The sequence below is a fragment of the Corvus cornix genome, chromosome 1, assembly GCF_000738735.6.
Source record: "Corvus cornix cornix isolate S_Up_H32 chromosome 1, ASM73873v5, whole genome shotgun sequence".
In the NCBI taxonomy this organism is placed as follows: Eukaryota; Metazoa; Chordata; class Aves; order Passeriformes; family Corvidae; genus Corvus; species Corvus cornix.
Genome location: NC_046332.1, coordinates 56,061,282 through 56,205,460, shown reverse-complemented (window position 1 = coordinate 56,205,460; position 144,179 = coordinate 56,061,282). Strand labels below are relative to the sequence as shown.

The following is a 144,179-nucleotide window of genomic DNA, read 5'->3' as shown; positions in this document are numbered from 1 at the left end:
GAAAAAGATAATTTTGATCCCACTTTAACTGGTTTTTACACTTCAGTAGAGCAGACAATGATGCAGTATATGATTCTCTTACAAAGAGCAAATTTTCTGCACTGTAATAAACACTATATTGATGGTACTTGGGTCACTTTCCTATGGGGAAAATCAGGTAAAATATCCAAAAATCTATGGCAATATCTTTTCTGTAGCTTTGGGGAGTCAGCCTTGAACAGAAACATGATTGACTAGAATATCCTATAAGGTAGAAAAGGTAAGAATTGTTATTTTCCATTAAAATCTTTAGGGCATTTTCTGTAAAAACTATGAAACTGTAAGTGTTTGGGAGATCTGAATGACTCTGAGTTTTGTTCTACCACTTGAAGAGTTGTTTTAGAACCACTTCAGTTCTTCAAATGTGTGTCTGCCAGACAATACAGCTGATAAGAATTTGCCATTAATTGGAGAGTGGGGCATGTACCAGACTAAGTGATTTACTTTCAGAGTGCTGTTATTATGGTTGTAGATTGCATTTGGTTGCTTAGAAACCATCCTTATCAATGATTCAAGTTATCTCCTGATAGCATGGTGAACAGATAGCACCTTTCTTTTTCACTCAATGCTTGTCAGGAGGAACTATTTTGTAAAAACCTCTGAAAAAGGCAGTATCCCTCCATGGACAGGCACTAGCATAGCTGGCATGTTGATTTTGGCTGATTTGATCCTTATTTCAAAGGATCAAATAAGATTTTTAGGAAACAGTATTTGGCAACACAATGCTTAAAGACCTATTGTTTAGCTGGGGGAAGAGGGAGAAAAAAACTTGCTCATCAAGTGGGAAGACATCTGACAAACAGCATATCTAACAAGCAAAAAATACTGAGAAAAAGGTCTCTTTAATGTTTCATTAAAACCACAGACACATTACCAATGTGGACTTTTAGGCTGGAACTCATTAGTAAGTGAATTCTATCTGTCAAACCCAAGCTTTACTGATTACATTTGGCTTTCAGGCAGTAATCCCCAGGGAAAGTGATTTATTTCAGCACTTGATGAGTTACTTCATCGATGGCAGTGATAACTACACTATCTTGACTTAGGTTAGCATTTATAGGCCTCTTGGAAGGACTGAGTGTTCAAGGGGGATTTGAATGAAGACAGGTGGGAAGTCAAGCATGATGGTGCAGGAATAGTTAGAAATGTTTGGAAAGCACAGCCCACCCATAATAGGGAAGGGGCTCACCAAACTGGGCTGAAGCAGGGAATGCTAAGAGGAAATGACTCCCAGGTTAGGTAGCAAGGCCACAGTGGAGAGGGACTTCAGGCTGCCTCCCTCCCTCACCCAGCCCAGTGTCCTACTGGCATACACGGGCTGAGCAATGCTGGCTTTGACTCCTCTCATCTCACCGCTAAACCTGGAGCTGCAGCAGGGAGTGGAACCCCTCTCATGTTCTGACAGTAAAGATTTCCCAGATGTAATGAGAAAATGGAGTTGAATGGGTGATGACCAGCAGGTAATGATGTAAAATCAGAGAGAGGTACAGACACAGGCAGAGAGCTGAGTTAGGATGCCGTGAGGAGTAGGAACAGGGTGTTAATGGATCAGACCAATACCAACAAGCTTCCTTAGCAGTCAAAGAAGAGAGAAAGGGAAGAGGGACAGATCAGAGCAGCAGCAGCTCTGACTCCCCTTCAGACAATCCTTCTTTTCCTTCCACTGTCCTTGGGTCAAGAGAGGTACATTGGCATCCTTAAGATCAAGGGAATACCTCCTTGAACTCCAGGCATTAATGCTACCAAAGGAATTAATGTTTTGCCTTCATACATCTGCCACGGCAATGCATACAATACAGATCTGGTGGCCCAAAATACCTGTCTTAACTGGCCAGATGTGGAACAGGAGCTCCAGGAGAAATCAGAACTACCTTTGAGATATGTCCAATATAGGTACCACAGGAGAGATTGCACCACAAGATCCCAAGCTTTGCCAGTTTGAGCTATGAAGATTTTTTCTGAAATGCAGGGACAAAACCTGAGCCCAGGAACTGAGGCTATCCCAGCAACAGCTGTTTGGAAATCCCTTCGTTTGGGAAATCTTTTTCAGTTTAGAGGACATCAAACAGGGATCTGCAGACACTTGACAACCATTTAGCATATCTGAAGGGTGCCTGTTAAGGTTTCTGTTGTCATCCAGCTGGCCTAGTAAGGCTCCTTCCCTATGAGGAAATGCACGGCCAACCACCCTGGGTGTGCCAGGGACATGAAATCGAAGCAGTAACACATTTGAGGACTGATGAATTCATAACCTCTAAGAGAACATCACATCACCATTCTCCTGATCTGTCTGTATGGAAACTCACTCTGTGGCAGGAGCATCTGCAGGCCTTGTGCAAATTCAGGAGAAGGTTTTATGTCTGCTGAAATTGTTCTGTCAATTTTCACTGGAGAATATGTCTCTCAAAGTGCAGTGAACATGTACCAAGTCATACTGATCCAGTATCACTGAACCTGTAACAAGGAAAGAAAGAGCAGCTTATCTTTCCCAGTAATTAACTCTAATCTGAAACGACATAGGTGAATAATTGCAAGAATAAAGGCCATTACATTTCCCAGAAATGAAATTTGATCTGCTTTTTTTTTCAGCTCCAGTCTTCAGCTGGACCATAAAGTTGTTTCTGTTGCAAATCAGAAGTGTGATATGATTAAACAGCAAATCTACTAGCACTGCTTTTGAGGCAAAAATAACTTTTAATATCCTAAGCAAGTAAACTTGAGATAGAACCTGCAAAATTCAATTACAACTTCTGGAACAGAGTCTAAGCCACAGGGAGCAAACGGCTTGACTTAAGAAAAACTTAACTTTCTTATTTAGGGAAAAAGAGGCTGGGTGTTAGGCTAGTACATAGTCCTGAGATGCTGCTTCAGGACAAAGAATCCTCATATTAAGTCTTTCACTCAGTATCATACGTATTGTAAAAAGAGAAGAGTGGACTTCAATTTCCCAAATGACCATGGTTATTGTAAATTGCAATGAAACCTTCTGTCTGAGAGTTTGTCAGTAAAGAAGGATTCTGCAGAAACTGCAGGAGGAGAAGAAAAAGTGAAGAAATGTTTCCTCCAGCACACCTGGTTCTAACTGGTATTGGGGACATTCCACGAGCAAACCCCTGAGGGGCACCACCTCCTAAGTTCCCAGGAAGACAGTCTAGAGAACAGCTGAGGTTAAAAAGTCCTTGGAAGTGCTGTGTGCAATTTAAAATAAAATCTATAAGGCTAAATGAAGTGAATTGTTTAGCCATAAGGCTAAATTAACAAATAATGCAGAGGATAATACTTTTCACCATGTAGCCATATTAATTTCTATACACAACACAGTGTTTTGAAAGCAATATTATTCAGAGCCACCAACAATACATGGCTGCTGTGCTATTTCAAATGGCCTGTCTGTGCTGAGGACAATGCAAAATATGATTTTATTAATCTTTCATTCTAATTTCATGGCACTCAGCAATGTTTGTGACTGTGCACAATGGCAGGCACCAATCCAGAGCCTGTACTGGCACAGGCTGGGTTTGTTCCATCGACCCCAGCAGAGCCATGCTGATTTACACCAGCTGAAATCTGGCCCACGATTTCTGCCTTGGAAGGATTAAACTTAATTAGTTCTTTATGTTTGACCCACAGTGTGGGGATATCCCAGCATCACAGAGCTGAGGGTGTCCATCTCTGCCCTCGGCTCTAGTAAGCATCCCCATTCAGGCCAACGTCATGACAGCTGCCTGGCAAGAAGCAGAAACTCTGCTGGGGCTCCAGGCCCACTGACTGGCTGGGATGGCCATGAGGGGTCACACAACAGGTTTTTCAGAGGTGGGAGGGCTCTATGGGTGTCCCAATGCCTGCCCTGACAGAGGTAGCTTTCGAGACCAGCCCTATAGAAGAGCAGCCCCTGAAAACCAGCTCCTGAGACTGGAGCTGGTTACCCTTCCACGCGATCCTCCTCATGCTTGGTCTGGACATGCTCTTGGTCTGGCAGTGCTGGAGAAAGGTGAGTGTGGGGTCCTTCTCTGCCTCACACCATGGCACATGTGTTTTGTTCCTCCACCACTCACCCTCCTGCTGGCTGACTCTGCCTCCTTGCCCTTCTACTGCTAAATTACCCTTCTTGAAGCTAGTATGGAGTGGGCAGACTCACAAAACTGCAAGCTTTGCAGTGTGCTCTGAGAGTTTCCAAATCTCTGACCAACAGGGATGCAGAGAGCACTTTCCAGGGGGCGATTTAACACCCAGGTCCAGCCAGCCAGATGATGCTCGTGCTGCTTTGACCAAGACACTCAATGCAGACCCTCTGAGGATATCAGAAGCCAAGTAATCTAGAATTTTAGAGGTTAAAACACAAGCACCTTAGCTCGCCTCCCTGTGCCAGAACCCAGCAGCAGTCTGCCCAATTCCCAGCATGATCCACTGCCCATGGGAACCACTGCTGAATGAGGACACATTGCCACACTGTCCCGTGCTCGCTGCAGTTTGACAAATGCTTATAAGGAGCAACTTACATAGAACCCATTGTAATGATCGTGCCTTGGGGCTATGTCCTTTCTTTCCAAGCAGAAGGAGCTGAAAGCATGTATGGAAACTATTTCTTACTGGGCACACTGGTGCAGAGAAATCCAAAGGCCTTTTTTTCCCTGTGCTTCTCAGCCTGCACACCCTCATTCACACTCCTCTCAGCCTTCTGGATTATGAAGCACAGAATCATTAAGGTTGGAAGTGTCTGAGATCATCAACTCCAACCATTAACCAGCACCACCATGCTCAATATGGAACTATTATGCATAGGACAGTTTAGGGCACCTGCTGCTGAGCAATTTGCAATAGAGGGATTATTTTCTGGTCCTCAGTTGAACAAGTTCCCTGGTGATGGGGCTACAGGGTGGACAGGAAGAATAAGAAATGCAAAATTGATGGCATTTGCTCTGCGCAACCCAAGATGAGGCAGCAAACGAGGAAAATCCTGACTCTGACAAAGTCAATGGTCACCTGCTCCAACTGCATTAGGATTTTGCCTCTTTTATTTTTTTCCTGTATGGAACTGAGAAATCCGTTATGTCAGGAATGGTGGCTGGGTTTGTTTTGCAAAACAGAGCTAGGAATGTCACAATGCCTGCCTTCCATGTAGGCACAAACGGCTTCAGTGTAATCATGTAAAAATCTTCTGTTGCCAAGCTGTGCCTATATGGAGTTGATTTCACTGTGTTCCTTCACTTGAAGACTTGCTGAAATGCAGCTGTTAACCCTAAGGTATATCTCCTTACAGATCTGAAGAGTGTACACTGGTTCAGTAATTCTGTCATTTCATCTGGGAAAGATCAAATCTGGAAACTGGTTGGGTTTTTTTCTGTGTTCTCTTTAACTTGGTAATTACACTGTCTGTGAGAAAAGAGAGCAGAAAGGAAATTGCTTCTAAAGGACATGGTAATAAACGTGTCACGTATATCACTTAGCTGGGTTGTGTTTATTATTAACTCAGAATGGAAGAAGACTTGAGCCGCGGCGCGGGAGCGTGATGGACTGGTTCTCCGGGGAGTGCAATTCCAGACCACACTGATTATCCCATATTTGCACCGAGGGGACCCAGCCCATGCCGTGCACCTCATTAGCTGAGCGAGGGACCTGGGAATCCTATTTCTGCATACATTTCCCCACAGTTCAGTAGTAGAGAATTCCCTAACATTTCCTTCTTTGATAATTTCCACTGACTGAGGATACGACTAATTTTAATTAAACCAATATGTACTGAGAATAACTGTCTGACTTCACATTAATGCCAGCCAACAGAGATGAAAATCCACCTTGTGGGGACTCCTCCTTGGGAGTTGTCAACTCAATGAACTTCAGCTGTGAGGTTCATCTGTAGAGATAAACCTAAAGAGGTTGGCTTGATGGTGAATCTGAGACAGGACTCACAGGGTAGTGAATGCAAACCTGGGAAAACGCTCATAAATTTCACTACAACCAAGACTTCCCCTGTATGTCTTAAAAATGTATGTATTCAGGATAGATATGCTATCCTACTGCTTTAGATCAACCCCAAGCTGTAAAACAGAGATAAATGTGTTAAACAAATAGCTACTTTACCTGTGTTTCTCACTACTTTGCATAAATGAAATGGCAAAAAGCAGCTTGGATGTGTAGTTGAATCTGGCCAAAGGTTGCCCAGAGCTTTCTGTTGGAATATTTTCCTATGCAGACAGGCCATGGATGGGCAACCAAGTAGCTGGGCTTTTGGCTAACACTGGAGTAAGAGAATTGTATTGTGGACATCCTTCATTTTTTGCAAAACCTGAAGCAGTCCTGCTCAGAGGTGTGAAAGTCGGGCAGCTGCACCAGGGTGTGCAGAGCAGACACTCCTGGGCTTTGAAAATGGAGGGAGCCATCCCAAGACAATGAAATGTCACTCAGATTTAGGGAGGACTTTAAGGTCAGCTGGGTTTGGGTCACTTCAGGGGGGTGAGTGCAGGATCAGTGCTAGGTGAGGAAACAGATGCTCTGATGGGAACTGGGTCATGGTGATGACCAGATCAAACAGGGCCAGTTTAGCTCTCTGTGGCCTGGGGTAAATGCTAGACACCATCAAAAATTAAAAATGCACACACATATCTACAGCTCCTCCCTGGTCACATGAAGCATATCTCTCAGGGCACATATTTTGAAAGCTGTATATTGGCCTTTTTTTTTTGCCAGGAAATTACAAAGGTGGCATCCATTCACACAAACTTTTTCTGCCTGATTTAAGTTAATAAGTTCCACCAAGACAGCAATTATTGTCCTGTTTGGCTGCTGCCTGTATCCATTATGTGTGTGTATATTATTGTTATTTATCAGCAATCTCCTTGTAGCTGTACAGTGACACAGGATTATGACATTGGCTGCTCCCAGAGCTTGCGATACCAATAACAAACAAATGATCAGCTAAACCAGAACTACAGAGCCTCTGATACAAGTCAGCCAACTTTTGAGCTGTGGTTGGGGATTCAAGGAACCAAACTGTGGCTTGTCAGATTATCAGGACCTTGTGTTTTTATATGATCCATCAGAAAAAGCAAGTATTTTGGCTAGAGCACATTTGATGCACATTCCTCTGAGGATGGTAGGACTTTTTGCTTGTTTGGTTTGGGTTTTTTTTTTTCCCCCACAGATGGCATTGGTTTTAAAGCATTTAAGTGGTGATTATCCCTTATTTTCCTGCTTTATTGGCAACAATGAATTGTGGGGATAAACAGAATATATGCAATGGTTAAAAAAAAAAATAAAAGCACATTTCTGAGCTAAGAAAATGAGCTGTGGAGCAAAGACCACAGCGCAATTACACAAGATTATTCACTGATAGAAGTAAGTGCTGTGGCAGGCAATTATTTCCAGATTCTACCATGCAAGAAAGGCAAACTGTTTGCTGGAGAGCATTCATGAGGGTCAGATGATGGAGGGAAAGGCCAGGAAGACAAGAAGGAAAGCTTTCACATCCCTTTTCCGAGCTGTCACATGAAAGAAATGCCTGTAGTAACATTCAGTGAATGTGAACAGGGGGATGTTTGCAAACTGCCAAAATGTCCCTCAGTGGGGCAGAGAAAGGAGGGAGAAGGAAATTATCATGAAATAAAACAATAGGAGAATTGTCTCCATTTTGTGTTATTTTTGTCATCTGGCGCTGTGGGAAGAGAAGCAAGCCGTGCCCATCCAGTGTGTGCTACCATGGTGCTGCCACAGCGACTGCACGGACTCCTCCGTGCTGCTGGTGAGGGGCAACCCAGTGTGACTGCTGGTGACAAACCTTGAGTGCTTGATGGCAACAAGGAGAAATGGAGAGAGCAGAGTTAACAAAGCTCTTAGACCTGACTCACCACCACGTGAGATAAACAGGAGTGTTAAAAACATGTGCCCTGAGCCCTGTCCCAGCTGCAAAATCACCTGGGCTTGTTTAGAAACCACACTGGTCCCAGTAGCATGTGTGCATACACCAAATTAGCCACATGTTCTTACAGACTTCTGCTGAGCTGAGACTGTTGCTATTTGCTGTTCAGCCCTGAGTCAGTGGCTGCAGGACCCCCAGATGATGGGCATCTGTCCTGGATGATGGGCAGAGAGCAGCCCCTTGGAGGGTCCAGAGTTGTTGCCCCTCATTGACTGCAAGAGGGACCCAAAACACACCAGCGTAGTGGGGTGGCTCTGGACCTGCAGGCACATATACCACCATCCCAAGGCTCAGGCAAGCTGGGACCAGCACACCATTCCTGTGGGCACAAGAGCTCCATTAACCCAGGAAGCTGTTCGGGATTAAATGAGGCTGCAGAGAAAGCTCCTGAGGAAATGCAGTCGCTCAGGCATAAGAAAGCAGGTCCTGCTATCTACAAATAATGGGCTGAAAAACAGGAAACGGAGGTCAGGAGAAGACAGCCAGTTCTCATACGGCAGCATGATAGCAGTGACCTTCCATCGGGGTCTGGGTCTGTGCAGTGACCTCGGCTGCTCAGCCGTTCGTAAACAGCCTGGAAAATGGGTGAGGAGAGAGGTGAGAGAGTTGGCCACTGATAAGAAGCTGTCTGAGGACAAGGACAGGCTGTGAGAATTGCAGACGGTGAGGAATCAAAGGGCAGATGAAATTCAACACATACAACTGCAAAACTAGATATTTTGAGGGGGAAGAAAGAATCCCAGACTCGCACAGGCTCTGCACAGACCACTGCTGGTCCAGAGCTGAGTCCTGTGTTTAGTGTCCACCAGAGCACGAGCTCAGCCCTCGGCAGCAGCAGTCAAGAAAGCAAGTCAAGCACTAGAAACCTGCAGGAAGCAAACAAAGATCTCAGAGCCTGGCAGGGGAAGCATCACAAGCCTTCTCCTCCCTCCTCCCTAAACATCTGGCCACATCTGGAGATGGATGCTGGGCTGGATGTGAAACCAGTCTAACCCACACAACCTAGCCTTCTCCATCAGCCACGCTGTCACCTCAGTGAGCATCCATGGTGGGAGGTCTCTGCACAGGTGACACAGTGTCAGGGACACAGCCTGTCTCCACGCCCAGTAAAATGAGAAGATGTGCAAATAATATGAAAACAAGCCCCTACGCCTTCCTACAAAGATAGCTCTGTCCCAATCAACAACTGATTTTTTTCCCAGCCCTTTAACAATGGTATATGAAGTGTCAATACCCAAAGCAAACACCAGAAATACCAGCCTTGGGAAGGTCCATCACATTCCTTGTTTGCCAGCCAAAAGTTGGCCTAAAAAGCATGTAGCAATAGGTTTATTGCTTTCTGGTTGTCAATAACAACCTACATTGGCTACCTGGCCATGCATCCATGCCATGGGGCACCCTCTCTCTCCTGCCATCTTTAGTCATACTTTCACAATACAGACTTGTTGCAGGGCTACTGAAAGCAGCTGGACAGTTTGCCATGTGTTTTCTTGCTACAGCTTGAAATAATTCCTGGGGACGTGTTATATCCTGAAAGCTGAGACAGCCGCAGACCAAAGCAGCCAGTGAGCTGCCTGCACTCTCATTTCAGGAACCAGTTTGTGTGTCACAAGCAGGCAATTTACACCAAAACACTCAAGACTGTGCTCATATGGGCTTGAAATACATAGTGCTTGTCACAAGAGGAAAGGGGTTTTTGCTTTCATCTTAGATGGTAACCCTACCGCTCTCCCAGAAGCAGAAAGTGACACCTCAGGGTTTGGTAGCACATTGTACCAAGATGTCAGCAGCCTCTGCTGCCCAGGGATAGTAAGGAATGGGGCAGCTGGGAGAACTGGTGGGGCTCCCCCTTGCACAAGGAGGGTGCAAGGGACAGGCATGGAGCCGTAGTGGGACAAGCGTTGGGGACGTGCAGGGGGTTTGGTGGGATGTGTGAAGGGTGTGGGGAGTATGCACGGCACACGGAGACACTTAAGAAGGTGCAAAGGGACAGGTGGGACACAGGGGAGGTGCATGTGGGGGCATGGGTGACCATGGGGGTGTGGTGGGAGGGACACATGGAAGCGTGACAGGACATGTAGGAAAACATGGAAGGACAGGTGTGGGAGGACAGCAGGAGAGGAGGCAGTGGGGAGATAATGAGACATGGGGGCACCTGGGAGAGCATGTGGAAGCATGGGGGAGACATAGGGGTTTGGGAGCCAGGCATGGTGTGACACAGGTGGCAGGAGGCATGGGGGTCACACACTGGGGACGCACTGGGGATTGAGAGGGGATCCACAAGGCTTCTCTAGGCAAGTGTCCTCACCTCCCATGGGGCACTACATGTGTCCCAGTGCCACAGCCTGTGGTGGGCAACGGGACTCAGGGGGATGTGCACACTTCGAGGGCCAGAGGAATGAGCACTAGCAGCCCCTTCTGCACCACCCCTCCATAGAAAAGGTGTGTGTGACAGAATTATACCCAAAAAACATAGATAACACATCTATACATAATTATTTGTGTATATGCACTTACTATATATATATATATATATATATATATATATATGACATAAAAAAGCAATGATGGCCAAAGAGTGGATCTGGAAGGCAAGTGTGAAGCACAATAAAATCCCACCCACCAGAGAGGAAAGATAGCCCAGCCCTGGTAAGGCAGTGCTGAGGTGGTGTACGGGTGGTGGGGGCATTAGTGGGGCTCTCTGAGGGTCACTCAGGTATGCTCCCCTGGGGCCTGGAGAAGGCAGGGTTCCTTTTTCCCAGACATCCTCTTCAAAAGGGAGGACAACCTCCTGCCTGTTCATTGCAAAGGGTATCTCTGACCCAGTGAAACCAGTAGAGGAAGTGTCAAACCACACCCTGCAAAAAAAGCCCCGTGTGAGTGCATACATCTGTATCTATGCACAGATGGCTCAGGGGAACGGAGGCTTTGTGGCTGAAGGGATCCAAAACCTCCGCCCGTGGCCACGGCGGTCATGCCCAGGCTCAGGCTCTGGCCCTACTCCACGGGCTGAGGGCCACCCAGCCACAAAGGCCCACCAGCTCACCAGCACTTGGGCTGCCAAAGGTGGCAAAGGTCAAAAGCTGGCTTATGAAGGAGGGCTTTTAACTCAAGCCTAGTGTGCCTTGACTCAAAACTCATTTACAGTTCTTCCTTGGTCTAAATCCACCAAAAAAAGGAGATAGGTGGAAAGCACATGGAGGTACTCCTTTCCCTTCCCTCCACCCCAGCGGTGAATTTTTCCCCAGGAAGGGAGGAAAGGGGATTTTCTGGTATCCCAAGAGGGAGGAGGGAGACCCACAGCCAGAATTTTTGCGGGGCCAGGCAGAATGACCCACTACACCATGGAAGTGGGACACTTCCTCAGACATATTTGGCCACAATCCAGCTTTACTGTTGAATCATCTTCACATCGCTGAAGACGAACTTTAAAAGAAATATATTATAGCTCTTGGCATTTTCCAGTCCTTAGGAAAAACTGATTGATTTGTTTTTCTTACAAAAAAATGCAAAATCAACTATTACAGGCTAATTTAACCCACAGCATTCCTACAGCCTGGTACCTTTCTGATAACATGGCGGGAGGGTTTGGGTGGATTTGTTTTTCTCATGTTTACTCTAAATCAAGTCAGTCTGTTTTTCTCTTTCACTTCTTCTGCTTGTTGACGTGTGAGGCACCATTTTTGCCCAAAGTGCCCGTGACTAACAGCGGGAGCTACCACTCATAGCATAAACAGCCTGGGATTCTCCGTTGCTGTCCCAGTGTCTCCTCTGCCCACAGCCCCACACAGCTCCAGGTCTCACCCCTCAGGGTCAAGGGGATGCTCCTGCTGAGATACCTTGTGCTGGTTAGTGGGATTTTGCGCTCTCTGCACCAAAATTGTGTTTGAAGCTCAGTTTCCATGCTTAGCATCAAGCAGGCACATTGCCCTCTGTGGGAGGGGGACCAATGTGGGTGACACCCCTCAGGTTTATTGCTCTGAACCTCCTTCTCTCCTCAGCAGCTGCCTTGGGGAGGGGGTGGCTCTGGCAGCTGCCAGCAGGGACCTGCCCCATGACCTGCCTTCATGGGGTGGGTACCCAGGGCGGGGGGAGAGGAAACGGAGGCTGTTGGAAGGCACCAATGGGGCTGGAATTAAAAATGGCAAGGAAAAGGAAGAAGAAAAGGAAGCCAAAGTAGAAATTCAGATACTCTCTGGAGTTGAGAGTTACTCCGCCTTTACTCCTCTGCTGTTAAGCTCTACCCACTGAACGAGCCCAATTAGTAATTATCAGTATACGCCAGCTGTTATTTCAGTCCTGTCAACATCTGCATTTAGAGAACATCTGTTTTTTCTGTGAAGCTGTAAGTGCTATAGCTAACACACTGGTATTTAATGGTTTTGGTTTGGTTTTTTTTTTAAATCTTCAACCTGCTCTGTAGCACCATGCCAGCAGTACACATGAAAACAAAATTTAGCAGTTCAAAATTACTATAAATTAATTAACTTCTCCTTTCCATGTTTCTCCCCAGCCTCAGAGCCCTGCCTCATGCTGCTTCATTGTACTCACTCAAAATAAACCAAATAGAAGTTGCAACATCTTAGCACATTTCACATAAGGATATTCCCGGCACAAGCTGAAAAGCATCTATGTTAATGGGACTTGAGGGGGGGTGGGTAAACCATGTAGCCAGTTGTTGGGAGGAGGTGCCTGTATCAATAGCAACTGAAGCATCTCTACAAGAGAAAAAGAAGAAACCTCCTGAGAGAGAGATGCTGTTGAGTTGTTGAGGCTTTCAGATCTCAGGGCATCTTCTATTTTATTTATAGCTCCTCTGTGACTAAATATTATTTTTCAATTCCTATATTGTGTTTTTTTCAGTTGGGCTTCTTTTCCTTTCTTCGAAGCAACATGACCACATAGTAAACTGTTTTTGAGGAGTGTTTGCTGTTTGAGGTTGCAAGATGAAACCACAGAGTTCCTTATCTTGTCTTTCTGCATCTGTTTTTACACGAGCTAGCAGAGCAAAAGAGCAAAGCAGTAACAACCGAAAACTCCTTTTTCCCCTCTCCCCACCCACATTTTTGAAGCCACGGGAGAAGTCCCCTGTAGGATCCAGCTGCTGTCTCTCCCCGGTTTTCTTGTCTGCAGACCAGGTAGGAACATGCTTCTGAAGGGTGGGCAGTGAGGGAAAGCAGGAGGCTGAGCAGGAAAGTGGAAAGCAGTCACCAGCCTGGCATGGTTCTCCCTGAAACTTGTGTTTGTGCCTCAGGAATCAGCTCTGGAAACAGCAATAAAGTTCGTTTTGCTACCTTTCCTCCCCAAACTTTCAGCGTTCAATATTTAATGGCTGCTAAGTCTTGATAGAAAACATATCTGGACATGAAAGCTGGGGGGACTTTTGCTCAGTACTTGGGATACCAGGCAGTGGTGGGGGTGGTTTGGTGGGCTGTTCTCATGCAGGTTGTTTTCTGGTGTTGGGAGGGCAATGACTGTCACTGCTGCCATCTGGAACAGCATTAATCACTCAGGGGAAGACTTTGGGGTGAGCCCAGGTGGCAAGATCTGCTCCTGTGTTTCTAGTTTTAGGTTACAAGCTTGTTAGAGACTTCTAACTGGGATGAACTGGGACACCTTTTCCAGCAGGGATGTGGGGTTCGGGGGGCTGGAGCATCTGGTGCCTGAGCAGTGCTGTGCTCTGCTTGTACCTAGAGGCCTTTCCAACCCACTCAAGCTTCCACAAACCTTGAATTGCTTTCAAAGGCATTTGTTTCACATATTCCAGTAATCACACTGGATGCATCCTAACACAATGTTTTTATACAAGTGTGCTGGTACAAATCACCCTGTAAGGCTATCTCCTTGCAAGGGTTCAACAAAGTCTGGCCAAGCTGGGATTGGTCCTTTAAGTCCTGAGCTTTAAGAACAGCCATACACAGACTGCTGTGGCTTTTTGATCCTGTGACCTTTAACTAAGAGGGAAATGATTTAAAAAAAACCCATTATAAACAGCTTCTTAGACATATGTCTTAAGTTATCATTATCTCCAAACAATTGCTCCATGTCACAACGAGGTGCCCAGCCATTTCCAGGATCCTTGGGCAGGCAGCACAAAGCTGCCTCCTGTGCTCCCTCCCTGCACATTCATCACACTGAACCAGCCCTGTAGGAAAACAAAGTCAGCCCCAGAGCACCTGGAGCACTGAGATGCCAAGGAAGATGAGGAGGCAGTGGAGGAAGCAGTGAGTGCAGGAGCTCAAGCGTGTTCTGAGACCAAGTCAACAGCGCACATCTGACTAGGTAGCCTCCTCTCCTTAAGCTCATGGCTGGATTTGGGAGACAACACAATTTTTCTAGTAGTAAATTATCTCCTCAATCAAAAGATTGATTTCTGAGCAAAACCATTTGTAGTATCGAACTCTTGAGGGACATTCATTATTTGCGCACAGCCTCCAACAAATCACACAGAAATTTTGCCTGAGAAGCAGAATTAGTGTCATTATCTAGAGACCCATCTTGAAAACACTGAGCTGATAATGACAGGTTTAGTGCTGTCTCTCAGAAACTCCAACTTTCTTCTTGAATAAGATGGCCGGGGGAGCTGTGTTTAGACAAACATTTCCTGCTGGCAGAAGCCATTTCTGAATCACTTGTCAAGCTCCATGTAAGTCCAGGAAGCTTCACCCCAGTGGGTGACTTCTCACTGCTCAGCCCTTATCTCAAAGTCTCACCCGAACCCTGCTCCTCCTTCAGCTTCAAGCCATTGCTCCTAACCTTCCACCTTCAAGAGTAGAGCAACAGCTCACTTTTGTTTCTGTTGGTATGTGTTGCTGAAAGCTCTTTCCCATCCTCTTCCTGCTCACTTCTTCCCAGGGAGGACCCTAAGTGACCCCAGAAGTTACATGCACAGGCCTGTATCTTTTATGTATTAGAGCTTGTTCTTGTATGCCTTTTCTAAATACCAAAGGTGAAAAACACAAACTGCATCTCAGGCTGGCTGCTACAGATTCATTAACCTCATGGTTTTTGCCCATAAACCCTTTTTCAAAGAATGATAGAATGGTTCAGATTGGAAGGGACTTTTAAAGATCATCTCATTCCAACCTCCCTGCCATGGGCAGGGAACACCTTCCACTAGATCAGGTTCCTCAGAGCACCATCCAACCTGGCCTTGAACACTTCCAGGGATGGGGCATCCACAGCTTCTCTGAGCAACCTGTCCCAGTGCCTCACCACCCTCACAGTAAAGAATTTCTTCCTAATACCTAAAATAAACCCACCCTCTTTCAGTTTAAAGCCTTTGCCCCTAGTCCTATCACTACATACCCTTGTAAAAAATTCCTCTCTGACTTTCTTGTAGCTTTCTTTTCCTACAGGACCAGCCATCAGTTCTCTTCCCAGTGCTTTTTTCCACACTACCACGGCATTTAACCTAACATCCTCTTTGCTAGTAACTGCTCGCCATCCCATCCCCTGGAGCTGGTTTCACCGCCCCAGCGTCCCATCCGGCAGGGGTTTGTTATGACCAGCCCCAAAAGCCCCAGGTTCGTGTTGACAGATCCCTTCGGGCGGATTAGAGTGAAAGGACATTTGGATGATCAGTGTTTGTACATATATACATGAAGGGTTTATTTTAGAACAATTTGGTTGCAATGGAAAGCAGGTATGTAGCGGCTTTGGTTATTATTATCTATAGTAATATGGCAATAAGAAAGCGTTAAAATACCACTCTCTTAAGAAAATGTATAAGGGAAAAGAAAGAAAGAGAAAGAAAAGGTAAGAGTAGGAACATATCACCACGAATGGATCTCACGGCAATACTTGATTGTTCCAATTTAGTGTCCTTGGGTCAAAGTGATGATCGCAGTCTTGATCTGTTGGGGGTGGGAGAAGAAACCCATAAAGCACAAAGTCCGATGGGCTCAAATACACCCAGGCTCAGTGGGAACACCCAGGTACCTCCTCTGGGGGAGCTTTCAGTCATCGGCTGGAAGGCCTCAGAAATGAGTCTGGGGACATTTTGGGGGTTATGATGGTTTATGACACCTTCTAAGACATGACAGCTGCCTCTCACATCAGCGCAGTTGAGCCGGGAATGCCCCGTCAAGAGAGATGAAAACCCTCAGGACCTTCCCCAAGGGGAGGTGTGGGGGGAGTTTTACAACTGAGTAACCTGTGTAAGGGACAATTGGATCTGCCTCTTATCAGCCTCAAAGCCCGTTTGTAGCCTCCAGCGGTGACTGTTCAGCCCCTCTGTTTTATGCAGACCAGAGGTTTGCCATTACACACCCAAAACCTCACCTCCTTCCCCTCGGGGAGTGCAAAGCACCCTGCCGCCTCCGCAAATGGGCCATTGTTTTGAGTCATTAACCATTAACATTTCAGTCTCTCACAGGGTTGGTTGATTGCAGGACGGGATGGTATTGCCTTCCCACCAGACATGACTGGTAACCTTCCCCTGAAGACACTGTTGACACACCATGTCACACCTGAAAGGCATCTTCTTCATAACTACTTCATCTCCTAGACTGAGAAAGGCATGATATCTCTTGGACATGAGGACGCAATGTCAGTCTTTTCCCTTTTTCTTCATTAATTTGCTTCTACTGCCAGTAGAAGCCACTAGCACCCAGGGCAGGTGCTGCTTGGCTGGGGCTGCAGAGGGGATGGGAGACCAAAGCCAGCACGTGATGATGGTGTGAGTGGCCTGCAGGTGTCCTCTGAGGCATCCTGGCGTGCAGCCTCCCTGCCCGAGCACCAGCCCAGGCTCTGCTGCGGGACAGGGTGAGGACAACATAACTCACCCAGAGGTCACATCATCAGGTTTGGAGGGAGGTATCTCCTTCTCCCCACTGGCTCTTGAGGAGGGGGGCTGACCTTCTCAGCTCTAGATAATTGTTAAATATCCACAACTAAAACCTCTCATGTATATCCCTCTCAGGGTTAAATTAGGGTTTGCAAAGTGCCCAGGAGTGAAAAGACGTCTCCACTGCTGAAGGTGTTCTTCTCTGCCTGCACACACAGCAGTGGGAGGCTGAAGCACTGGAAACACTGGAAGTGGTTGAAGAGCCCTGTGGCTTCTTTCTTTCTTTCTTTCTTTTTTTTTTTTCTTTTTTTTTTTGTTCCCCCTGATTCACCTGTTGCATGAAGGGAGGGATTGGCAGGTCTTGCAGGAGGCAGACGAAGCAGCCGGCAGCCAGTGCCCATTCTTCTCCCTGCTTCACCCTGAGTGGTTGGGGGCAGAGCTGACACAATTGCTTTTGCCAGATCCAGGGGACATTTCCCCATCTAGCCCCATCCACATCCCTGCTGTGCCTCTCCAAGAGCACCTGAAATTCGGTGCTGGTCACAGGCCCATGTGCAGAGGTGAGCTCAGCGCTCTGGCCTCACTGGAGGTAGAAAGCCTCCCTCCATGTGCCCTCTTTGCCTTGGCCCATCTCATTCCCTTTCTCTGCTTTACTTCCTGTCACCAATTTGCTGTGCTGGGTCTGTGGAAAGCAGCTGGAAGAGTTTCATGCCGGCACTGTTTTTCTCCTTTATACCGCTCAGCAGGCTTGGATCCATTCGAATGTCCCTTTCTTCATTTTTTCATCTTTTCAGTGCAGCTTCCTTCAACTTCAGCTTTTTGGCTGACTTGAGGCTTGAAATCTGTCTTTCCTCTTCCCTGTGCTTCCTCCTTCAGTAACCCTTCATGTGCCATGGCCTTGCTTTCCACAGGCACAGGGATGTCTGCTATGAACAGCACAGTGGAAAGCTGCTGACACCCAACAGAGCCACATATAAGGAATCTCGTGGTGGAAAGTTTTCTGAACACACAGCAAGCTCTGCTGGCTCCATTCTGCAGACAGGTAAGGCAGGTAGATGCCCAGCATCTTAGCACACAGGAGGACTGCAGGCTCAGGCAGGCCCTCAGGGACAGTCAGGAAGCACAGCCATTCCACGTCACACCTGCCTCTCCTGATAGCACAGCTGTGCCTCTCCAGCTTGGACACCCCCAGTTCTGATGGCACAAATGCAAACACATTTCTGGCCATCTCATATCTTCTGAGGACTTGCCACAATCTGATGCAGGAAGGCCAGCAGTCAGCTGCTCTTCCATTTGCAGATGCCTGTGCAGCTGGAAGCCTGTGCTAGGACACCAGTGTGATGTCCCACCACCAGCCAGCCATGCTGCTGGCAGCTGCAAGCTCAGCTGTTGCTCTATGGTTGAACTAGATGGTCTTTTCCAACCTAAATGATCCTACAATCAGCAGTGATGTTCGAATTATTGGATAACAGTTAAAGCAGGGCAGGATGAGTTATCAGAGGGGAATGAGAACCCTCACTAGGCTTCTACCAACCTACCTAACTGCAAGGACCTGCAACACAAAACGGCATTTTTGCTTTATACTGATTTAAACCATATTGGTAAGCCAGCCTGGAGCTGGTCTGATTTCCCTCTGCTCTCGCTGGGGGGGCATTTGCATTTTGTGTGTGTGTTTATTTCTGGATGCTGTTCACTGTGTGCACACTATCATATTATTCTGTTTGATGCTGGAAGAATAATAATAATAATAACAACAACAACAATAATAATAATAGTTATTGTTATGTCCTTACACATATGGTGTGATGCTGGCACCCAGTTCCCAAATAGCTGGAGTCAGACGTGGAGCTCAGCACGCTGTTTCCTGGAACAGATCCCCAAGTACCACAGATAACTGTCTCCAGTTTATGCTCAAGATTGGGCAGCTCTTTTGGGTTTTAATTTTGTTTAAGAAACATATTTGCCAAAAATAGGCTCTTGCTGATCTGGAATTTTTTTTGGACATTGAACAAGCCAATGGCAACAATGCAGGAGTCATCCTTGTCACATGGGTCAACCTCATCCATCTTCTTAAACAAGTCAGGCATTTCCAGCCTCACAGCCCCGCCAGCTCCATGCCCCGATCCCAGCAGCAGAGTGCAGGGCAGACTCAGTGCCTGGCAAACCCAGCCTGGACAAAAGCAAAAGGCAAAGGAAAAACCCTTACCAAAAAAAGGTCACTTTCTCTTAAGAAATGCTCTTTCCTGCTTTTTGTCTCTGGTTTAGGGTTTTTTTCGCATGACTTCATGGCATTTCATTTGTCCTGCATATTATATAAGAAAACTTTATTATTTTTTTTATTCTGTTTCATTTTAAAACTATTAAAACCATCTGCCACTTAATAAACACTAACATATTTTCTTTTCTACATCAAAGTGTCTCCTGTCTGTGTTGTAATGGAAGTTTGACATTATTTTTTTACAAGACAGACAGGAGACACTTTGATCAGGTGCCAAACAGTTTCACTACAACAAACAGGCAACACTATGAGCTAGAAATGATAAGATGTTATTATGCTCCATGATGATTTCATGACGTGTCAGCCATGATGTTAAAAAAAATCTACAGAACATATAATTTCAAAAATATCATGTGAATTTCCAGATTTTTTAAAATGAACAATTTATGAATTGAAAACATTCCTCTTATATTTTTCTTCTAAAGATTTATGACCACTTTGTAGCATTTTTGGCTATTTTTTTGTAATCCTTTTAATTTTGATCAGTATCTTCTGTCAAAAACACTTCATTGAAAAAATTCTGATGGATTCAACTTAAAAAACTTTTTTAAAAGCCTTTTTATAGATAAAAGATTTTTGTCCCTGTCAGAGAACAAAGGAATCACCTGCTAGCTCTTTTGTCATTCCTAAATAAATTAATTGCTTGAGGATTATTTCATCCATGTTTCTCAATGCGCTGCTCCGACCAACCCCCCATACACATTTGCCTTTTATCCTGGGATGCAGGATGACTCCACAGAGAGCCCATGGCTTTCCAATAACATAAATACTGCAGCTACACACTGTGGAAAAACAAGCAAACAAGCAAACAAACAGATGCACGTTGTAATTTCTGTCTTAATTTGCATTCTGAAGAGAAGATGAGCTCTTCCATAGACACCTATGCCAAGCACATGGACATCACAGACAGGCTGGGTGTGAGTGTGCAGGGCCTGAACACAGGAGCTGCAGGTGGAGCAGGTAAAGACAACCAGGCTCTCTTTCTCTCCCTAAAAGCAGGTTTTCTCCTGCTTTGTCAGCAGAAGCTATTCCAGCCTTCCATGTGGACAGTCACAGCTGAGGAAGGGTTGGTTATCTCCTATGGAATGGCAGCTGGCAGAGGTGTCTGAAACCCAGGTAGTAGAAGGGAAGCAGCATGCACAAGGTCTCACCAGTGGGAAAAGAGGGGCACTCCTCATCATCTGCAACTTGCAAATTATTTCACCCCAAATGAGGTGAGAAAATTCATGGGCCAAGACAATAGTTGTATCAAAGAAAAGTCTGATTGGGTGCTAAGAAAAAAACCTCAAACAACGTTGCAAAAACTGGAAGAGATTGCCCAGAAGGGCTGTGGATTTTTTGTCCTTGGAGGTTTCCAACACTCAAGTGAACACAGTCCTGAGTGATCTGCCCTCATGCCAAAATTAGCCCTGCTTTGAGTGCAAAGTTGGACAACATGACCTCCACAGGTCCCTTAAAGGTTCAGTCATTCTACATCTCTGCTACTGTGTCCCCGCAATTACGTGATGAATCCCAGGTCAGGAGATAACAAGTCTCAGGTCTGCCCAAGTGTGTTCTTGTATCCTTACCCGCAGCAGCAATGGGTTTGCTGTGGTGGTGGTGCAAGTGTGATCTCCCATTCCAGGCATGTGCCATCCTAGGCACAGCACCCAACCCTTCTAATTCCCCAAATAACTCCATTTCAAGCATGCCTTTGAACCGGTCTGGGGTTGAAGGACTCGTATCACACCACCCAAGGTCAGGAGGAGACCCAAGGCAGCACCAGTTGGGGGGCATTTTGGCACAGCAAGTTGTTTCTCCAACACAACCACACGCTGGTGCGGCGTCAACACATGGAGCGTGTGTGAGCACAGCCCAGGCCACTGCACAGCGGGGTTCTGTGTCAGTATGTGCAGCACAAACAGGCACCAAGCACAGGTCACTTCATGTTTGGGTCTGCTTTCATCCCCTGATGCTTCGGGTCAGCAGGTGTCACTGCCCGGAAAATGACTTTCCAGCATCAGAGGAACAAAGGCTGCTCAAGAAACAATTAAGCCTTAGATTATCCTCTCCTCTTTTGAAAGCAGGTTGTTGAGAAACAAAAGCCATAGGATTGTGTACATTTGTCATTTCAACGCAGCAGTAAGTATTTTAATGTGCATTAAATCATTATTCACAGGATCACAGAATATGCTGAGTTGGAAGGGAGCCCCAAGGACCATTGAGTCCAGCTCCTGGCCCTGCACAGCACCATCCCCAAGAGTCACACCCTGTGCCTGAGAGCCATTGTGGAAACGCTCCTTGGTCTCTGTCAGGCTGGTGCTGTGACCACTTCCCTGGGGAGCCTGTTCCAGTGCCCAACCACCCTCTGGGTGAAGAAGCTTTTCCTGATATCCAACCTAAACCTCCCCTGACACAACTTCAGGCCATTCCCTCAGGTCCTGTCAGTGGTCACCAGAGTGAAGGGATCAGTGCCTGCCCCTCCTCTTCCCCTTACAAGGAAGTTGGAGACTGCAAGGTCTCCCTTCAGTCTCCTCTCCTCCAAGCTGAACAGACCAAGCGACCTCAGCCACTGTTCATACAGCTTTCCCTCCAGGCCCTTAAATCCAGAGCCTGGGAGGCTAGAGGTTTGGGTTGAGCATTGCAAACCAACCAGCAGCAATGCTATTATTCTATAATTCCAGTTCTTCAAACAACTCTCCTGTGCTTTGCTATGCTCCTGATGAAATTCTGAAAGGACAAGATGTAGGGGACCAGAGATGGGACCATTACTGCCACTGGTTATTTTTGCTGGAAATTGCTGTTGCTATCTTTCAGTCTTGTTGACTTAGCCAGCAGTTTCTGGAAAACAGAAAAGTCAGTGCTTTCTCTTGGCCCTTCAAAACAACCTAAGCTTGAGGAAACCTGTTGTCGGAGAGTTCTGGATCCACAAACGTGCCCTCGCTGTTGGGGCTCCTGTGAGAAAACACCCTGGCACTGAGGGGCATTAGCGCTGGTGCCTGGGCACAGTCCGCAAGAGCTCCAGGGAAACAATCTTCTACAAAGCAGTTGGTGCCAAACGCTGCCCAGGTTGTAGAGCTATAATAAAAGCCCTCCAGATTCTTTTGGGGTGAGTGAATGAAGACCACTGCCTCTGACCTGAATGCTACTTTTAAGAGGCTCAGTAGAGCTGTAGCATTCTATAACCCCAATGTGAGCACTGTTTCTCCTCACCCATCTGCACAGCTGAAAGAGAGTGGCCCTTTGCCTTCCCCATTTTTGTAAACAAGGCTGCAACCTTTATTCCTGCCTTGAGGAACAGATTGAACTGCTTTTGATGATCCAGAACAATGTCATCCTTTATTCCCTCTTCAAAAGCAATTAGTATTTCATCTTGATTATTTGCAGATAATATGAGTCACCAGATAAAACACATTGAATACAAAATGCTCCTTGGGAGGGAAATACAAAAATGGTGTTTAAGGTTAAAAATCCAGCATATGCTTTAATATCACGAAACTGTCACACATCAAGGGAAAAAAATTCAGTCCCACTTTGTGAAACAGAAAGATTGATCCTGTGTTTGTTTAACCCCAAATCTTTAATTAACTTGTTGCAGGATCAGGGCACCATGACACCAAAGGCAGATTGTGTCACTGTCACAACACAGGTTTGCTGCAAAATGATTTCAGAGTTGTCAAACTATCCAAAATTTCAGGCCAAATATGTCATTTAATCTTAAAAAGCAATTTCGGATTTTTTTTTCTCTTATTTCTTTTCTGATTTCTAGCTTGGTGTATTGCAGCTCGTTGATATTTTCAGCTCTTTTACCCAGAAACCCAAGGCTGACTCATTCTTAATAGATGGTGCAAGTCTCACAGGAGCAGCATTATTTCAGGAGCTCACATTTTAATGGGAACATCAAATCTATCTGGCATTACGATAAGGTCATCAGAAATTAGCAATACTGAAGGTTTATCCTGGGTCTGTCTCTAACACAGATGATAGGTGATATATCCTTTCTCTGTACTGATGTTGCCAAGTAGCCTCACTGGCAAACTTAACTGATGTTAAGTATATATAGAAATGGTGTTTTGTGAAAATTTAGACCAAAAATAAAGGTTGCCTTTCTTTTCTCTCTTTCTAAAAGGAAAATTAATGTCTGAGAGTTTCCATATACAACATCTTAAAAGGGTGCATGTGTTTTCATTTCAACCTTTCCCTAGCTTGGCTGGTCTTCCAGGAGCTGGATCAGCAATGAAATGCCAGGCTTTGCTGGATGGATTCTTTCTTCCCCCTGGGATGTACATCACTGTGTGCAGAACTGCTGTTGCCTTCTACAGAGTGTTTTATATTTACATTAGGTTTTTTAGCATTGATACAAGAATTCTTTCCTCTCTAAATTACTAACAACTGATACCTGTACTTTCACATCCCCAAAAGGAAACTTTTTAAAATAAGGGGGCGCTTGCCACTGAAGCAGGGTGGTGAAATGTAAAGAGAACTGTGGTACAAGTTAATTTTACCTCCAGAGTGCCCATGAGCAGCAATGCTGAGATGAAATAAGAAAATCCATGGAAAGAGGAAGTGTTTTCCCCTGGGCTAAAGGGTGCAGAGGTGCAGCCCTCTCCTAGTTCCATGTGCCTCACCCACTAGCTGGGGGCACAACCCTCACGAGGGAAGGGTGGGTGGGCAGTGGCCAGCTGGAAGCTCCCGTGCCACCTGTCTTACAGGCCTTCCACCTCTTGAGCCAACGGGCTCAGCATGGATGGCCAGGGGGCTCTGGGCACATACATGTGTTCTGCCAAAACCCAGATTGTCCAGGAGCAAGAAAAACACTGCAGGCCCTGAGGATGCTCCAGTAGAAAAGCAGCCCCAAACCTCCTCATGGTCAACTCTTTAAAACAGATAGGGACCCCTGCTAGACTTTCCTTCTCCTGTAAGATTTCACTTCATTTATTAAAAATACAGTAAAAACAATATTGTGAAAGGCAGATGGAGAAAGCCCATGGCTGCAGGCTTCTCACCAAGGCTTTGCTAAACCCTGTACTCAGGGGCACAGACAGGTACAGCACTCCAACCCATCTGCTACACTCACCTGCATTGCTCTGATCCCCATTCGATTTTCTCGCATCCCAGGTAAGTATTCAGTTTTCCCCTCTATCAACTGGGGGTCACTTCTCCCTGAAGGCAAGGGAGTTTGCAGTGTGCTGCAAATCAAATCCACCTCCCACACTCACCTTCACTTTTCATTTCTCCTCAGATCCAGGGTTTTCATCAACTGCATCTTTTCCACAAAGAAGCCCACACAAACCCCCCTTCTGGCTTCTTTCACTTTTGATTTTGCAAGCCATTGTAATCAGTTCTTACAAATGCTTTAAGTAAGACCACTGAAGCACTTTGTAACATCCTTCTGGAGCACTTGTAAACAAGGTTGTGGTTTGTGTCAGGGACCAGCCTGACACCACTTAGAGACCACATTTACATCTAGGGTCATGGAAATATTTCCAAAGAGCTGTTCCTTGCACGGGTTCAGTGGTCTGGCCTGTCCAGATGTTTGGTCCTCACCTCAGTCACCTCATAGGGTCACTGCAAGCAGGAATGGTGGCCCTAGAGCAGCTGGCACTATGGAAATGGGCCACTCACAGCATCAGAGACTGAATTAAATCAGTGAAACAGTCCAATTTCTTTTGGTATGGACATTCCTATAAATTCATCATGCTTTCATGTCTGTGCAAAAGATGCAATAAATTACCCCTGGATCACCTTTGAAACTCCTTAACATCCTACCTCCCATGGCAGAAAGATTCTACTCTGCAGCAACCACTTTCAGTTCATTACAAAGCTGGTTTCATGGCCTCTCAGTGGTGCCAAGTTTCCAGCTTCTCTCTGGCTTTGCGAGGAAGAGGAAATGAGCTCCAAAAGCCTCCTGTGGGGAATGGGTCCTCATTTTAAGCACTTGTAAGCGGGGCTAGCAGGGCAGGAGGGAGGACAAACTGCAAAGCACTGCAGGCTGCAGGCCCAGTGAGCCCATGGAGGACACTCTGTTCTGGCAGAGGCCGGTTTCACAGAGATCATGAGTTTAAGCACAGATCTAATTGAATTGCAGATGTCTTTTCTGATGGCTATCTGCTAGCAGAGCTTCAATTAAAGCAGGAGCAAAGAGGCAGAACAGGGAGGTTCTCAGTAATAAAACTAATGGAAAGAAGAGTGGCCATTTACTGCAGCCTCCACAGAGAGTATAATAATGCAGGTAGATTCTTTAAACAATAAATTTTTTTTGGCAGGGGTGGGGGGAGAGATCTGAAACCTTGGCACAGATACACAGCTTCCAAATCCTAGAGATCCCGAGTGTATGTTGGACTGGAAAGCAGATAACAGTAATTTACACAATCCATAAATAAGCTCATCTCCATTGCTTCCAGTACTCCCTGATGAACAACTTCCTCTGCTTTCCATTCTGTAGGCCATAGAGGTTTGTTCTTTTCGATTTTGGTTTTAAAGGCTGAACAGTTTTATTTGCCGCCCTTTTGTTACTTCCAAGATTAAGGTGGATTTGTCCTGAGCTTGCACTTGCCAGATCAAAACCTCTCGTCATTTTACAGTGCCTTTAGAGCTCCAAAGGGGGAGAACCTTAACAGAGCTCTCAGTCCACCTAAACTACAAGACTATAAATTGGAGCATTATGACCTTTTTTTTTGGCCTGTAGCTACTTTCTCATGATGACTTGATCCGCATCCAATGTGTGTTACCACATACGCATCGATGAAAAACCACCCCCACCCAACGCAGCTGAAGAATCAAAATTAAGCTTCAAGATGGCCTGAGAATCTGGCTTAGCTCAGGAATAAGGTTTTTGAGAACCGTTTTCCCGTTCCTCAGCCGATTGTTACGCTGTACCCAAATTCCTGTTGTGCAATACTTTGGAGGCTTCTTGGCCATGTCCTACCGTAACTCTCTTGCTTCTTGGCGCAGCACCACTCTCCTGGAGGCATCTCAATGGACAATCACCCCCTGGGATTCAGTTTCAAGGAAAATAATCAGAGTTTTGCTCATTTTCCCTTTTGAACTGCTGCCCTTTTCCGATGTATTTACAATGTAAGGAAGTCAGTTTATTCATGGTTTGACTTTTAACTTCATTGTTGAGCTTGGCTTTGCTCCTGTTGGAAATTAGACCCCAGTTGAGGAGGGCAGTTGCCAGTGTCTGCTGGAAACTCCTTGCCTGGGATCTTCAAGCAGGCCATTCGTTGACCTAGCTCAGCACATACTAAATAAATGCAGTCAGAAGAGTCTGCTTACTCATCGAAGGAAAAGGACTGGCCCAGTGGCAGGAGTTTTTCAGAATATCCCCAAACATTTCAAATGCCTAAGCTCATTCCAGGCTTCTCAGAAGCTCTCTCTCCAGCAACCATCCCCCATTTAATTTCATATATCTGAAATAACACTGAACAGCAAAGGTTGGAATTGGGCTGATTTTCTTGAATTTCTAACTTTTTTCAGGTTTACTCCAGGAGAAAATTTGCCAGGAAGTCAAAAAACATAATCCTAAAGAGAGAGGAGAAAAGTGAGAAATAATGCATCATCTGTAAGATGCGGCCTGTTACTAACGTGCTCAGGATGTTTAACGAGAGGTTTTGCAAATGGCACATACTAAGTAAACAAGTATGCCTTCAGCCAGCAAGCTGCTATTTCTCCCTGCAGGGAATAAAAAATAATTAAAATTCTTTGTATTGAAATTTGTAGCTACAAAAGATCAAGGGTGGTAATTCCCAAATAGCCTTCTGGGGCTCTTTCTACAGCTGAAACACAGGAAGCTGCCTCCCAGGCATTGATTTATTCCATAAGAATTAGGGAGAAGCATCTCTAAGGCACTGCATTTACTCCCCTGCTGCTGGGAGGTTTTGTCTGGGTGCTCTCTGGACAGTTTCCAGGCATGTTATTGAAGAGTGTTTCTCTTTCCTTTCACAACACTCACTTGCTCACTTTCCCCCCTGGGATGGGGGAGAGATTCAGAGAAGTGAGAAGACTTATGGCTTGATATCAAGACAGTTTAACAGGTAAAGCAAAAGCTTGCACACGAGCAAAGCACAACAGGGAATCTATTCACCACTTCCCATGGTCAGGCAGGTATTTAGCCATCCCCAGGAAAGCAGGGCTTCATCACATGTAATGCTAACTTGGGAAGACAAACCCCCTAATTCCAAACATCCTTGCCTTCCTCCTTCTTCCCCCAGCTTTATAAGCTGAGTATGATGCCATATGGTCTGGGATATCCCTTTGGGGTCAGCTGTCCCAGCTGTGTCCCCTCCCAGCTCCTTGTGCACCCCCAGCCCTCTCTCTGGTCAGGTGGGGTGAGAGGCAGAAAGGGCCCTGACTCTGTGTCAGCACTGCCCAGCTGTAACAAACACATCCCTGTGTTATCAACACTGTTCTCCACACAAAACCAAACTATAGCCGCACACTAGCTACTATGATGAATACTAGCTCTATCCCAGCCCAAGCCAGCATATTCTCCACTCCTGATTCCATACCATTTACATCATGCTCAGTCCCACACTATCCAATACATCCTCATTACCCACCACCACTGTCACCATCCTTCGATATAATGCACAGGTATCAGTTCCTTAGTCTATGGATAACCCCTGTGAAATGTCTGTCAAGCATCCACAAACATCCACAAAACATCCTTTGAGTTCATTTAGTCCACAACTTTGGTCTCACTCAGGACAGGAGAGGTGGTGTGCTGTGTGGAGTTACTGGGCACCAAAGCCAGGTCAGGTTACTGCTGCACTTGCACTGTTTCCTGTAAGGCTTGTCCTCCACTGGTTTGGGTGATTCCTGCTGTAGTAATTCCTGTAACATGCAACTCAAACTCCGAATTACAACAATTTTAAGATGTTTCCATTACAGTCTCCACCCCTGGTTCATTTGGACCAGATCATGGGGTTTCAAATTGCAGTTAACTCTTCTGCTTGCCCTGCTCTGGCTTGGACTTTTCCAAAGACCGCAGCTCCTTAGGAGTGTACCTGCTCCAAGTGAAGCCTTATCTACGAGCCACAGATCTTCAGGGGTCTACCTGCTGTGGCATGGACTTACCCACAGCAACAGTTGCTTTGAGGTAGACCAGTTTCAGCATGGTCTTTTCCATGGGCCACAATGCCTTCAGAGATGTACCTGTTCCAGCATGGCCTCACCCACAGCCAGTCCCTTCAAAAGTGAACCTGCTCCAGCATGGCCTTACCCATGACTGCAGTCCCTCCAGAGGTGTATTTGCTTTCTCCTGGGCTTATCCACAGCCACACACTTTGGGGTACTCTAGCATTACCTCAAGCACAGCCACTGATGTTTTGAGGTGTGCCTTCTCCAGCATGGACTTACCCTTGGGCCACAATCCCCCTTCAGAGGTCCAGCTGCTGTGGTACACAGCCACAGATGCTGTGAGATGCACCTGCTCTGGCATGGGCTTATCCAAGGCCACAGATGCCTCAGGGTGTCCAGCTCCCACACAGACTCACCCACAGATCACAGGCCCTTCCACTTGAGTTCATGCTGGAGTTCCAGCCTGTCCAGAACAGCAGCACAGCAACAGCAGCTCTGGCAATCTGCCAGCCTGACACATCACCATGGCTGTTATCAAAACGTTCCCAGGCACGGCAGAGTAAGGCGATAAGCAGCACCGTAGTGCAGTGAGCAGCTACTAATGAGCACTAGACTCAAGCAAGCAAGCCCTATGGCAAACAGGAGCCTGTCGATTAATAGCAAAACAGCAATAATAGCTATAAAATCGATCTGGCACATTCCAATCACATCTGGCAGTACAGCATATGACAAAAAGGACTGCTGTGGTCTAACCCCAGGCAGCTGCTGAGTGCCACAACAGCCACTTGCTCTTATTTCTCTTTCCTTCCACAACAGTCACTTCCTCACTCCCCCAGTGGGATAGGGGAGAGAATCAGAAAAGTGAGAAAACTCGTGCATTGAGACAAAGACAGTTTAACAGAGAAGCAAAACAAGGAATCCATTCACCACTCCCCATGGGCAGGCAGGTGTTCAGCCATCCCCAGGAAAGCAGGGCTCCATCACATGTAGCAGTTATTTCGGAAGACCAACACCATCATTCTGAACGTCCTCCCCTTCTTCCCCCAGCTCTATATGCTGGGCACAACACTGTGTATTATGGGATACCCTTGTGGTCAGTTGGGGACAGCTGTCCCATCTGTGTCCCTTCCCAGCTCCTTGCGCACCCCCAGCCCTCTCTCTGGTCAGGTGGGGTGAGAGGCAGAAAGGGCCCTGACTCTGTGTCAGCACTGCCCAGCTGTAACAAACACATCCCTGTGTTATCAACACTGTTTTGGTCACAAATCCAATCCATAACCCCATACCAGCTACTCTGAGGAAAATTAGCTCTACCTCAGCTACAGCCAGCACTCTCAAGTATTTGTAGAGGCCCCAGAATCTGAACCACCTAGACTTGCCTCAGAATTATTTGCCAAAAAAGTACTGGTTTTAAAAAAAAAAAACACAGAAGCTGTAAGAGGGGAAAAAACCCAGCAACCTGGTCTCAGTGATCATTTCCTTTGATCAGTTTATCATATTGCTGTTGAAAATAAAGCCAGTGTGCAGCTAATTGACAAAAAGAAATCAAATTTAAAACAACTTGAATATAGCCTGAAGAGTTACTGAATTGCACATATGCAGAGAATAGCTTCACATATAAAAGATAGGTTACATTTAATATGACTCTCAATGAAAACATGAGCATCACGGAGTTTGTAAAAGAAAAATTTTGTTGGAAAAAGACAACAGTCCTGACCACTGATAACATTTGATTTAAAGTTCTCTGAAAAATTATTTGTTCTAGACGAAAAGCAAAATTCTAAACAATTCATTCCAGTAGTATTACAACATAACTGACAAACATCTACTCTTTGTCTGGATTTCAAATGCAATTTTAGTCAATTTGAATCCATTTCATGAAGAAGCTGCGGCTTTGACAGAGCTATTGCTAAAATCATCACAGCAACAAAACATTGCTTGGTCTCACTTTAGCAATTAATAAACAGCTCCAAGAACCAGCTCCACAGTTTAGAACTACTCAGTACGTAGATGATCAGATTTGCCAACGGTGATTTGCCACTGTTTATTGCAGTGTACTAAAATTATTCATGTATTACCTAACTAAAATCCTGAAGCCTTCCAAATCCTTTATTAAAGAACAGTTAAAAAAAAAAAGTATTGAATTTAGAATATGCTGAAGCTGTTCTTCAAAGAAAGAAACCCAGAGGTCAATTTCATTTATAGACATACAAACGAAACCCAAACCAAAACAAAAACTCTGCAAATTTTGGTAACTGAAGCGGGTGAAAAAGTCAATCTGTGTAAGTATATAAAAAAGTCGATCTTCACAATGTTATGGCCTGGAAGCACTAAAGAGACAGAATATAAAGGCAACTGGAGACAATTAAGCCCTTTAAAAAGCACCAAAATTAGCATTCCTTTTGTCTGATCCAAATAATTCAAGTGTTGTTCTGCCACAAAGGCCATCATCAATTTCTAATTTTAGCTTAATCCATGAAAAAGAAAAATCCAGCATTTCTCTCTGGTGTTTCCTCATTAAGAACACTCTTAAATTGTACACTGAAACCTCAAGAACACAAACTATGAATTCAAGTTCACACTCACACAAGCACTTTGATATGGCAATCCCAATAAAGGCAATTCAACTACTTGTGATTCAGCTAAGCAGTGCCTGAACTGCTACTTGGTAAGTAACCACCAAAAGCAAAAATGTAGCTGTAAATGACACAAAAGAGTGACCTGTCCTACCTTTGAACCCTCAGCCTTCTAGTTTCCTCTGCTACACTTGACTACACTCAGTATCAAGAACCCTCACTAAAATAATATCTCCTGATTTTCTTTACATGAAGTAAGCAGTCATATGACCCTATAAAAAACCCTTGTAATTAACCCTTATATTTTAAGTCAGATTTTTTGTATTCACACTTTAGGTCACTGCTGTAAAACTGCAAATTCCTTTGCTCCCCTGGTTGCAGCATATGGATCACACCTTCGCCACTCATTCACCTACAAATTTGTAAGCTTAAATTCAGTTTGCTTTAATCCATATTACTAAAGAAGCATTTTTTCCAATACACACACAAAAGTGCAAATTCTTCTCAACATTTTTCAGAAGGCAGAATTAAGACTGTAATACAGGCTGACATGGCGGGATAGCCGCAGTGCTTACTGCCTTTGTCACCCTGAGTTAAGGGTGGAGCTGGGCCAGTATGGGATGACCAGTGCACAGGCAAGGGCAGTTTGCCACTAGGGAACAATTTATATATTCATATACAAAAGATATCTGTGGCCCTACAGTCCTGACCATACAGGACTGGACCAAACCCATCAGCTTTGCTTAGTCAGGTGCCCTACTCCCTCTTCCTTCATTTAACTTCAGTATCTGCCTGTTTTTAAGAGCTGTGGAAAGCAGGAGCTGCATTTTTAGCTGAAACAAAAGTTTTAAAGCCAACAGGCAGGATCTTGCACCAAGACTTAGGTTTCCTGACCTCACTACCCATGTAAAACTGCATTGCAACATCCTGAAAGTGGCGGCGGTTAACACCAGTACAATATACAAACAGTGATTTATCAACATTGTATGCTTTATTGAAAGTTGACAAGTGCAACAGTTAAATACATTGACGTGTTACAACTGTAGAGAACATGCACAAAAACATATGCATACTACTATACAGATCATATGCAAAAAAATTCATACTGGGAAATCTGATTTTTTTTTCTTTAATTCTTTCTAGCAGGGCTTGGTAATTTGTGGAGTGGTTTTTCCCATCTTGAACCAAGCTACAATGAACAATGATTTACTTCAAGATAATCAGCAGCCAGGGAACTTCAGAAGTTACACAAACAGCATCAATCTGCCAAATTCTGAACAGTTGCGTAGGTGCATTCTTATTTATGTAGCATAAAAAAAAAAAAGTCTCAAACTTCTTCAGATCAGCCAATGAAACAACTAAACTTCAATCTGTACAACCTAAATAGTTACAGTTTTCTATTTTACAAAGTAATTACACTAAATACACAAATATACAGTAGGCAAATAACCTTCATTATAATTATCCTATGACCCAACAACTGTATTGTCACCTACCTGTTTTCTATATATAATACAGCTTTATGCACCTGTCCACTGCTTCAGAAAACGGTGCAAATATTTGCACTTAAGGTTTCAGGTGACAATTAAGTGTTAAACACTGAGATTACCTTTCTCCCTCTTCCTCTTAGATCCTATGCACCAGTCCACACTTTGGAACCCCAATGCACTACAGGGGATTGAGCCATCACTTTTTACTCCAGTCTATTTCTTCACGTTTCAAAGCTCGAAAAGCACTTGTATCAGCTGTATCACTGGATGAGTGGAAGATTTAAAAACAAACAAAAAAAATTCAGGCATGCAGCTTCGTTTCTCAGCCATTTGCAGAAGCTGCTCGAGTCCCCAGTGTGCTTGTGCTAATTCTCTGTAAGAAGTTTATTTTATTCAACCAACCTAAGAACATAGACTCCTTCAAGCCAAAGGGGTAAGGGAGCTAAGAGAGAGACAGATGAGTGTGTAATACAAGGGGGAGAAGCCTCTCCTGATGTGTGTAAGGCATGGAGTCCTCAGTCTGGGTTGCAATGTGCATTGAAATGGACGAAGGGTGGCTGTGGCGGATTCCCGCTAGTCCTCCTCGCTCTGGGCAGTCCAGAGGCCAGCAATCATGGTGGCGATGACACCTTGAGCTATGCTGAAGGCCCTGAGCCCTGTGATGCCGGCTGAGCAGGCTGCTGTGTTGTCCCTTGTGACTGGGAAGAGGAAGGTGGAGAACCAGTCTGCAGCTGTGCTTGGAACTGGGCAAGCTGCTCTGGGCTGGCAAGCGTTTTTAGCAGAGTGTTTTCTTGCTCCAGCTGCGAGTTCTTCTCTATCAGCTCTTTGATTTGCTCTTTGAGGACCTCCACTTCCTCCCGTACTGCATACATCAAGTGACTCTTTACCAGATCCTGAAACACATGAGAGTGTGTGACTTAGGAAAGCAGCGCAGTGCCCGGCCCGGGCTCCCAGCCTGCCCCGCCGGAGACGCAGCAGACCCCCCCCAGGCAGAGGGCCGGTGTGACCCGCGGCCCCGGGCAGCGCTGTCCTGGCAGGGGCCGTGCCGTGCCGGGGCCGGGCTGTCACCGCGGCTGCCGCCGGGCCCGGCACACACGTGCGACCCGGCCTGCACAGCGCCCCGCCCCCGGCACCAGGCCCCGCCCCCGCGCGCGCCGGCTGCAGCCAGTTCTGGGCGCAGGTTGCCGCATTTCCCTCCCTCCCGCCGTCCGCGCGCGGCCGCGGGTGACGCCAGAGCTCGGCGCGGCCAATGGGCGGCCGAGTTATTTATAGCCGGGAGTTAAAGGCTCGGAGTTTGCCTAGCAACAGCCGGAGAGGCTCCCGGGAGAGCGGCTCCAGGCACTGCTCCAGTAACAAAGGGCGGCCGGGCCCCCGGCACCGCGTCGGGCGGGGGCCGGGGCAGCGGCCAGCGCGGCCCCCGAGGTGAAGGCGCCGGTTCCGGGCACTGCGGTGCCTGTGCCGCCCGCGGGGAGAAGGGCGCAGCGGCGGGGGATGCCCCGGCTGCAGCCGGCCGGGGATGCGCTCGTTAGGCTTCCGCTCGCCTGCGCTTCGGGGAAGAGTCAAAAAAATTAAATGAGAAGTACCCCAAAACGCCCCCACTCTGGGACTGTAAAACCCCACAAACACGCTCGGCTTTCTGCCCAGCAGCGCCCCTCCGCCGCCGCATGGAGCCGGGATCAATCGTTTGGGGAGGCAGGAGCCAGGAGCAATGCCGTCATTCCCTTCCCGGCATCAATACACAAACGTGCGCATTCCTCCCCGCAGGAAGCCTTTGATCAATTACAAACAAAATAAAACTAAAAAAATAAAAAAGCTCCCGAAACCAAAGCCGTGCCTCCCCTTCCGTCCCCGCACGGGTTAACCATCGCCGCCGCATCCCCATATTGTTTACTGCTTCAAACACGAACAAGGTTTTATGCCCCCATCGGTACGTACCATCGCTTGCTCGATTTTGTTGTCGATAGCAACTACGCTTGCACCAGAGGAGCTGCAAGGGAGAAAGAAAGAGAAGAAAAAAAAAAATACAACATTAGCAGCGGCTGAATTATTTAAGAGACAAGAGACGCGAGCATTGGTAGCCAGTTGGCTGGGAAAGTCATCCTAACGCTGCCCTGCCGCCGCCTCGCTAGGATGCTCTAATGCAGCAAAGCAACCTGTAAAGCCGCGCCGAGCCCCCAGCCCGCAGCCCGACCAAATATCCCCACATTTTGCCCCCCGACTGACCACAAAGATGGAGCTCACTCACAGGCTGCGGCAGAAGCGCTGGGCGCCGGGGAGGGCAGCACCTCCGGGGGGAGAGGCGGGAGCCGGTGCCGCCGCTGCGGCTCCGCCGGACAAAGGAGCCAGCCCGGCGCTCACCTGCCCCGCTACCGCCGCGCCAGCAGAGCCGCTCGGACACAACACTTATTTACCTACTGTCGAGCCTCAGAGACGAGTTGTCGGTGCCCAGCAAGGACGATAAGAACGAAATCGAGAAGTGTCTTAGTTGATAAACTCCTAGATCCATTGCCACCGGTCTACAACATTGGGCATTCATGCAACCGCGGCCAGAAACGCTCCCCGGAAAAAAAAAAAAAAATCAGGTCTCGCTCCTCCCGGAGGCGTGTGTGCGTGCGGGGCCGCTCCGCCGGGCGAGGCGGGGCCGGGACCTTGCGGGACCCTGCGGGGCTGCGCTCGGCCAGCTCCGAGCGGGGTCAGCGCTCCGCCGCGCAGCACAAAACCCGGGCATCCCGGCCCCCCCCAATCATTTATGCGCCGGCGCCGCCTCCCATTGGCTGCGCTGCCCGGGCCCCGCCCCGCGCCGCGCATCTCATTAGCGCGCCCCCCCCGCCGCGTGCGGCCCGGGCCGGCGGCGCCCACGCGGGACGGTCCCGCACGCGCAGGGAAGGGGGGAAGCTCGGTCCCGCCGCGTCCGCGAGCCCCGGCACGCGGGGTGCCGCAGCGCCGCTCGCCCTGCCGGCCCCCGCCCGCGGGAGCGGAGGGGAATTTAAAAAAAAGGGAAAAAAAAAGAAAAAAAGATATAATAAGAATAAGAATAAGAATAAGAATAAGAATAAGAATAAGAATAAGAATAAGCTGGCCCGGGGAGCGGCGGGGAAACCCCGCACGGCCCGGCGGGAGCGAGGGACGCGCCGAGGGGCCGCCCGTGGCCGCGCCGACAGCGCCACCTATCGGCGCGCGGCAGCGGGAAAGTCCCGGTGCCGGCTCCCACGCTTATCCAGCAAGCCGTACCGGCACCCCAGCCGTACCAAGATCCGCACGTTTCAGCCCCGCAAAGCGAAGCCCATACCCGGCAGCTCTGCCCGGTTCGCCCAGGCAAAGCAGTAAAAGCAGGATACCCACACACTGCAGATAAAACTCCTCCAGACACCTACAATCCCCCTTTATCCCTTACACACGCCTTATGAGCCCATAAAGCCCTTTATGACAAAAATACTCAGCCACCGATCGTCTACAAAAGCCGGCTGATACTATTCTACAGTAACAGGGAAAATGCCTATTCACTTATTTTTAGATTGCACCATAAGGCACTTAGTGTTAAAAGCTGCAGCACATGCATTAATAATTTAGGAAAAGATTCTTCTCCCACCTAACTGTGGTGGTTTTCTCAACAAATGTTATGCTCTCATGTGTCATGGAACACAGTAACTACATTCAGTGCCCATCCAAGTGATCTTCTCTACCAGTAACAGCTAAGAAACAGACCCGAGGCTGAACTACACCACCATGAAATACTATCACAAGAAACAGCCAACCTCTAAAACCACTCTTTCTAGACCTGCACTTTCAGCAGGCATTAAATTACTTAAAGACGCAAAAAAATAAAGTCAAAAAAACCTCTTCCATTCTCTACAGCAAACTTCTCCAAGAGCTACAAGTCACATACATCACAGGTGCTGCTCCCAGAGAAGCAGGAAATCCAGGAGGCACAGAATAATCATCTTAAAGCTAAATTTAGCATTTGCGTATCTGCATCATCCTTCTTAGCTTATTTATGCGGTCCTAGACTACTATTCTTTCATTCAATAATGCCAGCAGAGTAGTACAAACTAATCCTGTTCACAGGGAGGTCACATTTAGGAGTAAGAATTCCTCATAGCCACTTTCCTGCTACCACACGGTTCACATCCCACAAGGGCACAGCTCTCATCTCACCCTTTGGATATCTGGGGAATTTGCACGGGATAGCACCTAACAAGCCACAAATTAAAGGAAGTGTTTTAGAAAAACCCTTCCCTGTACTGACTTGCAAACGCAAATAAACTGAAGCGACACATGAGAACATGTGCATCAGGCTCCAGCTTCCCCGCTCCTGGGGGACAAACACCAGGAACCACGTGCTGTACATACACTTCCCCATACCACTTTCTCTGCAGAGGTTACTCACTACACACCACGGTACTCATCATATTCAGTGATCAAGTGAGCCATTAACAGACAGTGCCAGAAGCACATCGTCTGTACTGGAATCTGCATCCACGTCTGTACTTGACTTGATCTAAATTAATGTTCTATGACAGGTTGGGCTTCAGAATCACTAATGTCCCAATGCAGTTACTCAGCACAATTAACAAAATTGCAGTTGGACAAAAGCTCTGGGACAAACTCTGTCCCTTGCAGTTATCAGAAAAAGGGCAGAGTAGGTGTAAAAACAGGTAAGTCCTATCACTGCTGATAATCAGGCTCTTATAAAAGAACTTGAAGATAGCAAACTCACAGGCCTGCATAGACATATCCTTGAAACTCCTGCTTTGCTGTTGCAGGACAGGCAGCAGAGAATTGTATATAGTTTCACTCGTACATGCGGAAATAAAGTCATGGATGCGTTCCAAGATGGTTGTTGGTTCTGCCATAATGACTGATAATTATCAAATGCCATTATTCCATTTACAACAGAAAAATGATACCATTCTCAAACTAAATTAACAAAAACACGGCCATCTTTAATCTATATTAATCTTCACAAAGAAGCGATAACACATATGATCCTAAATCAAATTCCCACTAAACTCATTAACCATCTTCCACGAACTTCAGCGGGCTCTTAACAAAATCTGTCATTTATTTTTAGATGCTTACAAGCAGAGTTGTGATTCAACAGAAAGCTGTCAGCTGCGTAAGTAGGACTGCATATTAATATGCATGTTCTGCTTTGCCCACTCTATAAAAAAGCAAACCATAAGTGTCCCTTTATGGCTGAGAAAGCAGATTATCTAGGAAATAAAAACCCCCATGGTATAAATTACTTTAATCTCCAAAATTGGGATGAAATCTTTTGGGAGGAGGGAACAGCACCACTATCTCCAATGTTCTCATCTCAACACCCCATCATCTGCCTGACAAGGACAAAGACTGAACTCTATATTTAGGACTGGGGTTTTGCTGTTGTTTTTAAAAAATAACTCATTTATGAAATAAAGAAAGTATACAGAAGATTTACAGAAAATAGTTCTCCAAACCCAGTTTTCCTCTAGAAGGGCATCAAGATTACTACTGTGTTACTCAAAACCTTCTAGCCACCTCTTTTAACACCTCATTAACAGGTAATACATAATATTCTGCTCCTGAAAAAGCTTAAATTCCAGGGAGTAGAGGTGAGAAAGGCTGCAGAATCACACATTTTGGTTAAGGCACTCTGGGTCTGCACCGGGTTGGACAAATTCATGCACCTGTTAGCCCAGGATATGCGATGAGTCCCTTCACACGCTTTGGAAGCCTGCGTATCCACAGAGCACCCCAGGTGTTCACAAACTGCATAAAGTAACAGAAAAAGACTCGAGATGGGTTCCTGAGAAATCAGCAGCGTAGAGTACAATACAGCAAACAAGTAGCTCACCAGCATCTTTGATCCTCAAATAAATTGACTGCTTAAATTAAACATATACATGCAGTAGTCAAAGACTTTTTGGCATGTGTCACCTTTTGTAATACTCCAGCTCTTAAACACTGTTCCTCCCACTAAATAATTTCCTCTTGTCTCCATTTATTCATGCTAAGCACTTGGAAAAGGGTGCTTTTCATCTTAAACACATACTGAGGTAAACTACAGTACAGAATCATTTTGTCTCAATTCAAGTGTGGTTTGTCATATTTCTCCATGTGTGTTAAAAAGTTCTTTCACTTAGAACATTTATCTTTTAAGTACCTTGTCAGTGTATGCTCCCTTCAGATGACAACATTAAAAGCCCTCGACAAGTACCTTCTGAACTTAAAATAAATCTCTTTTTTTGATGATGTTACAAAGATACCACACCAGAAAACATATTAGAAAAACAGCAATTGCTGTCACAGCACACTTTCATCTTACTCTCAGACAGGCTCAGATCCTGTGAATTTCAGCTATGGTTTTCAACTGCAGAGTGCAAGTAACTGAAGAGGTTAAAAATAAAATATGCTATTTACTCAAGAAAAGGCTACAGTAATTGGATTCTAGCTGACATCTGACTGTGCATTTCTCTTGGCATCTAAAAATGGTGAATAAATGGCAGAGCACTCTTCTGCCTTAAAATTCATAGATTCAAAACTCTTTGTGTACTGACAGCAACCCCCCCAGCATCCAACTTATGCAAAATTGCTCCAAGCTAATAACTGAGAAAGCTCTGGCTGCACTTGACATCAAGGACTAAAGGTTTATTTATTTCAATAGGCCATGGTATTTTCATCTCAGGAAAGGTACATTACTGGAGAAGCTGTCCAACGAACTTTCTTTCCCACAGTAAATCATAAATATTTTTAACAGACTAAGGACCAAAAAACCAACCAAATAAAATAACCCCACCCACACAAAGTCCATCTTCAAATAGCCTAAATAAAGATCACAAAATCTCAGCCAACTTCCTTTTCCAGACCCAAACTTTTAGCTAAGATCTTGATTTAAAGAATCCAAGCCACTAAGAACTTACTGCTCAGTTCCAAAAGACACGTATTTTATTTCTAGATTGAATTCTGCTATTTCAATTTATGTACTTCTGCTAACTTGAAAAAGCTCTTTCTACAAGATAACTCTCTGTTTTCTTCAACGTGAGCTTTTCCTGCCCCATATTAATATTATTTGCATCTATAATTTAGTTGATTGGTTTGCTAGAAACTGGAGTTCAGTTCCACGAAAAACAGATAAAAGGGAAAGCTATGCAGGATGCTAGTGAAATGAAGTGCTGTATTTGTAAATACTTTTTTTTTTTTCTTTTTTCCAGATGTGCAAGCATAACTAAATAAATATTTAGTGGAAAGAATACATACACCCTACTGGGGCTCTGGAAATAACCTGACAGTATCTCTGATCACAGTGCATACACAGGAGTATCATGCTGTGAGCTCTGCACAAGAGACAGAGGCTGCATTTAAAGCAAGAAGATAACCATGTAAGATCAAAAGACAAACAAGGAGCGATTCTCACTGGTTCCTCTGAGGATATCCTCTTTCTCTTCGACAGACTAATTGCCAAGTCAACCCCACTTATTTTTAATGAGAATTATGATTCTACCAATTTTAATGCTGACAAAACAAAACATACTATAATCTATAATCAAGTCTATAATCAAGTACCTGGATATAGCCAAACACAGAGATGACCCACTTGTTACAGATCAGAGAGAACTCTGCAGGGAAATGTGAGCCATCTTAAAGCAGTTTTGATGCTTGGAGAGAGATGTATGGCATCCTCTTTCCCAAGATCATCCATAGATGACCATCTAGCAATGCAGCTGGGATGAAGGGCTGTGTTCTGCACATATCCAGTGAGTTTCAAAGTCCCCTCACAGAGTCAGCTGAGGTCTATCACAACTCAAAACCTGAAATTACATCCAGATGCTACTCCACCTTAAATGTAAAGAAGTTATACATTTGCAGTAACATGTAACTTGGGAATCATAGGCTTTTGTCATTTCAGAAACCTTTCAATGAGTAGGTGTGAAGTATTTAACTTTACTACAGGTGAAAGCATCCTCCTCAGCATCCCATAAAGCACCCTTGTCCAAGGACTGCAAAGGAAAGAATCCACCAACATGTTAGCATCCTGAAAATTTTAAGTGAGACATCTGAGCCAGGAAATTATTTTCTTTCCTCCAGAAAGCTGCACACAACATCACTCTGCATGCTGACACTGTCCCCAGGACGGACGTGGAAAAGAAGTTTAGTGTCATAAAGCAGCATATATAGAAGAGTGACAAAATGTTACAACCTTTAAGTTTCACTACCCAAAGCATGGAGCTGAAATTTATTTTTCCTTTACATGAAATTTGGCTTAAATAATTTTACATTTAATGCATAGAAAGAGTGTTCAATTCCCTTGTCTTCTGTGTAACTTTCATGTGTAAATGCTTTTCTCAAAGGCAAGAACACCCAGAAGTAAAAAACCACTTACACAAATATTTAATCCCACTTATTCTAACTGTACAACAGATTTTTCAACCACATACTCCAAAATTAAATGAAGAGGGAAGGAAAGAGTCACTGGAGCATTTTAAGTTACAGTTAACATAACATAACAAACATGACAGGTATAAGGAGTGGTTTGGCACACTGACATGACAAGCATTTGGAAAGATGAAATTCTCTATATTAAAAGGCATCAACTGAGCCAGGGGACAAACGGCCCAGGAGGGCACTACAGGACAATGGCTGACACCCACTCACCCCAGGTTAGCTTCAATGGTACACGGTGGGTTTAGTAATCAAATTAAAAACCAGCCAAATTAACCTGTAACTAAGAAGGCTCATCTTTTATTATTTCTGAACTTGCATTATTTTCTGTTTCCTTAAGGCTGCAGAAAAGCCACACCAGGTCTCATTAAATGGGAAAACTGTCTTACTGAGTACTGCTAATTGTGGAAGGGGAAGATGGAGGATCTTAGGGCCCTTCATTTCCCCTGTTCCCAGCCCCTTGTAAAGCTCACACCCATTATGCCTTTTTAACTCCTTAATACATTCCTTCCTCTTTTCCCACCTCCTCCCCTGTTTCTAATTGTTACCCTTGAAACTATATTGAAAATCTTAGATCAGCTAATAATTTAGTCATGCTTATTAAAAAAGTATTTATATAGCATTAACAGCTAGCTGGTCTACACTTCTCACTGAATATCATTTGCCCTTTGATGGCCATTTTTTGGTGCAACACTTGAAATTAAGCCTGTATTTCCCACAGAAGCCTATCACACTAGAAGACAACCCAGGGTTGCTAGGAACAAAGCCAAAACCTCTCCAATTAACCAGCATTGTCCTATGGTCTTCAGGAAGCTGGGAATGAAGTTCCCTACCCCAGCTTTTACAGAAATTCTTAAGAACAGTTGACGTAAAGTACAGACACAAAACCTAAGTCCTCAGTGCGAGAAAGGAGCATTTGGGATGCAAATCTGATCTGCCGTGAACGAGAATGAAAATCGGCCACTTCTCAGCTTTTGTGGTGGCAGATCCCTCGTTACCACCCTGCTGTGCAGAACCATTTTAAGGTCATTCTGTTAAGTAATAATAAATTCCCAACACTGCAACTTGTTTACACGTATAGAAAAATAAAGACAGTAAGCTTAGAGTTCAATGCCACTTTTCTTCCTCAGCAGGTATTTTAAGACAACAGACCTCTATCCAGCTGTCCATTTACACTCGCCCAGTTTCAGTCTCTCTGCAATCACTGGCAAATGGCTTCACATGTATCAGCAGTATCGGTGAACAAATAGGTAAATGATTTTAGATTAACTCCCCGGGGTCCAATGCGTGCAAACTACACAAATTTGAAATGTCGTATTTCCTAATCTCAGAGTGGTCAAAATACTCTAGCAATGCCACAACCCACAGTTTATCATAATTTGGTGAGTTCCTAAGAAAATACAGGGAAAATTCAAGACCTTCTGTACCATCCAAGAAGAACTGTACTTTAACAGGCTGAATTTACTGTAGCATATTTAAAGGTATTTTTATACCTGAATGGAGAGCTTCATTTATAGATATCAAATCCCATGTACCTCCAACCATTCAGGAAACATGGGGAGAATTTCCATGAACAAATAAGAATGTGACCTGATTACTGCACAGTGCAGTGTACCCTAAAACCTTACTTAATTAGCCATCGAGTTGAGCATTTGTGGGACAATTTCCTGCCTAACCTGTAGCTTCCCCCTGTGACCTTCCCCCCATCTGTGAAAACAAGCATATGAGAGAAATCTGATGAATGCCCATGCTTCAACTCAGTACAGAATTGACACCAGGTACAGCTCAACTCTGGAGTAGGAAAGCACTCCCAGGGTTCTTAATCCAGGCACAGCTTCAGTGATTTAAGAGACACAAATCCTGCTGACTCACAATCGCAGAAATCCCAACAGTGTATCTCCATTTACACTCTCCTTGCTGAAGGAATAAATTGTAAAGCAATATTGATTTGAAATAGAATACAAGATACCTGGGAAAGTATGTAAGACTATGAAATGACTATGTGCTTCAAAACTTAAAAATTACCTAAAGAACAGATTGATCAAAATTTTAATTTGACCTGACTGTGCCTTATGGCGTTAGGGATGTATTACCTACTTTAGCACAACAGTTCCTTCTTGACACCCTGCCACACTGCAAACCAAAAAGAACAGAACACAGATGTGCTGGCTCAGCATATTTTGAACATGTCTCTGGAGCACCTTCTAGACCAGAGACTGCAAACAGCTGGCACGGGCCCAGGTCATCTACAAAAGGGTGTATATCCTGAAGTCCTGGGTCTCCTTCAAATGGGATCCAGCCTTCCTCAGTACCCTACTGATCCTGTAAAGGAACCTCAGGGAGTAAGAAGCTCTAATTTTCCACAGGACAGCATCTTCTAGCTTAAAAGCAGCAAGTACCTCGAGACTGTTGGATCCATGGTGGCCACATGGGGCACACACCACTGACATTTAGCCACCCTTGAGCCAGACATTCTGCAAACGGCAGAAGACGTTCTCTTTATCTTTTAATACACAAGTTGCAAAGGAAAGATTACAGCATATCATTTCTTACCTCATCGGGGTCTGGGTAATCGTCTTTATGCAGTGACGACTAAATTTATGAGTGGCACCCTGTTTATGAAGCATTCCTGTCCTCTCCCTAAAACTGCTGATGGATGTTTTTTGGTGGATATCCACCTAAAACATTTAATTAGATGTCCAAGGTTCTTTTGTATAAACAAGGTCCAAGGCTCATGTATATATTATGTCAGGTACCTAACACTTCTGAAAAACAATTACTTCATCCTTCAGAAATCACTATCATTATAATGAAACCCTGAACCTCTGTGGCTTAAAATAATTCAAAACAAAACCCAATCCCCACAAAAACAAAACCAAAGCAACTGCAGTATCAGAAGTCTGAGTAACCCAGTTAGTAATGCATGGGAGTCCAAAACAGCTCCCAGGTACGTTTCCTCATTCTTACACAGGGTGCTAGCCCAGTGGCCACTCTGCTACAGCATCAGCACGATGAGCTGCCACACTCCTCTCAGTATAACGGAAGGAGAGAAAATCCCTACTGCAACACACAATTTAAAGCCCCCCTCTTCCAGCTCCACAGACAGAGCCAGGGAACCACTGCTGCAGAGCCCCACCAAGCACAGAGGACAGAAGGACCTCTTCTAAAACCCACACTAGGTAACCTCCCATCCAGGGAGGCATGCCTCTTCCCACACAAGGTACAGAACAGGGGAATTCCTCTATGACTCTTCCCAGCTACTACTAACTGATAGAGGCCCTCGCCACGTGAACAGTACCATTGATCACCAGCTCCGGTACAAGCAATCATGACAACTATAAACAGAAATATTTGTAAGTGAATGTTTGAGTCACAGGGTAGCACTGCTGGCACTCAGGCTCCTGACTTGAATTAGTTTGCCCAAACCTGTTTTTCAGCCCTATTTCTGAAGAACTCAGCATTTTAAAACAAGTTGTCAATAAACTGAAGCAGGTAGAAAAGAAACATTAAACTGATTCCAAGGTTGGGGGAATTTACTTATACTGATAGACTAAAAGATGCCAAGGTACTTGAAAGGATCCTTGAAATCCTTGGAAGGACTGAGATGTGACTTGAGTGAAAAATTACCTTTAAACAGAGAAAATACTAGGTTTAAGGGGCTATCAAACTTTTGTTTTATTTCTTCATATTAGAGTGCAACTACTTAGTATTTGCCTAATGATGAATTAAAACCTCTTTTTTTAAAAAAAATAACATTAGCTCATAAGTACAGTGGGATTTCTATCCCTTGATATCATTTAGGTTGGAAAAGACCTTTAAGATCATTGAGTCCAACTGTAAAACCTAACATTGCCAAATCCACCTGTCAGATAGAGACTGGATGCCCATCACTCAGGTACACTTTCAACAAATTTAAATTACTGATGTTCTGATAGGGATGACCTAAATAATAGCAAGACAGACGTTTTCATGCTTGACTTCAATATTCATGTATTTTAACCAACTACAGCCCACTTTACCCATCCTAAGAGTTAGCAGGTGTACCCAGTGCTCCCTCCTTCCAGTTTATGCCATAACCAGAGGCTGAAGTATCTTCTGACCTGTGTTTATTTCCCCCCACCCTCCCCAGGATCACATCTTCTGCACTTCCAACCAAGTTTCAAAAAGAAATATGAAGGATGCCACACCACCATTCATTTGGTACGAATATGGAAAGATGCTGGTGTACATCCAAAGTGGACACCGGCACCTGTCTGCAGTCTGCACTACACAAGAGGCTGGAGCTCCTGCACACCCACATAATCACCATTTCCAGCTGTCTAGTGCTACACAGCTCCCCAGTAGCACACAGACATTAGGGGTTGCTTTTCCAAAACAACTTGGTGGAGCTCCAGAGCCTAAACTCTGAATCTTGGACTTTATTCTGGCACCCAAACTTAAAATGAAAAATATGCATAAAGTATTTAATTTTATTAAGAGGACAAGTTCTTCTCAGTATGCTGTAAACTGCCCTTGACTGCAAGTAGGAAAAGATTCACCAGCTGTATCCATATCCTCTATGTTTTAAATGAGATGCCTGACCTCCAGAATCACTTCTCTTTCCTCCAGAAAGCCATGGACAACTGCACTCACTCTCTAATTCTGCATCTATGCCAGAAAAAACTAAATGCTTCTTGTATTTGACCCATGCATTCAGCAGGGTCAGTTTGGGGAAAAAAAACGTATAGTCACAGGCAATATTAGCCAAGAAAGGCTGCCATTTGCAATTGCCTTTACCATTTGCAATTTGTGGTGACATGACAACCAGCCAACCTGAATTCACAGAAAAACAACTGGGAAAAAACCAGCATCTCTGCCAGAGAAACTAGAGGAAACAAAGGCAAATGAAAATTAACTAGAAAGTAGCTTGCAGAGCAAGGCTACAGGAGAAACTGTCCATGTTTTCTGTATAATGTTAACAGATGCAGACTTTGGTTTATTACTAGAGGTGCTACATCATGCTCCTGTGTGTATCAGTAAAAGTCACTCACAGAAAAACCTTTTAATAATGCAGAAAGGTTCAAGAAAATCACACCTCCACCACACCTTTTTCATTACATATTTTGTGGAATAGCTTGGTTGGAAACAATCTCCTCAATACTACCTCCCTTGTTCAGTAATATGATACCAGTCACTGCTGCATCCATACGCTGCTCACACATAATGTACCTGCTGCCATTATAGATCAACTGCTATTATAGAAGATTTCCATTATACTTATCCTTAAGCATTCTGATTAATTTAGTACAATTTTACGGTTCATTTGAAAGTTCAAGCGCGTTTTCAGGAACTGCCAATTACTGAAAAAAATTTAAACTGAGCTTTTAAAAAAAATGTTTTCCAGTGTATAATTTTATATTCTTTAAAGAGGCACCATTCACAGAGGAAAGCTATTCTCCACAGGGAATACCACAAACATAACATGACAAAAATATGAAGTTAAATGTATTAGTTGATATATGTAAACATTTTTATAAGATCAAGGGGTTAGAATTTAAGGGTGTGGCATAACAAAAGCACCAGTTCAGAGATCAGAAGTTAGGAACAAATTCCATGCTCCCTCCCACAGATGGGTATTTTCCTTCTGTACACAGAAAAACAATTCTGCAACATGAAGAGTCAGGGCATTTTTTCCCCCCCACTGTCATGTATTTTTAACTCAGTAAAAGAATTCTTCCAATTCACAAAGTTACTTGGAATTTACTTTAAACACTAGAAAGAACCACATCAAAAACATCCAGTTCATATTTCACTGTTTATATGGAAAAGGAGGTTGCAGAAGACTAAGCTGTATTTCAATGCTCTCCAAACATTTAACAAGACTGATTAACTAAACTTTTCTTTGACCATGTGACAGTACAGAAGATAGTGCATATTATATATGAAAATTATTTGAATGAATACAAACTTATTTGATAATGAGTTTCAAATCCTGTTTTTTCAAATTCTCTTTTTTGGTTTAGTATTACATTACTTAAGATTTGTAATAACTAAAATAACAATTTTTGAAAAGAAGAAATAGAAGTACCGTAAGAGCAAATGTTTTATAATATGGATTATTTTAAGTACTGCTGTAAAGATATTTCAAGGCACGTAGATTTTCACTGAAAAAGTAATCAACTCTGCATGACAATATTCTCAACCAGTATGATATTCCTAGCTTGAAATAGTTTTAATAAGTGCCAAGCACCTTGACTTAGAAGTATTAAATACTTGTGTAAACAAAATTAAAGAACCCTCCAAAAAGTAAAACAAATAAATCAGGCATCTACATATTAAAAACTTTATAAATACCTCTTTAGATGTCGTTCCAGTTCCAAAAATAACACTTTCATGATTGTTTGGTCAGGACCTTGTTTCTGGAGAAGCGTCACTTTCATTGATGTATCTATTTCGTACCTGCTGATTAGTTTCCCCCAGGTGGAGGGGTCAGAAGAAATACCTTTCTCTCCTTGGTGGCTGTAAGATTAGCCTTAGCATTCCACTATTAACCACGCATCCTGAATTCTGCAGCACTTTAAGGAATTGCAAAGCCTTGCCCGTTAAAGATTATCCACTTGCTTCAATTCAAAGTTTGCTGAGTTTGATACTGGTTGGTCATGATCAAGAAAAACAAGAAGGGCGAGCAGTGACACCACAGATCCTGAGGTCACATGGTGTTCTGTTACATAAAGCATCAAAAGAGATTAAAATCTTCATGATTACGTTTTCAAATCTCAAACAAATGCATCTTCTCTCAGCAGTGCCAAATTCACCAACTCTGAAGCTGATTCAACCTGCTCCCACTTTTTGTGAAGCACATGTTAATCACTATAGGCAGCTAATTCTGCTTACAGAGAGGCAGCTCAAGTTATACTGTTTCTTAAGTCAAAGTTCTAGGGCTTAATGGCAATCTAATTAGATACCAAAGTGGCAGTAGCCTGCTTGCCAGAAAATATTTTACAGACAAATCCTGTCCCTCACTGCTACTTTAAAAAGAACCAGTGATGAGAGTTGGAGACATGTATCTAGTTAGTCAGATAAAGATAGCAACTCATCATGTATCAAGCCAAAATTCAATCAAATTTTGCATATTCTTCCTCACAGAAACACAGATTGCCATAAGGAGGTTCTGGTGCATTGTAGTAACCCTCTGCCATGTAACTATGAGCCTATATGCACAGGCTTATTATCCAACTTGCTTCAGTGTAAGCATTTTCCTTCCTCAACCCTGTTGAATGCTTTTCAGTGGGAAGAAAAGTTGACTTCCCACAGTACAATGTAGAGAAGCAAAGAAGATTCATTTCCTTACTCCACAGGCAAGCAACAGAGTGAGAGATAACCCCTCACCATGGAAATAGCCAGCCACTTGCAGTATGCATGCAGGAACTCCCACCAACCAGAGAGCATGGGCATTGATTACAGTGGTTACACCCTTCCATCAGACCAAGACCACACAAATGCAGAGACAAAACCAGAAATGCAACCTAGCAAATGTTACTTGGGCTTACTGCTGACAGCTAAAGTGTAAGAATATATTGCAAAGAAACCAAATGAAAGGGTTGAACAAGTTCTTAGAATCATAGAATTATTTGGGTTGGAAGGGACCTTAAAGACCATCTAGTTCCAATCTCCCTGCCATGGACGGGGACACCTTCCACTAGACCAGGCTGCTCAGGGCCCCATCCACGCTGACCTTGAACGCTACAAGGGATGGGGCATCCACAGCTTCTCTGGACCTCCTGTGCCAGTGTCTCACCATCCTCCCAGTAAACAATTTCTTCCCGATATCTAATCTAAACCTGCCCTCTGTCAGCTGCCTCAGAGTATGGCCTTATATTATTTACCTGCACTTCAGTTGTACCTTGCCAAAGTGGTGAAGAGGGGATTTATAACAAGAGAAGTAGGTACTACTCAATAAAAAATAAAGGAGTCTGGCTTGGGTGAGGAAGGGAGAGTTAAAACCAGCTCTACTTAGAACCAAGAAGTCTACCATCACACACAGGGAATATTTTATTTAGGAGGTCGTGAGGAAGAAAAGAAAAAATGCAAAATGTTTACCCTTGGAAATGAAGGATCCAGTGGGATTAGTTCCCCATTCCCAAAGCCTAGAGGGAGTTCAGATAATTTAAACAGGGCTTCAGATATACTAACTGTGAAGGAGAGCAGAATATTTCTAAACGGTCTTCCCAGAGCCTTGTACGCCTGTCTTACAAGGACAGAGCACAGTGTTTGTTTTAAAGCACACCAAGGAGTTGAAGCTGACAAGTCAACACTTTACAATAAATGTTTCTCTCATTACATTAAGTCCATCTCTCTCAGCACAGCATGGGAATGGGTAACAGTCAAGGCTGATTTTAACATTCTCCTCTCACTCCCAACGAAAAGGCACAGAGGTGGGACCACTCAGATGGCGGAGCAGTTGTATTCCTGGATCTTGGTCCTTGGAGAAGAGGCAGACTGATATAACAGCTCTAAAAGAGGGATGTTTACTCTGAAAGCAGAGCTACTCTTGAAAGCTTCAAGTGGACGCTCACTTAGTACAACCACATGTAAGAGGGAGGTGAATCAAAGTCAACAGGCTTCAATGAAAAATAAACAAGGAGCAAAGGAAACAGCAATCATACCAATAAACAACTACTGAGAAAGTTTAACCCAGTATTATTGAATAGCTTCAGTATTCAAGATGAAATATTACTTACAGCATGAAATCTTGCTTATTTTAAAGAGCTGAAGCATCAAGCTGACTAGAAGAACACACAAAACCAACTCCAGAAAGCTGAACTGAGACAAATTTTACCTTGAGTGGCATCCTTACATATCCTTCCAGAGTCAGAGACTCGTACAATAGTAACTCCTAATGTATCCTACTGGTTACACTATCTCATGACAGATATGCTACAACCTCGCTGGGACATTCTGCACAGCTGAGCCGTGGCAGTCAGGCTCAGCTAAGTCTGTATCCCACAGAACTGCACCAACAGAACTGATAGGTTTTAAGCTGCCATTCTCCTAACTCTTTATGATCCTTCTGTTGCCTGTAAAGCTGCACAGTTGACACCAGGTAGGAGAAAACCCTTTCTCCATACCTACTGTGCATACAGTACACGCACTGGTCACAGGTGTTTTCCAGGATGCCTGACACCATGAATACATACTGATGTATGCTGGAGTGGGAAAGGGACTAAAGCAGGGACGTTAACCTTTTCTGCAGACAGTCTTTACTTTCTCCTTTCCTATGCCAAGATGCCCTCTGAACAGGAGCTCCATCATGCTAGCAGCTATGTCATGAGAGCTGAAAACAGGGTCCTGTAAGTTACGCACATCTGACTGATACATTGCTCAGCTCCAGTGCTGTTCTGACTCCGTCTGGGTTTCCCGTACAGTCAGAAAGATCATTAAATATTAGATTACATGGGGCACAAAAGCAGTTTCTTAAGAGACACAAATCTAAGCACCGAATAAAATTTAGGAAAGATTAATAACTGTTCTATCAACTCACATCCACACACAAATAAAAAGATACTGCAAATAGTTATTTTTGCAGCATCCTTCTAATGAATTTCTGCTAAAATCCTTGTAATTTGCTCTGCTTATTAGCAGAAGCCACATCAGAGTCAGTTTGAAAGTGAAAAGTAAATATATACACACTCAAGCATGTATGATATGGAACTACAGCATATATTCAGCTGCTTCATTCTGCAAAGCAGCAAGTTCACCATTGGGCCCACAAAGAAAAACCGTAACTAACTCCATCTCTGGTAACACCAATCACCTTTCCTCACGCTTCAGCCCCAATTCTGGTGATGACTTTACAGTAAGGCAACACTCACAGGCTTCATTTAATGGTACTTCTTTAGCTATGTCATGGAAAATGGTTTCTATACCACTGATCCAAAAGCACCTGATTCAAATTAATCAACTTTTTATCTGGGGGGCGGTTGTGCCCCAGAGGAACCTTATCAATTCCACTTCTCGCCTTTACAAAAGACAGCAAAGAATATTCTTTGTCAGTTGCCAGCTAGAAAAGAAATTAAAGTGAAAACAGAACTGCTTCAGAGGCAGGTATTCTGACAACTATATATTTTTTCTCAGAAGCATTTCCCATAAATTTGACAAAGTTGGTTCCAGTGCATTCAAGTAATTAAAAGCATCACTCAGTTATGTGTAAGTCAACAACTTACAGGTAATAGAAACCACAAAGTAATTGGAAGCCAACTGGATCAACTAAGAGATTGAATATTTTTACTGCTTTAAAAATACCCTCCAGCTGCAACTGAAAAATGCCTGAAGTACAAGGATCTTCGTTCTTCTCCTGTCACATTCAAGAATTCAGCATCAAGCTATGCTTTCCTTCCTTTGTCCTGAACTATCCTGGCTCTTATATAAAGTGACAGATTGTGCACAGATGAATTATCACTCTGGGTACACTAGAATGTCAGAAACAGGCACATTTTAACATTTAATGAAACAAAAAACAAGATTTCATGCATGATGGCATCAGGGTACCTAGGTTCTCTCCCACCCATAGCTCTTATGTCCAGAGGGGAGGGGGGAGCCTATTTCAACATTCTTAATTTGTGGTACTCCTTGACAGTTTTGCTTAAAAAAAAAAAAAAAAAAAACAAAAAACACTAAAAAATACATCAGCCCAAGTTTAAATCCAACCTGTAAGTGAATAAATCTGGCATTCATCCAGAAGAATTTACTGTTAATGTCAGTCTGAATGAAGTGTAGCACTTCAGCCCAAATTCCTCAGCATGTCACACACCACTGATTGAGCTGCCATACCTTCACAGGGTAAACATTTAGTAGGTTCACTTTCCACATTCTATAGTGGACTTCAGACACTTTGAATAATGCAGACTTCACCATAAGACAAAGCAGAAAAGAAAGCCAACCCTTAGACTACAGACACAAAGCACCCTACAGTAACAACCATCAATTTTGACATGATGCAACAAACTAAGAATAAATTTAAAATTTGGATGTGCCTATGAGTGCTTGATAACGCAGAAAATATACCAGGCATTCAAGCTCTTCTGGAAACTTTAAAAGTTACAAACATGCAATCCTTAAGATGTTTAAGGGTTAAAAAATACTTGACAAATACAGCAAAGAAACCTTCATAGGAAGTTACAGTGCTTACTGTCATGGGATATGTCCCACACACCATTTGCATCTAATGCCTCTTACCTTGCACCCTCCTATTTTAAATCAATCTTTATGGAGTGCTTTGCCAAAGGGGTTTTGCAAGGCTTCTAGTCAGCGACAGCAGCACACAAAAACTGAAACTGACTTCAGAAAAGATTAGAACCCATCAGTAAAGCAACACATGCTATATTATCAAAGGAAATAGTTTTGACAGCAAGAAAATGTAAAAAACACCAAAAAAAACCTGTAAAAAGACATCTGCACTGTCGTGAAAACCAAAGCACTGAAGTGAAAGACAAGAACATGGACAACAAATTGGGAAGTATTTCATTCCCAAATGCTAGCAGCAAAAATCACTGCTGTACTTTTGCTATCTTCATATTTTGAATGGCTATAATGACGTGCAGTTAGGGGAGATAGCTTTCAGTCCATCATTAAGCAACTTAAAAAGAAGTATTTAGCCATTAACATCCTAATTGAACATCTGAGGAATTTTCATATACATCTCTCAGTCATCACCAAGCAGTACCAAAGGTATAGCTTTCAGTTACACAGAGATAAGCACTACAGTCACACATGTTTAGCCTGTTAGTTTATATCAATTTTTATTTTCATCTTGGTACCCCTACATACACTGCTGAAAAGCAAATCCTTCCTGTGTGAAAGAGCAAGAAACACATACAAGGAAGATCTCACTGGATCTGAAACATCCATTTAGCCTGGGAGCCACCTCAAGGCATGGCCAAAGGTAGATAGGCGAGAACCCAAAAAGGCCAGCAGATAAATGCAACTTTCCTACAGTATCCTCCAACCTGTCAGCAACCAGCAGCTTGAGGAGTTCCTGCACAAGAAGAAGTAATTTAAGTGTTTACTGACGCAAGAGAATTTTCTTCCAAGAACTCGTCCATTTGTTTTCCCTTCAAGAAATTACTTACATCACATAGCTCTGAAGTTATTGTAAAATTCTGGTTGGTTAATTCTGAGTTAATTATCCAGGGAAGAGACTTTTTTTTAAACTATCAAATATGAAGCATCAATCACCCTTGCTTCTAAAGAGATATGATTTTGAATCCCAAGAGCAGTCCTGATTTAAGAACACACATTAGAAACACCTGGAAGCCAGCACAAGCATGAAGGAGCAGCTACACAAGTCAGTCTTCTCCAAGAACCACAGTGAGCCACCTGCCAGTGAGGGCTTTACATTCCACTAACTGATCGTCACTGAACTTCTGTCATTTAGCCATACAGAAGAGCAAATGTCATCAAAGCATATTCAAACTGTGGAATTCTGTTAGCACTGATACTGAACACGTACTACCAATCAGAATAGTTACTGGTTACTGTTTTTTGTACTGTGGACATGAGTAAAATAAGATTAAGCCTACAGGGGACAAGCCCAGTATCCCTTCCACTTCTACAAGCAAGGCATCTCTACCCTGGCTATGCTTTGTTATCCTAATCTAAAGTGAGTGCTCCTTTCCTTTGCTGTAGCACCTGCAAAACACAAACCAGTGGAATCTCTGATTAACAAGAAGCCTGATGATCATGAACTGACACAGCACAGTAACAGCAGCTCAGCATTTTTTGCTGCAAGGGATTGTCAATTTATTTTGCATGTTACATCAGCTGAATATAAAATTTAAAATGAAAGATTTGCAGACATTCAGCCAGACTGGAGGGGAAGGAACCCTGCCCCTCAAAACACATTTGGTGGTGTTGGCATTTAACTTAAGCAAACAAGAGAGAACTTGAGAATACTATAAAGTTGTAGTTGTAGCCAGTCGTACAATCCATGAAATGGAGCCTCACAGTTTCAACAGACAAATACACCATGAAGAAAGACTCAGAGCTTCCTATTGAAAAGGACCATCCAAAACCTTCCCAGGAAAATTGCAGAATAAATCTCTGTCCTGCCCAAACCTCCAAACTGAGACTGATTACTAGGTGTGAGCTAACAGGAACCAGTTACAGCTATGCTTATGATATTCCTCCTTAGTAATACTGGAGCTTTATGAAACTAAATTACAGCAGGCATTCCCTATGCATTTAGTGACATGCACATTAAAGGAGTAAATTAAAGATTTAGAATAATGTATTTCTAACTATTATCAATATAGGAAAATTTGGGGGAAGATAGCTGTAGAGTTCAAAATTCTTCCTTCCTTTGAGATTCCAGAGAGCAGCCTGTACTCAAGCAGCAGTTCAGGCCCAATAAGCTTTGGGAGCCATAAGGCTACCATCTTATTTTTAACAAGTCAGCCTATTTAAAAAAGGAGGCAAGTAGAACATCACCTCTGAGACACTACAAAAGCACCGATTCGTACAGGAGTAACCAAGTCCTTTCGGTATCACAAGCACAGCAGTTCTAACATGACCCTCACTGCTCTAAGCAAGCTGCAGAGACCAGACCGACTGGGGGTTCTCTCTGCCATGCCCAGTATTTTTCCATGGAAGGAACAACGCTTTGCTATCCTGCCTCTTCTTCAATTAGGCCAGAAATTCTGCACGGCAGGAGCTAGCTAAAAAGTGATTCTCTGATGTTTAAACCAGAATAAAGCCCTCCATTAACACATCGCTTCCCAAGAGAAGACCACTCCACCAGGCCCAAGCATTTGGCTCCTGCACAACCCCAGGACCTCTCATGAGCAGCACAAGGCAAATGCTGTGCATGCAGAAGAAAGAAGGGTGTAACTCGCTGCTGAAACTCAAACTTCGGGATCTGACAAGTGTTCTGTGTGTTGTCTGTTCTTGTACAAATGACTTCCATCATGCTGTGAAACCTACTGAAATGCTTAAAGAGACTTGACAGGAAAACAGCGTCAACGAAGTAAACACCACAGGTGGAAAACTAAATACCTTGACATTTTGAGACACTGATACTACACAGGTCTTTTCCTGTGACAAATCCCATCAGTGGCCCACCCGGAATGATTAAGCTACACTATTCAAGTGTCAACAACACCCTAACATTAAGTATTAGCTCCTTTAGCAGGCATTGGAAGAGAGCACTAGTCCTATACTTCATTATTTTTACTGTGAGCATTTAACTCTTACCCTGTATCTATTTTGGTACACTTCTAAATTGATTGCCTTTGCCAATGTTAATTTCAGAAAAGACCGAAAGTCACTACCTTCAATTTTCTCATCTGGCTATGTAACAACAGCCAGCAATTCTGAAATTAGCTGCTTCTGACAAAGCATCTTCTTCAGAGATCTTCTCACTATATTTTCATTTCTTCCCTTATCAGTCAGAAGCACAGACTGTGACAACATTGCAGATATACTGAAATACCCCTCAAGCTAGAAACTGTGACTTCAGTTCCATAGCCAGGAATTATCAGTGATTTTCTTGAATTTAATTGCTCTAATCAGGTGAGCAAAAAACGATGAAGGTTATCTGGGAGACCAAAATAAGCATTTGGAAGAGTATCACTGCATCTCAGAGGAAGAAAGATTATTTTTATATACACTATAATTGAGACTGAGAAACGTATTTATAATTAAATTAAATATTAAATAACAGAACCAAAGAACTGTAAAACTACAGGTTTGGAAACTAGAAAAGCATGTCAGTGAACTAAAGAAAGATGTAACAGTAAGAAACAAAGAATAGAAATAAAAAGGCAAGTAAGAAAGAGGGAGAAAAAGTAGTCAGAGCAAGCCAGTTAGCAGAGCAAAGCATTAAAGAGAGAAGGGTCAGGAACTGCATGAGGGAGCGAAGAGGATAAAGGAATTATTGGCTAAAAATACCCAAAAAGAAAGGTAACAGCAGATGTTATTTTTTTGGTACATTTAATACAACATCTGAAAAACAGAAACAGCATTTCTGGAAATACGATATTTTTCAAGGGGGAAAAAAAAAAAAAGAAATATAGGAAGAGAAGAATTAAGAAACTAAATCTACAGCAAGCAGCTGCCAAAACCCTGCAGTTCCTCTTGGCAGACCAGCACTTCCACTGATAACCCAATGCCATGGGATCACTGTCTTATGACGACAACTTTTAGAAAAGAGGAAGAAAAAGGGAAGAAAAATATTTAGACATTTCAGACTCTCAGTCTCCCTTTTCCACATACATGAGCAAAACCATCCAGCCTGTGATGACTCTCTCCTTAGTTTATGCTCCAAATCCAGTGTACTAGAGAAATGCTTTAACCTAAAGTATCAGAAGTAAACCAGTTACATTAGCCAAGACCTCTGGAAAGGGCTAAGATGACAGTGCTAGGGTAGCTCATTTCAAAATGATGCATCCAGCCCTGAACCGTGCTGTCCTGCCTTTAGCAACCATACACCAAAACGCCTCCACCATGCAGGATGTCCTGCCAGGGGGACTGCAGCTCAGCCACGCACCAGCAGCCCCTGGTGTAGCCAGCATAGCAGCTGCCCTTCAGTGCAGGTTGGTTAAACACCATTCAAAGCAAAAACCCAGCCTACATCCATCTTTCCACAATCACAGCCAATTCGGTCACCACATGCTTGAAGATTTTTTAGGAGAGCAGCATTCCCATGTGAGCTCTGAACTATATGCTGCTTTTTTCACTCCTCTTCAGAGGACAGGCATTTTGAGTGGGAAGGACAGATAGATGGATGGATGCAATGCCAGTTTATTGACCTTTGTGCATTTCATCTGTAGCTAATAATGGCTAGCACTTCATACTGTCCACTGAAAAATGCACCAGAAGTGGCAAGGATGATGAGTTCTAAATGTATTCCAAGAACTCTCTGTACTTCTGTCTTCTGAATATCAATTTATCAAGTTAAAAGAACCAAGAGTTCTTGTTTCCAAGGTGCTAGGGGGAACGAAACAAAAACCTGAAATCAAAGTTTTATTACTCTCCCCTTTGGTGAACAGTTCAATATCCCATTAAACATTTGCAGTGATCTCTATCAGTACATACATACTCATCTAAGTCCAAAGATGTAAGTAACCTGCTCAGCATTCATGGCAACAGGCGTTCCACTGACAAAGGCTGAACTTTACATGTTTTAATAAAAGGTACAAATGCAGCTAACAAGACAAGTTGGATAACATTCCTTCACTCTCACTCCATTCCACTATGGTATTTCACAATGGGCTCCAACTAACTGCCACGAAAGGTTCACCTACTTCATCCTGCCCACGTGTTTTTACCTTCTCCTTTTCATTGGATCCAACGGAAAACCAAAAATTACCACCTGCTACTCCATGTGAACAATATAAAAGTGAAGGCAGAAATTAGTGCCTGGCAGACTGGGAGAAGGGAGACTGTATAAACACTTTTCTTTCTAGGCTGCTTTTGCCCTCCTTACACACATGCCAACTCCATCATGAGCATAAGGTGTTCCAGGAAACACCAGGCAGGATATGCTACCACCAAAAAGCAAATATGAAATTTTGTTACTTTCTGTCTAAATATTTTATTGTTGTTAAAGGTGGGGAAGGAATAAGAAAGAGCAAATAAGGAAATAAAACCCCCTGGTCTAATTATCTTTTCTAAAGATGCACATCGTGGCAGTAGCATTTCCCTTTCCCAGTCTACAGCTGTGTGGCATGTCTTATTCAAGATTCATTGCACACTGCCAAGCAAAGGGCATGCTCAGTAAATACAGATACAAACAGGTATTTACCTGTGCCAGAAGTTTATCAGAACAGTTGAAGAACCACATTCCAAAGAAGATAAGCAGGCAGGCAGAAATGACAGCAGAAGAGAGGGAAAAAAATTTCAATTATAATCCAAGTTATCATATTAAGAGACACAACAGCAAGCACAATTAACATTAAACCTGTTATTTCAGGGTCATTCAAGAAGTGACTGAATCACTTGTGCCTAGGAAGAGAGAGGTGTTGACACAGATACAACATTATCCAATTATTTTAGTCAAAAGTATTATTAGAGTCATGGATTTGTCACATATGACTGTGTGTGGTCCATTCAAAGGGTGCATGGTTAAAAAAAAGGCCTGCTTGCAAGCTTAGTAAAAGTAATTCACATATTGGATATCAAGCGGTGTTTCTAAAGCTCACTTTAGCACAGACAAATTTAGACGTCTAGAGGATAGCATCCAGGGTCACTGCCTTTTCTCCACCAATCACAGAAACAGCAGAATGAATATCCTGCACTAAGGTTAGCGTTTATAAATATCCTTCCCTCCTATAAAGCAGATTTTTCAGTGGCCAGCATAACACAGAAGGAAAGCTCATAAAACAAACAAAGCACAAGGACACCAAAGCCCCAAAGTCATAAAAGAAGTCTGGCAGCTAAAATCTACTATGCACAGCAACTACTGGCACTATGACTTTACAAGGTTACTCAAACTGAAACCCTTACTTGGAAAGGATTTTAGTAGCACCTTTTGTATTCCTGTGCTGGCTTCTGAGCCCATCCATTTCTCCATTCCCACCTCTCCTGTATTCTTTTTTCTATTCTTTCCGGTACTTTTCCCTTTGGTTTACCAAACTGGCACACAGCAAACCTTCCAGGTGTTCTCCTTTCCGCTATTCCCAGAAGACACAGTTGGCAATGAAGTTCCAACATGAGGGAAGTGTAAGAAGAGGGGTAGAAGGTGAAGGCAATAGATACCAAACATACATAATTAATCTGAGCTGCAGATGTCTCAGTAGAGAAGGCAGAAAGAGTCTTGTAGCACACCATACTGTAAGGAAAGCTGAGACCCACAGCGCACACAAAAAGGTTGATCTGGCACCTTTAAGAAAGCCAGAGATAACAAGACTAAAAAAAAAAAAAAAAAAAAAACCACCACAACCCACAAGGAAAAATCATTATATATTATCCTAAGCTCCATGGACTAACCTTAAAACCATTTTAGCTTCTGATATTTTTGCATTTATTTCAACAGCTCAAAAAGAGTGCTCAATATCTAGCAATTCCCATTGAAGATGAAAAAAAGATGATGATTTTTTAAGATTTGAACCTTTGCTCAATTACACAGCAAAAGGTACCTTAAGAAACTGGAACATTATCATCTTACTGCTGCTTTAGCATTTGTCCCAATTGTTTTCTTGCCACCCCGAATTAAGAGAAAATTAGATAGTTTTCAGTCTTAAATTACCACTCATGCATAAAAGAAAGTTTTTACTAAGATTAAAAGGTATCCCAGATTTTGTTTTTAAAGCAAGTGGTTAGTCAAGCTAAACTGAAACTCCCTTCACCAGTTAGGTGCCTGCTTTTTTCTTCAAAGCCCCTATTGTATAATAATTCAACTGCCTATAAAACACTCATATCCATACAACAAGCATAAAAGACATATAAACCATTTTTGCAACAAACACTTCTCTCTGTTTTATTTTACTTTTGCACCAAATTAGAGCAAGATGAAGCTGCCACTAATATCAGCACTACAAGTAGGTATCTAAAATAGAAATGCAGCTTTCCTAAAAAAACCCCAAAACACAAAAAACCAAATGAACAAAAAACCCAAACAAAATCCCCCTAAACAACAAGAAGCCATCCTGTGACCACGTGCATAATGTAGTGCTTGGAGAAAGGCAAAGAGGTCACATAGATTTTTGAACTTCCCATACAGCACTCTACGCCCAAAAAGAGGAATTAGAAGTGCATAATGCTTGCTTGCATAATCAGAAATTCCCCACTCTCAGTGCAGGAAGGCTCAGTGTTATCACCACCAACCCTGCCCCCGGAGGGCTCCTTATATGTGGAATTATCTGTTACAGTCATGCTAAGACAAAAAAGCCTCCCTTGTTTATTACCAGGAACTCAAACAAGAAAAGATATGAAGTGTAAATACAGGTATAGACCATTAAGTATTTTTGTCCTACGCATCATACAATTTGGGAGTTATTCAACCACTGCAATAACAAAGGATACCTTGAGAATACCCTACCTGAGCAAAATTTATTCTAATACACCACACTGCTGACACTGCAGACACAGCTGAACACCACCCAGCCCTGGCAACTTTAAAGCTTTTTCTGCCATTCCTCCCTTCAATGCTTCCCTCCTTTTAGGGTCCGTGGGCTTGGAGAGGCAGATGCTTCTCTGGTCAGACACACAGCTATCTTGCAGAGGTCAGGCAAGCCCCTAGTGACAACTTTGCCCCAGAAATCTAGCTCTAAACATCTTTTAAGTTAAAAGTTGAATCAAGGTGAAATTTAAATAGGAAATACCAGACTAGAACTCTGCTGAATCCATCTATAAGAAAGTGGAATAGTCGCCATGATACATAAATGCAAAAAGCAACCTTAATGCTATTAATTATTTCCATCAACCCCGTCCTCCCAAGAAATCCATATTTAAGGTCAGTGGAAAGTTCTGTCCAACTTATTGAGTGCACTTCACAATTGTCATGTACAATCAGAATATACATTCTTGTGGGTCATCACTGTCCCTTGCCCTGACCCACACCCCACTAATCTTAACTACTGTTAGCTTGGCCAGATGTGGATTCAGCTTCATTTCCGACGGGCAGCACGAGTCGTTTCCCCTGCGTACATTAACTCGACACAGTTGGGAGCAGCAGAGCCTGATCCCCGCCGGTGCCCGCGCCGCTGAGATCGGTTATTTAAGGACACCGCGGCCGCCCGGGCGTGGCGCAGCGATGGAGAGGAGGCGGCGGTGGCTCAGCCGCGCCACCTGCCGGCCGCGACCGCGCTGCCGCCGCCGCTGCGAGCGGAACACTCCGCCGCACCCGCGCTGCCACCGCCCCGCTCCGCCGTGCCCTGGGGGGCGGCCGCCCCCCGCCCGCCCCCATCCAGGAACGGGGCTGGGGAGGGAAACATCATCTCCATCCCGGAGCCGCCGAGCCAGGTGCAGAGCCCGCACTACCGCCGGAAGGCGGCACTGCCCCGCCGCGGCCGCCAGGGAGCGCTGCGGGCCCGGGCGCCGCCGCCGCAGGGCCCCCGGCCGAGGGACCCTCCCCGTGCGGGCCCCGAGCCGCGCTCGGCGCCATCGCACACCTGCTGCAGGTAAATGAATACACACATAAACCGTAACACACACACAGAACGGCACGCAGCAGTCCAAGCTCCCCCTCCTTCCGCCCTACAGAAAACGGCTTTATCTCCCTGAAAACAGCCCGAGAACGGAGGCACAACGATGCAGCTATCTGGCCTTCACCACACCGATAACGGCTAAGCGCACTGGCACAGAAATATCTAGGGTTTTACACAGAGGCTGGGTATATAAATAAGAGCATCAGAGCAGACAAAAGCAGACTAACAGTGAGAGGCGGTTTTGTGGATGACAGTGGAGCACAGCTGGATATGGGAAACCAGGAGCTGCTAGGCACATCTGTCCCCAGATACTGTGCATCAACCTAGGCTTGGGCCACACACCTCCCCACTGGTTTATACACCCCACCACCTAGTAGCCTTCTTTTACTATAGTCCCATTGCATAAAGAATATGCCAAGGGGAAGCTCACATGGACAGAGTCCTACCAAAATCCTGAAAAATGGAACCTTTACCCTGGGACATGCTCCCACCAGCAAATCGTTTCACTGACTGCCGCGACAAAGGGGGTGCAGACAGGACGCTGTACCAAACCCACTACCAGCCTCTTCCCCAGGGCATCCATCAGTCACTCACTACACTTTCAGGTCTAAAAAGAGCTTGGGGCCAAAACTGCTGTTGGTTTTTCCCTCTAAGCAAGTATTTAAGGCTGTGTGCATGCGGGAGAAGCCCAGATAAATCTCCCTGGCGCACCACATACAGAAAGCCAGCAAAACTTTGATTCCTGGAGCCTGCTAGTGAATGGAGGCAAAAAGAGACAGTGATCTGAATCAGACTGAGCACACCATGCTTTTCTTGGGAGAGTAACCTGCAGAATGCCACAACAGACAGGCTGCAGTACACCATGCTTGCCAACTCAAGTCAAGCTAGAGCAACGTGCTCCCTTCCTCTCAGTCCTCTCATAAGCAAAAAAGCCACCAGCAAGGGTAGCAAGATACTGGTGTCACACCAGAAAATCCATACTTAATGAGAAAGGGGAAAAAAAGATTACTTCAATTTATGGAGGCATAATGTGTAAGAGACCTATTTTTTTGTTTTTCTTTCCAAACACTGAACTGACAATATATTTAAGAAACCTTCTCTTTTTCCCCACTGTAAAGCCACTGTCACTTCTCAGACTGAAGCAATGCTTGCATTAATTGGATTACCAGATTCCCTCTTATGTTTTCCTGAAAGCTCCCCTAAATTTACTCCTTCCTATTGCTAGGAGGTCATTAGCCAGTCCACAACCAATGCATGCCTGCAGCATTGCAGCTTTACGGAGAAAAGACTCTTATCCTTTGGGCCAGCCTCACAGCATATGACAGGAAATAAAAACAACCCAAAGAGTTGTTTTAACTGAAGTTGCCAAAGGGTCATCGCACTCTCACCTCTAACCCAGTCCAACTTTGCTAGCTGGTGGTTACCTGTGAGCAAATACTGAATCAGTGAGATGCTGTGCACTCAAATCCTGCCACTGTTCCCAAGGATACCACAAGAAACAAGCCCTTGCTGAACCTAGCTTAACAAAATACACATAAGTATGTGTATGTACACAGCACACACAAGTGAGGTTTTATGTCAGAACACAGATTTTAGACTCTTAACTTTCAAGACTTTTTACTACTAGAATACACTTTTTAAAAAAGGGTTTATGGGGGTTTTTGTGTTTCTTTATGAAAAATATGAAGCTTAAAGAGTGTACTCCACTGTGCAACCATTTTCAGTGCTGGTGAACATGCAGCTCAGTGTTCTTCCTTTTTATGAACACACAAACACTTGAAGGTATTATTGTTTGGTATTTTCCCTTCCTTGTTTTTTTTTCTGTTTGTTTGTTTTAACAGAGCATCAGCCAACATGGCAAAGATTTGTTCTTCAACTGCCAAAAGCATCACTAGTATAAAAGTGATGTCAGCACTGTTTTGTTAGTAATGCTGGCCGTCCCTCTGAAGAGGCAGAACATACACATTGCCAGGTCAAGCATTAATGGAAACTATTGTTAGTTTTCTTAGCCCGGCAGCATGAAAGCTTGTAAGACAAAACAACATCATCAAAAAATATCTAGATTCACCTCAAACAATCTCTCCAAATCATATGAAGATCCATATGTTCAGAAACTCAAATGACTGAAAAAACAGCAAAGGTAATCACCAAAAAAGGCACCAAGCCTTGATTTATTTTGCACTCCTCCACCTCACCTTCCCCCTCACTGACTCAACTACACCTGCACTGGAACACAGTATTTCACAGAAAAAGATATGCCTGCAAGATTGTGAACTCAATGAAAAACAGGTACTTTATGCAACCTACTCTTCCAAATTTAGTATTGAATCAACTGTCATAACAGGATTTGACACGAGTCTGAACCTTTTGTTACCGCGCCAACCTGGAGTTTTGTCTACTATGGTAGTTTCAATACAGCACACAGACTCCACAAGTTATCTGATCAAACCCATATGTATACTTTTAATTATCAAATCAATGTTTTATTCAATTATTTCACTGAATCATCTTAGTTTTCCTCAAGTAGCCAAGTTCTTTCTACTCTCTACTTCACAAAAAAGTGAAGCAGGCAGTGAATTTTCTTCATGAGAAAAGTGCCTGAAAATGGACCTTTGCCAGGATGCACAGGGAAAAATATTGATGGGCACATTCTTAATTGACCAACTGTCTCTTGCTATAGGTTTTACAAGTCAGAGAATTGAAAGTTTCTGCCTTCAACATATGGCAGCAAATAATAACACAGCAAGTTCAATAAAAATAATAAAAGGAATGAAAAGAAGTAGGTAAAATATAAGACTTCAAAAGCACTTAGTTAAGTATAATACAGGCGTTACCAACCACAAAATAACAGAAAAAAATTAGACTGGAAGGGGCCTTTGGCTTCCATCTAGTCCGACCTCCTGCTCAAATAAGGTGAGCTCCAAAATTACATGAGGCTGCCTTCTGAAGCAATGGTACAAGAACAGATAGAGCCCAAAGCTCACGAGCACTACTACTCTGACAGACCACCACAAGTTAGAAGGTGCCATCCAAAAGACTCACCTTGAGGAATGCTGAAGAGCAGTGAACAAAAACGGTGCAAACTTCATATGGACCTTGCAATTCAGACCAGCAAAAGCCACACATTTGTGATCCCCCACCCTCAACTAAAACAGCACAAGTTATTTCCTGGAGCAGCAGAAAGGAAAAGAAGAGAGTATCCGAAGAACCAGCGATCAGTCCCCAAAATACTACAGCTCTAGGATATGAGAACCAGGAAAAACTGTATGGCTCATCAAAAGTACAGTTACAAAAGTTACAGCAGGCAACTCATCAGAACATACCTTATATTAAGCTATGTTTGAAGAATTACTTCAGCTATTTGGTTTCTGCACTCCTGGTTGGAGACCAAACCAGAATCTCAGCTCTCCACAAGCAGTAGCCTTTAGTATATCATACTAATCTTCTTGTGACAGGTTAAAGTAAGAGACCACACTAGCCTGAGAAATAAAAAGTATCTCTCTCCTCCCTCATGGATGTTTTAAAGGAGGAAGGTCTCATGCCCTCAGACTTCTACTGGCAAGGGTAATCAAGGCAACGGCTAAAGACAGCAAGAAACTAGGTACATGAAGTCTCTTCATAAATGCCCAAATTACATTTGAACTAGGGCAGGAGAGGTATCAAAGAGAGAAATGACAGTGAAAACACCACCAAATACATCAGTCACACAGAAGGCAACAGGTTTTCTAGTACTGTCCCAGAAGAGACCCTGATGCCTTGCCTTGCAAATGTAATTAGGACTAGCTTCTAGTCCTCTGAAGCACTCTGAAACCTCAAGAATTCAACATAGTAACTGCATCAGTAGATTGTGCTAATTAGATCCAATTATATATTTAAAAACAACGGTCACAAACAATTATGTTGTAATTAGGTATGATATCATGATCCAGGGTGCAGACAGCATTGAAAGAAGGCCATATCCAAACTGACAAGAGAGATGCTATCTAAAAAGGACACCAAGAGACTGATCCAAAACAAGCATGCCAACTACAATTCATTTTAAAAATGCCACATCTTTAATACATATATATACACACAATATCACAAAGAAACTTTAAAAGGCAGGCAAAAATTAGAATACTTTGGTCTTAAGTTAAAAACACGGCTTTGAATCTGCACAAGTTTTATATGCTGTGGTTCTGTTCTGTAATACTCAAATTTGACACATCCACAAAGCTCATCACCTGCATAGCTTGGGACTGCTTTCTAATTTATTACTCTGAACCAGTGTTTCAGTCCAAGTGTTTAGATGAATGCTGCCTGACTTAAGCCACTATTAGCAGTTCGTTAAAGCTTAAAGATATATATTTAATTAGTAACTCAGTGGGTACAGCTCTGTACAGTCACAACTCAAAAGCAAAATACAGCAGAAAAGGAGAACAGAAACATTAGAGATGCAGAAATCAACACTGCCTATTACTACAAGAGGAAAAGAAAAGCAAGCACGTTACATGAAGACTGTAAGTGAACTGGAGATATATCTTAACCATCAGCCCATTTAACATTATTCTCAAAATGTTTGTGTTACATAAGTACAATATTAAGTGTCTTTGAAACCTATTAAAACCAGTTACTTTTTTTCTGCATTCACTGCCAATACTAAACACACTTTTCTATAGCCTCTAACAGTTAAAGACTGATATTTCTAATGTTCCAAAAACGTGACGGTCACAAAGTTATGATGGAAATTTTCCTTTTCTTTTCTTTTTTTTTTTTTTTTTTTTAAAGTTGTACTCTAGACTGAGCTCTAACAGCAAGGTTAGACATGCTGGAAATGTTTGCAATACATGTTTGCTGAGGTTAAGAATAGCCCAAAGATAAGCAGTTGCCTAAACTTGGCAGTTATGAACTGGGACTCTACACAGGCACAAAACATTCTTCTGATGCTCAGACTCATTTGTTCTCAAACACTGACTGTCCTGGCTCCAAAGCCATACAAAAGTTTAATGAGGTGACAATCCCTGCTGTCACAAAGTTTTGAGAGATTCAGGTCACCAAAAAAAAAAAAAAAAAAAAAAAAGAAGAAAAAAGTAACAAGCCATGGGTAATTTGACACAACAGGAACTCACTGAAGAGAATTAGACAATAGGTACTGGGACTTGGGTTTTTCCCATCATCAAGATAAAAATCTTATTTTCTTCACAACACTAAATGAGAAGCTCACACTTGGTATCAGAAAATGTGTGTATATTTGATCTCTGAATCTTGGGCAGAATTTAAAGAAAACCTCTGATAAAACACATTCTTTTAAGGGGAGTCACAGCCATTTCTTTCCCAAAGCTTTCAGAAACCAGAAACATTTTAAGGTGGTCTTACCTTTATATGCATCCTTGTAAAACTAAACTTGAAGAAGTAGGCTAGTACAGAAAGGAGAGTTTTAGCAAAGTATGTAACGTCATCCATGGTAATTAAGTCCGCCTTTCATCAGCAATACTGCCACATTGAATCTGCCTTCATTAACAGCATAGAATTTCCCATATTTGTCACAAATATAAATTTTGCAAATTTAGCATTATTTGATATCACATGCATTCTATACCATTTCTCCTGAAGCCACTGTCTTATACTGAAAAAATAAAGTCATAGCAGCAATAATTCCCCCAGCCAATAAAACACATCCATCTTGTCAACAGTGAAACATGGTTTTTAGTTTGGTTTGGTTTGGTTTTTTTTACATTCCACTTTGGAAAATAAAGAATACTTAATGCCTTGTTTTATACCAGTAGAGCCCATCACATGCATTATTTCTATTTAAAATTTGATGAAATAACACTCATAAACACCCTGAATTCAGACACACTAACAGTAACTTAAGTAAAAGTAATTGTACCTGCCTGCTCTGCATGAATTTTATTTAACATCAATTAGCATAACATGTAATGGTCCACTAAGTTCAAATTATTCCCTATTAGGAAGCTGCACTTAATTTTTCAGCCAATTTTAACTGAACAAAACTTTTCCCTAGAATTGGTGATCAGTTTCTGAAAGCAGATGAGGTACAATTATGGACAGATTCTTCACCTAAATTAGCCAGACATTAAAATATTTCATCATCTTTCTATCATAGATTCTTACTAGGAAGTATCCAGGTTTCCATCCATTTTAAAAGCAAAACCAGAAACTGGTCTCTGAAAATACAAGAAGCTCCTATTTTCAGTCAAACAGTGCTGCTTCACATCAGCATGCAGGATCATTGCAATGTCATTACATTTCACAATCATTAAGAAAAAGGAATTTCCAGATTAAAAAATGGCAGGCACAACAATCTGGATATCTCATCACATGTAATGAACAAAAATTAAATGATAATTTAGATTCAAAAGTTTACCTCAGTAACTGTTTCCCTGTCTGTGCACATTTTTCTTTAAAACAGCTTTGTCACAGAATTAGCTTTCAATGGAACGTTCCCCTACCTATTAAAGGATACTACAACTATAAATACTTACTGGAAATAAAGTGTTAAATAAATTGTAAAGGCTTAATGGAAGACTTGTTTTCTTCCTCAGATTGACTATAAAACAGACTTGCCATGATCAACAGTATAGTCCTCAAATATTAGTGAATAAAAATGCTAACAGAAGCCATGAGAATTAAGAAAATAAATTACCAGTCAGAAAGGCAGAATAAATATTCAAAATACATCAAAACACAGGAAAGCATCAACACAAAATAATCAAAATTATATATACAGCTTAAAAGCATCTCAAAAGATTTTTATTCCTTTCTTACCCTAAAGGACGTGGAAAAAAGAACTTCACTCAGCTTCTCTCCCCTCCATATCATGGGAAAGAAGTTTTATGTTTTCATCCTCATAATTACAGCTTTTAGCTTTTGTGAACTACAGTCACCTCTTTCCAACTGAAACCAATGCATTTATTATTAACTTAAGCAAGGAGGATTTAGACTTCAAGTCATTAAGGATTTCAGAAATATAGGTTGGACAATCTGTAATTAGCATTCCTGATGATTTAAACATGGTTTGATGATTACTAAATTCATCATCTTTAAATAAACACTTCTGACTCAGCATCAGCAAAATAGAGACATTTTCATCAAGTAATTTAGCCTAAGACTTTTTGGCAAACAAGAATAGGAAAGAACCAATAGCTTTGTAAGATCAGTGAAGGCAAGAATAGACATGTAACTATGTTAACAAGTAGAAGGGAAAATATCATCATGAAACTGAATCCAGAATCACTGCAGACATTTGTTCCCATACCCCACTGTTTTGCATTTTAAAGTGACTAATCAGAAAGCAGACACTACATAGACAAAAAAAAAGTCCTTATCTAAGTATTCAGGTAAGCGATCTACCCTTTCTTATTATGATTAAATACTAACGCGCGTTAGAAGTCAAGCTGTATCTTGTAGAAGCTTACAGAACATAAAATGGAAAACATTTATTTCAGTACTTAGTGGTCAAAGAGGATGAAGCTAATGACTTCTGAATCAAAATTTTAATCCTATAATGGAGCCACAGTATTCAGGTGCCAGAGATGAGCAGGAGACTTTCTCAGGCAGTCACCTGCTAAGGGAGCCAGCAAACGAAATAAATTAAAAGCGCCATGCACCCATAATGGAAGAATGTACAAAGGCTGAAAGAACACGTGCCCATTATGATCCTCAGCAAACAAACAAAAAGCAAAAGGCACCACAATTATTTCATCAGTTCACTGTTGTTCAGAACTCAGACCTTCCCACAGCCCTCAAAGATCTGACCCATATTCAACAGCCAGAGCCAGAACATTACAGGTCATCTGAACTGCAAAATCTTGTTTCCAATACACTGGTGTCACACAGGGCTGTCAATCTTTCTAAATCCTCACACAAGGATCTCTTCAAGGATGAATATAATCCTTTACACTAGTTTACTGATAATACACCCCCCCCCAAAAAAAAAAAATTGATTGCACTAGAACACAAATTATTTTGTGCATCAGGTTGTAAACTCTGTTTTGCCTACAGACTCCTTGGACACTTGGTTTGCATAACATGCTCTTGCCAAAAGATTCCTCTGCTGAAATTAATATCTGTTTGGTTTTTTTACTTAAAGATAAGGCACTTCTAGTTTTCAAAAATTCAGTCTAAATTCTTATTTTAAGTTCAGCAGAGGACCCTTCCTTCCATCTTCAAGAGGGAGGCATTCCAACCTAGATATTTTAAATGAAATCATTCTTTCCAGAGTCAGCAACCCCCTCAGCTTTTACATATTGCATTAACTTACTCCACATTAAGATATCAAGGACCTTTAACTCTCTTTTCTACTGAGTTACATCAGTCTTCAGCCACTGCGCTGCATACCAGTCCCCATACAGCACAAGCCATTCTGATTTTTCACCAGTATGTACTTTGTATGAAGCAAACCATTCCTCATTTTTCCCCTACATCAATTGCTTTAAAATAGATGAGACCTTAGAACGAAGACTAATGTCTAATGTGGGCTTCTTCAGAGGTCTGACCTCATTTTAAAAACAAAATAAATTAAAAGGGGGCAGGCATACCTGTACTGGGTACAAGAATATAGCTGAATATACCAGCAACCTATTTATACAGCGCCTGTGACATTTTGAAACAGCTTTGCAGCACAGCATCTGAAGCTCCACAGAGCACAACAGCATCAAGCATTTATTCACATGATTGCTTCAAGCAGCTTGTCACTTTTCCTGGTTTTCTGTATTGGGGTTGTTGGGATTCTTTTTTTTTTTTTTTTTTTTTTTTTGACTGATAGCTATTTCCTCTAGCCAAACAGGTGGCTGAGAGAATTCACCAAAATAGTTTTTTAAAAAACTGTCAACTTATGTAAGTTTAGACAATATTCTTAAATAACAGTTTAAGTATCTAGAAGGCTTTATGAATGATGGCTTCTCTCCAGATGAAGTTTTTTACATCATTCTAGAAAAACTTATTACAGACTTAATATGATTTACAACCTCCACTAAATCAAACTAGAGAACTATTCCAGAAACTGGAGACACTTAATTACATGCTACTTGTATGGATTTTACTTTAGGGTACACATGCATGGAAAAGGTTTCAAGGTCAAATTTAGGACCCTGAATTTGCCCAAGCTGCCTCAAAACAAAGTGTGACAGTAATAAATAAATGACAATATACTACCAAAAAGACTTCATTACCAGTCTGAAAATGGACTTAGTAGAGGTCTAGAAGGGAAACAATTCTGTCCAACACTATATGCCCACTTAAAAGCCGTATTTTAAACCGGATTTTATCTTCTAAATTATATATATGCTCTAAATTAGTTATAAATGGTGTAAACTCAGACTTCTGACTTCCGGTAAGCCCCAGCATCTATAAGTCTTTACATTGAAATTATTTCCCATTATACAATTTCTCTTATGTGTTTCACCAGCACAGTATATTTGAAAACTGGAATCAGTTATCTCCTGAAGTAAATGATCTCGGATGTTCATTTTGAGTTTTAATAAGGAGAGACTTTTCCAAGAGCCTCGGCACCTTTTCTCAGACCCACACCCCTTTAGCATAAGTTGCCAAATCCAGCAGCCCAAAAGAGGTACCACAGCCTCAGCTCCCTGTCCCAAAGTCTGGCCTAATAGTGAGGCTGAGCACACGCTGCACACACAAAACACGTGCACAGCACACACACGTCTGGCAACACAGGTCACTGCAAACTCAGCACTTCAGTAAATACAGCCGGCACCAACATCCTCCTCCTGCTCCTCGCTGCCCGGGGTGAAAGTCCATTAGGAGAGAACGCACATATGTGCACGCGCACTCACACAGAGAATACAACTGGCCCTGTAACTGGCCTTGGGCTCGCTCGCAGTTTGTCCAGCAGCTGGGATCTGCCCAGCTAGCAGCACAGGCCACACCAGCTGCTGTGGCCCCACTCCAGGTGCTGGTACTCCAGACGCCCTCACAAACACACGGACACTCATTACAGAGCCCTCTGGGATGTGGCCTTGGACCCTCTACCCAGCAGCCGGTGCCCAGAGCCTCCTGTTACTTCGTGCACAAATACACACACTAACAGGGGTCCCAGCCAGACCCCAGTCTCTGCAGCACTTGGCCTGGACTGCCAGCTCCTCCAGCTCTCATGCAGATGCACACTTTTTTCTGCACTTCAAGGCCACTTCCAAGTCTCTTCTCCTACTCCCTCTCCTGGCTTCATTGTCTTCAGCCATCACACCCCACACACACCCCATCACCTGATCCTGCCACGTGGGCCCTTGTGACCCATGGTCAGACTCGAGCTGCTGGCACTGAGACCCCCATAGGCACACACAGTATTGAGCCCCTTACACACTAAAACAATTAAGAGTTTAATGAGACTGCACTGATGAGAACAGGGCACGACCTCACAAACGTACTGACCAGCCACCTGCTTACACACAACCAGCTCCCTTTGCCCCTCTATTTTACCATGATTCATTCCCCACAAAATCACCCTAATCCCTCCTTTCCCCAACCTTGTCCCTTCCCCAAACATCCCATTCTGAGCTGTGTACAATTCCAAAGTGTTCTTACCTGCATTTACCCCCTTCCCGTCTGCAAGCTGACCTCCGTTTACTGAAGTGTCTGTCACCCAGGTCCCTGAGGGCTGATAATCTCCAGTGACAGCCCTGGCAGGAGCCAGGTCAGGGGGCTCATTTCTCTGACGAGGTTACCGAGTTCCCCCGCCCGCTGCTGTGCCTCAGGGCTTTGCTGTATGCACAGGGACAAGCCTTTTAATCACATAACCTACCACCCTTAATATTTCCAGGCTGAACATCCAAAGCCATTACAAGAGTATTTATCAAAGCCATGAAAATAACATTTCAAAGTTCAAAGCTAGTGTATTTGGAAAATCATCACGTTCACCACTTGCTTTAAGTTGTGGGGGTTTAGATTAAAAAACACAGGCATATTATTTATCAGATTTACTTATTCAAGTTGTTGCTCTTAAGTGTCAGGTGCTTGCTCATGTGTAATCCTAATAAATGTTTTCCAACAGTTATCAGGACACTTAAGTAATACAAAAAGCACCACATACCTTGTTGACCATATCGTATTATATTTGCTTTATAAACACTCATGACTGTTAATGTTATTGCTAAGCAACTAGATGATCTACCATACAGTATTTGCATAGCACTGTCTGTCAGCAAATAAATGACTTTGAACTCTTTTAGTTCACAATTCACAGAATTACACACCTAACACTGAACAGGTTTTTTAAAATTTTTGATAAATTATCCAAATCACTGGATGACACCAACTCATTCACCACTAGTATTTAAGAAATTTTAACTGCAAAGAGATTAAAAAATACAGGAGGTTTGGGTTGTATAGGAGGTAACAGGAAAGCTGAAGTTTTAATTACACAGCAGCTCAGTAAGGCAGAATTAGAATTGTAGACGTTATCTGGAATTCACAAAACACCATTTTAGGCTCAGGTGAGAGAACTCATCTCTCCTTACCTAGTGGTTACAGTAGCTGCAAAATGTACATGTACAGAAAAAGAGAGTTAGTCAGAAGAAAAAGAATTAATCAGAAAATGGAAGAGGAACAGACAAAGAGGAAGTAGGGGTGGGTTTTTATGTTACAAGTAAAAAGCTGTCCTCTTCCACTGCCTCCCACATATTGCCTTCTCCAGTAAGGCTGTGTTCTTCTTTATCACTACACGGGGTGATAGCTTTCAGATCCCTCTTGCTTTCCATTTCTCTGAAAAGCAGAGGTTTTATTTGAATCAAAGTCTCACTATTTCCAAACTATTTTATACCAATGACATAACTTACAATCTAGCAGAAGAGCTACTGTTACTGAACTACTTTTAATGCCCCTTTTCCCAACTCTCACTGTTAAATGGCTCACTGCCTTGTGCAAAAACATTCTACAAAAATTCATATTCTGAGGGAGCAATGAGCATGGCCAAATAAGGTGAGGGAGGGAGCATGGCTGGGCAAGCCTACCAAGGGTGAGCAAAACAGGCTTTTGTGTGGGGAGCAAGTTTGTAATAGCTGAACTTCAGTGAGGGACTCTGAAAATCTGACTTAATAAACAAAACACACTCTCAACACTGCAGTGACGAGCTGAAACCCTGTCTGTCACTGCTATGGAAAGGTCACACATACAGCAAGAGTCAGCATATAATTTTAAATGCCCCATTCTTCCATGCAGAAGCATCATCTCACTTCTGTGGTGTAAGCAGCCATATACCAGCTGAACAGCAGCAGGAGGAGCTCACACATTCCCATTTGTCAGGTCAAAACAGTGGGTAATTTTAGAACTACTCCACAAGAGACACATTTAAAATAGACAGATGAATGACAGGAATTTGGAGCGGTGGGCGTGACTACAAAAATTCTGATTACCAAGTGTCTGGAACTGAATGCTCTACTAGCTAGAGAAGCATCCAATATTAGTTAGGCAGGTTTTCTAAGCATGGAACTCCCAAAAGTCTATGGCCACCCACACAGCCATATGCTTAGGTTATACCAGACATTCCCAATAAACTGCCTTATTTTTTGGTTTGATCTTCTCCTCATCATTATTGATTTCCCACCTGTACTATTACTGGGGAAGCTGTGGCATCATTGTTTGCAGCCTAAAGCTCAACACAGATGTAAGCGCAAAAAACCTCACACAAGAGGATAAGACAACAGATTTAAGCTGCTTTTGCAAAAACATTGACCTCTTAGCATAGTTGGGGAAGGTTCTAGGACAGAAAATCTCTTTTCTATATTAAACATCAGAGAGGAAGTTTCAGTTTACTTGCAAAGTCAACATTACAACAGCTGGGGCAGAGGGAGGAAGAAGTGGCAAGAACAATGTCCTACCCACCAAGTGGAAGTGGGTTGCCAAAACGGAAGAATATTGCTACCCTTTTAAAAAGCAAAATTACTTCCAGGACAATGCTCTTAAAATTTTGGCTAACAGCAGGAATCAGAAGAAGACAGAGTAAGGCTGAAGAGAAAGGACAACTCCCTACCTTCTCCAGCCTTAATGTCTACTTATAACACACACTGCATAAGTAAAAACACATTCCAAGCAGAATAATAGCTTCCTCAGGTTAAACAGTTTTATAAAACAATACATATTTAGTATTTATATAATGGCATTACCTGGCATCATACAGGCATAAAGTCTCTGTGGATAATGGACTTACATCAACTCCATTTCCAGGTTAAAATGTAAGGTATTCTAGAGACTACATCTTTGAATTTTTCCAGGGAGAGTCAGAAGGAAGTGATACGAGACAGACAGAAGCTTTGAAGTACATTATACATGCTTACTCAGATTAACAGTCATGGGTTTTTAAATCCTATCATAAACCTACATTATATTTCAATATAACAATAAAAGAATGAAAACAAAGCTCCCACCATCAGTGTCAATGGAGAACTACTCACATACTGATAGACTAGGATAATTTTAGAATTTGAATGTGATAGTGTCAAATTTGTACCAGTTTAATGCCATTACCAAAATAATAAATTGGACCAAAATTAATGCCAAGTTCTGACACATCCACTATATGCTAGAACTTGGACATCACCGTGATAATATAAAGTAATAAAAGAGGCCTTTCAAGAAGTTATCTTTAGATACATGTAGTAGTTACACATGGCCTAAAATCCTCAGAGGAAAATATTAGTGAAAAAAGAGAACGTTACCGATTTCTGTGATGATGATGATCAGAGAAACAAATTCTAAAAACCTCAAACTGTTGAGATTTCAGCACTCAGATTACAGAGGAAATTACTGACATCACCACCAAGAGTCTGTTAAATCAACATAATTTTAATTACTCTTTGTGCAAACTCCCATGTAAAATCATGAGTGTGGTACTTGGTTCAAAGTATACGTATGATGGAAGAAAACAAAGTCTTCATGGCTCAAAGACTATATCCTATACTTTCAATCCTACTTTAAAAGGCAGTCAAACAAGACAGTAGTAGATTTCTTCAGTAAATTGTGATTCCTTTGTTGTAACAACTAACCTGTTAAGAACTGTCAGTCAGTCTACATAACATCAAAATAAGCTTTAGGAAAAGGACTGGTCAAAACCAGGAACTCCAGCCTCAGATGTGCGTTAGCACAATTCAAAAGTTACAACCAAGCTGTGTAACATTGTCACGTATCTGTATAAGCAGAAATCGTTTATTTCTGCATGTGAAGCACCATCTGCAAGCAATAAACTTCTCTATCTTATTCTGGCATCCAGAAACATGACTAACGGTCTTTCACACAAAAGATACACAGCTGGAGAGGGTGCCAAGATAAACCTGGAGTACTTGTGTTTACTGCACCAAATCTTACACAATTGTTAAGAGTTCCCAGGAACTCTTAGCCTCTCCTGAAGTCTGTGTCTTCCTTCTCCCTACACATGCCCCAACTACAACATGTATTCTAACATGCTGTAACAAATCGGTTTAGTATAATCCAAAACTTGTTAATATGTCCCAGGTCTCCAGGTGAGATGTTAGAACAGACTCAAATAATAGCACTAGCAGGACTGCTCAACAGGGGAAAAGCACTGCCCTATGCACTGTCACCCTTCCAAGCAACAGCAGTGCTAATTAAGCACATGCTTAGAGTCAGAAGGTACCCCATAAATTGCAAGACATACAACAGGCAGCTATGTCAACCAGAAATACTAGCATGTCCTTCAAGGGTACATCAACTCACAACAGCATAAATCAAAACAAAGATTCCTAAGAGGTTAAGATACCACAAGTTGGTAACAGCGTTAGATAGTACCTGTCTATCCATAAGCACCACAACATCTCCATGAAAATCAGTAGCCACCTCTCAAGGAGGCTGCCCTGCAGTAACAGGTCCTCTGTTAAAGCCATACAGAATTCTTACGTCTTCTCCACAGAGCACTCAATGATCCTCGTGGGTCACTTTCAACTTGGAATATTCTACAATTCTATGAAATTAAGAGCAGTATTGATGAATCCTCTTGAATTATTAGATGAATGTAGGATCTTTTTATGAAAAATATTTTTACTGATGGCCTCAGGACTAAAAAGCACCTTCTCAAAACAGAAATCTTCAGTCCTTGCTCTTCAGCATTTGAATCTATTTCTAAAGCATAAGGATTTAAAATTTTTCCCTCCGGTGGGACCTTTGGTCTTAATCTTATACACCATTATGGTTGTAACTGAGAAATACTCAAAGTCCACCATATCTGAAGTTTAGAAAGCATGGAAAAATTAGGTTATAGGTCATGTTATTTCAGTACCATCTAGAGGATGGGATTCCCTCCCTCCGCAAGCCCTAGCCCACTTTATTCAAGTTTCACTGAACTAGCACTCAGGTACTAAGCCACAGGAATGGCAAAGCCACCTCTTGCTAAGTCTAACATTGTCTTATAAAACAGGAAAATCCCTTCTAAACACCACTTTTACAGATACTTGTTCTGAACGAGGTTTACACACTCAGACTCATTTAAAACCTTCATCTTTAAACAAGCCAGTAACATACTTGTTCGTTACTGCCACAGATACCATGAGCAAGCAGATTTAGCAACTTAATTTCTGTAAACTCCACAGTTTAAGACTGAGGACTAAACCCACCAAAAATTGCAAATGGTTTAGAAATCCACACTGCTTACATAAGCTGTCTCTTTAACTTACAGCGCACATCAGTGACCACCAAAACCACGTTAATACTTTATTTAAAAATGAAAGAATTAACTGACTTAATGCCTCGCTAATCAGTCTGTGCTCAGCATTTAAACCTCACCACCCTTACAGGGCAAGAGCAATCAGGTCAAGTCAAAAAAGCAGCACACAGGAGTAACAGATGGCAAAAAAAGCATCGAAAGCCCTATCTACTGACAGAGGGACACCACTGCTGAAGAGGCTGATCACTGCTCCTTGTGGGGACAAACATCTTCGATTACACATTAGTGCAGAATCATCAAAAAACAGATAATTGTAGTATAATAACACTGCCTTGAAAAGCTGGGGAAAGTTAAAGCCCTTTACTACTTAATTATTAGAGGACAGTTTTGATAGTCTTTAAAGTCAAATGGAAGAAATAGAAGTTCTGAATTCCCAAAGCTGTGTACAAAAATTATATTCCACACCAACTTGCTCTATCTAGCTGCAGAAATATATAGACATAGCTATGTATCTGCTTATATATAGACATATAATCCCCTTTCCAAAGACAAAATAGATCCAACACTCCAATTTACTCTTACGCGCTGTAGGGGCTTGGAGTTGACACATATTCATTTTTTTAAATTTACTAAGCACTTAAAAAGATAACAAAAGTAATAGGTTTGAAGCCGAAGAAAACAGTATCCTCTCTCACTGAATGACCTCACTTTAAAAGTACTCATCTGCATCCTTAACCCAACCTCCTTATGACCACTGGAATTGCTTCTCCCAGAATCCTCACAGAACTCATTACCTTAGTCTGGTTTTTTGCAGGCAGTCATGTTAGTTGCTTTAGTTTGAGTTTATTTGGGGTTTAGCTTTCATTTTAAAGGTCAGTATGAGTGCCTAGTGCCATGAAGCAGTTCTTTAATAAGATATCTGTATTTAATTTACCACTTCTATATACAAGAGCACAATGTTTATACAAAACACTAAAAATATATGCCTATTATTCCCATACCTGAAACAATGGTTTCATTTAGCAAAAAACTAACAAACTCACAGCTGAAGCTGTCACTAACAGCACAGTAAAAAACACCATATAAACATTTAAATATTTAACAAAAAAAAAATCTCTCTTTAGATGAAGAAGAAACTGCTACAAACAGTCAAAAAAAATAAGTTCAGTGTGCTAAGACAGCAACTAGGCAACACGGGCAGAGGGCTTATTAAAAACTGGTGGTCTTCGCTAACAAAGCTTCACATCATTCACAGGTACAAATTGTTTCTTTCTAAAACACCTCAAGCTGTGAGGGGAAAAAAAAACCCCAAAAGGGTACAATCCCCACTCTCTGAAGGTAATTATTTTTGTGTCATGTTATAAAGAAATGTTGTATCACATATTACACCATACTTCATACTCCAGGTCCAAAACGCTACCTTAGGGGGGATTTCTGCCATAGCAAAATCCTTGTATGACAGACTGTGCTTAAGTCAGAATTTCGAGGGAACGATCTTCAACTTTAGGTGCAAATGAGGAATTTACATTCATTTGAGGTGTAGATTAAAACCCTTGCCTTATAAAACAAATTAGTTATGTTTGTTCTGAAACACCATCCAATGGTCTCAATTTAATAAGCAAAAGTCTCCTTCTTGGCATAGAGAGAAAAAGAAGAAAATAATTACATCCTGAATTTTATACATACTAAGCTGAAGTTCAGATTTGAGGGGGAAGGTGGAAACAGGATTTATAGCACATTACACTCACTGTAGTTTTAGGTTGAAAGGTAAATTCCTGTATTTTGATACAGGGTGAGGTTTTATTGGTATTAGTGTACTTTGTAAATTAAGCTATGGATCACATTGAAAGCGATGAATTTTCCAGGCTTAGCTAACCTGCAGGGATTCTCCAAATGGTAGGTGGAGTTCACTAAGTAAATAAAACCTCTTAACAGAAATTAATGAGCAAACACAGGAGTGAAGAAGGGGGGAACAAATACAGGGCTTTAGCAGTATTACTGCATTTTCTTTTAGGTAGTGCAGAAAAAAATTCCTTCGGGCAACAATAACACCTGCCTCACAGAAAGCCAGTCACTACATCATTTATTCCAGTGAAGTCCACATAAAAACAAAGTTCCAAAAAGTAGTGACCTGAGAATAAATGAATAACACATGCCAATCAAACTGATGAGACTATTCACTAAACCAAAGGATTATACAATGTGGTTCTCAAACGTCTCTGACCTAATTCTGCATTCTGTGCAAAGAACCAAATAGGAACAGCTACTCAAGCCACAAAATCTTGTATATACTTTGGTATTTACAGAAAGGCAGAAAGGAGAATGCCTTTAGAAAGTACACCGTCACAAAGCAAGCCAGATTTTGAAACAGCAGGCACTTAAAGAGGGACACGAAACAGATGGCAGTTCAGGGTGACAATATGTGGCAATACAAACCATTCACTGCTTAAGTGCAACAGCAAGTGAAGAGCCGAAATTTATCTCATCCATTCATACGTGGTGCTAAAGCCTGTAGAAAGATGTTGAACTGGCAAATCTGTAAAGTACAGGCAAGGAGCACAGACTGCCTTTTGTATCATTACTACACTGTCATCTGTTTTTAGTAAGTCTTTGAAGGAGGCAGAAAGTTAATCTGAAACAGTAACTTGAGTTCAACTACAAGCAGGAATCTGGGTGCTAATGTTGCCTGGAGAGACAAGCAAAATGCCCTGTAGCTTCAGTACTGCCACACTGGAAGCACTGGTTTGACTGCTAGCAGTGGAGATATAGCCAGGTCTTCCAAGTAGCACGTATTTTTGAAGAACGATGTGAGGACTGACATGGGAACGAAAGTTTTTATTCTCTGAACAAATGTAGCATTACTGTTCATTGTTCCCATTTGCAAAGTTGCTTTATTAAAAAACCCAACAGTACTGAGCTAGTTAAAAAGTAACAGAGACCTGACTAGTGTACTCATTTAGAAGGGCTAGATGGGAAAAGTCTCCAGAGCAGATGCAAGTATAGGGAAGAATAGCTAAAAATTTTTGATGAAACTTAGAACTAATACAAGGGAACAGATACTTACAAGATATCACCTGTACAAGTATAAAGAGGAAAAAAATATCAATACAAAAATCACTTCTTGGAACATCCTCAGTACAATACATGACAGAAGAAAGTTCCCTAAACTCTAAGAAATTACTTTGTGTGCTTAGTAAATACTGCTTTACGACGTTCACAAATCAATTAAGCAATTTATGAAAAATATTAGTTGTATTCTAGGATACTATAAAGGTAAAACTGAACAGAGATTAACACATGAAAAGCTAAAAAGTTTGATGAGAATCTGCTACAAAAAATGTTTTAGCTTTTGATGTGTAGCATATTCTCTCTTTTACCACCATTCTTAATTTATTAGGAAAGAAACTAACATAAGTTCTTTCTTTGAATATCCTTACTCCTATGTTCTTATCAATTTTTTAACCTGTTTCCAATTTCAAGCAGCTGCAAGAGTGTTGCAGCTGCCAAAGATACACGAGGTCATAAAAAGTTACATAAGAATAAATGGACAAGTCCAGAAGCCCTTCTAACTTGTCCCTACTTTCTTTCCCTTAAAAAAAGCTGCAGCATTAACTCAGGTTTTAGACACCATTAGGAGATAAACACAACTAGGACCCAAGGCATAATGAAGCTTTGAATCAGCACTTATACTTTATTATACACTAGAGAACCTAACCACACAAGCTATAAGAGTCCAGACTTTTCTACTATCATTGCTTATAGGGGGGAAAAAGGCTTAGCTGCTTCAAGTGATTTTCTGTCAAGTCTACTGCCTGTTATGGGAGAGTTCCTACATTAGCTGGCTGCTTGTTAGTCGAGTTCCTGCGCTGTTCCAGTATCCAACTAAGCTTCAATTTCACTGTAATCCTGAAGTCACCCAGGAACATTCCATCTGTACACAGCAGATGTGCTGATGTAAGCTGTTCTTCATTTACTGTTACATACTTCAGTCTGATTTCATCTCTCCATTGTTTATATACGCACACAGAATTTTGCAAATCAATTTTTCATGCTTTCTTATCTACATACAAAGTACTACCAGAGATAAGGAAACCATTTTAAAAAATATTTCAGATCTTACTCTTCTGAAAAGTTCTAAACATGTGTGGAAGTTCCTCTGAAACACTTAAATGGATAAGGATGCTTTAATGTGAGCTCTAAAGTAATTACATCCCATGAAGAAACTTCAGTTTAAGATGGGACAAAGTTCTCATTTGAGAAAATCTACATAAATCACATTTCTATCTTCAAAGGTCAATTATGATCTCATTAAATCCATTTATAACCATACAAGTTGTTGTTTATTCAAAAGCTATTTTCTTTAGAATTACAGGTGATATCTTAACCTGAATTTGGCAAGAGGAGGTTAGATACTGGTATGGTTAAAACTGTTGAAAGTAGTTAGCCAGAAGAACACCACCACAAGCCATATGCCCCTTTAACTGTGCAACCTCCTACAACTCTCCCTCAAGATAAAAAAAAATATTATTTTGCCCCCATGAAAGTGACACAGATTAGTATGAGGTACAATTTCTTCACTTACTGTTCTCTAACACCAGGCTAAAACCCACACATTTTCTGACTTCCACTTCTTGAGTACACAGTAAAAACAAGAAACATCACTTTCTACCAGGGAGAAAGCAAAGGAAAGCCACTCATATAAGAGCAACCAAGGAAACAAAACAATACAAAATACAGAACAGTTCATAAGAACAGTAAATTTATATTCTTTAAAAAATTAGCAAGTGATCAGGGAAGTGTCACTGTCATCAGCAAAAGAATCACAAACTTAATATGGTCTTTAAACTGGCAATCCAACTTAAGCAGTAAATTACAGCAATTCCTGCAACAACCCAACTCACCTCATGCGGCTGACATCAGCTTACGGACCTGTCCTAGGAGTCGTACAGCCGCCAATTCTTCGCAAAGTCCATGCAACAAACAAAGCTGGAATGGTTCAACCATTTGCCACCACTGCTTCCAGAAAATTACTTTTTCCAGCTTTCAGTTAAAACCACTTTTTCTAAACTTACCCCTAAATCACATTAATTCCTTCAAGACTCAGGGATTCCTTTATGTCTGATAAACCAAGGTATGAACCTACTTTCCTCAATTAAAAAAATATCTGAAAAAGTATTTTTGACACTGTTACCTGCTCAAATCCCCATGTCCTGCAAACAGGACTGAAAGAATGAAATCCAACTTAGAGCACACCACTGCTGATGGAAACAGTCTGGCTTTCAGAAAATCACAGAAAATTGTTCATGTTTTGTTACCCACCTCCTCAGTGTAAAGCAAGGGGATACAAACACCCCAGAACCTGTGCTCTTTAGTCTCACTTTCCTGTCTATAAAATCAAAATTATTTTCTGATTTACAAAAGTAACACTTTTTGATACATCTCCCTTCCTGAAATAAACTGACAAAGCATCTCTCACACAAATGACAAGTTTAGCTCTGGCTGAAGTAGCAACATCAACAAGATTTTCCCCCAGATTTCCCGATCTTTACAGAGTATTTCCTCAAAGCATCCTATAATAGAGAAAGAGCTATGTGGCAGCATAAGCCACAGAGGGTGGACAGAAGGTGAAAAGAAGGAAGCAAAACTTTCAGGCTAAACATGATAGCTCTTCTGGGACAGGAAAAACAGTGTCAAAAGCCAGGATTTTACCGACTGGCTATGAAACAATTAGGAGGAGTTGGTATCTGGTCAAGAAGACATTAAAGATTATGTGAAATGAGTCAGGTAGCTCAAATGCTCAAGGAAATCTTTAAGATAATAGAAAGAAGAAAAATAGGAGCACTATATGCCTGTTTTTTGAAATTCTGTTAGTACCACGCATTAAAAACCTCTGAAATCATGCAGTGTTTTTCCATGTTTCCTGGCATTCTGGAGTCACTCTGTACTCATACACTTATGGCAAGTACAATATAAACAAGAAGAAAATTGTTTCAGATATCTTTATTATTTAATAACACAAAGGCAGGAGTTATTGTTCTAATGAGGTATCAAGAACCCAGGAGTCCAGCTGTAAAACTCGGAGCATGACAGAAACATGCTAACACAACGGTGATAGACAAGAAGTATCAAAATACTGACTGCAGAATTGCAACAGGCTTTTTTGTTTGGCTTTTGCTTTTGTTATGGTGGTTTTGTTTCCTAATTGTGATGGGGAGGCGTAAACCCATTTTAGGAACCGAGACAGTAACATAAATAGCTCTCAGTGCCTGTTTTGTAAGTATTTGACAGTCCTAAATTTACCTACTACAGAACAAAATGACCAAAAACTGTGGCTGAGGCAAGTGTAAGTATACCTATTAAGGCACAAAGGGTATCAGACCTTAAATGGACTAGAAGTTAAACAAACAGGTATTTTCAACTAAAAGCACTGGTGGCACAAAACTCTAGTCACAGATGTTATAATTCATTTCTGAGACCCACATATCTCCAGCTCTTAACATCTAAATTACTTCTGTTCAGTATACAATTCATGTCTACACCTGTAACAACTACTCAATTTTAAGTTCATCACATACGTATTCCCCCATATAGGATTGAATTTGATACATTAAACTGATTTCTTTTTAAACTTCAAAATTCACAAGTGTTATTGTGGTTGCATAGCTTAACACACACATCTGACTATCAGTTCTCTAAATGTATCAAGTTATAAATTCAGCACTTTACTCAATAACCATAGAAGCAGCAAGACAAACAAGTTTGATACTCACAGCAAAATAAGATATTAAAAAGCCATCCAACAGAAAGCCAATTTCTCAGAAAGTCCAGTGAAAATGGCTCACTACATAAGTATGTACTTAAACGGCACCATCTGAACAATTATTTTTAGAATGTACTAGGACTGCAATGCATTCCAGCATAGTAAGAAGTCACAACTGCCATGAAGCAGTAGCCTCAGGGCTAGGTTAAGACTATTGAATAATTTAAATAAGCTGGTGAATTTAACAAAAGATCTAGGCATTAGTTAAAAAACAATGTTTTGTGGTAACTGATTTAAGAAATTAATTGGATACAAGTACAAGCATCTGGCTAGTTTACTTCAGCTGCCAGAAGCAGAAAACAGAAAAACTGACTCTTCACCTAGTGCCAGAGGGTCTGGTACACCCTTCTGCCCCCTATTCTCACACTTAACTTCAGAACAAAACTTTCCCCTTTCCTAATCTGAACATTAGAAGTAAGTCCCATTCTTCCAAACTAATCTCCTATAGCAAGAACAACACAAGTACACAGGTATGTGTGTGCTGCTCACTACTGTCAAACATAAGGTTTTTATTTGAGATCTTGCAAGACATTTAATTAAGTTTGACTACAGAATCCCTTGGGGGGAAAACAAAAGCTTTCTGCTTTCTAACAAACAACTTCTCACTCAAAAAAAAAAAAAAATCTAAGATTTCCACTTTTATAGCTCTCAACAGTTCCAACATACTTTTTTGTGACACAAAGCCACAGGAAACCTCAAAAGATGCAGTACTTCCCATATTGCCCACTGTGACATTTTGGCTCAGATTTATTTTTAAGTAAACCTGGAAAGGTAGAAGTCTAAATACCATTTTCATAAGAACCTTTATTAATATTATTTCTAATCATTTTAATATAAGTAGAAAAGGCTTTACAAATAGAACAGTCTGAACCACAGTAGAACCCTGTTTCACATGGCATCTCCTATGCAAGGGACAGCAACATACGACCACATTATTAGACCTGTAAACTCTTAAATCTTGGATTTATTGACTTGATCTTCAGATAGGAAGATGCCAGGTTTAGATTTTATAAAAGACATCTATACGACATTGTAACAAAAGGACCATGGGAGGCCAAACATTTCCTAAAGAACGATGCATTAGAAGTAATTTTCTGCCTAGGCCTCCATTTCTAGGGTGGTTCTGTGTCATGGAAAGAGGAGTCATTTCTTTCCCAATCCCATTTTTTGTCAGAAGATCCTGCTTAGGGAAGGCCAAGATCCAAACCCAGTCATCTTCCAGCACCATAAGATCTTCTGCTGAAGGCTTGTGATGCAGTATAAAGGTTAGAAGGTGTCCTGAAGCAATTTGGAGGGAATGAAGAGGGAGAGAAGAGTCACAAGATGCACCAAAGCAATAATGCATGTAACATAGTTCCAAATGACTTCAACTCAGCATGAAAGAGGAACTGGTAAAATCTCCTTAGAATTTCATTGCCAGCTTTCAAGTGATTTCTTTTGCTAAAAATGAAAAAGGAATTTAGAATAAACTTCCCGTGCCAGCAATGACATAGCTGGAAAAAGAAAGGCCTGACTGTGGGCTACCGATGTTTACAAGGAAGAGGCTGTTGCTCTGCACAGCATGAAGCGAGAAAGGGAATCAGCTCAGGTAAATTCTGCCTTTCTCTGGACCCGAGGGATTGCTGATTGTGTGGATTAGCAGCACATCCCCTTAATCAGAGTATTCCAGTCTATTTCCTTCACATGGACAAAGGAACAGGATTTTACAAACCCAGCAGCTACAGGCTCCTCTAAGGGAAGAAATGTATTTACGTGTTTAGAACTGGGGAACTTTTTCAGTGCTGGGAATCAAGTCAGATTTCAAACTCATTTGATGATCTCCGCCACCTTACTGCACATTCAAACCTAGCACTAGTGTAAAGAGACAGGGAGGAGATGAAAACTGTGTGGCTATGGACAATCACTGGCCTTATCTTGGCTCCAGCCACCAGTTTCTGCTCTTGACTCAGTTTCCTGTCTAGAGAAGGGTCACACCAAGAATGTCATTAGTGCCTCACAGAACTGAAGTACAAATATGACCCACAGACAGGAAGCTTACACAGAGGGATTCTTTCCAAGTGCCCAGAACAATTTTCTCCTCTCTCTCTCCCCAACACTTTTTCTTTACAATGTTCACACTCTTTCCCTCTCTCAGCCTAGAGAAGTGGAAGACAACATCAACAAAAAAAATGCATAGAGAAACAGCATAAAGTCCATCCTTCACACCTGAGCGGATGGCAGTTCAAAGGGGCCCTACCTACCTGCAACCCTGTTGTTTGCTTCAAGAACTGTTTGCCCAAGGAAAAAGAGACGAGCAAATCCTGGAAGCAGATCCTTCCCCAAAGGAAGTTTCTTTCTGAGTCTGCAACCTGGAGCTTTTGCTTGAGACTCAGTCCTCTGAGCGGATTCTTTCTTCAAACTCTCACACTGGTTCTTTACTTTTGTGGGCAGCTGGAAAAAGAATGAAGCCGTAGGCTGAGGCAGGGACTCCATACTTCCAGGATAGGGAGGCAGAAAGACTGGAGGGGAAGGAAAAGTGCTAGTTGGTAACTTCTTGAATAATGATCTGTATTCCCTCATTTTCTGCCACACAGAGACATACACATAGTCACTGCAATAGGGGAGGATGACAAGAGATGAGTACTAGACATGCAGTTTTTTCATGCTCTGATGCCAAAAAAAAAACCCCAAAGTGCTGAACTGTGAACTTTCAAGACTATTAAGACATCTACCAATAGATGAGATCAATCATAAGATGTTTTGTCCAGAAAGTTCGCTCAGTTTGTTTACAAGTAGATGTAGGCGGGGGGGAAGGGGGAATTTAAGTGCTCATTTCTTGGAAAAATAATCCAAATCTCTCCTCTGTTCACTTTTTCTCAAGTGAATTAAAAATGGCATCTATTGCAATGCAGTGAACGTCTCCCCATAATCTCTTTCAAGAAGAAATGGTCTTACTTACCTGAATGTTTCCCTCACCAATGACTTCCTAATACAACTCCCAACTCCTCTGTAAAGGTCTTAGTCCAATCTCAAGTCTTCTACTTTATTTGCCAAAATCAGATGGATTGAACACTAACAGCAGTTTAATGCTGTTGTGACAGCCTTTGATTTAACCTAGGCAGATTATGATTGCTGTGGAAACTAAGAACCTACTAAAATTCCTGCATCATGTTTCTGGATCTCTAAAATATTCCTCTTTTTATTCCTGAAAACCCAAATGCCCTAGGAGTTGATTGTCATTACACGAACAATAAACAAATAATCCGTAAGAGAGCTGAAACGTTCTTCTTCACAAATCCTGAAAGCTGGTTAAAACTCCTGTGAAATTTTACCAGTAGCATGGAGCCCACGCACAACAAAACAGAACCAGAAGTCACTGGACTTCGAACAGCTACAGGGATAGCGGCTCACATATGCATTTCCTGGTTATTATCCACTGCAGTACCTTCTGCACAGCAGTAGCGTCTGGCATTTGCATGTGGGGCAGTCACTGAGCTGAGGCACCATCATTTTACCTGCAGGGCTCTTCTTTGCTCTTAAGACATCAGGTAGAGCATGATCCAACAGTTAACCAAGAAGGTACATTACTCATCATGTTTGATCAATTTCACTTAATTCATTTTGGGTCAATTGGTGGTGTTTCTTCATCCTCTCCTCTAGAGCACACACCTAAACAAAATAGCTTCATATGGTTAGATACCTCACATGTTCTTCAATTACAAGCTTTCCCCTGCTCAGTAAAAGCTTGCTTGCTTTCTTTCATTGTACTCAAAATAATACAAGAAAATGGTGGGGGTGGGGAGGGGGGGGCAAGGGGAGAAGGTTTTGTCATTAAAACCACAGCAATTTTGCAGTTAGAGTAGCATACAGGAAATATTTTTGGTTTTTAAACAAGTGACAGACAAAGGCATCAAGGACAAACCCTGATACCCTAAAGTAATTAATACAGAAAAATCAGCAAGTTCCTTCCAGGGAAACTGCTGGGGCATGGAGAAGGATACTCTGCTTCTTGGTTCCTGGATATGGTTACAGTATCTCAAGCTAAGGTAAGAGGTTGTAGTCTAAATACAAAGAGTGGTTCACAAAAATAGGATTGGGTTTTGTTGTAATTTCATGACTTTTCATCAACTTGAGACCAAGATGTGTTCCTCTACCTTTCAACTGGACAAAGCATTGTCTTTCTCAGTATTTCAGACCAACTTTCAAGGATTAGAGAGTGAGGTTCAGTCTTTTCATTCCACATTCATGTTCTTGTGAAAGGAGGCCCTCCTGTTCAGAAAGAATAACTGAGGAACACACATATAAATGCACGTGTCCAAGATGTGTCTCCAGGCTGATGTTTGTACTCTCCTCTTCCAGTAAAGGAGACAAAAGAAAAATGAAAGAAGATAAAATACAATAAACAGAACGTGTTCAATGCAAGTTTCTACTGCTCTGTATTTGCTGGCTAAGAAAAGTATTACAAAAGGACAGTAGCAGTGAAAGCATTATTTCTTCTTAAAGACTCCCTTGTGAACAGCAGGTTCCTTTTAACCACAATTTGAGAAGTTCCTGAGATTCAAGGCACTGCAAGTTGCTTTAACACTAGTTACTTATCATTCATAATTACAATGCCATACACAGCACTACAGGCTTAATTTCAGATGATGCACTGAAGCCTACAAACACTACTGACTTCCTAAGTCAATATTCTTTTCCATCAACAGAAGGTATCAAAACAACAGAAGATACCAGAGCAGATCAGCCCAAATGAAGCAGCATGACCCAGCTTATTGCAGGTTTCTTTCAAACAGGAATCTGTCTAGGGCCTCTGTAAGATACCATCTTTCACATGAAAGACCCTATTCACTGGGAAAAACTCCAGATCACCTTCAATACACTAAACAGTATGAGATCACCTATCGCAGCTTCAGGAGCATAGAAGAGAGGAGTACTTGGTCTTATTTGATTCATGTCTCTTCTTCAGCAGAAGACACAAAGATCCAAAGTGAAATTTAAGGGGAAAATAAAAGGCATTACAAGGATTTTGTACATTGGTGTTCTCCTCACGGAAACAGCTGAACAGCTCTGGAAAATCAATCTGAAACAGGGTGTTAGGAATGATTTGGTTTTAAATTCTTTTTCTTACATCAAGATCATGGTATCTCTCCTTTCACAACCAAGGAAGAACCCTTTAATTTTCATCCTTTCATACATAATTCTTCCCTTGAGCAGACTTGTCTTAAACTGTAAAGAATAAATGAGGTTGGTAATTTTTGTGTTCTAGCTACCAAAAACACTAGCCTGGTTGATTCCTACACAGAGATACATATTTCAGGCTGAAACAACTAAATCTTTCTGCATTTTGACATGAGAATTGTTAATAAATACTCCACTGCCCTTATGAAGATTCAAAAGAATGAAAAAGAAGTCTAGAAAAGACTATCCAAAGTACCTGAATCCCTCTTACAGGAATTTTGGGAAAAGTTCTTTTGTTGGCTCACATCAATCACCAGAAGTGATCTGTACTACCTAGATGGGATGTTAAATCAGCTTAAGCAGCTGAATATCCAACAGCTCTTCTCAGTCACTGTACTGTAGTTTGTTGATTTACTTCAAGGGCAGGCTCTGATGGGATCCTTTGGGGTGAAGCAGAAATAAATTATGGCCATGATGATGCAAGAAAAACATGCTGGTAATCTACAGATACAGATGAAGTCAGGAGAGCACTACTAGCTCTGTTTGTGAGCATTTGGAAGATGGTAAGGAATCCTGTAATCAGTATCTTCATCTTCTTTAGGCAAAGAGAGGAATCTCTGCAATGTCTTTCCATAGTGCCCTGACTGTTGATAAATACAGTGGGAGGAAAATTCCCTTTAGTGCTTTCTTCCTTCTCTATAGGGAATGTTTCACAGCCAATTCATGAGTCAGTGAGGAGTGATCTACATTTTTCTGCATCAGTGAGCAGAAGCTCAATAGTCAAGAAATGGAAAGTTTAAACAATTGTGAGTAAATTCTACAGGATACCATCTGCAAAACAAGCAAAAAATTGAATCTCCATATTTGGTCAATGGTATAGAATATAAGCAACAATACTATTCGTATTTCTAATAAGGCAACTCCAACAACAGCAGGATCCAAGTGAAACAACATGGAAAATAGGACAAATTGCCGTACCTGATTCATGTTACCTGCAGTCAGGTCAAGTACTTCTCAACCCTCAAACTGAAATTTTAAAGCATTATGTAATTATCTTAGATGTAAGGTGCAACCACCCATGTGGAGCATTTGCAGCTCCTAATCTGGGTTAAGTAGTTGTTGTTCTGCTGCCATTAACTACACCTCTAGAAGTAAGTGCAGGCTGCAAACCCACCACAGGATCTACACACCAGCATCCAGTCGAACTGTTATTCAAAATAAACATTACAAGAATAGCAAATTTTAGTAAAACATGTTTTTCCCGCAAACTAGCACCAACACAGCACATGTATTACAGTATGAAGAGGAGTGATATAAGGCTATTTATATTCCAAGCTACTGACACTACAAAAAAATATTAGGTTTCTAGAACTTCTTGGTTTAAGGCTTTTTTGGGGGGGAACAGGAGGAGGAGACTTGATTGGAGAGAAGGGTAGAAGTCATTGAGCATTATAACAGCTACACCAGATAATGTTATTTAGTCCAAAGATGGAGAGAAAAGGTAGCAACACCCTTGGTCGAAGTGTTATTTTTAAGATTATCATGCAACCTGTCATTAAAAGTTAAATATGCCAACAAGTAGAATGGTAAGAATCTTGACTTTAAAACACGTTCTGAAATTTAGAAAGTATTTGGCCTCTCTCCAGAAATATTTTGTGCTCAATTTCTTTAAAGGCCTACTAAAACCCAGAAGGTCATAGCATTGTCTATAGATTATCAGACAAGGCATCAGACAATACCCCCTTAAGACTGGTGCAGGTACCAATCCCTGAAAGACCCTCCATAAACTCTTAGTTTAGGAGGGGCAAATAGCCCTGGCTTTTCTGAACTCAGAATGACACAGAATTCCAAAATTATATATAGCTATCACAACACCACACATTTGAGAAACAGAGCCAGTATTTCTTGGCACATATACAACAACAGGAAAACACTAGAGGTATAAAATTGCATGATTGGTTGATTATAGAAAATACTACCTTGTAAAAATAATTCCTATTAATAGATGCATCAATTTTATACAATTAAAGAAATGGGTATTTGCTAAACAATGTTATAATTACTTTTTCCTTTTTAAAACTGTTTACATTGCAAGAATATTTTTAAATGTCTTCATTAACATGCTTGTTATTTCTTGTCAGCTTTTATGCCAAATACAGTGGAGAGCAAACCTTTTTTGGCCTAACTAAACCACATTTTAATCAGATTAACAGACTCTACTGGCACTAACATACATTTCTGTCATAAAAACAGACCTCCTTTCAGTCTTAGGGATATACTATGCTTCTGGGCAGAGTGCATGAGCCAATATTTAAAAAAAAATAAAAAAGTTTTTTTAAGACATCATATGATGACCATTTGTTTGCTTTTTTCAGCTTAAGAAAGCCAACTACAGAAATAAAGGTTACAGTATTTCTGTATACCTTGAACTTACTTGAAAAAAATACATAAAGCCTGTAGTTTCTTAATGCTAATAGTGGCTTTTGTAGTTTGCTTTTTAGCTCTTGATATATGGCTTGCTTAATATAATTTCATTCTATTTACATACAATTAGGTAACAAATTTCTTACACAATTTTTTTTAAAGTACCATTTCTGAGTTTTCAATCTTCACATAATTTCTATACTGCTCTGGTCAGTCTTCTACACTGTCTATCTGTAGAATCCGGAAGCTGAAATACCGCACACAAGGAATGTTAAGAGGAGTTATTTCAGTGCTGTTCCAACAGCCACACCAGACTGGATGCTTTGATTTTGTGGGGGGTTGGGTGGGTTTTTTGGTGGGTTTTTTTTTGGAGGTAGGGTGAGGTTCTATCTGAATTTCCAGATGAGAATAGCTCAAGGCTTTTCTCTGTAGGTTTTGACACTTCACGACTTCCCTCTGGTGTCTGAGAACTCAAACACAGCAGAGAAATCCCCCTTCCATGTAATATTTACTCCAATATGAATATTTAATAGATTAATGTTAGTAAAGGGCAATGTGGATGCACCAATAAATAAAAGCTAAACAAATTACCTGGGGTTAAGTCATCAGTTTCACAAAGTTTTATTTTGCAAAGTGCTCAAAACTTGGATTTCATATTTGAGCACTTATATTACTTTCCATACCAAATCCTGACTTCTACAAAGGGTTTCCTCACTCTACAGTTTACAAATTCAGCATGCACTCAGAGCAACAGGCTTGAGCCATTCTTCATTTTCAGAAGCAGTAAGAACTCTAAAGCCAAAACTGGACTGAGTTTTCTAACTGTTACTGCTCAGACACAAAGTGATCATCAAATGGTATTGTAAGCTGTGTTAGCTCTTCAGCATTAGTAAGTCTGTGAAGCAATGGAGGCTTATTTTTGTCTAACATGAGCAGCTGACAGTGGAGACAAACTGATTCAGTCATGACTTGCAAATGATGTGCACGCACACCATGATACCTCTGTAATACAGGCTGACTCTTTGGGTTCAAGATACAAGTTTAAGAAGTCTCATGTGCAGTCAGTGATGTTTTAGATCAGAATTACATTTTTTTTATTTTTACCTAGTATGCGGTAACAGTACATGAAAAAAGCATTCTAAAATGTCTTGTACTGTTACAACCATACAAAATATGCTGTCTTTAATTAGCTAATTAAATGCTTTCTGAAGATTTGCTGACTTAACTTTCCTTATTGGACTACTGCCTCAATTCACCCACGTTTCACTATTAAATTAAAATTGTGTAGTTTTTTTCCAAAACCGCTTGGAATAAGACCATCACAAGTTTTATAATAATAAAATGTTTCAGTCAGCTGAGGTAAAGGCCATTTGAAATGCATCATTTTGTTCTGCTTATGTAAAACTATTTGCATTGAGTTGTCCCCTTATCTTCACTCCATGCAAGCACCTTCACACCTACCTGCTTTGATCAGCCAGAACTCCAAGCTTTTGCACTAGACACAATTAACTTTGGCAGTGCCTCTTCACAGGCATACCAGTGTGCAGTGTTTGACTGTCATTCTGTATCTGTTGAAATATTAGCACTTTGTTTAGGTTGTGCGCAAGAAAAAAAAACAGTATCAAGTCATACATAAAAGAATACATACAAAAACACAAAGATCTATTTCCAGGCTAGGCACACTGTTTTCACAAAAATTATTCAGAACAGGGAAAAAGACAGACATCAAACAACTGTACCAAAATAGCAACTTACCCCACTGACTGATCTTGGGCTGCAGAGTGTTTAACCATACACTGAATCTCACAGGGCCCTCTTTCCTTCATTTGAGTCAAGATTTCATTGATAAAAATAACCACAATCCAGGGCAGATAAAAAAGAGCTTCCCACGCACACAGGCAAACAAGCAAGATTGTATCACAGAATCATTAGGGTTGGAAAAGACTTATGAACCCTCTTGAAAAAAATACCCCCTTTTGAATCATTACTGACCATTTCTGTATATGGTTAATATCTACAACATGCACAGTTTATTTTGAAACAAGTCTGACAACATACATTGGAGATATTCCTGACATGACGCTTTTAGCATGGAATTAGTTGCCTGATCTCTGATTTCTGTATGAAATAAATGTAAATGTCAGTGTTTCCGCAGAAGAGTTGTTACACCTAATAAAATGCTTCTACCTAATCCTAAAATCAGGCAGATCCTAAGAACAATTCTTCTATATAAGTCTGACATGTTTCTTTTCCCTCCATTTTCTTTTTAAAGCAAGATTCTAAGATAGGTTTGCAGCAGGACTGAAAAGTAATCTGCATTTGAAGTTATCAGGTTTTAGCTGTATATTATATGCAAAGTATAGTATTTTCTACTCAGTAGCTTTTTAGCCACCTAAAAAAAAAAAAACTCACAAGCATCCATGCTGCTGTTACTTCTACACATTCTTAAATTAAGTCCAACTCCATCTTCTAGTTTACCAAAACGTACCTATAGGAAAGCATAGTGCATGTAGCAAAGCTTGACACAGTCAACATAAAGAAAACTGCAGAGATCCCTAAAAAGTGAAAGTCCCTAACTACTGGCATGTGTTCAAAAGCCCTCCTCCTAGAGGATGCAGTTAAGCATTACATTCTACAGAATGCAACTAAGAATGAGTCTGTATTTCCTAAGTATACTCTTCCAAACAGCTATTTCCCCAAGTTTCAAATCATTCTTAATTCATACTTTAGTATCTGCATAACTGAAATCCCCATAAACATTTTGCAAACTAGACCAGAGTTTAATATTGCATAACTACTTTTTCCCTCCTCCTTTTTTTGATGGCCAAACACTATATAACTTTCCGCATTTTACATGTGAACATCAAGGAATTTCTATTATTTTATTTCTTAACTGTTTTTATTGTAGACTTCAGTCCAATAGAAACACAACTGCATACTTCATACTTCAAGATGCAACTTACTGTAACAGTCTAGCTGGCCCATCTTTGAATGGCCTTCTTCCAAGTCACAGAATTTCTATTTACCAGCCAATTTCTTCCATTCTATTTTTAAAAATAAAGCGTGTGTATATATATATATATATATATATATATCTGAGCATCCTGCCTGACAAAAGAATTACACATGCTACCCAAAAATAAGCATTCTAACAGTACTTGCATAGGCAACTGCACAACTTTGTTGAAGAGAAGTTATAGGAAGTATTCGGGCGAGCTCACGATGTCACACTGCAATACAGCATTAAACATTTTTTACCCAGATGAACTGAATGCAGGTTTCAGAAATATGGCATCTTCAACCCATGCTAAAGGTCTGCTTTCCCAGCAATATATCATGACTCAATATTTTCACTATTTTCTCTCTTGTACATGTAAAATACATAGACAGAAAAAAGAGGTGCCACAGTAAAACCAAGAGCACTAAAATACGAAGTCGCTCACAACCACAATCAAGTAATAATTTGCTTTCATAGTTACTACAGTTAATTACAATAATGTGCAATAAAACATATTCTGCATTTAAAAAGTTACTTGGAAGATGTTTTCCATCTCCAAAGCAGGGGCAGAGAGCACTGGGGCAGGGGAGGACATGGGGAAGGGTACAATTCCACAACTCCAGTGGAATCACTTGATCACCTGTTAGGAGCATGTGGCAGACTGTTCTCAAAGAGCCAATAATTTCACCATGATAACCTTGGCCTTTAAGGAAATGAATCATTAACTGGATAGCACAGATTTTTGAACTCCACTATATCTAGAGTTCTTTAACCGCAGCAAAACAATACTAAGTACAAACTAAAAAAAATGTATGCAAATATATGACAGGCATTGGAACTACATTATCTTTAAGGTCCCTTGCAACACAAATCATTCTACAGCTCTGTGATCTTAATGCAGCTTAGTAACAGTGGTAAAAGACATTCGTGACAAAACTTAAGTATTTTAAAGGAAAAGTTAAGAGACAAAATGTAAACCTTAACATTCTTCTTACACACTACCAATCCATCTTTTTTTCCCCACTCTGTTCCCCAGCATGCATTAACACATCTTCCTTTCCTCTTCTTCACAACTTACATCAGAGCAAATGCTTATTCTGAGCAGTCTCCTAAATAATAATGTAAAAAAACTATGCCTGTGCAGCAGCTTGCAATCAGAAAAGCCAGTATCATCTGGCTACCCTGTTTTCCAATTATCTTAAGGCGGATTCAAACTACCACTACTCATTCATTTGAAGCATGAATATGTAGTGAATCCAAAGTTAGTCTGATATAAAAACATGATACTATGAACAAGGACATCAGTAATCCATCTCCCCGTGGCCCAGGCAAAGTACACAATTCAAAGGGAGGAACCAGAGTTACTATGAGGAAGCCAAATTCAAACAAACTTAATAACCTGTTTCAGAACTGGAGCTAGCAGCAAACACAGAAACCTGCAAGTTACAGGAAAAGAGGGCTCATAGCTAGTGTAACAATTAACTCATCGCCATGTTTGATTAGAATCATTAATTTTGTTCAGAAAGGACAAAGTTAACAGAGATTTATTTCATTTACACACAGTCTGTAACTCCATGGACTTGCAAATTTCTAGTTACTACATTTAAATGGTTTGCAATGATAAACCTCTCATACTCAACAAGATTACTGCCCACTACACACAGCTCAATCACAATTCTGACTGGGTCTTTAAACACAAAACAAACCCAAAATAATGTAAGAAAAAAGGTATTTCTGCTGCACATTCCCCACAAAACCACTTCTGAAGTCCCTGTTCATTTTAAATCCAGTGTCTCACCTCAAAGAACAGAAGAACAGACCTACGGAGAGGATGGCCCTATTTCTTCCTCCACAAGTATGAGGCAAGGAACAGCAAGAGGCATTCCCAACATTACTCATCATTCTGATGGACAACCACCATCCAGGTAGTACACCCCAAGCGGAGAGAGCAGCAGCCCCCACAGGGCTTCTTTTCAGACAGTCAGCAAGCCATAACACAAAGCAAAAGGGAAACTGTAAGGGGGAACACACGAAAGAGATATGAGAAGAACTGAAATACTAGGGGCAAAGGGAAGAGCAGCATGGCAATAGAAAAAGGGTAACTGCAGTGCCACAGTCAACGAGACTTTTGACATAAACCCCTGAAAGTCACAGACATACTTCTTTTTTTTGAACTCCAGTACTCATGGAACTTTTTGTTTGTTTCTCAAATATTAAACAAAAATACCCAGGGGGCAAACATACTTGGACATAAAATCTTTCAAGGCTAGTTCCTACATCCTACACTACTCCTGTAGCAGAGCCACTGACTGGATTGAACTCCACTGAATGCAATGCTCTTGAAGCATTAACTTTACTCATTTATGAAGCCACTGTCAGGATTGGAGCCAGTGCTTTGGGTACAACAACTTAGGCTTCAACGTTAGCCTGACTATTGCATCAGCCACGCTATTTTTAAGTAGAATTCAGCTTCTTTCATGGTCTGATGCAAGTCTATATGGTTTTTATTTCATTTTTAAACACTACTCCAATGCAAGTTGCTCAATGCCATCCTATTTGCCAAATATTTAAGAACCATTCTAATATCACATAACAGTATCTACTGGTGAGAATATTAATAAGGAGCAGTGACTGCTATGCTTGACAAGAGAGCTAATGTTAAAATCCATCCTAAGTAATACATAAAACTGGCAAAACATTTTTTGTTATTGCTTCCATGTTACTATTTTAGGCTGAATGAAGGACATTATAAAACATTTGGCAACACTGTGCAAAAAAAAAAATTTTAAAAGCATCACAGGTACCCTGAAACCAAAACTTTTCTGACAGAGGCACCCAATAAAACAAACGAAAAAAGGCACAAGAATTTACTGTGGACGTTTAAAAAATCAGATTGTATCAAAGTTTGAACAATCAAAGCAGGGGGTTTCTCAGAAAGACAGCTTTCAGTCTTTAAAATTTCCAACCAATACGCATTTATTTGTGTTGTATTTCAAAGAGCCTGATCAGCTGAATTTACAGCTCATAATTTTCATGTATTTTTAATTCTGAATTTCTACATGCATTTTTTTGGGATGATCAGTGAACACATTAGCACTTACCAGAGCTGGCAATCAAGTACTTACAAGAGATTAGGCCCTGTCAAGGATATTTTGCAATAGATATAATTAATATTGTTCTTTCCCACACTAGTTTTAATTGCTCGTATTGGGAGAGAAGAACATTAAGTTCCCAGTTTTTATGTACCCAACATTTTAGAAATCTCTTCCTCAACCAACCAAAGTACCGACAAATGTTTTGAGTATTTTCTCCAACTGCAAATGGTTTTGAGTGCCCAGTTTGAGGAATCCTTGTTCCAGTTTCAGGAGCATTCTTCTTTTGAGACCACCAGTACAAGTGCATTTTAGAAAAATATTAAGGGAGACTAGCCTGTGTTAGATGCAAGAGACAGCATGAAATTAAGAATCAGCTATAACTCAAGCAGTTTTGTTGAGTCTTCCCCAGTTACTATGCTGTGTACCTAAAGAAGTGCCTTCCTACAATTTTCAGGTAGTTTACAACCTCAGAAAACATTTTAGCATCTGATTTGTCAGGTAATTTAACTTAATTAGGAAGCTAGAATTATTGGTTTGCTTCTCATGCTGACTTGATGCTTAGACTTGCTTTCCTTTTCACCAAGGCACATTCAGGATGACATTTGCAACAGTAGCAGTTTGTCAGCCATAACACAAATGTATCTTAAAAACACACCATGGGAAAACACATTTAGCATTTGTATAACTACTGTTGTAGTTATCAGTTCCCAAAATACAGAACCTGGCAAAGGGAAGACAGACTTACCAATACCTCCCTCTCCTGTTTCTTTTAATTCTCAACATCCACGCTTTTTGAAAAAGTTTCACAAAAGTTCATGAAAAGATAATCAACAGGTTCACAATAGGGCATTTGAAGAGGGACATGCAGCTGCCAATTCTTCCACCTTTGTTTTCCCTCAAGTTATCTACCAAAGTCAATTAGCAATTCAGCAAATAGGAAAAGAACAGTTTGAATAAACCTGAACAATGGTTCAAAAGCATATTCCATTTTCTTGGCTCCAACGAACTCACTCTGGTCTGCTTACTGGCCAAAGTAAACCCACACGAAGACCTAACAAGTTCTGAATTACTGGTCTAACAACAGTCTGAGCATGTCACTTTCACTCCATCATGCATTTATGCCACATTCTCTACCAGATCAGAAGACACAAAATGAGATAGTGATGAACAGAAACTGTCCAGTGCTAGAATATCCAGAAACAGTATATCCGAAGTACCTCATTAGACCTAGTGAACCCTTGAGAGTTAGAGATGTGTACAACAAGTACAATGGATGTCCCTCCCCTTGTGTGAATCCTGCCTACCCAGCTGCTACTTCCTCTGGAAGGAATACTGGACCTGCACAAGCTGTCAGCTGTCCAAAAGCTTGGAGGTTTCTGCCCAAAAGCAACGGGTTAACAGTGTACCACAAAAAGTGGAACTGCTGACAGACAACAGCAGATTCTCTGCCATAATCTGTCAAACTTCACAACTCTTTACTTCAAGTTTCTGTTCCCTTCTACAAACACCAGTGAAAAGGAATTTAAACATGGGAACAAAACCAAGACTTTCATTCCTTAGGCATCTCCCCAAAAATACTCATAACAAAATTAAAAATCCCTCAATCCCAACAGTTTGAGCTCGTAACAGCTTTGCCAATAGCACTGTAGATTCCAAGACTGTAGGAGCCAGAGAAGGGGACATGATATGGCTATAACCCAACAAAGGGTAAAACAGGCAAGCATTAGTTACAGATTGCAGAAGGAACAGTAAGTTTTTTCATGGTCCTTCTAGAAATTTTAAAGAAAGCTAGATGTTCTCTCTCTCAAACCACAGTGTAGTAAATTCATTAAAAATTAATGTTCACCATAACACATAGTTTGATATATTATGTGTTATGATGGCAAACTTTTTTTTATTATTTGTGTTACATAAAACACAAATTCTGTAACTTCCTGTAACTCACTACTTTTAAGTTAAACTTACAATCGTTTAATGTATTACAATAAACTAAATATGGATAATAAACAGCACCACAACCATGGGCTTGAGAGACAAAATACTACAGTGAATTCACCACACAATCTTTCCTTTCACATTCCCAAAACATCCCATCCGAAGCCTTTAAATAAATCAGGTCAGGGAGAAAGGCAAAGGTACAGACAGCAAACAGAGAAAGGTAAAGGGACCTTAGGAAGGAAGTAATCTGTTTGAAATAAGGCAGCACTGGAATTTACATCAGTACCTATATAAAGTTTCATGAAAAATGTTCCAAGGGGGGGGGGGGGGGGGGAGAGAGAAAAAAATCAAAATAAAATAGAGGTGTGTGTCAGGAATAAGTTAAAGGTGTTCTAGAAAACCAATAATTAACTGCAAACTTAAGAGGATTAATAAAACTCTGGTTTGCAGTCCATACATCAACCTAAGATACTTAAGGTTTCTGGTTTCAGTTCTGTGACTGAGGAAGAACATTATCTGTTTTAGCGAAGCACCACCAATTTACAATCCAATTGGTCCCAATTTCTATGTTCATTAAAAAAAAAAATTAGAATCACCAAACAAGTATCTTATCTCCTGGCTTTGTAAGTAATACAGTTTAAAAGAAAAATGTATAGAAGTATACTGAATTTCTCACAGGATCACCAACTAGCTGAGGCTGGAAGGGATCTCTGGAGACCACCTAGTCCAAACCCCACTGCTCACAGCAGGGTCAGCTAGCAGAAAGCAGCTACAAAAGAATACACTGCAAGATGTTCCAGTCTGCCAACTTCTGAGATGCAGAAACAGGGCTAGCAGCTGGTGGACTGGACCACCTTCCTCTCTTCCTGCCTATTTTTTAAAAAGTGAGTAACAGTGGTACTTCCTTATAAGAAACTGAAGCTTCATTTTAGAGACCTGTGTACTACTTTTTGGAAAAACAGGCTTTTTCTTTACAGGAACTATCAAACATTCAGTGATGCACAATGTGCCACCAGCCTATTAGGTAACTATTTAACATATCATTCTGACACCTGATTATCAAATCAGTAAACTTTCTTGTTTACACATGTGTCACAATTTGGTATTTCCCAATTTAGGGGAAGCCTCTCTCTACTTGCCAACAATCTCTTCCAGGCATACACCATGCCTGCACTGTCAGGAACTGTCTATAATTGATTTGTTACTAAAAACTTATATACAGCAGAATTAAGTTATCTCATAAAAAGCTTTCCATCCTAAAGCCTTAATTTCAAGAGTGTAAAACATTTAGTGAAGATGTTAAATTCTTATCCAACTGATACAGTGCAATAACTGTATTTTTTATTTATAACTACTTGTTTTGAAACTGAAGAGCAAAGAGACAGCTACAGGAAACGTGTGAATTTTCTTCCATCTATCTGCAAGACCTAGGAAACACCAAAAGACATGAAAAAACAAAGTGTGAACAGACACAGAAGCTTCAAACAGCAAGTTCCAAAAAGCGCAAAGACAGCAAGTAATGTTCAGGGACACTATTTTGATTGACTTCAAGAGATTTTCATCAGGATGCTTTGGGACACACGGGTTTGAAGAAAGCACATAGCAAGACTACTACATAAGCCAAAAGAGCAAGAAAGCAAGTAACATAACCACTCTAGAAGCATGAATATTAGCATGAGGGATTTTTTTGATCGGTTGAGTTTGTTATTGCGGCATTTAAATGTTGAGTTATATTAACTTAAATCCGTAAGAAGAATTAATGAGACAAAATTGCTCCTCCCTAGTTGTCAAGTAAACACAGAGTTACTTGGGACCCACTAAAGACAGTGAATTATTTAAACTGGACCAAAGACTGAAACTGTCCTGGGCATTTCATGTTACATTTCTATATTATGTATTATAAAATAAGGTTTTAAACAAAGACTTTTTTTAAGCTGACATCTCTTCTAGTTTTCATAAACTAATGGCCACATTAATGATAAAGAACACACTATACTGCAAATACATTAGAAGAGATACAACACAACATGTGCAACCCCAGTGACTTCAATAAAATCTCTTGAAGTACATATGTGTCTTCAACTGAACTTACATTAATAAAAACCTTAAATATATAAATAGCTTCAACAACTACTCAAAAGTCAAAGTTATGAGAAATCAAAATCCTCAAGGAAGGTATCTAGATTCCTATTTTTGAGTTTCATTGTTACAAGAGATAGATGAAGTTCAAAGAACAAATATAATCAATTCTGTGTCAACCAATTCACATTTCCCTCTGTCTTGCTAATGTTCCTTAGAGAGTCATTCTGACAAAAAAAAAAAAAAAAACCACACTGATAAGCAGTTGTAATATTGAATCTCAGTGAACTTTTAGACAGCTATGAGTAAATTCCAAGAGAAAATTCTTCTCTGGCTACATCACTATTTCTTTTCCTCCAGGGAAAAATGGGCTCCAAATATCTAGAAATAATAGGCATTTGTCAGAAGCTTTGAAATTCATGCTGCCTAGATACAGCACAGAAATAACTAATCACATACAAGTATCTTAAGAATGCTTTTCCTACATCTATCTAGGACTGCAAGAATTATCAAGTATCCATTAAAAAGTTAAGGAAAATATTTGTTCATCACGCTTCAGATGGACTTCCATGCATTAAGCCTCAGGTTCAATGGGATTTATTAATTAATAAGTACGCTTTCTATTGCGTAGTTTATTATTTGAACTGATTACATTAACCCCTAAAGGACAAAAACTATTAGTACAAATAAAATAATTTAACAGCTTGTTTTGATGCTGGAATGCAATGTAAGATTCATTTGTGCAACATCCAAAAACCTTAAATAACATGGGGGATGATCCAAACCAGAACAGAAAATCTGCATGACACAAATATCTGAATCAGGCCCCACAGCCCTTAGAACAGATCACATACTCCATATGAATTTCAAACAATGCAAAAATATTTGCTTTTCAATATCTCATATTCCAACAAATAATACAGTTATTGATAAACACAATCACTGAATTTCTACACCTATTCTCTTCCATCCGATAACTCCTAAAGCTTCTGGATTTTAGCAGTCTATTTTTTTTAAAGTAAGAGATAGACTGGGATGAATAACAAGCTTTTCAGTCGAGATCTACATAACATGCAAGTTTTTCTACTCCCTTTTGCATTTTTTAAGGGCACTGACACCAGTGGTCACCAGTTTCAAAGCAAGACACCAGTGGTCACCAGTTACATAGCACAAATTATGCACTGAGCTGTTCTGGCTTATTTTTTCCTCTGAGCTTTGTGTTCATCCTTATTCTCCTTACATTTTTTTTTTTTTTTTTTTTAGCTAAAAGAACTGCAGTCCCATCTTGGTATACAATTTTTAAAACTACTTAATCCACATCAATTAACAAACCTAACTATCTAAACTTGGCAATACTAGAAACTCAGCAATCCGTTTCATCATTTTCTTCCATTAGTCTCAAACCCCTAATAAAAAGAGCATGAATGTTTCCACAGCACAAACAGCAGTGACGATTCTTTTCAAAGGCAAAACAGAGTCGATACAATTCTTGGTTATAAGTAACTAAAAAAAAAAAGTAAAGAGTATCAGGAGCACCTTAGCTTATAAAGTCCTCATCCAGCAGAAATAAAATTCCATCCATCTCCAAAGCCTATTAACCAATACTGCATACTTCAAACACTTACGCTGAAATCCAAACTGATTGCATAATAGAAGGTTTTGCAAAAGGCACCTATTAAAATTTCTGGCACTAAGTTATTAGACTAATTAGATTTATAAACTTATCCAACCCAGCAGCCACTGTTCTACAGAATTACATGGCTAGTTCAGAGCAATTAAGTCCCTTACACTACTGGACTGCTCATCACAAGCCTGGATCACATCATATCATCCTGGATGTCCTGCTGCATCCAGGAAGCAGCACATACACAGACATTTCTCACATGCATATCTTAAACATTTCCACAGTACCATAAACATGGAAGATAAAAAGGCAAGATTAACACTTTTAAGTTCAGCGCAATGCTCTAGTCAGTGACAGTGTGGAAAATGTTTCTGAAATATGCTAGCCAGTCTAATTACATATACCTACCCAGTATAGCAGCTTAAAATAACAGGCTCAAACAGCACTTAGTGTTAGAGAGTAGTATCTGGAGGAAGAGAATATACTTACAGCCTTGGCTTTATCTTCCTACCTGCCCCTTCTTGCCCACCAGTGTTTATAAACATTCCCCACATGAAGATTTCCTTTTCAGGAACATACTCTTTTTAGTCTTGACTATCAGCACCCCTTCTTTATCCTGTATGTTGGCTACTTAACCACCTTCATGAGCACAGTCTTCCCCTGCAGTCAAGCTTCTACTCCTGAGCTTCAGAGGTCATGCATTGGTCAGCCATATACAAATTGCTGTCTCTTTCATCATACAGAACAAGTCCAAAAATCACAGATCAATAAAGTCACAACTTCCTCAGACCCCTTTCTCCTAGGATGCTTTACAGACATATCAACAAAGTTACATTAGAGAGGATAAGGTACATTATCTTAAGAGTAAAGCCACACAAGTAGTTTACACATATAATTGCACCACCCTCCTCAATCTCTAGCAGTTTTTCTTCCAAGAATACAAAAGGCTCATTGCCTGTGCCTCTTCCAGAAGACATGAGCAAGATCTGCCACGTGGTAAGGACTAACATAATAAGAATTTTAGTCATTATTCTTTTATGGGTATTTTATCCCACTTTCAGTAATTCTGCACCTATTTTCTGAGAAGTTTAAGATAGTCAAAACCTACTGAACAAGTAATCCATCACTTCAGTGATTCCACGAACACAGCACACCCCAATATCACTCAAACAATAATATGATGCAAATGACTATCCAGCATGAGGAAGAAAAATTTCCTGAACAGTAGCTGAAGTATAAATAGAACACATGGCTAATCCTATTTTAGACACGTGTTATTTAGCATATTCTAATTTCATATTTAAGATGCTTCACTACAGTTATGGAAAGATACTACAGATGAACTTACTACATAAAATAGGTTATAGACAGAAAAAACTGGATTAAGAATAGAAATTCACGCCAAGACACTAATACTAAGCAAAACCCCATTTGCTAACTGGCCTCACACATTAGTTATATGCTATGTGAAGACTCGGAGTATATCATGCTGGGGTTTGAATTTTGTCTTTTCAGTAATTCCCTCCAAGGTTACCTCATGTGCCAGCAAACAGAATATTTGAAGTAACATTTTTCTATACCGTAAATACAAACTAGGGTTATTTATTGACTTTAATAACTGCAATTAATTTTTATAAAACAGTTTAAGTTTCGCCAAACCTTTTATATTTAAAACAAGATCAACAGGCTTCCTGCATTTCTAAATTTATTACTCTTTTTCTGTTAACTTGCAACATCACTGCATTATTTCCATATAACCCACAGTAACCTCCACTTTAAAACCAAATCAAACATCCTCTCCAAACACCAAGTATAACCCCTGAAAAGTCTGCAGACTGCTCCAGCCTCTGAAGTAGCATTCTGGAACAGATGCTGTAGATCAATCAATACTAATATTTAACTGGAGAGAAATGGCAGATCCAGTACCTGTGCCTTGTCTTAACCCCAGGTTTTGACCCAAGTCCTTCCCAAAATGGTACCCTTTGGGGGATCATGTTCAGGTCTTGTCTAAGCACAACACTCATTTCCACATACTGGACAAGACAAACATTCTCCTCTGCTGTTGGATGGATTAAAACAAAAATACAGCACAATGAAAAGAAAGTTATTCTCAATGTATTTCAAACTAGAAGTTTATTTATAAATAAAGTCAGAAAAAAACTCCAAACCTCCAAGCAGATTACTTGTCTCCTTTAGGGTTTAGTGACCTCTGATGTGCTTCCTAATCAGCAGAGAATCAGATATGCCAGCAACTCCAAAGTCCTGGAAAATGTGCTCCAGTGTTTATTAGTAGCATGAAGTCAAATTCCTCCTCTATGTTAAGTACTTAGAACATTTGAAAAAGGAGCACTGTGATGAGGGCATGCTTTTAAAACTTATGCCAGATCTCAGAGCCCTGGTAACACGTTTTTAAAAAGTGACTCCTAGTGCCCTGCTGGCAAATATGACCACACAGACAATAATCAACCTAAAATGTCCATTTCGCTCCTTATTTTTTTTACTGTGAAGACAGTTCAGCGCAACTTCAGTAACAGCATTTACCCAATACAATTACACATGGAAGCACAGGAAGCATTTACCATCTTTTATTCCGATCCTTTCCAGGCAGCAGTACAATTGAGAACCTGGTAATATTAAAGGCTTGCTATTTGCCTATTTATTCATTAGCAACAGCTAAGAGTTATCCACAGACACTCTAAGAGGGGTTTTTACAACAGAAGGCATCTTTCCTACCCCACGGCAGGATGTAGCTACCGAGAGTACCTGGGAAAAGCAGAGAAGGAGGCTGCTAAAGGCTGCTACTCCTCCCTCTGGTACTGGCAGTGTCCTGCAAAAGAACAAACATACCTCAATTCCATCATGTAACCACTAAACCTACTTGTATGTTTAGAAAGAAGAACTGACCTAGAAAGGCCTACAGTGTAACCTGACATGCAGCTAAGAATCTAAAAAATACATAAGCAGGGAGAACAGAAAAATCCAACTACTGAAACTGTTTCTTTTTATCTCACTGGTACAGTGACCACTTGACCCTGTACAGAGTAATTCTTAGCCGATACCTACCCTACATGCACTCCTATAATCAATTTAATTATTTTGTGCTGCTAATAAGAATTCTTGCTACCTAGTGTGTTTTTACAGGATTTTAAGCTCATTCTCAAATATTTTATTAAATAGGCACATAATCTGAAAACTTTAGAAAATTTAAACTTAAAGAAATGAAAATTTAAATTAAATTTAAACAGAAGTTTTTGAAGCTTTAACATGGAAAGCATTTTCTTCTTTTACAGGCCTCTTGGATGTTTGCCAATGAGGCTCTAATGCCAGCGCTATAGCATAACAAATGCTATTTTGAGCCATTGCTGTGCTGACCATTACATTTTTCAAGCACAAGAACAGCTTCCTGAAAAATAATAATTGTGAATAAGTGTTTTTGTGCTTAATGAAACCATAAATATCTTGCTTCTACTCACACAACATCTTAATTTCTGGTCTATGCCTTGACAGAGCAGGGCAGTTGTTACACTTTGCCCTACATTAAACCTGCAACAACCTCTAAACTTTTGTTACTCCATAAATTCAAGAACACACCATTGTATCCCAGATACCTTTTGTAACCATGACATCAACCACAATCACTTGGCATCACTCACACTTCTATAATCAACAGCCCAAAGAAGGGCCATGAGGATGGCGAAGGGCCTTGAGAGGAAGCCATATGAGCAGTCACTGAGGTCGCTTGGTCTGTTCAGCCTGAAAGAGACTGAGGGGAGACCTCATTGCAGTTACAACTTCTTGTGAGGGGAAGAGGAGGGGCAGGCACTGATCTCTTCACTCTGGTGACCACTGACAGGACCTGAGGGAATGGCCTGAAGTTGTGTCAGGGGAGGTTTAGGTTGGATATCAGGAAAAGCTTCTTCACCCAGAGGGTGGTTGGGCACTGGAACAGGCTCCCCAGGGAAGTGGTCACAGCACCAGCCTGACAGAGACCAAGGAGCGTTTCCACAATGGCTCTCAGGCACAGGGTGTGACTCTTGGGGATGGTGCTGTGCAGGGCCAGGAGCTGGACTCAATGGTCCTTGGGGCTCCCTTCCAACTCAGCATATTCTGTGATCCTGTGAACAGTCAAGGGTATGTATGGCCACCCTCTGTATTGCTGTTTTTCCATTTAACTCAATGAGTTTTCTCTCCTGCCCTCATATTTCAGTGATACTTAATAAAGTTGAAATAAAAAGAATTCTAAGTTTTAATTTATTTCTGATTGTGAATGAGAAAGTATGAAGCAGTATCCTGCATTCAGTAGTTGCCAGCACCAAGTACTCCAAAAGTCACTGAAAAAGATATGCTGTAGCTTCTACTGTCACCTCTCTCAAAAGATGTACTTGCTTCCCCTAATTATCTACATGTAGTCCTGGAAACTGAAGCCAAAAGTATTCCCAATTTTCCATGTACTACTACAATTCTATGTTGTATATGTATGCTTATGTAGGAGACATACACATTTTTTCCTCTAGGTCTCCATAGGATCTTGGGGCAATGAGCTTCACAGACAAAATCCTTCTTAATATTAGCCAAGGCAGTTTTACCCACAGCCTCGTGTTCCCAAGTTGTTTGAGGGCACATACAGTCTAGATCATGATCTAAACTAGTCCTCATTTATAATTTAAAGCACAAAAAAGTGAATATGCTATCATAGCTTTAAGGCTCCTTATGAGTCATTGTCTCAATCAGAAGTCTGACGTAGGTTTATCATTGAGCTTTAGAGATTTATTTCTTGGTTTAGGTATTACTAGGTTGTTTCATTTTGAATTCCTTCTAATCCCTTTAGATTATCTTTTGTCATTTAGAAAAAATACAACACCACAACTCAATTTTGAGATGCTGTAGGACAGGCCTCAGCAACAGCAGCTTTTTGTTTTCAAAGAACCAAGTTAAAGTACCTTCTTGAATTTACAAGATGGACATCCTGGGCTTTATATCGGTCCATGCCAAAACCAAATGACCCTTCTGGCATATTTGGCAAGAAATCTGAACTCTTAAACATATTAATTTACCATAGTAATAGTGGGTGAGAGTAAAAAATCTTCAGAAAGGCAAAAATGACCAGGTTAAGACACCCCATTGTACTTGGAGAATACATGTGTGACGCAAGAGAAAAGGAAAGCCAGTGACCCTGACATTGGCTCCACTTCCTATGGGCACCAAATGTTTGGAGCAAGCAAACCTAGTCTACAAGGACAATACAAAGGACTTCTGGTTCAGTAAGAATGACTTTCTGATAACACAAAGAAGGGAAAATAACACAAATGGAGGTCTTCCCACAGTCTGACGAGGAATTAGCAGCACACCAACTTTAGTTAATTGCTCATAACATTCTTTTCCTTACTCCCTTTTATTGCTTCTGCTCTTCAGACTCACCAACAGAAGCCTCGTTTTCCTGAACCCAAGTATTTACCATTCATCAGGAGTCCTCAAGCAAAGAACAGCAGACGCTAAACCAAACAGGACAAATGGAAAAAGCACAGGACATAATGCTGAAGCAGAAGAACTGTATCATTCCAGGCTTGGAACCAGGATGCATTAGTTCATGCAGCATAACCTAGCTTGGCAAGTGTTGCATTTTGCCAACATTATCAGGAAAGGAGGAGAACTAAGTTCTGAAGCCTGTACTTCAGCAGGTAAGCAGAGCAATACAATGAAGCTAAAATACAAACATTTCACATCAAGCAAATACACTATGAAATCCTAAAATGCAATTTGTATACACGTAGAACATGCTAACCTAGGAAATGACAACATCAAACAATTGTTTCTGTTGCTTATAAATTTGGATGGTCTTGGCCTCAGCAGTTAAGCATCAATTAAAGCAGTCACTTCCAAGGACATACGGCACTTCACAACACTCAGTCATACCAGCCAGACTCCACAAAACCCACTCCAGCTGGCCAAATGCTTTCTCCACTAGCCACTTCTTCCTATGGCAGTGGGCATCTGGCCATGAGCCATTAAGAGTATAAACTCTTCTACCCCCTTCCCAAGAAATTATACTGAAGGTAACAGACACATACATTTCTAGACACCTTTCTGCTAGGTAAAGGTTCAAAAGGTTCTAGTAGGTAAAGGTCTGGAATCTATACACCAAAGTGCTCCAAAAGGCAAACCTCAATCCAGGACTTCCAAGTTCTTCACCTCAAAGGGCTCTTATTGAGCATCCTCTTCAGCATCTCTTTTTTTCTATTACTCTTATCAATTACTCAATTGATCATCCTCCAAGAAAATCAATCTGCCAAGTCAACAGCAGCCACACTGACATTTCAGGTGTTCACTGCCATGTTCAAACACACCTTCTATTCAGTTTTAATTTTCAGAACAGCCAGAACCAAAAAGTCCTAATTTTCACATTTCCTATCTGTGCCATCTTAGTAAAATCCACCGCATCAACACTTAAACAAAAAATTGCTTACTTCACCGTTTCAAACCATTTCTTACCAGGTTGAGATTAAAAACAACCCTATGCTCACCACTTAAGAACAATCTCACAGAAACTAGTCACACTCACTGACAGACACTATAATTAAGTAGTATTCAGACATGGCTAGATCTTCTTTCATGAAAAAAAAGGCCAACTTTTCCCAGCAATTATTTTTTGGTACATTTCTCTTGTGCTCATGTTAGGGAGAGGAGACTACCAATGACAGTTACTTATTTTAACTCTCTTACTTCTGAAAGAAAATGCAGATCTTTCCATCAATCTCATGATTTCTAAAACAACTGTTTCTAAATCTTGCCTCTTCATTAGAAGTAGACAACATAAATCAGTGGTGAAAAACATGCAATAGATGAGAAAAAAACATTTAAAGAAGGTTACCCATATGCTTGAGCAATTCTGCACTGGAACAAACCATTTTAATAACTTCATTATAAATGTATACCTTGGGTTAGAGTATATAATTTAGGATATAAAATGCTACAGAAAATATTTGTTCCATGTAATATGATTTTTCATATTATAGTTACATTTTTTAAGAATGGTATCCAAGAAAATTGAAGTTTTTAGTAGAAAATGCATTAAGAACTTCTAGCATATAATTTACAGAAGCTCCACATATGCATATTACAATGTGCTACAGACAACCAAAACTTATACTTGACCAATTGTGAGCACAGACCTCACACTGCCAAGCTGCCTATGCCAAATTGTGCACAGCCGCGTGGCATTATCGTTTGATGAATGCAATATGTGTGACTCTAGGGTTCACAGTAACGAAAGCATGAGAAGATTTGTCTGCATTCACAAAGGCTACACACCTAATCCAGAGCTACCTGACAGCAACTTCGAGAAGGTATTTTTGAAGAATACCTGTAAATTCACAAAACCATAGGATTTTAAAGCAAAACTAAAAGGATGGATGTCTGGAATTTAGGATAACTGCATGGCTCTTATATTGATCTGACTTATCTTCTCTCTAACATATTATGCAAACTTTATCATTTAGCAAAAAGATATCCCAGGGCTTGGGTGTTTTTTTGTTCTTTATTGTTGTTCTTAAAATATAAAAATGATTAGAACATTTTGGATACTTATAAAATTTACTTGTTTCTGAAATATTAAGAAAGGCTTAGTCTATTATGTTCAGAGGTTGGAACAGGAGGAGATGTTTTTAAATAGGTTTTTTTTTTTTACAAAAACCGAACAGATTTCTTTAAACATCTCCCCAGATAAAAAGTATTAAGAGGGAGGATTACATGGCTTGCTTAAACACTTACATATCAGTAAATATCAAGACAATCCTCTATTTGAAAATACATATACTTCATACAATTTCAACGTACTTTACAAAATTCTTTGGAGGACTTTTTCAGAGAAAACATTTTTACCCAACAACTTCTCAGGAATTAAAAAAACCTGTTCTAAATATTTTAAGAATTTGAACAGTAAACCTACATGTTAAAGATTCCACACTGGATTCTGATGGTCAGACAAATGCAGAAAGTGAAGATAACCACAACTGTCTGCTATAACATGTTAGTATTTCTTTTTCCCCTTCCACAGATCACAGTACTCTAGAAGCTGAAGGTATCTTGATGCAAATCATTATCTTCCATTTACACGTTAAATTACAGTGAAATAAGACTCCTCAGTTTCTGCACTACCTCCAACACTAAGCAGGACTACAGATCTCCAAGGGCAGTCAATGAGACCCCCTGAAGAGGCTGACCCATGCCTTCAAGGTGAAATGGCAGCTCAAACAATTTTCAGTGCAGCAGTATTCCAGAGATGATGCACTTCATTATTAACAGAGTACACCTCCAGAAGAACACACAGATTACTATCCTGCTTTGCTACTCTGTTTTTCCATAAACCACTAAAAACATTTAGAATTTTGCCTGGTTTAAAGCATCACTATCTTAAAATCACTTCAGAAGTTGTACAGACATCAGGCACCAAGTCCTTCAAGATTATCTTTCTGCAGCCAGCAAAGCAAAGCACGAATTCACAACTAGGCCTTTTAGCTACTATCCCATAAATAGGAAGAGGCTGTATTGCCAACAACTGCATATACTTGACTGACATGTTGCATGCCTAACAGGATTTCAAAAATTAAAATCCCTTTCCCACCCAGAAAGAAAGAAGAAAACCAAAACCAGCATCATGAACACATTTCTTTCACACCTTCTACCCTCCCTCTTCTCTCTCCAATCAAATACAGGCTCAGAAACTCCTCTTTTTCACAAGCAATTACAGAACTGGAAGGAGTCTCATACACTTGGAAAGAAAAAAAATAACATGGAGGCACATGCACATCCTACACCAATCCCTGAGCATTTATGAGTAATTTGACATTTCACCCAATTTGGGATATTAGGCCTACTAAAGAAACACTTGGCAGTGCAATATGCTGATCCACTTTTAACATAATAACCTCATTCAACAGATTAAAGAGGTACATTTATACCTTGAATTCATTTGGGTGCTACAGTAAATTATTTAACAAGCACTTGAAGTACGCAGTCATTAACTCATGGTTCCTTTTATTTTATTTTCACTTGGTTTTATTTTGTAAGACTGCAAGAAATGAGACTGTAAAAGCAGCAATTGCTCATTCTTTCACCAGCAGGTTTGTTTTGGGTTGTTTTATTAAAAAAAAAGGCTTATATGTTCTCATATGCATGCATACAGATAAGGAGCATTAAGAATTTTAGAATAAAGGATTTCAAAAACAAATTAATCAAGATGTTCAGTAGACATTTCAAGTTAAGGCAAGGTCAAGATTCTTCACTGAACAGCTTATAACATAAACAAACCATAATGCTGAATATAAACTAATTATTACTATCAAATCCTTCCTTGACAGATTTCATATACTCTTATAGTCTGAGAATCCTCTACTGAAAGTGGCATCAAGGGAGAATGACAATTAATAGCATGCACAAGTTGACACGAAATAATAACAAAACGAAATTCCAAGTTGTTCTCCTTCCCCTTACCTGCCTTTCTATATAGCAAGGAATTACAGCATGAACCCTCATGAAATCCTAAAGGGAAAGAAAAGCATTCCACTTCTGTCAGGCTCAATCTGGAAGTACGAATTAAAATGCTGTTTATAGTCCACAGACAGACTTCCTCAGAAAAATATGGAATCTTTCATATGGTACAAAAACACATTATGATATTTCAACACACATACATCCAGTAAAATTACGAAGCTTAAAATAATCTTCCAGGAAATCTACAGAAGCCTTTTTTTCCCTTTGCTTATCCCAGCTCAGTGGCAATATATGCCAAACAAGTCACTCATTATTCAGGTTCTGCCTGAGAAATTTTTGCTTGCTCTTCTTTAAAAAGAAAAGTATTTCAAAATTGCAGTCACAACAGATATCAAAGCAATCATACATGAGTTACTGGGTTAATTTTTAATCACAATGTTCCTTAATAGCTATAAGGGCACTAAATATATAGAAACACAAATTTAGTAGGGTTACATTCCAACTTGTTGATTTCTGTAGTTTCTTTTATATATAAGTTGACTGCCAGTCATCATCTCTCTCTGTCATCTATACACGACTGTGACAGAATTGGGTGAAATGAAGGTCAGAGGAAGCTTAAGAGGCATTTAAGTTTCCTCTCATCTTGACAGGGATTTCATCCCTCTACATTGCACAGACTTCAAAGTTACTGGAGCAACATAAAGAGCTATTCCTATAACTTACATTTGTTTACAAGGATTTAAAGGAAAACACCAATTATAAACCAGCACAAGCAACACTTAATGGATACCAAATTCAGAAACATGACACTTTATGCAACTAGAAGGACCCACAAGACAATGGATTAGAAATAAAAGACCCACATCATCTGCAAAAAGATGGCATAACTTATATTTGATCCACACCTCATGGTCTCACCTCATGGGGGAATGAACCAAGTGTAACATTGAAGATAAAGAAACAACCATACAGTAATAGCACTGCATGCTCAAATTGTGTTACCTGTGCAACTCATCATTAAGAGCTACACTGCAGTACAGTAGTAAAAAAGAACCCTATTATTAAATGCATTAAGACAGTAAGACTATTGTTGAATGTGTATCCACATTTTCAGCGGCTTTCAGTACTACCCCTAATACTTAGCACAGCACTTTGACACTGTTGCTTAAACAGCTGCTGGAAAAGTTCACATCTCAGTAACACACCAAGAAATCAGAGTCCTGAAAACTTCCTGCTGATATCCATGCTAATTAAAACAACCAAACACACACACACAAACAAACCAAAAGGAAAAAAAAAAAACCAAGACAAAAAAAAAGAAAAAAGAAAAGACAAGACATACAAACAAGAAGGCTGGAAAAATACTTAAGCCACACAGAAGCTCAAACAATATGCCTGACCAAGTCATTTAACACACTTAAGCTGAAGGTTATAAAACACTCTACAAACAACTTCCAGTTGCTACCAAATCTATAGTTTACTAGAAATACTGCCTATATTTTTTAACAGACTGTAGTCCCATTCACCTAGAAGTTCATCTCTAAGTCTAATTCCTCTGCTGCCTGTTTTAGCAATTTATAAAATGGTACTTCTCCACTACACTCAAAAGAATGGATTATTCAAAACTGTGTAACCAGATGAACAAGATAACCCTTAAGTTTTAATTAAGACAAATACAAAGCCATTTTCTGAGAATTTCCTTGAGGGGGGGGGGAAAAAAAAAGCATAAGTGGTACGAGCATTTGTTGCTCTTCAAGGACTACAGTAAGCTCCAAAACTGTGTTAAATTCTCAGCCACAATGAGATAAACAAAACCTCCCACTACTTTACTTCTTACTCGGTTCTTCTAAGTATTTTCAAAATTCTATACCCATTTCAGTCTATACAATACCTACAACCCCCAGCAAGGAAGGCTAATTATAAAGAGTAGTTTGTTTTGGTAGCCATTCTCTGTTGAACAAAGAGAAGTTACTTTTACTGTTCTGGACCATCACTAACCCTGCACAGCAAGAAGAAACAGAAACTGGGACAAGAACGTCAAGCCTGAATGCCCAGGATTCTTAAATTTACATCCTGATTGTCAAAGGTCATCAATATAGGAAGCCTCACCAACACCTCAAAATAGGGTGATAAACCATTAAACACAAGGGACAAACATCTAACAAAATCCATGTAACACAGAGTGGAGAAGAGTAGAAAAAAAACTCTGAAGTCATTTCTGGTACACAAGAATGCCAAAATAATTTAAAGAAAGCATAATCACTAAGTAATTGCTTACTCCAAGAAAATGGTGAGACGGTTTACTGTGACTTTTCTGTTTTACCGAAACACGTTAGAGATCTTACTTTGCAAGTAAAAATACTTTCATAAAATTGAACAAGCTCCCATTATTAAAGCATAATGATGTGTTTGAACATGATAAGTATCAGAATCAGAAGTCCTCATTTAGTAGGTACTATCAAGTCACTTAATCCATAAGGTAAGCAACAATGACAGAACACGTGAACTATCACAGGCTCTACCATTTGCATGTATGGCATCATTACAATCCCTGCCAAACATTTATAACTTCTAAATCTCTCTCCCAGGAAGGTCAATTCAGCTTCAGTGGAAGATGGAGATTTTTGCATGTAACTGCAACCACAAACCAAATCCTGCTTCCAACACTGACAATGCACAATAGGTGTTTGAAGGCTTGCACAAAATGAGCTGATAAGGATTTCTACACCACTGACTGTAGCACAATTACTATCTTTGTTAGCAAATTCCAAAAGCAGACAACGGGTTAAAGTGTTGCCAGACATTAAAGCCAGAAGGATGATCAGGTGCTCCAACTTGATACCATAATTATGCTGCACTTCCATCATGCAATTCCTAAGTCCGAATGCCTTAGAACACACTAAAATAAATTAAGTGCTATCACCAGTCACTCGAGAACTCTTTCCATCTTAGCTTTAGGCTATGGTTTCCTGTACAGCCATGCTGAGAATAAGCTAGTTTCTTATTTACGGTGATCATTACCATGAAATAATTTACTGAATAATCTTATTCTCAAGTCCCTCTTAGCATGTTGTTAAAGCATGCTTTTGCTTAGTAGCACTGCTTTTGGTGGTCTAAATGCAGTAAATGAAAGGTACAGGTCCACTTTAAGAAGCTCTCAGTCATTTGTTAAAGTATAATACATATTACACACAGTACATTTTAGTCTCATAAATTAATCAAAAGAATAGAAAAAGAACCAGTGCATTAAATCAATGAGAACAAAGACACACCATTCTGTTCTTGTCATTTTTATGTTTCACCTACATCACACTGCAACCCCAGATCACAAATTATTCCCAGAAAGGTCATACCAAGAATACACTTGCTATAATTACACTGATATTCAGGCATGCAGTTTTTTGTTTAAAAGACCACACTAGCAATACTACTGTTGACAATTTGATGTACTTCCTAAGCTGTTACAGACAGGTCTGAAAAGGCTTATTTACTTTATTACTATCTGTAAGATGAACAGGTTACAGGGGGTCTCTTTGTAGTACAGGTGTGCTACATACAGCTTTTTATTTATACCTAAGCAAGATACATTAACATACTGGGGGTTGCTAGGTTGGGCTGGGGTTTTTTGTTTGTTTGTTTAGGGTTTTTTGGAGGGGGTGGTGGTGTTTGTTTTTCAATTATTTTCCCCTCCCACTCTGCTTTACTTTGCTAGCTTACCACTGACTGATACAGTCATTACTCTGTCGCCCATTATCTAGATCACAGTAACTTGTAAAGGCTGAAACACTTCACTACCAATCCATTTGTCAGTGTATTTAATTCTGATTTCCAGATTAGCCTGTAAAAAATGCAAATCCTGAGATAATAACAAAGACAGTTTTTCAACATTTAATATTTTAAAACCTTGTTTGCTCATTTTCACATATGCATACATAGATGCTTTCATATTTATGCACTGCTCCAAAGACCAACCAAAACTGCAGTGCTATGGAAATCAGTCAGTTGAAGAGATGAATTTCTCAGCATCTGCCTTATCTTAAGTGCTAAATTACTGCTTTTACAACCCTCTGGTATCTGTTGACTCTTCCTGTCTTGAAAGGCAATGCAATACCAAGTACTGCAGCAACCCTTAGTTCAAAGCATATCATGGTATGCAGAAAATGCATCTATAAAAGACACCAGGAAAAGGTCCATCAAAACAGGTATTGCCACCTACAGCTGGTCAGCAGACATACAAGGTGCAGACCCTAAATTCCTTATTGTTCTTAGAGCAGAACTAACAAAGTCAATTCCACCAACAACAGGTATTCTACTCCGTCAGACAAGTGAGAGACTGGACTTGTCAGCACAACACAACAGCAAGCACACTTTCTTCACCAAAGTTCTCTCTTTCTACTCACTTGACTTGTCACTAGTGAGGTTAATAATTTTTTCAAGTTCCATAGAAAGCTCAACTGAAGATATGAACAGACTTTTTTAACAGTTCACCTCCTAGAACTCAAATCACATGGTTTTCAAAATGGTGGCAAAACTATGAAGCAAGTCTAAAATGTGCAAAACAGAAAATAACAACAGTGCCCCTAGGATGCAACTAAAAAAAAAAACCAAAACACTATATATCTATGCTAATCCACCAGAAATCCTTCATTGTAAAGTATCTTTTCCTTTTCTCATCAAATAGCAGCAAAACTTCCAGCAAATAAAAAAGCCTATACGAACTCTAAAACCATTTACAAAATCGAAGTAAGTATGCAAAATAGTTGCTGCATCAAAAATGTAATTGAAACTTACAGCTCTACTTTACTTACTTCATTCCCTACTGCTTACTAAAATCTGCAAAAAGTATTGAACTACATCTGTAAAAACCTCATTCATACCTGGTCAACCTTTCCACCACACAGCTGCATACAGGATGAACATTAATGTAGCTTCCTGAGTGTACTTCACTTTACAATCTAGTACTAGTTACTACTGCTAGAGATTTCTCTAAGGCTGCTCACAAGTCTTTGGATTCTCATGTTTAGCTTTAATCTTCCACCCTCTCTGCAAACTTAGTAACAAGCCAAAACACACGTCCTACACAGAAAACATTTCTAAAAGGATAATAAAAATTTCTCTTAAAATGTAATGAAATTGTCAGGTAAAAAAAAAATATTTTAAGTCTCTATGCCTGTTTTGTGTTTGCCATCATCTTTTCCTCCTTCTCTTTAGCTTCACTGTTGGATGAAAAGCACAAACAGGTGAACACAACTTGCACCAGCCTGAAGAATGCAAACAATTCTACAGGAAACATTGTCAAGGACAGAGAGGCAGTTATTAGTTCTTTTATCCTTCATTCACAAAATTTGCTTTTGAGTAACAGCAAACAACATTTCAGATTAAGTTGTTTTTAAATTCACTTATAGCAGCCTTTATAAATGCTGTAAAATACATTAACTTTTCAAGTTTTCACTCTACAGGTAACTTAAAAATAATATAAATCCATACAAAACCTTAGTGCAAGCATGTAAAGCAAAACATTGTCTATGAAGATGTAAAACTGATTTTGTAACATTAAGTATAAATACACAAAAATATTCACTGTGGTATAAAACATGCATTCTTCCATGCTTAAATATCAAACACATGAAAATAAAAGCAATCCTCTTCTACAGTTCTGAAGATGAAACACTAAACTCAAAAGACCATGTCTAAAATAAGCAAGATTTAATACCTATAGTGAATAAATCAAGGTAGCCACTCCAAATCCAACAAACTATGTAAGAATTATGCACTGAGTCCATACCATGGCCCAAGTTAAGGAGAAGGAAAAAAAAGTATTTAATAACCAAAAAACTGGCCTGCGTTTTTGCAGACCAAAAAATTAAGAGACGATGAATCTCCCAACATACAAACACCTATGGCACACCCAATAGGCTTAAGAAAGACTAGTCAGAAGAACTACAGGTGTGTGGTGATTTTGTATCCTCTCTTTATTTATTAACGTTTGCAAATTATTTTTCCATATGGCATTCTGCCAAGCACCTCATTTTTAATATCTAATCTTCACAATGACTTGAAATAAAAGTCATTCATACTGGGGAAATAAAGGTTATGGTTCTCAAAGCAGATACACTCCACAATGTCTATATTTAAGAGGCCATGGCCTGATAACAGGCATACAAAGAGCTGCAAATGGTGTTCTAAAAACTGAACAGACTAAAGACTTAAAGATACTGGCACGGCCTTAAACGCAATTATATACAGGTTTAAGGAAAGCTGGGAGTTAATCTATACAAGGTATTACATGGGTCAGATGTTTTTTCAAAGGCACGCTACATGGAATTTTACAGCTTCTTTGCTGGCCCAATTATGTCATCACTCACTTCTTTTCTCCTACCTTTTCCTTTGCCAGGTTTAGAATCCCTTGGGATGTATTGATAGAAATCTTCAGTGACATATGTGTGTGCAGATAAGACAGAGAGAAGCGGGGATTTCAAACACACATATTTACAATACACCTGCTTCTGAAATGCTTATGCCCTTTTACAAGACACTACCCTTTACCTCCCGTAAAAGAGGGAATAATCTAATCAACCAGCAAAAAACTCTAACTAGAGAGATCCCATGGCCAGAAAAGTGGGGAGCCAAGCAGAATAACAATATATCTTGCACTGCCTGTAGTGAGTAACAAACTCTTAAGCTCCAGCCCAAAATTCCAGAGAAGATGACAATATAAGTACCCTGCCCTGAGATCCCCTGGAAGAGGAAACAGAAGCAATCTCACTAGTTTTTAATGTCGCATACAAATACACAGGGAGACATGCTGCTGTAAATTTTCAGACTGTACACAAAAGTGACCTGGCCACTACTGCCATGCAAAAAAACCCAAATTATTTTTGGTCTCCATTTAATAGTGTCATATCCTGCTTTGTGTAAAGAATCTAAATGCTTTTCCAACTGCAGCTAAACAAAGTGTAGTCTACCTGAAGATGACAGATTGAACAAAGACACAACGTGCATGGGAGAAGAAAGGATATGATCTTTGGCTGGCCAAACAACAGAGGAAGAAGGTATTTCTGGCTATTGTTACCCGGAGGGACTTAAACATTCTGGAAAAACTACCAATCATGTCAAACTGCTAACATATGCTCTTAAAAATCAGGGTACAGACATATTCTAGATGTCGTTTTCCAAAACACTGAGTATCAATAAACTTATGATTCTCCTCTGTGGCTTGGATCCCCTGAGAGCCCAGGGGGTTTTCTGGTTGATAAAAGAAAACAAAACGAAAAAACAACAACCACACAACAATAAAAACAAATTGCACCACCAAACACCAATGGGACCTGTGAAGAGAAGGATTAGTGTCTTGGTTTACAAAATTCAAATAAAAGAAAACCAAAAAACATTCCTGAAAAACTGCTAGTAGCATAATAGTGACACTGTTGGCTTTAACACCTCAATATGTCTTCTACCACCTTCACATACTTATTGACTTAAAAAAACATAATCAGAATGCAACAGTGTTGGAACTTGTCTTCTAGCACTCCTGGAGGACAAGCTGCTACTCATTACAGTTCTCTGGCATCTTAGAAAGATGTGATGAAAGCCACTACGGCAGTCAACACCTTATGATCAACATAATCAAGAGACTGCTGATAGAGTTAGGATTTTCAATATTAAGAAAAGAATCCAGCCTCTCCCAGCAACCCATTTTATTAAAACAAAAATTAAAATTAATAAGGTCTGGCCACTGGTATTACTCCTGATTTAAGTTATGGCACCAAGAAGGTATTTAAAAAGTGCTTCACCTCCCATTGCTATGGCATTTTTCCCATCTTGTGTTTAGTGCCTTGTTGTGTCTGCTCACCCTAGGCTCAGTTTTTCCAGTGTTCTTTTCCGTCCTGCCCCACATTCCCAAGGTGAGTTATTTATGCTAAAAATTACTTCTCCCATTAATGTAGCTTCTTAAGACAAAAAGTTCTTTGGAAGAAGCACCAGTCTTCTTGGCCACTTGCAAACCCATATCACAAGAGGTCCTCAATACATTGAGGACTTTCCACACAAAATTAATACCAAACCACACTTTGAAATTGATGTTTCAGTCAATTCAGCCTACACACACAATGGTCTTTCACAACTGATACAACTTGTCTGGACACACTGTCAAAGAAATGAGAATATTCACATGCATGAAGACCAGGCAGTGGTCACTTACTTGAAAAGGTGAAGGTGAGAGAATACATGTAGTTTGAATGGGTGAAAATGGGAAAAAAATATGCAGTTTTCTTACTCTAACTGCCCAGAATTGGTGCACCAGATTCAAAGGCTCACCGCCCTTCCACAGGCCTGAGTGGATCTCGCCATGCATTAATGCTTTGAAGCAAAACCATCTAGACCAAAAGTACCCCAGGTTCAATTCAAAGAGCCACAACAATGTTGCTGAACACTTCTTATCCCACCATACTCATTTGCCTAAAGTGTCTCTTGGCTGTCAAAGAGGTTTTAAATACACCACAGAATAGCAACTGGTTCAGCCTTAGTAAAGTCAATACTTAAAAAAGAGAAGCTAAGGCAGGATGAAGTCTAGGCTTGTGAAAAAAAAAATCTACCTAAGAATAAATATTAATTATTTCTGTATAATAAATAATCTAAACTAAAATCACCACTAGTATACCCACACTCCACAGTATTCTTCTGTCTTCCTCTACACAATGGGAATATACACACTGAACAGACTGTTAAGCACAATTTACCCACACAGCAGTTTCAAAGCATAATCAATACAACCCACCCCCTCAAGAGAAAAACAAGTTCTTTAATACACTATCTGCATGTGCTGAGACCTGACAAATAGTATTTTAATTAGACAGAAACATCACACTGCTTCATTTCACAGAACGGCTGTAAAAAGGCTTGCAAGTTAGTGCAAATCAAACTATCAAACAGTCCACCTTTTAATAAAGTTACAGGCAGTCTTACCTCTCATCCTCACCATCTACAAGAGGCGTTGTCAACGGCAGCACCTTCAGCGGAAAGAGGGATGCCGAGGATGGCATGCTGCTGCTACCGCCATCTGAAGCGGCCGATGCTCCACCACCACTCTCGACGCTGGCAGCTTGAGGTAAACCCACCAAGGAAGGTTCTGTAGGGCGTCTGCCATCTTCGATTTGGCTTACAATGGACTGAGCTAGTGATTGTGCAGGGAACTGGGTAGAGCTTAGTGGCATCTGCTGTGGCACACTCTGTGCCACTGGCATACCTATACTTGTTGATATCAAGGGAGGCTGACTAACGCTTTGAGCCAAATTGCCATTCTGCACAGCCGAAGCCTGTGCTATATTCTGTGGCTGTCCCAAACCTACAGAAGCAGAAGGTATGCCAGGAGGCACAGCTGAACCAGTTTGACTTGGTGCAGGAACAGTACTAGCAGAGGGTATAGGGCTTACCGCAGGCAGCTGCTGGCCAGTCATCCCTTGAACTACAGATTCCACTCCTTGTGCCTGAACAGGTAACAAGGTGTTTTGCTGAGCAATGACCATTTGCTGAGGAAGGCCTGTAGCACCGGCCTGTAATCCCTGCTGCATTATTCCTGTCTGCACAGGCTGCACTACTTGGGAAGATGGAGGAGCAGCAGTTGATGGCATAACTGGAGGTGGAATTTGGTTTGAAGCAGATGGTGGTTGCACCACAGCAGCTACGGTTCCTTGCTGCCCAACATTTAGTATCTGACCACTGGCAGCTACACCTGGTATTGCTGCTGGAGCATGGGCAACAGGCTGAGCTGGGGCAGCAGCTGGATGTGCTTGCACTGAAGGCTGCATGCCCTGTGCCTGGGCAACAGGAACCGGTTGTCCAGCTCCTACTCCTGTAGAACTTGGCTGCATGGCAGGGGCTGGAGTCTGAAGGATCTGCTGATGCTGAATGTAGTCTGGCATAGCCCCTGTGACAGAGTTTTGGTTCACCGGCTTAACGTGACCCGTGGCCATCTGCGTAGGAACTGGCTGCTGTTGCTGCTGTTGTCCATACTGCAACTGCTGCTGCTGCACCACTGGCAAAGTCTGCACAGGCTGTGCTGGCTGTGAATACGGCAGCTGCTGTTGAGCCATACTCTGAAGGGCAGGTTGCTGGTGGCCCAGAGATGGGGATACACCTAGTATATTAACTGGGGCTGGCTGAACCCCAGTAACAGTGGTTAGACTGGCCTGTGCAGGAGGTTGGACCCCTGGCTTCTGCTGTGGATAATTTACCTCTTGAGAATGCAGCTGGACTTGTGCAAGCTGTGATTGAGAAACACTCTGTGGTATACTAGATGCTGGAATTGCTGGAGGAGCAGTACTGCTAAAATCCATCTGCTGCGGACCCACACCTTGAAATGCTTGCTGCTGTACCACAGTAGGTGCTCCCATTTCTCCACTTCCCACACTTTCTGTATAGTGACTCAGTGTGCTTACATTGCTGCTAACAGAACTCCCACTGGTGCTCTCCCTTTCAGAAGTCACTTCAAGTGGGTTTTGTTTTATCGTCTCTACTGCTTTGTTTACTGCTACTCCCTCCGAAACTGCAACAGTATTTTCTTTATCATAGAATTCAGTGCAAGTCCATCTACCTTTTTTGAAAGGTTCAGAACTAGAATCTAATTTTACAACCCTAAACCTTGACGTGCCAGATGCAGGCTGCTGCTGGCTTGATCCCACTGCCATTCCTGCAGTTGGATTAGTAACATTGTTAATGACACTAGAGGAAGCACTCGTACCATTGCCAACACCACTCAAGATACTCGCATTAGCATTGCTGCTAGTTCCAGACAAAGCATTTACATTACCAGTACTCGTGATGTTGCTTAAATTTATAGTACCAAGCACGTTACTTGCCACACTAGAACTACCACCACCAATATTATTTAAGGTACTAGTTCCAGTAGCAGGACTTATACCTAAATTGCCAGGAGTACTCGTAGTGCGGATATTAGACACGGCAGATGCCAGGGAACCAGTGGATGATGCAGCAGAAACTGGTGCAGCTGGTATAACATTGTCAGAGCTTCCAGTTGTTGATAGTTTTCTAAACGATGGACTGGGAGGTGGTCCTCCAGAAACTGGGGCACTACCCACCCCAGGATGCGATGGATGATGGTGTCCATGATGGTGGTGGTGAAGATGGTGGTGATGATGAACATGATGGGGATGAACACTTCCATTGATCACAACACTCTGCTGCGGGTGATGAGGAAGAGGAGCATGCTGCTGAGGAAGATGAGGCTGGTTTGGAGAAACAGCCCCAGGAGTCTCTGCCTCTTGGAAGTTATTTAGAGTCTCTTCAGAAGAACTCCTCTCAGGTTCTCCCAAGTCAGTGGCTCTGGATAAAGACACGTCCAAGATTTCTGAAGATGACAGGTCTTCAGTGTGAGACTCATCCAGGTCATCGTAGCTTTCTGTATCCTCAGCTATGCTGTTATTAGAGCTCATACTAGCTGATATTTGAGCAGGGGTGACACTGGTAATTTGAAAGCCACTTTTCTTTTTCATTTGAGCTCCAGCCTGCGCAAGGGGCTGTGGCTGGAGCTGAGACTGCGAGAGGAGGTTCAGGCTTTGTGGATGAGGGGGTGTCGGCTGTGGACCCGCTGTTGAAGCTGATGCAGGAGATGGAGGTGGTGGCTGGACCAGCAAAGGCGGCTGATAATCCTCGGCGGAGAGGGCAGCGCTCCCAACGCCGGTACCTGGTGCAGTGGGAGCAGTAACGCAGCTGCTGCCGCTGCTACTGCTGCTGCCCCTTCTAGGAAACATCGCCGGGTGCGCCATCTTCCTAGCACTAATGTCTGCGGCTGAGTCAGGCTGGTGCATTGTATCGGGTGTATTTTAAGAGTGCAATCCCCCGGTATGGAAAGAGACAGACACACACACACACACACACACAGTTAGCTGTGTGCTTAGGGCAGGGCAGAGACACCACCACGCACAACCCCCCCGACTCCCGCAGTGCACGGGCTAAGGCAGCTCGGCACCGCCGCTCACCACCACCCCCCTCCCCTCCTCCTCCCCTCCGAGACAGGGAGGGGGCGAGCACCGGTCCTCCGCCGCCTCTGAATGTGACACTTTCAATCCTCCGCCATTCACTTTCTTTCTCCCTACCACCCTCCCCCCCGCCTCCCTTTGATTTCTACCACCACCTCTCTGCTCGGCCACCCCCCCCCCCCCCCACCCCCACGACTGCGCCTCTCCCGGGAGGGCAGCCAGCCGGCCGCCCCGGGGGCGAGCCCCTTCCTCCTCCCCGCGGAGGCTCCGCCGGGCGCCGCGGCTCGCCGGCAGCCGGCAGCACCGCCCTCCCTCCTTCCCCGCCTCGGCGGGGCGAGGGCAGCCGGCGGGCCCGCAGGGCAGCCCGGCGAGGCGGCCGGCGCCCCTCGCCATCACCGCTCTTCGTAGTAGTAGGAGGAGGAAGGCGCGGATACGTACAGGACTGGCGCACAGCAGGGCGGCAGCGGCAGGCTGAGCCGGGCAGGGACATCCCCGTCAGTGGCAGCCATGGAGCTGAATCATTTTGGGTATTAGAGAGACGGAATAAGGACGGAAGAAAAGCAGCAGCAGCAACCCGACAAGAGAGTCCATGAAAAGGAGGGGGGGGAGGGAAGGAGGAAGGGGGAGCCAGCCAGGCAGCCTCTCTCTCCTCCCTGTGTCTGGCTGTCTCTGGAGGAGGCTCCGCTCCGCACGCTCTTCCTTCCCCCTCCGCCGCCTCCTCCCCCTTTATAACAGGCGGCACCCGCTCGTCCTCCGCAGAACCGCGCCTGGAATCCGTCCTCCTCCCGCGTGTGCGTCCGCCCCGTCCTTTCTTCCCTCAGGGTCTACTCCCGGCTTCCCCGCCGCCGCGGGTCTCTCCCTCCCCGTGCCGGCCCCGTCTCCACACGGAGCGCTGGAGGAGGCGCCGCGGGGGGGAGGAGGGGAGAGCTCGCCAAAGGGGAGGGCGGGCGAGAGACAACGTAAGATGGCGGCCGCCGCGCACGCGCGCGCCGCCGGCAGACATAAAGCCCGTCTGGCCGGGGCCGGCGGAAATAGGGCTCGGCTCGCGTGGCGGAAATGGCCGAACGGCTCCGAGCCCGCCGCGTGTGGGGGTGTCCCGGCTGGGGAGGGGGCGAGCCTGCGGCCATGGCCACTGCGGGCGGCCGCCCCCCGGCCGCGTCGTGTAGCCGCCAGGTGCCCCCTCTCTGCCCGCAGCATGACTGTGCCTCACATGACCTGCCGCCGCCGCCGCCTCCTCCCTCCCTCCCTCCCTTCCCCCCTCCTCAGCTCCGCTGCAGATTTATTCAAGTTATTCATCACCTTCTCTCCTTCCTCCCCTCCCTCGGTCCAGAATATTCCTGCCCGCTCCTTCCCCCGCGCATGGGGAGGAAAGCGGAGTATGCGCGCATCCCCCTTGCTCGGGGCCGCCTTTCCCTTTGTGCCTGGGGCGAGCGGCTCGCCCCGGTGCCCCGCTCCGTGCCATCCCCGACGGGGGTCGCCGCCAACGGCTCCCCTCACGCCCCGAAATGGCCGCCGCCCACCCCGCAGTCGCCTTCTGCACCGCCGGTGCCGGGGCAGTGATGCCCGGAGGCGGCCGGGTCAGGTGGAATCGTTCATCTGTATCCATATGCGGTGTGTCAATATATGTGTGTGTGCGTGTGTGTGTGTGTGGAGGAGCTTCTTACGAAAGCTCCAGAGGAACCGCACGGAAGCACTGATTTAAAAAAAAAAAAAAAAAAAAAAAAAGTGCTGGTCAAAACTTACTAAACAGGATTGAGGTGAAATCACCCGACCTTCCCTCACGGTTCCAGTGCCGGCATCCTCAGAGCCAAGCTCAACACACCCACCACGGCAGGGCTGCTCCCATCCCATCCCATCCCATCCCATCCCATCCCATCCCAAGCAGAGCTAGCTTCTCCCCATCAGTGAGCAACAACCACCTGATCTCCAGAGACGCTCGATGCACACATATCTGCCAGGACATTTTCCTTCGCATCCTTGTGCCTGTTGGCTTGCACAGAGCTTCCTGGCAGGTATCTCATGGCCCCAGAAGCACAGTGGACCCCCGCCATTGGCATTGCTCTACCTCTCCTGTCAGCAGAACCCTCTCCAGCCGGACTTTGAGAGCTCGATAGGTGGGATGTCCCGCATTCCTGCAGAGAGAGGGACAGGTCCATACCCTCTCCCCTGTTTCTCCAGCAACCTGGTAGTAGGTAGGCTGTGCACCATGCCTGGAGAGCTACTCATGTTCCCAACTCCTAGCAGCATGGCCTTGTCTCCAAACAGGCACCCATGAGCTGGCAGGAAGTGTCTCAAATGACTGCTTTGAAATTGGTCTGGTTTGCCTGGAATGGTGAAGGTTTTGCAGGACTTGAAGGGCTCAAGCTAATGTTGTAACCTGACTGTGGAGCCTGCTGGTCAGGACAGCCAACAGGGCATGGAGAAAAAACAGGCCTTGGCTCTTGCTGCAGTGAATATTTAAGCACATAAGGAAGAGTAGTAGAGCTTTAATGGGAAAAAAAAGTTGTGAGAGTCCAAGGTATTATATCATATAGCTGAGTCATTAGAGAGTTCTTGTGGGAGATGTAAATGTTAGTTCCTTCAGGCAGAGACGAGATTTGAGTCTCCCATGTTTAGTGTGTGGTGTTTAATCACTGAGGAACTAAAAAGCTGCTTTTCTTGCTCCATTTTGTGAAAAGGGCAAGGATTCCAGGTCACACACAGTGGGAGCTTTTGCTGCCTGTTCCTGAATTTCACCCTTCCATCTTGCCTCTCCCTGCTAACCTGGCTTATCTAGCTCTCATTTGGTGTGGGGTAGGGGTGGCTTTTGAGAAAACCCTGCCTTTTGCAGTTTAATTCCTTTTATCTGGAATGCAGGCATTCAGCTCAGGTCTCCAGGTACCTGACAGGTAGACTTGCAACCCTTGCTCCTTCCATGGCTGTACTGCCTTTATACAGACACTAAAGAACAATTGACACATAGTTAAATAAGATTCTTCTTTTCCTGAGGCCAAGACAGTATTATTTTTTAAAATGGATAATCAGATAGAAGCCCATACTTAAAGACCATACTACCTGAAAGTGAGCTGCCTATGTGTAACCTTCACAGATTTCAGTACAGCATCACAAAGGTGCCCACAATCTACATCTTTATCCTTGGTGCAACACTGAAATCTTAGATTGTCTTAAATGAAATACTCACATGTGTAAACATTTTTGAGATGAGAGCTCGACATTGCAAGCCAACTGCCATTATAAATTCCTCTTCTTATAACTTTCCCAGAACAATTTCCTTTGAGGAATTGAATCTTCTATGATGAGTTGCGGCTCAAAGATGATTTTTTGAATGTTTGAACAAAGTCCAACTACTTTTAAAGCACATAGGCTATGAATACAGATGAGTTGGTTTCTAGACTTAAAAATTTGTGCAAAAGCAACTTAAAAAGGATGGAGCTGTAAAGTTTGTATGCACCTAATCAACATCAGCAAGGCTGAAGAAGAATTAAAAGAGCAGTACTGTTATTGATTAAATGTTTGCTTTGCCTATACTAATTAACTTATATTCATTTTGCATAGTTGGGCTGTTTCTTAGTACAATGTGTGAAACAGGTTGGTTTTTTTTAATTGGGTCCATATAGTTCTATTCTTATAAAGAGAAACTGAAGCAAAACTGAAATTTAGATAACAGTGTAAACTTACCTGCATAATATGGTCACTGATCTGTTAACAATCAAAATAATGGTCTAGACTAGACAAAGCACATCTGAAGTGGCATGTTTGAAATAAATTTTTTAATGCTGTTTGTAAATATGAACATTTTCATGTCATCCCCTTTTTCTTTCCTTATCTATTTTCTTCAGGTGTAAGCTTACTTCTCTTTCATTTTTTTGTAAGCATTAGTCTAACCATAAAAATGGGATTTTCCGATTAACAATTTTAATTTCTTTTCATATCCATTAAACTATATGAAATTAAAGTTAAAGCACTGAAATTGTTTTGGATTGTGTTCTTTAGTTGTTCAAGGTGGGAAAAGAAATTTCATCATATACCTGATTTACAAAACACCACGTATTTAAAAATTCAGCCACCACACACCTCACCACGTGTAAAAAGTAAGTTATTCCAAACAGGTCTACCTGCTATTTTTTAATTAACTATATTGATCAGCCAGATGGAACCAGAGGTACTTGTGTTATCACTGGATGGATTCAGCAGCTTGTTGACCATGGTCACTGCTCATGACTGACTACAGGGCAGACAGTCCTGAAATCCCATCATTACCTCAGCTACAGACCGAAGACTGCTGGAGGGCTGCCAGGATAGAGGAATCCCTTTGGATTGCATCTCCTACATACATGCTTCCCAAATGAACAAGCACAGATGAGCTTGATGCAGTCTTCACTGCCAGGCAGGGAGAGTGAGTGTCTGGAATAACCCTTATTTCAACTTTAAAATCTTATGATTTGGGCTAGTGCAAGAGAATAAGATCTTCACAGTGTAAATATTTAGGGATCTGTCTTCCGTATCTGTAATGCTTCTTCAGACAGGAAACAACAAGCCTTGTGACCACCACAGATTCTCCAAGGATACCAAAAGAAGCAGTATTTTAATATTTTCTTTCTTTGGCTCCTTTACTCTTTGACACAGTTGGGTGCATTCATCCTAGCATATGCAGTAGTTTGCATCTTTGTACAGAGTAATTATAAAGACAACAAGAAGGAATACTATGGGGATTTTACTCAAAACAGTCAGAATCATGACAAATCAGTCTGACGTGTGCTTTAAATCCAGTGTGACTGCTTCATAAATAATTTTTTTTAAAACTTTAATGAAAAGGTATTTTTTTCCTATGAAGCTGCCATTGTTGGTTTAGACAGAATGCTTCTCTCTGTTCATTAATATTGCTGACTGTAGTCTCTAAGCTAATTTGCAAAGATGTATGCAATTTTTTCTTCCTTCTAAAAGAAGTAGTCCTAAGAAAATTCTCACCTTTCAGCCCTGAAAAAGTGGTAATTCTGCTTCTGCATTTTCTTAGAAAGTTCAAGTCAAGTCTTGATCTTCCTTTCTTGTTTTTAGTTGGCTGGTTAGTTGGTTGATTGAGTTTACTGATTCCAAAACGCCTACTGAGACATTTTCATCCCTCATTTTAATTCTTATTAAATAATGTTGAACATCTGGGAAAGAGAAGTTTTCACACAAGTCTTTATTAAACAAATGCTTGCAGAAATCAACAATTCTAGCAGTATTTTTTAAAAAAAAAATCGGTTCTCTTTAGACTAGTAAGGTATACTCCAATGCCAATACACAAAAACATATCTTTCTAGATCACCTGGAAAAGTTGTTTTAAAATATTCATTATACCTACACTTGAGGAATGTGGCCAAGTAGGCAGTCTTTTTTTAATGGGGATTGCATTCAAATTCAGATTTAATGAAAGACGTCTAGAAGCTTTATCATCACTTTAAACTTTATAGGTGTGTTGACTATATACAGGATTGTATAGACTGTATGTATTGTGGGATCAAGGGTTAAAATTAAATCCTCCACCAGCCCGACTACTGAATTAGCAGCCAAAAGATCACCACAATTTTATCACTGTTATCATCTTGCTCTCATTTATTCCTCCATTTTCCCTTGAGTTTGTAGTCAACTGATGAACTTGCATCTTATAGAAGTGCCAAATTGTGGAAAGTATTTCCCAGATACCTCAACATGCAACTGTAATGAATGCAGTACCACTGTAGTGTGAGATCATTTATTTAATTGTTTGTAGAGTACAGGTCTTAGATTGCTAACTGTTTGATCTTTGATTACTCAGCCAAATGGTATATATAATTAAGCTGAAGGTTAAATAAAATAGATGATCAAATCAATGAAAAATTGTCCAACAGTTAAATAGACCCTCCCCCCCTTTTTTTTTGGTCTGGAAAATCAATGAACAAAGTAGCAAGTCAACCGTATTTTTTTTAGATTAGTTTTAGGATATATGAATTAATCATAAACATTTGCATAGGACTGTTTAAAAATGCTGAAAATGTGAGCTCTTAGTTTGTAGTTCTCAGTTGCAAAGATTGTGTGGAATTATTTTCTTGTGACTGATCCTAACCCTGATAGAGGAAAGCACTAAAGAAAATGCTTTAAGAACGTACTTTGTGTTCCCTCACTATACTGGGAATTTTGTGATGTCTAAAAGTTCTGTGATTTATGTGTCGTTTTCTTGAATGGTCAGGGGTGAATGTGTCTGTTGTGATAAGGCACAGATCTTTAAAACCTCAGCCTAGAATTAATTTTTTTTACCCTGAAGAGAAAGGTTTCTTCGATGCTGAATTCTTTGGAAAAGTAGGCTATATAGTTAGTTAGTACTTAGTACAGCCACACTGTTTTTGTCATATTATCACACAGTAACTGGTGGCAGATAGGATGTCCTGTTTGTGGAGGCTAAAAAATTCTTCTTGAACTCGTTTAATTGTCTGAAGCTTGTGTATCTAATTTTCATCTCCCTTTTGGCTGTGTCAACAGGATTTCTTTCCATTTAAAACATATTCTGTGAAAGCAAGTATTTGTTTGCAGAAATCCAGAATTTTCTATGGGACAGTACTTGAACAAACTTCAGCTTTGTTTTTTATATGCATGAGTTGTAGTGTAACTGAACTGCTTACTGAAAGCAAGCACAGACTGGTCATGAGCACAGCAGAAGTAAACACAATTTTTATCAATAGTCACTTGGTATGTTTCCTGATAACTCAAATAATAAAAGGTATTAAAAAATGCTACATTTTTTTCTCTGCTAAAGGACTTACAAACTCATTCACAATAACAGTAAATTTAATTCTTCTACATCTGTGAAGTCTTTGGTTCATTTCCCTACGTTAAGATTTTTCAGGCGTTTTTTCTCCGATTATCTCTGCATTTTAAATAATGTATGTATCACTTTTGCTTCTGCACACATACACTGACAAGTCTTGAAAGTCATATTAAAAATGTCCTTGTGACGAAATTCAGTGGGAAACAGGTTTAGGATTTCCAACTCAAGCACGAGGAAAAAATTTGCCTTTATCACTTTCAGTAGATCAAAAGATGTGCAAAGTCCTGACACATAGTCAAACACATAGTCAGAGGCTTAACTTCAGTCATGTGAATAGTCCCTTTGACTATAAACTTTTGGTCACTAAACCCCTAAAAACTTAACATTAAATGTGTAAATATTTGTAGGCTCAGAAGACAAAAAGATGAGGTATGTGCTAAGGTGTGGCCTCACACAGCCGTAGGATTTTGTTGACCTTTAGTTGGTAACACTGTTGAGTCCTTATTAAGAAGAAAGTTAGTCCTTATGCTGCCAATATTTTTTTGAAAGATGCTGACATTTTGTCTGATGGAGCTTTGTGTCTTAGCTTAAAAGCCAGCCCTGCAGTATTTCATGGCTTTAGGATCAAGCTACATTACCCTGTTTCCAGTTTTACCTGTTATTGAAGCATTTTTAACTGTTGTTTGTAAGAAAGTAGAAAATTCCCTGTTTTAAATAGGGCATCAAACAAAAATGCGTGCTGCTATTGATTGGAAAGTGCTTTATTCCTGCTCAGTCTTAATACCTTTATTAGTAGTTTCAGCATGGAAGCACTGATGAGAGTTTAAAACCCACTGGGGTTACTTGCCACATCTCACTGCTGAATGAATTCTTAGATAACACATGAGGAAGGGCAGAAATAGTGTCAAAACACACTCCAGACTGTGCTGATGAAGGAGGCCATCCTACTCGAATAAAGGGCAGTATGTCAGTGTGTCTGTCCCGTGAGACAAAATATGGCGACACCGTAAATGAGGGAATTGCTTCCTGCAGCAAACACCCCCTGCCCAGTGTCTCCCAGTTGTCTCTTTTAAACCATCTGTGGGAAGCAAAAGACAAATCCTGGTCAGCAAGCATGCTAAATCGAGCTCAGCAACATGCAGAACACTTGCTCTCAAATTGACAGGTGCCTCCTCAACAGCCTAGCAGGGATGGTCAAAAGGGGAATCCTTGGTGAGAGGACTTCTGACAACTCCTTCTTGGCATGGGCTGCAGGAGATGGTACTTTTTTCTTGGTGCATAGAGGAGGAAGTTAATAGGATACAAATGAAATTCATAGACATGAAGATGAGACGTGGTATGTCAATCACACAGGTCCAGGAAATAACATGCAGGCTTAGTATTTCCAGAAGTATACTTGCTTAGTTCACACACTTAGTAAACACAAAATTAGATCTGATTTTGGAATATCAAATGGATGCAAAGTAACATTTTTAATGTTTGGTGACATTTGTGAAGATGGTGTTGCTGGTATGCCCTGTGAATTGTAATAATTTAAGGACACTGTGGTACTAGAAGTATATTGGAGAACAGGAAATAACCCAGAAAAATGCAGCAGAAAGTGATGTTGGAAAACGCAGGAGTTTCAGTCATAATGTATTTGTTTGCGAGTGTCCTCAGGTTGAGGCATTAAATCACAAGATAATCATCTGTGACTATTTAAAGGGGAGGGGTAGTATTTCAAAACCCAAATTCAGCTCACCCCCAGTGAGGTACTGGAATTAGAAGTGTTGCTGTAACATTGCTCATAGAGAGCAGGAACATTCACCTACAAGCTCTGCATCCTCTGGAGCTGTCTCCACTGACTGCTAGGAGAGCCCAGGGTAATTAGATGTCAAGCATGTGTCTATCAATAGGGACCTAGGGTAAGGTGGGAGGTATGTGAGCCCACGGCATCAGAAAATAGAATATTTAGACTGAGCATCAGAACAAACAGTTTGGAAGGTACATTGGACACTAACAGTGAAAGACAGCCTGTGAGAAAGTGGTAGAAAATCAATTACAGTGACACTCAAATTTAGCCAAGACAAGTTACTAGAGAATTGCCTGTACAGAGTAATCCTATGCTAACCAAGAAAGGGTTCATATAATCTGTAAGATTATTCCTGCCATTAATATATACAATACTCTTGTCTGGCAGAGGACAACAATAAATAATTGAAGGCTCTTACCTGATACTAGGATTAAAGTGACAAGTGATTATCCAGAGCAGGAAAGAATGTGATTTTATTCTTTAACATTATGCTGGGGAATAAAATCACAGTCTTTATACAGATAAATCTATGCATTTATATAAACATGTGCATACATATGTAAATAGTTATATCTGTGGTTTTATATGTGAAAAATATACATTGTATTATTTTGTATTATTTCATATATATAATCTTAGTATATGTTTCCTAACTGAAGCTTGGTGGTGCTCTCATTGTCTGCTAATTGACACTCCTACCTCCTCCTTCTGTCAGATGGTATTAGCCAAGGATGCTCTGGGCTTGGTTTGGCCTGGCCTGTGCAGCTGAGAGTTCCATCCCATGTTTCTTGTCTTCCTTCTCCCCAAACTGGACATCTCTCTACAGTCCAGGTGAACATGGCCTCCCAAACCTAACACTGGCAGGTAGATGAGAGCAGATTTGTGGCTTCAGCCCTGGCTTCATGTTGCTTATGTTGCTGTCTTTGCTCTGCTCTGGCATCTACTGCATTTGGAGGCAGTGATGCTTCATGCTGATTTAAAAAGTGTTTAAGAACACCAAATCTGTATTGTACAAATTTCTTCACTGTACAGCTTGTAACAACTATCCTAACATACCTTTAACCTATCATTTAAATTATATACCATGTTCCTTAGCACAATTAAATGTATTTGTTAAGGTGCTGTTTCTGGGGGTTTTTCCTTGTTTGTCTTCTATCCTACTTTTCACTTACTTTCTGTGACTCTTTCTCCTTTCTGATGCTTAGAGTATTTTCTCTCTCTGCAAAACTTCCCCTTAGCTTCAGTCCTAGCACAGCTACACATAGTTGCCACCACTTTCAAAATACTTCTTTCAGGCTTCCAGTTAGACCAGCTTCTTCTCGGGTAGGGTCACACAGAGGTTATGCTGCTTTTCAACTAATCCTCTGAGGCCTAGAAACAGGTTTTTCAAGCAGAATAAATAACTCTGCTGAGCCATTACGCTCATTGCAAAGTGTTAAATAGCTGATTTCAGTGTTTTTGTAGACAATGATGAGTGAATACTGCATTTTGTTTCTTTTTTTAGCCTGCTTTCCTAAGGAAACAAAGCTTACACAACTGTTCTGCCTGGCTGTCTGTCTGCTTGTCTGTCAGCCCCTCTTTAATAACTCTGAACCTGTTCGTTGATTTCAGACTGGGATAGAGATCCCAAAGGTATGCTAGCACTAAAGTTCCTGCACTTCTCCAGCCTAGGAAAGGACAAGGTCCTAACACAGGCTCCAGGGAACAACAGGCAACCCTACTGCCATATGAGGTGGCAGTGGCCGCAGCACCACGGGTCAGCCTGCAAGGTCTGGCCAGCCACCACACAGCCCTCTCTGAGCGCAAGAAGAGCTTGAAGAGGGGCAGTGTTCTGGTGAGGAGAAAAATGTTGATGAATTGGAAAGGATGGGGGCTTGCTCTGTAGCAGGACAAAAGTCTGTAGGCAAGCAAGTATTGTTATTGCAGTAATTCATGGAACAAGTGCATATATGACAAAGAAAGATGCATGCAAAAAGAGTTTCCTTCTCTGGAGTCTTTCCCTTCATGTGTATGCGCAACACGGACTCATGGTGCATGTGTATTCATTTTTCAGTTGGTTGGCTTAATCTTGGATTTGGGTCACTAGGTGCCACTGAAATACAAACAGATGTTAATAATATTGCAGCAGGAATGTGAGATTTCATTCTTTGGTACCCAAGAGATGGAGCCTACAGCTTGCAATTTTCAGAGTCCTCATGGGCATTCAAGTTTCCAGCTCCTCCAAGTCTTAAATCTTCTCAGCATTGCTACAATTTTCAGCTGTTTGTCCTTGCAGGAGGCTGTTCTTCAGATATCCAGTGTGCAGCTACTCGGTATTTGTCCTCTGTCTCTCTTTGTGCTGTGGAAGATGAGACTTTGCAGCTGCTGGTTAGCAGACTTCATGCTCTAAGATTTTAACATCTTCATGCTTTAGCCATGGAGGTCACAGTCTGAATTCTCAGTTGCCTCTACTGATAGCAAATAAGGTAAATCATCTGATTCACATGTTAAGCAATAAAGGTGCACATAATTACAGTGTCTTAAAAAAACAATGACGGTGGCAGCTACTACAAACAAACTAGAGAACAAAATCTGAACAGCTAAATGAATGCTAAAAAAAATACTCATGCATCTGGCATCCAGGGCTGAGAGTTGCTGTATCATATCTGAAATGGGTTGCTGGTGGGAGTGAATTCTAAATAAGGTGCCATCAGCTAAACAAGTCATTCTGTCAGAAACAGATTTAATGAGGCCTATTTCCTGGAGGTTTGTACTTCATACTTGGATTCTCCATTGTCTAATATGGTAGTGACCTTGATCCAAGCTTGTCTTGTGGATGGGACGTTCTTAAGCCCTTCCCTTTTGAGTTTCTCTGCCAGTGGCTGTACTAAATCAAACAGTCCCAGGAAACAGTTCTGGCCACTCAAATTCAATGCTCTGTACTGTCAAATTATCCAAATGGTGCTTGGCATGGTTCTGACTTGTCTGTAACAGTCTCCCAAATGGATCCGGAACACAGGGTGAGAGTGAGCTTTGGCCAACACCATTTCCATCAAGTAGCTGGCCACCCTGTTTTGGAGGGTAAGAGCATTTAGCAGTATGTGGCATGCGCTGTTCACAGCCCGATGCCTTTAACAGCAGAAAATGGTCCTGGAAAATTTAATGTAGGGATATAGACATATGCTATAGGAGTTACACATTTCCTTTGGACTACTGATACACTAATAGAGCTTTTATCTATTAACTAACTGCCGATTTGTACAGACCCATAGAAAACAAGCATGTTAGAAATCTCTGCTCTGCTGTCAGTTTTGGCTGCAGTGGTGGGTGACAGACAGTGATGAGAAGGGGAATTCATAGACATGGAAATGTACACACACATTTATGCATGTACATGCCTTTGCATGAAGGCTGCAATCACAAACCTTTCCTAAGGAAATCAGGCTAGAAATGTCGTGGCCAAACACAGACTGGTCAATCTGGTGGAGTGTCCTCTGTCACCAATCTCAGCGGTTTCAATGGGGCTTAGGTAAAGTAAGCTGGAACCTGGGAACCTGCCCTTTTGGAGCTCTACATTTGCTCAGGCCCCTGAAATTACTTCAGTTGAACTGAATTTTATGTGGAAAAAGGCCGCTGAGAATTGACACACACTTTTTGAACGCATTTGACTACACTGCTTAGCTAGCAATCTATCACTGTGGGTATGCAGAGATGTGCATGAGCTACCATTAAGCCATCTTGGGATCTCCATCAGTGTGGTAATCCGAAGCTTGACACAGATAGCAGAAGCCACTTGAAGAATGGGGTGTATTCTTGGCTGGTGAGCTTGCCCTGAACTAGTGCACATGTTAGCATAGCCAAGCTGGCTCATACAACATTGGGTCAAGGACTCTGCAGCGTGTCAGAATGGCCTACCCAGACAGTGCCAGCACTTGGCACAGTCTAGAACTTGTGTGCTGTTGCTGTTAATTTACAGTCTGAGGTACCCTCCTGGCCTTTGAAGTTTCAAAGAAAACTTTGAAAGCATGATCTACTAAAAACTTGGGTAGCAAATCCTCCTGAGTCTGCAGGCAGCTGAACCAAAGGTTGCGAGCGGCAAGAAAATAGCTTGTACTTTCTGTAGCATGGCATCTTCAAGGGGAGGGTTTAGGAGGTCAATGTTAGCAGGTTACATCTCGTCTTTTCCATAGGTATAGCTTACCTATGAACCTGCTGCTCATGCTTCCCTTGATATACTATCCTTCCCTCCATCCTGCTTCCCCAGTGCTGGAATGTGGAATTGTAGATACTCTACCAGCTGGAGGTGGTTTATTTATCCTGCACAAGGGAAAGAGAAAACATTTGCACGTTGTTTTTTCACCCGCATTCTGAGGAATTCCCAAACAATATGCACTGAAAAAGAAGTTTCCTCATGGATTTCCACAAGGACTCGTGAAAATCCAGGTTCTTCATGATTTGGATGGTGATTATGAATTTTTTCTCTCTTATCAGCAATCAACGGAAGATCAAAATGGCAGCCTTAAAGACAGGGTGGTATAGTAGCAAGAGTACAAGACATTACAGGCTGTCAAGATGGTATTGTTCAGGGCTGTCAAAACTAAAGGCAATTTATGCACTGTAAGGGCAAGCTAAAATCAAGGCCTTGCAACTGCAGAAGAACCTAAACATTGTAGTAGTCTAGCTGCTAGAAATATTTCATTGACTGAATGTTAATGCATCTGTGGGATTTTCAGGAGTGCACATTGAGGGCAGCAGAAAATGGAATGGAGTTTAATCTGGAAGGAGACAAGAAAATGATGTCTTTCCCTGTTAGAATCAAAGCCAAAGAGAATTTGGACACTTTCCATTACTTAGAACTGACTAAGCCTCTCTTTTGAATTTAGTGTAGTGTCTATTGCAGAGATGCCAGCAAAGCTATCCATCAAATGCTGGGAGGGAAAAAACACAGGTGCTCTCATGACCCAGCTATTTATAGGAAAGGCTGGCAATCCGCATGTGATACAAATACCCTTGTTGTGTTTTTACATTTCAGAGCTCTAAATCCAGCTCTTTGGCTGAAAACACAGCTCAAAAATGATAATTGGCTGCCAGTTGTTGCTGCTTAGCAAAGTTGAAAACACAGGAATTAAATTTAGCTACCGGTGGCTGAGAAAGGAGAAGAAAATTTGAGAATCTTTGTAGAAAACATCCTGGTTTGAGAGAAAGGTGTAAGGGCACCAAAGAATTTGCATGCTATATTAGTGTAAATATAATAATATTTTATCAAAACCTGTACATCCAGTCATATACATATTTAGGATGCAGAAAGTGCTATGGCTTCTAGATGCAGACCAGGATTTGAATTGGCACATATGTCACTAAACTTCCCAGAAATGTTCTATTTGTTCTCCTGCTGTTTGAGGAAATCCCAGGTAAACTATTTTTTTCTAAGATGATGATTGTTGCCATAGGTTTTTGAAAGTTCTCATAATTTGTTAATTCTTAAGGGTAAAAATTATAGTAAGTATGAGAAGCATCTGGGATTAAATCAGAAAAGTTTGGAACCTACTGAAGGAATCATTTAGAGCTTTGCATAATGATATGAGCATGTTGCTTCTTTCCTCAACATGATGGCTATTGTCTCAGTTTCCATGAAAATTGTTTCGGCATATTTTTAACTACTTTTTAAAGTAAGTCTAAGCAGATTGCAAAGCCAGCAACAAATAAAGCAGTTTCAGATTTTTGCCTCTCTCAGGAATATTCCAGCAGTTCTGCTAAAACTGATGTGTGAACACATTGACCTACTTTGGCAGAGATTTCCCCAAGTCTTACAGGACTCAGAGTTCTCCACTCTATTATTATTTCTTTCTATATGCTTTAAGCAAGGGATTTGTTAGGAAGTCACATAATCAGCAGCATAAATTGCTGCTGGACAAAAAAGAAGCACATATTTGTGAAATAAATAAATTTTTAAAACCCAAAACCAGCTCCTATTCTGTATTGTGAAAGGGATTCTGCTTGTTCAAAGGCAGCAGACTCTATGCAGACTACCTGTTCACCTGATAAGTTAGTAGAAAAGACAGCATAAACAATGGGTGTGGACACAAATCCAAGCATATTCAGTTTTGCAGGAATACCAGAAATCTTAGAGCCTGTGCCTCAGCTGATCTAAAGAAACAGAAGGAGTTTAAATGGAAGGAGAGTAGATTTAGATTGGATATTAGGAAGAATTTCTTTACTGTGAGAGTGGTGAGGCACTGGCACAGGTTGCCCAGAGAAGTTGTGGATGCCCCATCCCTGGAAGTGTTCAAGGCCGAGTTAGATGGGGCTTTGAGCAACCTGATCTAATGGAAGGTGTCCCTGCCCACAGCAGCAGGGTTGGAACTAGATGGTCTTTAAGGCTTCTTCCAACCCAAACCATCCAGTGATTCTGTATCCCTCTATTCTGCCTTGCACAAACCCCCATCTTTCAGAAAAGTACTTGAATGCCTTCAGGGAACTAATAAGGTGACTATAACTATACCCAGATTTTGGTCACAACATGCCACAGACAGCATTTAAACGTGTGCCTCTGGTTTCTGGTGTGCCCAGTATCTAGAAACATTACTGTAGGGCAGTGATGGTGACCGGCATCCTTCTCATGAAAGGCTTTTCCTACAGTGCAGAAGGGCCCCTGCCAGCAGGATGTCCAGGAGCACTGCCCTAGCACTGTTTCTATAAATAATGTGCTGTGACCATTTTACTCATCTTATTGAGCAGCATGGTAGAAAGTGAAAGCCCTACATCTCATGTAGTATTTTTTTAGCCTACTTTCCAAAAGATTCGAAATATCTGTGAGTGCATATTTTTCCCACTTTTCTTCTCCAAACTGCAGCAATTATATATATTTCTGGACAATATGGGAAATTTTAAGTATTTGATAAAAAGAAAGAGGCCCCAAACACCTTTAGTTTGCACAAGCTTAATGAAGTAGAGTAGAAAGGTTGTAGTGTAACTTTTACTCCTGATACGGCATGAGGATGGAGAGAAGTGTGCAAGAAAGAGAGAGAAGCTCTATTGCATTAAAACCCTATAGCCACAGCTCCCCTGAATTTCACAGACACAGAGCTGCAGGGAGCCAGGTTCTCCTAGTCCTGCTGCAGACCAGCTTGCCACCCTATGCCACAGCAGCTGCAGAGGGAGGTTCTGTAGCCATTACTAATGCAATATCATATGTAATGATGATTTTATAGTACTGACGTAAGGTAGGTGGGGAGGTGACACACCAAGCCCCACACCTGCCCCAGCACTGTAACGTCTCTGTGGAAAGCCAGTGCTAGTCACTCACAACCCCAGAGGCTGTCAAAATGCTCTGAATGTAATTCTCTGTGTGATAAGCAATGTGTACATTGCTATGACACTATAGGAAGTTCTCTGTGCAAGTCATGCCATCTGGGAAGGGCAGTCTCATTCTGGAAGGTAAGCCTGGCACTGGCTGTACATCCCACAGCCAGACCATTTTAAAGTATGCTTAAATGCTTGCAAATGTAGTTCAGGGTCCCTCCGTAGCTTAGTAGAAGAAAGAGTCTTGTGAACTCTACAGTTTGTTGGCACACAGTGAGACCCTGATACTGTGGGGTGCAATAGCAATCTGGGAAGATCAGGGTACCTAATAGAACAGCATCTCAGAAACCAGCTGCTCATCAGTTCTAGCCTGGACTCGTGTGGTTAACATCATGCTTCAAGAAAAGTTTAAGGAACAGCTTGGGCATAGGCAGCTATCAAATCCACTTTAAGTTCCTAGGTGGGTTTTTGTTGGGTTTTTTTTAATGCTTTACTTCCACAGCAATGTTTCCAGTTCATAATCAAAGATGAAAACCTTTCCTTAGCAATAGCAAAACTACTTTTATTTGGAGAGTGTCCAAAGCATCTAAAATGGATGTGAGTGAATCTGTTGGGGTGTGGCACAATTTTTTTTTCTCTGGTGGAACCAAGCCAAAGAGGTGTTTTTAGGCAGAGCCTGTGGGTATCTTCAAGCACTGAGCAGTTCATCAATCCCAAGATCCATCTCCAATCAGAAAAGTCAGTTTAAGAGCTGGTCTTGTTTTATGCTGGGGAGAGGTATACAGAAGCCTTTTGTCTGGTTTATGTAGTGTGTCTCTGTGGGGGGCAAAGCAGTAAAATGGCGTCCCACAACTCTGAGAAATATATAGCATCACATTGTATGTTCACAGTGTTTATGATGAATTACTTGAACTACACAGACCAAGAAATGCAGGGTTTGAAAAAACTCCAAAAACTAATATCGGTTTCCTAGAGTGCTGAAATAGCAGAAGATTAGCTTATCAAACAAAAGCCTAGTTCCACTGAAATCAGTAGGAGTTTTGTTTGGGCTTTCAAAAAAGTGATAGCTTCAACGTGAGCTAGTTTTTAGCTTTCACTAGGTAGGAATTACAAAGTGAAACTATATCCTTATACAGTAGACAGGTATTTGCCAACCATGTTTGCATTGGGATTAGAAAGAAATAAATTTTGCTCTGTTCTTCCTTTTCAGTCTTCTAATTAATTTCTGCTTAGTTCTGCACTGCCTTCTTCTGCTGCAAAGAACAGACATTGAATTGGGCTTGTGTGTGTTGACAGTCCTGGCTTGAGCCTTCCTGCAGGTTGGCTGAGATTTCACAATACATTTTTTCTCATGGTGTTTTCTGTCACATATTTTTTTAAACAAACACTATTCTGTCATCTATAGAGGACACAAAGGAAAGATGCACTGTAGAGCAGCAAGCAAAAGGCAATTCCAGGTTTAGGATTTGAAAGATTATATAATTATATTGGCAACTCTCCTTTTCCATATTCCCTTTATAAAATATGTATTCTATTTATTAAGTGTGCTATTCAAAGGAATAAAGGCAATTAAGGAACATTTCATTAAAAAGAATGACGCAATTTACCTTTGGCCACAGAAGCATAAGCTCTACTGACATTTTACAGAGTCACTGCCAACAGATCTGGACTTTGGCTTCAATCTAGAGGAAACAGACACCTGAAAATGAGCCTGCCTGAGCATCTACTTGCTGCCACATTAGCTGTGAAAACCATGACGAACATGCGGATCCACGTGAAGTCTTATGGCAAATATTTGGTGCCATTACACATGCTGTGGTTCTTCCTGTTCAGGGAACTCCTGTTCAGGTAATTTTTCCAAGAGAATAGCCTTATGGTGCAGTTGATAATGACACCATTGGTCTGAACTTTGAAATCACTGAGAAAATTTCGGTTGTCTTGAACATAAGCAATATGGGGCCAGGAAGCCACTGAGATAAAACACCACTTACTACTTTGAAATTTAAGGAAGTTAAATTAAGGTCAGGATAATAACTTTCATTAAGTATGACAAAAATCAATGCCATTTGCACTGTCCAGCTATTCAGCTTTGTGCATGCAGATTATCTGCATCTGGTTATCACACTTCATAATCCCAGCCTGGCACTGACTGAAAAAGTGCTTTACAAAACATACAGCCCAGGGCAGAAGACTCCATAAAGTCAATGTTTTTACTGCTTTTCTTACTGATGTAACAACCCTCTTGTAATGGCTTTTTTTTTTTCTTTTTTTTTAGAGAGAGGGAAAAAATAGATTATATAAAATGATAGTATAAAATTGATCCAAAATTTGGAACACAGCCAAGGAAACTGCTGAGAAGTTATATGATATCCTTGGTATCATGTGCTGAAGGTCAGCATGGGACCCATTGCAGAGTTTGTCTGTGGACTGCTGGCTCTACTGCTGCTGTCTCCCTGTATGAGAACCACTATATTAGATACCAGGAATCAGTTCTGTCAGCTCTTTAGTAGGAGAAAGGTACTTGCAATTGAAAACTGCAGAGAGGTATGTGTTAAAAAATAAAAAATATGTAGGGTAGAGGATGGAAGAACCATCCAGAAAGAGGTACTTATATTTCTGCCACCCCAAAGACCTACCTGTAAAAAAATTGAGAACAGAAACAGAGCTGAATCATGTTCTACTCCAACAGGTCTCTCTGTTGAGGTGGTAGCAGTGCACCTCTTGTTGCTAGTCCACTAGCTGGCACAGTGCTCTGGTTACTGATGGCATCAACATTTGTTTTGGGATGATATGCACGCAGGGAGGAGGGAGGGGTGATTTTGCTCACTGCAACTTGCAAGAGCATTCTGGGTCTTTATATTCCTGTACTGCAACCCATTACTTCCAGAAGAAACATTGGACAATCATTTGCTCTTGGGCTTGCAGGTTGAAGGTGGCTTGCAAGTCCCTTCTCCTTGGCCTGTTTGTTAGAAGGAAAGTGGCACAGTCCCTGCTGTAGACTGGCCACACATGCTGCAGTGATGCAGCTGCCACTGGGTTGCAGAGGACAGACTGGACAGGATGGAGCTGGCCCCCCCAGCAGCAGCAGTTGTCCCTGCAGCTCCCTTTGCTGATTGCGTGGCAGCAACAACAATCTCACCTCATCTTTCTCCTTCCCACCTGCAGCATCCCAGACTTTATCCCCAAGGCTGGTGACGAGGAGGTGAGGGCTTGCTATGGATGAGAGGGGAGAAGGACAAGCAGCTCCAGATACAGATTTCAGAGGAAGAGGATGCATTCCAGTGTGGGAATGAACAATCCCAAATTCCAGGTCAGAAGCCGTTGGCTTCTGAAGTCAGACTCCTTCCTACTCAGGAAGGTCAGCAGTGAACAGCATTGTTCAAACTACAGTGACAGAAACCTAGGTAAAGACAAGTGATGAGATAAGCCTGATGGTACAAGGCCAGAAGGAGGAACAAACTTCTTAAGCTTATTGGGCAAAGCCTGACTCGCAGCTTCCCTGCTTGGCCCAGGGAAAAGGGAAAAGGTGCAGTACAAGCATCTGAACTCTCCTTCCAGAGGTCACATACTGAAATAGTCTTTTGAGAGGATTTACACAAGCTGAATAGCCCTATTTTATTTCTCTAATAATACCAGTATTTATAGACAACTGCCAGAAAACATGTAGTATAAAATACTGTGGCACACCACTCAGGGTTCCTCACAGCAATGAGTGTCCACACGAGCTGGTTGCATTTTTATGTGCCAGGAGCCTTCTTGCTGTAGGAGGTATTAAGTTACAGTGAGCATAATGAAATGCTATCATGTATGAGCCTGGATGGATGGGGCATTTCCAAGCAGACATCCCATCAGCAGCAAGGCTCAGGCTGCTAACAGGCACTGTCACAGGACTCTCCTGAGCTTTTGGGTAAAGTAGTTTTTTAATTGCTTCTTCCCCAGGCATAGCAGAAAGTTCTTAGTGCATATGTCTCTTAGCTGAATTAGGTTGGTACTTGGCCAACCTTGGGTACAGAATTTTTCTGAAGAAACCTCGTGCTGTTGGCTTCAATAAGTGCTTCATAAGTGGGTGATCATTGCTGACACATATTAGATAATAGAGGACGTATCGTTCAAACACTGTGCTCAATAAATTTGACTAAACAGGCATGGCCACAACATTGGCCAAAATATAAAAACCTATCTCTTGCAAGTTTCTCTTCTTCTAGTGTCATAAAACATGAGATGGAGTGTAACAATAATTTTACAGACCAGAAGAAAGCTGAAATAGTAGTAGTAGTAGTCATTATTAAAAAAAATCCAAACAAAAAGAGTTTAATTCTTAAAAAAATAAACAAAACCAAAACCTATCTCTTATTTATTGGTCCCACCAGCATTACATACTGTCTGA

The 144,179-nt window shown here is 41.5% G+C and overlaps 1 protein-coding gene across 5 annotated transcripts; it reads right to left on the bottom strand.

Annotated features, from left to right (window-relative positions):
• Positions 1-31,622: 31,622 nt before the first annotated feature.
• On the bottom strand, positions 31,623-124,735 carry TSC22D1 (TSC22 domain family member 1). 5 transcript variants are annotated; one of them, XM_039567857.1, is made up of 4 exons: positions 124,374-124,735; positions 120,904-123,755; positions 34,079-34,130; positions 31,623-33,036 (listed from the first exon to the last, which is right to left on the bottom strand). In XM_039567857.1, the coding sequence occupies exons 2-4, from the start codon at positions 123,720-123,722 to the stop codon at positions 32,779-32,781; spliced, it is 3,129 nt and encodes a 1,042-aa protein (XP_039423791.1). In that variant the 5' UTR covers positions 123,723-123,755; positions 124,374-124,735; the 3' UTR covers positions 31,623-32,778. The 5 variants fall into 5 exon arrangements, with proteins under 5 accessions (XP_039423791.1, XP_039423788.1, XP_039423809.1 ...); XM_039567854.1 differs by lacking the exon at positions 124,374-124,735 and having other exon boundaries at positions 120,904-123,764; XM_039567875.1 differs by lacking the exons at positions 120,904-123,755; positions 124,374-124,735 and adding an exon at positions 46,898-47,407.
• Positions 124,736-144,179: the final 19,444 nt, after the last annotated feature.

Coding starts and splice junctions, on each gene's coding strand:
- TSC22D1 (XM_039567854.1), bottom strand. CDS start 123,764: ATGCACCAGCCTGACTCAGCCGCAGACATTAGTGCTAGGAAGATGGCG. Junction 34,131..120,903: donor GTAGATGGTGAGGATGAGAG/GTAAGACTGCCT, acceptor TCTCCCTTGCAG/CTCCTCTGGTGCAAGCGTAG. Junction 33,037..34,078: donor ACAAAATCGAGCAAGCGATG/GTACGTACCGAT, acceptor CATGTGTTTCAG/GATCTGGTAAAGAGTCACTT.